Source organism: Salvia splendens, chromosome 14 (assembly GCF_004379255.2).
Source record: "Salvia splendens isolate huo1 chromosome 14, SspV2, whole genome shotgun sequence".
Classification (NCBI taxonomy): domain Eukaryota; kingdom Viridiplantae; phylum Streptophyta; class Magnoliopsida; order Lamiales; family Lamiaceae; genus Salvia; species Salvia splendens.
The window spans coordinates 6,883,061-7,027,239 of record NC_056045.1 but is presented as its reverse complement, the minus strand read 5'-3'; the positions used below and the strand labels follow the sequence as shown (position 1 = coordinate 7,027,239).

At 38.8% G+C, this 144,179-nt stretch overlaps 8 protein-coding genes, 5 long non-coding RNA genes and 2 pseudogenes across 24 annotated transcripts; 7 read left to right on the top strand and 8 right to left on the bottom strand.

Annotated features, from left to right (window-relative positions):
• Positions 1 to 8,024: 8,024 nt before the first annotated feature.
• On the top strand, positions 8,025 to 8,935 carry LOC121764590. The gene is made up of 2 exons (XR_006042568.1): positions 8,025 to 8,402; positions 8,510 to 8,935. It is a non-coding gene; the product is annotated as an uncharacterized LOC121764590 (long non-coding RNA).
• Positions 8,936 to 36,373: 27,438 nt separating this feature from the next.
• Positions 36,374 to 36,802, bottom strand: LOC121764095 (RGG repeats nuclear RNA binding protein A-like). The gene has a single exon (XM_042160171.1). It carries the CDS (start codon positions 36,800 to 36,802, stop codon positions 36,374 to 36,376), a length of 429 nt encoding a protein of 142 aa, XP_042016105.1.
• Positions 36,803 to 38,858: 2,056 nt separating this feature from the next.
• On the bottom strand, positions 38,859 to 49,353 carry LOC121763731. 12 transcript variants are annotated; one of them, XR_006042474.1, is made up of 5 exons: positions 49,109 to 49,353; positions 46,594 to 48,992; positions 43,176 to 45,859; positions 42,122 to 42,217; positions 38,859 to 40,398 (listed from the first exon to the last, which is right to left on the bottom strand). It is a non-coding gene; the product is annotated as an uncharacterized LOC121763731 (long non-coding RNA). The 12 variants fall into 12 exon arrangements; XR_006042478.1 differs by lacking the exon at positions 38,859 to 40,398 and having other exon boundaries at positions 41,577 to 42,217; positions 46,594 to 48,571; positions 48,914 to 49,000; XR_006042484.1 differs by lacking the exon at positions 38,859 to 40,398 and having other exon boundaries at positions 41,577 to 42,217; positions 46,594 to 48,388; positions 48,914 to 49,000.
• An 11,249-nt stretch (positions 49,354 to 60,602) lies between these two features.
• LOC121764013 lies at positions 60,603 to 62,546 on the top strand (annotated as a pseudogene).
• A 1,812-nt stretch (positions 62,547 to 64,358) lies between these two features.
• On the top strand, positions 64,359 to 69,385 carry LOC121765700 (tRNA (guanine-N(7)-)-methyltransferase non-catalytic subunit wdr4-like). Its single transcript, XM_042161903.1, has 10 exons — positions 64,359 to 65,326; positions 65,432 to 65,590; positions 66,576 to 66,759; positions 66,999 to 67,055; positions 67,156 to 67,226; positions 67,943 to 68,021; positions 68,123 to 68,182; positions 68,270 to 68,373; positions 68,465 to 68,525; positions 68,761 to 69,385. Exons 1-10 carry the CDS (start codon positions 65,193 to 65,195, stop codon positions 69,148 to 69,150), a joined length of 1,299 nt encoding a protein of 432 aa, XP_042017837.1. The 5' UTR covers positions 64,359 to 65,192; the 3' UTR covers positions 69,151 to 69,385.
• An 818-nt stretch (positions 69,386 to 70,203) lies between these two features.
• On the bottom strand, positions 70,204 to 71,638 carry LOC121763858 (proline-rich receptor-like protein kinase PERK2). The gene is made up of 2 exons (XM_042159948.1): positions 71,188 to 71,638; positions 70,204 to 70,353 (listed from the first exon to the last, which is right to left on the bottom strand). The coding sequence occupies exons 1-2, from the start codon at positions 71,619 to 71,621 to the stop codon at positions 70,284 to 70,286; spliced, it is 504 nt and encodes a 167-aa protein (XP_042015882.1). The 5' UTR covers positions 71,622 to 71,638; the 3' UTR covers positions 70,204 to 70,283.
• On the top strand, positions 70,360 to 73,245 carry LOC121763859. The gene is made up of 3 exons (XR_006042508.1): positions 70,360 to 70,778; positions 72,555 to 72,618; positions 73,196 to 73,245. It is a non-coding gene; the product is annotated as an uncharacterized LOC121763859 (long non-coding RNA).
• A 5,545-nt stretch (positions 73,246 to 78,790) lies between these two features.
• LOC121763916 lies at positions 78,791 to 80,204 on the bottom strand. Its single transcript, XR_006042520.1, has 2 exons — positions 79,774 to 80,204; positions 78,791 to 78,940 (listed from the first exon to the last, which is right to left on the bottom strand). It is a non-coding gene; the product is annotated as an uncharacterized LOC121763916 (long non-coding RNA).
• A 2,960-nt stretch (positions 80,205 to 83,164) lies between these two features.
• Positions 83,165 to 84,546, top strand: LOC121764094 (F-box/LRR-repeat protein At3g26922-like). Its single transcript, XM_042160170.1, has 4 exons — positions 83,165 to 83,263; positions 83,337 to 84,167; positions 84,266 to 84,412; positions 84,496 to 84,546. Exons 1-4 carry the CDS (start codon positions 83,165 to 83,167, stop codon positions 84,544 to 84,546), a joined length of 1,128 nt encoding a protein of 375 aa, XP_042016104.1.
• A 6,262-nt stretch (positions 84,547 to 90,808) lies between these two features.
• On the bottom strand, positions 90,809 to 92,169 carry LOC121765977. The gene is made up of 2 exons (XR_006042877.1): positions 91,152 to 92,169; positions 90,809 to 91,067 (listed from the first exon to the last, which is right to left on the bottom strand). It is a non-coding gene; the product is annotated as an uncharacterized LOC121765977 (long non-coding RNA).
• Positions 92,167 to 92,778, bottom strand: LOC121764093. The gene has a single exon (XM_042160169.1). The coding sequence runs from the start codon at positions 92,776 to 92,778 to the stop codon at positions 92,167 to 92,169; it is 612 nt and encodes a 203-aa protein (XP_042016103.1).
• Positions 92,779 to 95,006: 2,228 nt separating this feature from the next.
• On the top strand, positions 95,007 to 95,757 carry LOC121763981. Its single transcript, XM_042160073.1, has one exon. The coding sequence runs from the start codon at positions 95,177 to 95,179 to the stop codon at positions 95,645 to 95,647; it is 471 nt and encodes a 156-aa protein (XP_042016007.1). The 5' UTR covers positions 95,007 to 95,176; the 3' UTR covers positions 95,648 to 95,757.
• A 185-nt stretch (positions 95,758 to 95,942) lies between these two features.
• LOC121764092 lies at positions 95,943 to 97,845 on the top strand (annotated as a pseudogene).
• A 10,043-nt stretch (positions 97,846 to 107,888) lies between these two features.
• LOC121763378 (40S ribosomal protein S18) lies at positions 107,889 to 109,914 on the bottom strand. The gene is made up of 4 exons (XM_042159389.1): positions 109,755 to 109,914; positions 109,501 to 109,661; positions 108,221 to 108,409; positions 107,889 to 108,138 (listed from the first exon to the last, which is right to left on the bottom strand). Exons 1-4 carry the CDS (start codon positions 109,755 to 109,757, stop codon positions 108,033 to 108,035), a joined length of 459 nt encoding a protein of 152 aa, XP_042015323.1. The 5' UTR covers positions 109,758 to 109,914; the 3' UTR covers positions 107,889 to 108,032.
• A 5,820-nt stretch (positions 109,915 to 115,734) lies between these two features.
• LOC121763339 (40S ribosomal protein S24-1) lies at positions 115,735 to 117,578 on the bottom strand. Its single transcript, XM_042159340.1, has 6 exons — positions 117,456 to 117,578; positions 117,260 to 117,335; positions 117,128 to 117,169; positions 116,569 to 116,739; positions 116,046 to 116,132; positions 115,735 to 115,965 (listed from the first exon to the last, which is right to left on the bottom strand). Exons 2-6 carry the CDS (start codon positions 117,329 to 117,331, stop codon positions 115,924 to 115,926), a joined length of 414 nt encoding a protein of 137 aa, XP_042015274.1. The 5' UTR covers positions 117,332 to 117,335; positions 117,456 to 117,578; the 3' UTR covers positions 115,735 to 115,923.
• Between the last annotated feature and the right edge of the window lie 26,601 nt (positions 117,579 to 144,179).

The window sequence follows — 144,179 nt, the reverse complement described above, 5'->3', positions numbered from 1 at the left end:
ATATCTCCCATATCTTTATTATTATATTATCATATCTTTTCCATATATTTGTTATCTTATTCACCAAGTTAGGTTATTCGTAGGAGTATTATAAATATGACCTATTGTTATTTTCATTAATCGAGGAATGAATATATGAATTTAGTCTCTTTATGTTTTATTTTATGCCCTTTGTTTAAAGCTTGAGTTGTCGACGGGATTCCGCCTCCCGGGACTTCTTGTTTATCCTCTCCGGCATCGTGATAAGGGAAATACCCTTATCAAATTGGTGCTTTCATCCTCGAACTCATGGCCGAAGTCAATCTTCGTTCATGGCCGGAGGTATTGCAACTATCCGAAGACTTGCAGTTGAATTCAATAGCTGCAAAGTTGGAGCATATTCTCGCTAGGTTCGTCCGACTCGAGTCCCGATTGGTTGAGCATGAGCGCAGGGTAGCAGCGACGCTCCCTCCGTTGCAACCCGAACCTGATCCACCCGACCGACCCCAGCTGTACGACCAACCACCGCCCCCAACCTTCTCACCGCTGGACCAGACTCCGATTTCTCCTATTGGGAAGCCCCTTTACACCGAACCAGGCCCTAACAAACAGTCGTGGAACTCTCACGCCGGTTACCAGCCAGGGCAACTGGATTACCATCCTCCATGGCCACAATTTGCTGGTCCAAAGACATTCGGGCAGCCGCGGTCCTTCCCCGCCAGATACCAGCACGGGCGGTCGGACTACCACCCGCCGGGACAACCCTCATCGCAAGGATTCCCGACATATGAGCAGCCATCCCCAACCGGCTGGCCCCCGCAGCTGTCATACTACCAGCCATCTCCCCACAACAGCCACTATCAACCCAATGGCTACGGACCGCCGACCACATATGAGCATGAACCCTACCACCAGCCGCATTCGGGGGCGCCCCAGCACCCACCCTATTCTGGTCGGGAGTCTTATGTGCAGCGGTTTCTGCTCCAAGACACTCAGGTGGGGGAGGAAAACATGGAGGAGAATATGGATTCAAATGGACAACAGGATGTCAGCGCCATTGATGACCTGCAAAAGTTGAAGATAAAACAGCTTCGAGAGGAGGCTGCCAAAAGAGAAATTTCTGCTCGTGGCACGGAGAAAGAGCTTCTAGACAGGCGTTGCACTGACAATGACAATGTGGTACGTGACTATGATATAGTGAAAGAGGAAGCCAATGGGGAGAAAATTGTCACAACTGTGAAGAAAGATTCTGTTGTTATGCACTGCAGTGAGTCAAGAAATGGACCACCAGCTCAAGCAGGAACAACACCTATAAGGGCGTTGAGGCCTGAAGAATCAAAGGAGGAACCTCGTATTGTCAAGTTTATCTCACTTATTTGCAATATAAGGCAACCTCTATGTGAAGCTCTTGAACGTTGGCATGGATTTTACCAGAGCATTCATCCTACTCAGACGGGTCTATCACACATCGATATGTCATCCACTGCAGGCATCGAGTCTCACTCGGTGATTTTTTATGGGAATAATGAAGGAAGTCGTTCAATTATTCGGTGTGCATTTGATCCGGGGGGAGTTATCTTGCCAAAGCTGTTGTTTTGGACTCTCTTCATTGTGTCGTGGTTCCCACCTTGAGGACAAGGTGGATTTTAACCGTGGGGGAGTTGATACGAGTATATCTTCGGAAATATCTCCCATATCTTTATTATTATATTATCATATCTTTTCCATATATTTGTTATCTTATTCACCAAGTTAGGTTATTCGTAGGAGTATTATAAATATGACCTATTGTTATTTTCATTAATCGAGGAATGAATATATGAATTTAGTCTCTTTATGTTTTATTTTATGCCCTTTGTTTAAAGCTTGAGTTGTCGACGGGATTCCGCCTCCCGGGACTTCTTGTTTATCCTCTCCGGCATCGTGATAAGGGAAATACCCTTATCAGCCTCAAAGTTTGTTTGGAATCAAGAATTATAAAAATATGTAATATACGAGGGGGGACGAAGTTAATTATCACAATGAAATATACAGCCAGAATTATCACAAGGAGGGCTCAAATTCTGCAAACTTCAACCATGTACTCCTGAAATAGAGTTTACGTGTTAATGGTTCGTATGAATTCAGATACAGATTAATTAATTTGAGGATGACGCAAGGCTGAATTATGACAAATTCAGGCTACTAATAATGTGAAAAATGAAATAGGGTGGGAAAAAAGGGTTGAGGGTTTGCTTGTTAAAGAAGGGGAACTGCCACATGATTTGATCTGATATTTATCAGACAGCATTGAGCACGAGTGGTATATAGTCATGAATTGCTTCACTGCTACTCCAACTAAGCATAGTAAATGCATAACATAATAATTTACAGGATAATATACTTAATAATAATTGGTGTTGTATCTGGACTGGGCAGATGACTTCATCTGTGGCTAGGCATAAATTTCATATGCAATGCAAGTCCAACTAGTGTAGGGCTGTAGCTATTACTTATTAAATACTCGGATTAACTAGCTTGAATTGCGTACCTGGCTGTACATAAAAACCTCAGAATTGTTAGCAATCCGGTTGCTGCAATAGCATAGCGGCAGCGCTCGAGGAAACCGCCAGATTCGGCGCTTCACACGTGAAATGTTGTATATTTCTCTGAAATTTTTTTAGTGTAAAATAGATGGAAAGAAAGGCTCTTCATGGTGTTATGGGCCCTACGTACGTGTGCCGTTTTCATAACTTACTTATTACTCCATTTTTTTCTTTTTATTTTTAAGTATACTTCCATCAAAACTTGGCAAACACATTCTCCTTTTATTTAACTTGTCTTCGGAATATACTATTTCTCTTCGATTTTAATCCATATGATATAGCACCATCTATCTATCGCATGATGAATCAGAATAACTTACATAAATCTTACAAATATTGCCCCCTTGAATTAATTAACACACATTTATATCTTAGGCATGTGAAGTAATTAAATAAAATGGGAAGTCTGGATTACTTCTAATTTCATATTTGGAAGGACATTCAATATTATTTTCCAGTAATGGAAAATAATAATATTTTATTATACTTTAATTAAATTGAATCTCAATTAATTAATTAAAGCCTAATAGGTGTGGCCTAAATCTAAACCTCCATACCTCTGGTGCAACATAACTTCACCATAACTTTATAAATAGGTAAATAGATGAGAGAAATATAATTCTCATCAAATTTTCATCCCTCCAGTACACATAAGGATTGAAAATCTCTCCCTCTCTTAGTGGGATTCGGTCATTCTCTATTCAAGACCTATATATTTTGATCAGCTTAACACACTCTAAGATCAAAATTCAAGTTCTATGTATGCAGCATGTTTATTTATGTAGATAGTTTTAGTCTAACTAATCAACTAAATAGATCTAACTCTTGATTTATTTATTTTTCTCTCACCTTTCTCATATTGTATTCTTCCCTACCGTCATCTTCTTCCAATATGATTTCACTCGATCTATTCTTCATTGCAACAAAAATCAGAGGTATGTTTCTTCCGCAACCAACGCATATGGAACCAATATATATACCATCCCTGTCTCGTTAAAAAAGAAACATTTCCTTTTTGGATTATCCCATAAAAAATGAAACATTTCCTTAAATAAAAGAAAAAAAAAGCATCTCTATCTTTTCCATTTCTCTTACTTTACTAATATATAAAACCATCTCTAATATTCCCTCCGTCCATGAAAAATAGATCACATTTGTCATTTTTGGTTGTCCATGAAAAATAGAGCATATTCAAAAACGAAAACTTTTCAACAACTTTTCTCTTACTTTTTTCTCTTCTATCTTACTAATAATATGGATCCCACATTCTACTAACACTACTTCTCTCTTATTTTTTTCCCTTCTCCTTTACTTTACCAATTCTACATTAAAACTCGTGTAATTCACAATATGTCCTATTTTTCATGGACGAAGAGAGTATGAGTTAATGGCTAGTATATAATACTCGTTTCTCTTACTTTACTAATATATAAAACCATCTCTAATATGAGTTAATGGTTAGTATATAATACTCGATTATTTGAACTATTTCAAAATCATACCACGATGTATAGAAATTAAATGAACTTCTATATCTCGCAACGTAAAATTCTATCGATATTATAATCGGTCGATGCAGAGTTAGAATTTCTTGACTATTCAAAGTGGAATTATTCAACATTAAATTGATGTTGGATTAAGAAATTAGTTTTGCTTTTTTTTACTTCATGTCCAGGAGTACAACAAGGAACGGTTGTCCGTGTGGTTCGTTGTAGGCCAGGTGCGGCTGATTGTAGGTGTGCTGCTGGACGTTTGGAAAGCCGGATCCCAGCAATCGGGTTGTCTCGATGCTTGGATTTCAGCAAGCCGGAGGTCGGCTGCATCTAATCATGATTCCAATTTGGTCATTACCAGTGAAATTTGTGCAAGCAGAAACGAGGGGACATCGTTTGATCGTGACATGATGACATGATGACAGTAATTCGGAGGATGAGAACCGAATAAAGCACCAAATGGGGTGATCGGCGTCCGTTGATCGTCGATCAAAGGGTTGCGAGTCGTGGGAACGTTGCCCGTCGATCAAGTGAGAGAGTTTTCTATCTAGGCGCGAAAGTAAAAAAGACCGAAAGATGAAAGATTGGGGTTGCGAAAAATAAAAAAAGTAACTTTCAATTAACATAAACATAACTGATAACAATAATGATGGTGTATTATCAACTACTCCCTTAGTTCCACAGTAGTATAGTCATTTTGTCATTTTGGTACGTTCCATAATAGTGGAGTTATTCCTATCTAACAAAAGCTAACACAATTTCTTCACGCTTACTTTACCCTTTCTTATTTTATTCTCTCTTCATATCTCTACCTTCTTCATTTCTTACTTTATTCTTCCTTTAATTAACTCATTTAACACAACTTTTCTCAAATCGCGTGCCAAAAAAAAGCACTTTCATTACTATGGAACGAAGGGAGTACTATTAATTTATTAGTATTACTCATACTTTAGGTGCAGTATTAAAAATACTCCCCTTAGTTCCATTCATGGACGACACGAGTTTTAATAAGAAATTGATCAGGTAAGAGAGAATGAGAAAAAATAGATAAAGTACGAGAGATTGAGAGAGAAAATGGGTAAAGTATGAGAGTGAAAATGAGACTATTTTTTTGTGGATATCACACAATGGCAAAATGAGAAAACTTTTCATGGGTAGATGGAGTATCAAACATTGTACTCCCTCCATCCAAAAAAAATAGACTAGTTTTACCATTTTCGGTCATCCCCCAAAATGAGACAAATTCTAAATATGTAATGTTTTTCAACAAATAATAATCATACACATCATTTATAAAGTGAATCTCACAATCCACTAACACTCATTCTACTACCTTTTTCCTCTCTCACTTACTTTTTTCTCATTTCCCTTTTAATTTACTAATTACACATTAAAACCCGTGACATTTACAAGTTTGTCAATTTTTTGAGGACAAAAGGAGTATTATATAAGATTTTATAAGCTATAAAGATAAACTATCAAAGCCAAATTCAATGCATGAATAGACTGAAATCGCAAAATTTCTATGGATGGAAATAACATTTTTGTTGCATACAATTGGCATTCATTCTAATTAATAAATTAAAAAGTCCAGAGCCTTTGTCATAGCGGCAAAGAGCTCAGACATTATTTTATGTGGTGCAGAGTTCGAACCTTCTTGACATACGTTATAATTTCCTCCTTTCATGTAGGAGTTTATTTAAAAAATAATAATAATAATTAATAAATTGAAAAATGATGTCTTTTTATACATACTTTGACTAGGCAAGGGGATAATGTACATTTAAAGATCGTCGCCAACTTTTCTTTAAAGTAGTTGTTGTTCAACACTTACTTTAAAAAAATTAAATTGATGGAGTTTTCATACCTCAATTCTTTTCGTTTTGAGTTTTTATTATTCAACTCCCAACAACAACGTATAATATGGAACGTTCAAAACCTTTCCAATTTTCTTGCTTAATTTCCTTAAAGACGAGTTTGCATATTTATAGCTGTAAATGAGCTTATAATTATAATCAAATTATTTAAATTTATTTCAATTTTCATCACAGTGAGGTAGCATAAGTTTGTTTTGGTTGTAAATGATTTTATATAGGAGTATCTATTAGCTCCAACCAACTACAACGATACAAAAATTAATTTGTAAATGAGTCATAATAAAATAAATCAATAACCTATTTAAAGACGACACAATTAGCTCTAGGTAATAAATCCTGATATCTGAATTTTGATGGATAAAAGTCAGAATCATTAAATATTTGCGTAATCTATTCTTGTAAAGCGACACCGAAACTTGTGATATCCTAAATCCTCATTGATGAATATAGTTCAAAACATCAAATGTGCTAAATCCATATTTTCAATATGTGGCTCTTTTATATTGAGAATTGGGCAATTATTGGATCAGTATATGTGTAAGCATACGGAATATAAATGTGCAAGCATACAGAATTGTCACGACCGCACTTGATAAGGATAGCATAGTCGAGGAACCGTGACTAGGGGTGGGGGTATAAGAAGCGGGGATAGAAATAAGGGGAAATTAAAGCCAACATTGGTTGCGAGATATGACTAATTAAGTGCTGATACATAGAAGAAAGATACTCGATCATGAAGACTCGAGTAATTGTTTGTAAAAATTTCAAAATATCAGAGTTTTGAACAAAATAGACTTGAGTCTTTTAAGATGCACAACGGAAGCAAATGAACGCGGTTCCATGTATGAAGACATGAACCTCCGAGAGTCAAAATCTGACTGAATTAAATGTCTTGTCTCAATAGCACTTCCTCCACCACTTCGCTGCTCAACCTGCACATTTAGAAATATATGCATGGCTGAGTACAAAAAGTACTCAGTGAACACATTGCCGAAAATTCCACATATACATTTGAAAATATTGTCAAGCCATCATCACAGTAACACTCGGGGGTGTTATTGAAAAAGACCCGAGCTTACTAAAAATATTCACATTGGGCTGCAGTCTCTTTTTCCTGTACTTAGCCATATCTGATCACATTGTGCCGTCGAGATGGTGTTCTCGCACGGTCACCTTCTCTGCCGTTCACGATCAGAGGTTCCAAGTAGGGACACCACCCTACCAGGACTCAAAATCGAATCGATTCACATATATCATCATTCATAATTCACTTGGCCTTAGCCAACAGATAGACATCATACACAAAACATTTATGGCAAGACAACATCTTTAAAAATCACAACCATGTGTTCGTGTTTTCATAAAATACAATTTGTATTTTTAGTATAGGAAAGAAAGCTCACCTTGATCGTTTAGTTCCCTTATCTTGAATCTTTCGTTCCGACTTTACTTGCGAACGTACCCTTTTGAAAATAAAACAATAGGAAGATACTAATTTAGTTTGAAACTAATCTAATTAAATGAGAACGAAAATCTCAAGGTTTAACCCTATTATTAATATTATTATTATTATTATTATTAATATTATTACTACTATTAGTGTGATTATCATTCATTAAGAATTTTCTAAAACTTACATTATCTATTACTACTTTGTTGCTATTTCGGGCTCCGACTAAGTGACACTCCATGTGCCACTAAAATTTTAACGTAAAACTCTGAAATAAATTCTAAGATCAATTATTTTAGTTTAATTACATCATTTGAAGAAATCATAAAACAATAATTAAAGTAAACATTAATGAAATCTTATTTTAAAACTTAGGCTAAAATTTAATATTAAATTCCTCCAAAAGTGGTTCTTATTTTCGAAATTGGACTAAAATACATTACTGCAGTTTCATCTATTAAAGGGAGTTGGGCCCAGATTTATTCTTTTCACTAATTCAACCCAAATGAATTATCATTAGCCCAATTCTAATTAAATTAGTTGCCCCAAACCATTTAATTCTTTAGCCCAAAGCTTAAGCCCAATTTAAAGAAACCCTATGTAAAACTAAGTCTTCCTTCCTCCCTCATTCTCCAAAAGAACGACAGCCTTTTTCTCCCACTTGGACTCCGCCGCCACCCGCAAGCGTCGCCGCTCCGACGGCGTCCCTCCTCCCTCGCGTCTCTCTCCATCTCTTCTCTCCCTTCTCTCTCTCAGCCTCATGCCGTCGCGCCGCCATCCCCCCCTCCGGCTTTCCAGATTCGCCGCCGCCGTGCATGCACAGGCGGCGGCTTCGTCGTCCTTCTCCCGGAAGTCCGCCGTCTGCACGCTCCGTCTCTCTCTCTCTCTCGGTTTGCCGCACCGCCGCCGCCGCTGCGGATCCGCCGTCGTCGCGGGTCCGCCCCAGCCGCAGTCGCTGAGGATCTCCCCCCCCCCCCCGCCGCCGACGCCGTCTCTCGACGGGTAGGGTGGTCGGAAAGTTAGTTCCTCCACCCCTCTCTTTTCATTTTTTTAAAAGTTATTATTTTTATATATTTTTCTTTGATGATAAACTTTGTTGATTATATTCAAAATTCCGGATTCAAGGAATGAAAAAGGACAGATGTGTTTTTGGAGCGTGGGCTGCCATCGTCGGCGACGGAGTGCCGAGCTCGCTGCCGGAAGTTCTTCGACAGATTTACAGATTGGTTCAAGAAAAGTTCCTATATTTAATTAAGAGAATCTGCATTTTTTTTGTATGTTCTTGGGATGCTATAGCAACTATGTCCTTGAGGCTCTAAAATTGTCCATATGAAGTGCATATTGATGCTAAATTGGTGTTCTTTAAATTCTGGATACTAAGTTTGTATTTTGACGTAGACATGTTTTTCCTATGTGAAATATGCTGTAATATGTGGAAAGAAGGTGGGGTGTTGATGATACTCACCTAAAGTGACTCGTTGTTGTTTTGTTGGTTCTCTTTTTGGACCTTCCTTTATGTTTGGTGGAAGGATCTCTGCTGCCTTTCCTTTCTCTCTTGTTTTTTTTGTTGATGTGAATAAACTTTGGTGGAATGGTGGGGCAGGTGAAAAGGATAGTATTTAGGGGTGAAGATAGCAAGTGGTCTGACAGAATTTTATCACAAATATTCTCATATGTCAGAGAATGATTGTATGATACAAATTTTATCTGTAGCATTAAATGAGCTGTCGGAAAATTGATCCTCTAGGATCTGCTTCCATTATTTTAATATATTTATTTTTTTTATTATTATTTTATTTAATTATTTAAATAATTTTTTATTGATTCATTCACTTGTTTATTAAATTTTGGTGTAGGTATAATCGTTTCAAGTTCGTGACCGTTCGCGTTGAAGTACCCGTTTTCTTAAAATATACTCCCTCCGTCCCGCACTACTCGCACTTATTTCCTTTTTGGGCGTCCCAAGTTACTTGCACTCTTTCCATTTTTAGTAAAAATTTTCACCTACAGCCGTCATTTTTTACTTTCTTATACACTCATTCCTTAATTTCCGTGCCGAAAAGGAAAGGAGCGAGTAGCCCGGGACGGAGGAAGTATGATGTATAAATTAAATTTTCGTTGGACTATTGTTGGATGTATCGGACATTTAACATTTTGATTGTGGGACCTTAATTATTAAATTTGTTATATTCATATAGATGTAATATATATATACGTTTTCTACTCACTTCCCTATCGTCAAACAAACAACGACGACAATCTATCGTAGCTCGGATTTAAATCGCATAAAAGTCAATTATATAAATAATTAAGCTAATAATAATATAGTTTATAATAATATTGGCCCATGTTGCCTCTTCATGTTCGTGGTGTTTCCACGAAACCCTCACTGTAGTAATCGACTTATTCCGAAGTTGCTGCACCTTTCGATCTAGTATTCTCACTGGCTTTTCTTCGTAACTCAGGTCAGGCCATAGAGCGATTTCTTCGTGGCGAATCACATGTTTTGGGTCGAACACGTATCTTCGAAGTTGGGAGACGTGGAATACGTTGTGTACATTCCTAAAGTTGGGTGGTAATGCCAAGCGATATGCTACTGGGCCCACTTCCTCTAGAATTTCATAGGGTCCAATAAATCGTGGTTTTAGCTTACCCTTGAGTCCAAATCTGGTTATCCATTTGGAAGGGGATACTTTCAAGAAGACCTTCTCCCATACGTTAAATTTCAGTTCGGTTCGACGCTCATCGGCGTAGGATTTTTGCCGGTCTTGCGCTTCCTTGATCCGACTCCGGATTTGTCTCACGAAGTCGTATTGTGTTGTATCGCAGTTGACATTAATATCACTTTTGGCATTGTTACTCTAATTCCAAAGTTCTATCACAAATCTTTGCTTGTTTTTTCCTCGCTTCTACGTCATTTCTCGTTCGTTCTCGGTTGTCAAACCTTCTTTCATGTCATCTTCGCGTTAGGTTGAAAATAATTAGGGTACTCACACTTTTATTTCTTAGTCATCATTGTAGTATAGATGTTAATTAGTTCACTTTTCGACTCAACTTAGTCTTAATCGTATCGATTGATCACCCAATTGTATACATATAGATCTCGCACACTACGAAGGGACTAATCGGGTCGAATAAATATTTCAATGACTATTGTTATCACTATTTTCTCAAAATTGTACTAAGTATAAAACGTTCGATCCCCTTGTACCTCGTAGCATGCAGTGTTTAGTCATAGCATAAATATAACGACTTGTCGTTCTAGTCTTGACACTTTTGGTCGGCGCATTATTTTTATGGATGTCCACTTCAGATTATTTACTTTTTTTTCTTCTTTTTTTGGCGTTTTCTGCACAGGTCAACGTCTTGCAGTCCTTGAGGGTTTCGCTCGAGGAAATACGAACCGAATTTGGGATTCAAAGAGAATCATTCGAATCGTCCTTACTTTGGGAGGCTCCAAGGTCACCAAACAAACGACTTAATTAGTTCGATTACGTGAGCAATTTGGTTCATCACAAACTCTCACCAGTAGCTTGCAACAAAGGTTTTCATGAAGTGCAAAGACTAGGCTCAATTGGGCTCATTATGCTCACTCCCAGAAAAGAAAATATACAACTTCAAAGGGCTTGAGCTATATCCATAGAGCTTGGAAATTTTATTGTGGGAAGAGCTTGCCAGATGGAATAAATTGCGAAAGTGAGAGTATGATGAATAGAATGTAGATGTCAACAATAGGTTGCCAATAATATAATCAAAATGAACAGTGAAGTAGAAAAGTTTCAAGTATCCCCAGATGATAACAAGAAGACCCGATATGGTTGGTTACAAATGGATTTGAAAAGAATAGGAAAAACAAACCATTGCAATTTGCTCAACAACATTGTGATAGAAGATCATATCAACGAAAGTTTTAGAGTTTATAAGCAGTTTAGGGAAACTAACTAATAAAGAGGGCAACAAGAGGAAACTAGCCAAGGGAGAAGCAATGTGCCAGCTTTAACATGGAGCTTGCAGAAAAGTTCAAATCAAGAGACAACATTCATATTTGAATTCAGAAGATGAGAGTACTCATGTAAAACAAAGAGCTTGTCAATAAGTATGTCTGAAAACATAAAGGGTCAAATTAAAAGGTTTAAGGTCTCACCAGATGGCTGCTCCAATATAGTAAGACTGAAAATGATTGGGCTCAAGTGGATTTGACAGATGTGTTTTTGGAGCGTGGGCTGCCATCGTCGGCGACGGAGTGCCGAGCTCGCTGCCGGAAGTTCTTCGGCAGATTTACAGATTGGTTCAAGAAAAGTTCCTATATTTAATTGAGAGAATCTGTATTTTTTTTATGTTCTTAGGATGCTATAGCAACTATGTCCTTGAGGCTCTAAAATTGTCCATATGAAGTACATATCGATGCTAAATTGGTGTTCTTTAAATTCTGGATACTAAGTTTGTATTTTGACATAGACATGTTTTTCCTATGTGAAATATGCTGTAGTATGTGGAAAGAAGGTGGGGTGTTGATGATACTCACCTAAAGTGACTCGTTGTTGTTTTGTTGTAGGTGTGCACAAACCGAACAGGACCGGCGGTTAACTGCCGGTTCGTGAACTAGACCCGGAACCGGCGGTTCGGCGGTTCAGGTTCGGTAAAATCATGAACCGTGAACCGGCGGTTCGGCGGTTTGAAATCTCAATTTCTAATTGCTCTATTATCTCATCATTCTCTCTAATTGCTCAAGTTGTTTACTAGTTTCTACTTACTACTATATTTGTTGTTGTCCTCGTAATTCATCACTTATACAGTTATACTCCATACATATTCCATCCATACTACTTTCATTTATCAATATGTCTTCTTCTCGTGGTGGATCCGGACATGGTGATCGGGGCAAGGGAATTGCCCAAGATCAAAATACAACTCGTCCCTCAAAATCTAGGCGACCTAGTCGTCGAGATATTATGGAAGAGGTTTCCCGAGTGGCGGCTGAACGCATGCAAGTAAGTAATGAAAATTTATTTTTCCAATTCATATTTCAAAATCTCATAAAATTGAGTTCATAATTTTTTTTTCGTTCATACTTATACTTATAACTTCAACTTATATAATATTTGTAGTTGGAAGAAGATCATAGGACCGACATGCTACTCGCTGAAATGCAACAAGGTAGGGGTAGGGGAGGTGGTTCCCAACAAGACGACGAGTACAACGTTGCTATATCGTCGGACTCGGACTCGGACAACAACGAGGATAGATCTCATTCTCGTATTCCGTCTAGCACCGGCAGAAATGAGGAGATGCCTCCCCCTCCACCCACTAACCCGACAAAAGCTTTGAAATCTGACATTTTTGTCAAACACTACAAGAAGGTCCCGGTGGTGATTCCAAGTCCTCATGATCCGCACTCGCAAGAAGAGACATCGGCGTTTCATGCTTACTGCAACTATTGCGATAAAGTGTACAAATTTGCGAGTGGTAGAGGATATGGCACCCTCCGTCGCCATTTGGTGACAAAGCATCCGGTAGAATGCGGCATTACCTCTACCCAAACCCAACTCAACTTCCAACTCGGGCCCGGCGGCTCGGGTTCGTCAGGTACGCCTCTGTTTAAATATGATCAAAAAAAATTTTCTGATGTTATGACTAGATGGGCGGCAATGAAGCACTTTCCTTTTAACATTTACGATGACAAAAAATTTGAGGCTACTATGCAAAGTGGTTTGAACGTAGCAATCAAGAGAATTGGTAGAATGACCGTGCAACGATCTACCGTTCGGCAATGTTTGGAGAAAAAGGTAGAATTATCACGTTATTTAGTCAACTTGGGCCACAGAGTGAACATTTGCTCCGATGTGTGGACATATTGTTTTAACTGTCATTCATACATGGGCATTACGGTTCACTTTGTGGACAATAGTTGGACTTTAAATAAGCGTTTAATAGGTTTTAGAGAATTTGAAACTCCACACACTGCACCCGAAATTGCTTCTTTGATTATACAAGTTTTAAATGAGTTTTAATTATGCAACAAGATATTTTCTATCGGTTTTGATAATGCAACCGCCAACACGGCTGCAATTGGCGATTTGATTGCGACTTGTACACCGGTAATTGGAGGTAAGTATTTTCATCAAAGATGCATTTGTCATATTTTAAATTTATGTGTACAAGATGCACTTGAATTATGGCAAAAGCATGTTTCTCCTATTAGAACTGCAGTTAGATTAATCCATCAAAAGCCAGCTTTGGCAAAGCATGGAAGAAATATTGCCATCAAAAGAATGTCAGGTATACGAATTTTACTATGGATGTGTCTCATAGATGGAATTCGACATATGATTGTCTGAATTCTACTTTGACACATAAAGATGCTTTATGTGATTTTTATAGAACCTATCCTATTCATGATTTATATCTTTCGCATAGTTGTTGGCAACATAGTGTGGCTTTATTTAAATTGTTTTAAAATTTTAAAAATGCTACTGTTGAATTTTAGGGTGTTTATCATTGCACTGTTGTTCGTGTTTTAGAACATTGCATGTACATATCCCTTTGTTTTAAAACTGCAATGAAAAATGCTTCCTCTTCGCCTGAGCTAATGTGTGTCTTATATTACATGATTGAAAAATGGCTCAAGTATTTCAGTGATATTCCAACCGTGTTTTTTATTGCAAAGGTATTGGATCCAAAATGGAAATTAGCCGGTACCTCACGGATTTTGGATTTTTATTATAACAACTTGAGTTCAGTTGATCTTGGCCCCCTTCAAGTACTCCAATCCGATACCAGTGATGAATTTGGAGTAGACCTCTCAGAAACCTTTCAAATAACCCTCCCGGACCGGTCCATTATCCAACAAACCTTCGAGTTTAACTTGCGCGCTCTCTACACCGAATATGAAACCAAGTATAACAACACCCACCAAGTCAGAAGACCCCCCCTCCTCCACAACATAACTATGGCTTTGCATTTCAAGCCGATTATGATGACCCCGACACCGCGTCCCAACTAGCCGACCTATACAGCTACAGCACCGGCGGAAGGAGCTCAGGTATGGTCAGTGAATTGGATTTATATTTCGATTCACTCTTTTCATTTGTTGATGAAGGTCCTACTCCTCCGGCCCAAATCGACGTCCTCGATTGGTGGGGAACCCGCGAGAAAGATTTTCCCATCCTTGCGTCAATGGCCAAGGAGATTTTCTCTGTTCCGGCTTCCACTGTCGCCGTCGAGTCCGCTTTTAGTGTTGGCTCGCGTGTGTTGGATGAATCAAGAAGTAAGCTCTCGGCGAAAAATATAGAAGCCGTGATGTTACTTGATGATTGGGCCAAAGCCGACGTCAGAGAACAAGAAAATGATTGGGATGATCCTCAGGAGGGATCACAAGATGAATTCACCGGGGATGAATCGTAGGCCAACCGTAAACCGCCGCCGGCCAAGCCAAATAGGTAAGTAAGGTAAGAGAACTACGTGGGCTTTGATTCCCTAATGCAAATGAGCATTGGGGATACGTAGACATCTCAACTTAAATTTTAAATTTAAGTTGAGTTCAAGTCCTTTTTCCTTTATTTCTTTTTTTCCCATTTGTTCCTATTTTAAAAATATGCAAATACAATTACATAATTGTATTTGTATATACTCTAGTCGATGAAGTAGATTTCTCTATACGGCTAAATCTGGGAAACTTTTGACAATTCTACTATAATTGTTGATTGTTAGACTAAACTCAATATTTAAAGTTGAATTGCTAAAGATGTCCTTAATTTAGTTATGTAGAAAGATCTCCTTCGCCGATTAAGAGTATATATACTTATAATTTTTTTAATAAGAACTTCTAAGTCTTTTTTGTCAACACTTGTAACTTGTAATTGTTGTAACTTGTATTTAAATTTTTCGATTTATAATTGTTGTAACTTGTATTTAAATTTTTCGATCTGTAACTTGTATTTAAATTTTTCGATTTGTAATTGTTGTAACTTGTAAACGTGTAATTTCAGTAAAATTACAACTTTCATCGTACATTTTTGAATAAATATTACACGTTGGAGTCGTAATTTAATTGAGAAATGCAAAAAAAATAAAAATAAAAAATTGGCCGAACCGCCGAACCGGCCCGAAACCCGGCGATTTTGAACCGCCGCTTGAACCGCCGGTTTTTTGAACCGGAACCGGAACTGCCGGGACCCTAGGCGGGCCGGTTTCGGTTCATGCATTTCGTGAACCGTGAACCGCCGGTTCATGAACCGTGTGCAAGCCTAGTTTTGCTGGTTCTCTTTTTGGACCTTCCTTTATGTTTGGTGGAAGGATCTCTGCTGCCTTTCCTTTCTCTCTTGTTTTTTTATGTTGATGTGAATAAACTTTGGTGGAATGGTGGGGCAGGTGAAAAGGATAGTATTTAGGGGTGAAGATAGCAAGTGGTATGATAGAATTTTATCACAAATATTCTCATCTGTCAGAGAATGATTGTATGATACAAATTTTATCTGCAGCATTAAATGAGCTGTCGGAAAATTGATCCTCTAGGATCTGCTTCCATTATTTTAATATATTTATTTATTTATTATTATTATTTTATTTAATTATTTAAATAATTTTTTATTGATTCATTCACTTGTTTATTAAATTTTGGTGTAGGTATAATCGTTTCAAGTTCGTGACCGTTCGTGTTGAAGTACCCGTTTTCTTAAAATATATGATGTATAAATTAAATTTTCGTTGGACTTTTATTGGATGTATCGGCCATTTAACATTTTGATTGTGGGACCTTAATTATTAAATTTGTTATATTCATATAGATGTAATATATATTTATACGTTTTCTACTCACTCCCCTATCGTCAAACAAACAACGACGACAATCTATCGTAGCTCGGATTTAAATCGCATAAAAGTCAATTATATAAATAATCAAGCTAATAATAATATAGTTTATAATAATATCGGCTTAGCGGGTCGTTACAGGAATACAAAACGATCATTTCTTTAACTACGAAATTAAACTAAGCTAACACTTCGGAGAATACGAAAGCAAATAAAACCGAGAGGTCCTCGGCGGGAAACTTGAGATAACGCCGACAGATATCGAGAATACTGTAGCGCTTCCTTCAGTCGCCATTTCTAACTAAACACTTCTCTATCTAAGCTACCTCTGGACCTGAGCTAGACTAAACTAAACTAAGATAAAGCTGAAGACGGAAGAAGATGGTAAAAGCTAAACTAAAAAAAAGGCGGCTCTATTATTGTGGTGGCGCATCCTCTATTTATAGGCTCGGCAACGACCTCCGGCTGGATAACGATCTTGGCAGAGGATATTCGCTCACGCTGTGAGCGGGCGACTCATCGATTGCTACGTGCTTTCCTTCTAGAATGACGACGCTTTTCAGTAACAGATTGATGACTCAACTCCGTCCTTGCGTCTCATGTATCAGCACGTGTCCCCTTCTAGAACGTCGTCCTTGATAACAGAATGATGCGCACCATCCAGCTCATTATCCTCACGTGTCCTTCTTCTGAAAGCCAGTGGTCCCCTCCTTAACTGATTGATTACTCTCCTTGATCAACTCTCCCGAATTTTGGCCTTTTTCGCCTATTGTACTTGCTTGATCAGTTTGGCCTTGTTGCCTTGGTCAAGCGGCATTCTTGCACAATTAACACTTGCTTTTGCGTGATAAACCGATCAAGTAGCGTACTTTTTACCCCTAAATCGATGCATGAAATAGACCTTACTAGGCATGGGTCACTGGACATGGTGCACTGAGCACGGCTCGCGGCTCGTGACGAGGCAGCGTGCACGCGTGGGCTCTACTACCCATCTTAGTCCACTATAATTATTACACGTAATAATTCATCTTATTAAATACATGTTTAATAAGGTTCTCTCCACCAATGTGGGATAATTAACTCTTTTAATTAATCCATTGGTTTTATCTCATAGCTCCTTTATAGCTCACAATTGTGACAAACTTTAATTCATAATTTCTCACTCATCGGGAATCGGTTTGGAGAAAATGAATATACAACGGTCATCTACTCCGAAAGTAGATCGTCGTTATTGCTTTTAATTTTTACAAAATTAAATATCTCGTCACATTTATTATTGGTCAAAGTCCATTGACCAAACACGATTCCAATAACTTAGCCATTGGAAAGGATTAAGAGTTGTTGGAATGTTAACTTGATTTTTAATATCTGCAATCTCACCTTCCTCTTTCTCTCTTTAACACGGTTTTAGTATAAGCTAACACTAAGCTTTTATGTTAAGAAATTTTTACGTGTCTCTCTTTTAACAAGTGGATATGTGTTATTTAATATACATTTTAAAATTATGGAAAAAGAAATTCTTGAATGAAAACATTTTCCCGTCAAGTCTTATTTGGCTGCAGGAATTATTTCTCTTAATTTCATTTGTAAAAATTAAATACAGTATTTGAACTTTTATTGGACCCTTAATTATGTACTCGGACATTACAAATTCTTGTATTTAAGAAGTACTATATAAAAAGGATCCCAGCACATAAACAATCTTAGCTTAAAAAGTCATACAGAAACTCGGGTCATTACAGCGATGAAATGAATTTCCTCCTTTTTTTACATAAATACAAAAGTATTTATTATCACTATTTTCAGACTTATATGAATGATATAATAAAAGATAATGATGTTTACCATTATATGGTAATAAATCTTGATACCATGGCCAACATATTATTCAAAAAAATAAAAGACTGGGACAGATTATTTATATGTGAAAAATATCAAAGTGAATAATTCGATATATGGAATTGTTTGATTACAAACTGATCTTCCTATATCATACAGTTGACTATAATGTCACGTAGTTTATTCAAGATTATTAATGTGAGAAATAAGTTAATGACTTCAACATTCCCAAAGGCAGTAACAAGAATAAAATTGAGGAAAACCATCTGCTTCGCATTGAGCATTAGCAGATGGGCCATGGCGTTTTTTGCATTCGATCCAACAATTCACATCAGCTTCGCTCCCTTTGCACTGTAAATCCTTCACCACTATGCCTTCCTTGCACGTCTTTCCATTCACTGCATATATTAGCATTAAAATTTATAAAATAATGAAACTCTATGAACTTAATTTCTTCGTTTCAAGTTAGTCGAGAATTTTTTTTGACCATATGATTTAAGAAAATGATGTTTAAGATTAAAAAGGCGAGAGTACAGTATAAGAGAGAAAGAGAGCAAACTAGGCAACAGAATAAAGTTTTGTAAAAAAAATGATTCATCTAACTTGAGACGACAAGAAACTTAACTATCTTAGGACGATAGAAATATTAAATTCAAAAGAATTATTTACCTGGTACAAGGAGAATGGTGGAGCATATAATGAAACAAACAACTGTCAAATATTTTAGGTTTGCCATTTTTCTTTGAATTTGATTGATGGAGTAGAAATTGTGTGTATTTATAGACGTCCAAGAAATTTGCAGCCTTAACAAATTAGAGACCTATTTTAAATATGTTATGCCATATTTAGTTTCCAACTAAAAAGATTTATTACACAAATTTAGGGTAATGATAAAATGCAAACTTGATATGTTGTACAAACTCCAAACTGTGATCTGGGCCGTTAGAAAATGTTAACAGATGACAAAATAACATCAACGAAAAATGTCAACACAACATCAACCGTTGACACTGTGTCAACATTTTTTGTTGTTGTTATTTTATCATCTGTTGACATTTTCTAGCAGTCCAGATCATACTTTGGAGTTTTTATATAGTATTTATAATTTCCATTTGATTACGTCCCCTTAAAATTATGTAAAAGTTACTACTTGTATGTATACTTAATTCTCATTGCAATCAACCAACTAATTGATATCCATCAAGTATATTTTCATATCTTCATGGAAAATTCATTAAACGACATAAGATATAAGTATAATATAGTAAAAGCTAAACTAAAATTTTAATAATTATTTGAGTCCAATTATTTTATTTTAAATAATTCTTAATAGTATAAATTATAAACTTAATTTTTCAGTGCTATCACCAAACTAATTAACTACTATTAAGTCTATATCATTATATATTCTACATTTGTATACAATTTACTACTCTATCCGTCCCACTTTAGGAGTCCCGGTCACTTTTGTGCATTCATTTTGTAAAAATGATAATATATAGTTAAAGTGAAGAAATGTTAAAGTAATAGAGAGAATAATATAGAGATGACTCTTCTCAACATTATTCTCTATCTTACTTTACCAATTCTCCACTTTAACTATTTATTGCTCCCTCCGTCCCACAATAATTGTCCCTATTTTCCATTTCGATCCGTCCCACAATAATTGTCGCACTTCATTTTTAACATAAATGATAAGTAGGTCCCACATTCCACTAACTCACTTCACTCACATTTTATTATAAAACCAACATAAAAAGTAGGTCTCACATTCCACTAACATTTCAAACCAACTTTTCTTTACATTTATTAAAATCCGTGCCACAATAAGAGTGACAATTATTGTGGGACAGAGGGGGTATCATTTTTACAAAAACAAGTGCGTAAAAGTGACCGAGACTCTTAAAGTGGGATGTGGGAATATAAAAAACATTTTATCAATCTAGAATAGAAGGGTGAGGGAAGGGGTTTGTTGTTGAGAACTCTAAAGCCGGAAAGAATTTTGAGAATTTGTAAGGTATGGAATCGTAGACGTAGTCCATATAGCATCAAAAAAATATGAAACGAAATTAGATATAATAATAGTAAAACATAAATATTATTATTGGTCAAACTATTCTAAAATTTTACTACTGTATTATATTAATTAGTGAATCTGGTCAATTAGACTCATAATTAAGTATTAATTTGGTCAAAATACAATTGACCATTAAAGTTAACAGAACAGAAATGTTAATTTTTGACCAAAACCTATTCTTTGAGACCAAAAGATATCACATTTAATGTATATAACCAAAACATTTTTTAGGACAAATGTAAAAAATCAAATTTAGACTTTAATCTTTTATATATATTAATTTTAAATAAAATAATTTTCTACTATTTATCATAAATTTATTTATTTAATCTGATGACTTTCTTTTTTACTAATAATAATTAAATTAACTATTATTTTATTAATTTTATGTTAAAATAAGCGCCATATACTATAAAGACTATTTTCTTTCTTTTTTCGATGGAAGTATAACAACTAACACACAAAAATTTTGCCGTGCTAATAGATTTGGATTTAGCCTTCAATTCGAAATCCCTACTCTTTTTTAACTGTGACAGGCTGATACGAGTGACCCGTCCAACGCCGAGGACATCGAAGCAGAAGTCGAGAGCGCGGCCTCACCACCTGCACCGCGCACGACGGCAGCAACAGGAAGAAACTTAAGACCGAGGGATCAGCTCAAGCCGCCGAGAAAGTTCGCTTGTTGAAGTCTTTATTTCCTTTTGTGTCTTTCTTTTTTATTTTTTTATTTTATTTCCTTAATTTTTGCTGCTATGTTTTAGGATTAAGTTGGGCGATTTCCAAGCCCCGTTTGGGTTTTCTTCGTTGGTTCTTTCCCAAACGTATTAGGATTAGGTCGAACCAACCCTAGGGTTTTAGTATAAATAGAGCCTCTGTATCATTCGATCATCTATCTATGAAATAAAAATACTTTGGCTCAATAGCTTTTGCATCAAGAAACCTATCCCTAAGCCGTCGACGAGAATTCTCGCGCACCGGCTGCCAAATTCTGCCGTCTAAGTCACGACCCGACACCGGGCGCTCGACGAACGACGACAACTCGTTTCTTGAACTACTTGGAAATCGACGTTAAGGAATTCGTTCCTTAACAACTGGTGCCTTCATTGCGTACTCATTATGTCTGGATTGGATGATCGTATACCGCCGCCGGGACTCCTTACCGGTGGCAATTCACAGTTAGTGATTGGCGGGGCCTCACGCCGCACAGCGACGAGCGCAGCGCGCGGCGACAACCCGCCGCGAATTCCGCGGCGAGAAGTTCCAGCAACCGAGGAACCGCCTTCGGATGTTAATGGCACAGTGGTGGTCTCCTCCGCCGGCCTTGACAAAATTCTGGCTCGTTCGGACCGATTAGAATGCTCGATGAACTCGACAAGTCGGCGAGGCGACAAGATGGAGGGGACGCGTGACCTAGGACCCGATAACCCTTATCTCTCGGAGGAACAGGAAGACGAAGGGCATCCCTCTCCGCGCGACGCTTGGGAGATGGACGACGAGGTCCCCCGGCCTTTCATCCACGTCGCCGAGACCGTGGAGGGGATATCCGTCGCCGACGGGGCACAGCACGCGCACTTTATGGCCGCGAAGGCCGCTTCCCGCAGCATGGGACGTACCAAGATCGCCCCGAGCCTCGGCATCACACGTGTTGGGATAGGCCGCGGGATCGATCCTTGGGGGATGTTGAACGGGGGTTCTGCCACCCGACATCGTGGGACTCACCTCTACCACGGCACAACTATGGGACACACAGGGCGGAGAGACCAAAGGAGCTTTCTATGAAGGCTCCCCACTTTGACGGGGCAGACGCTACGAATTGGATCTCAAGGGTCGAGTACTACTTCGACCACTTGGGAATGCCCAATTCTGAGCGCCTCCACTATGTGGTCATGCTTTTTCGCCCACCGGCAGCCGAATGGATTTTCAATTACCGTGAAAATAACCCAGTGGTAACGTGGAGGGAATTCTTGGAGGACGTACGTCACAGGTTTGATCCGCAAAGCTTTCGCAATAGTATTGGTCCTCTATCAAAATTGGTGCAGACAGGTTCAGTATTAGAGTACCACGACGCTTTCGAGCGTTATCTTAGTCGGGTGAAGGGTTTGTCCGACGAGGCTCTAATCCCGATCTTCATCACCGGCCTCAAGGAACCCATCCAGGAGAAGGTAGAATTGAAGGAACCACGCTCTTTGGCGGAGGCAATGGCCTTGGCCTTACGGCTGGCGGCGTCGCACACCGAACGCCAGGACCAGTCAGGGCGCAGGCGGTGGAGCAACCGCGACACGCGCGGTTCGGGGTTCACCCAACCACAATCTAGCGGTCAACCTGACGCGACGGCGAGGGAGGCCCCGAGAACGGCGTTTCGGCCAATTCGGGTCTCGAACGCAGAAAAGGGGACCGCTCGCGGAAGGGCTTATGTTACCACTGTCCGGAGAAATGGACTCCCGGCCATGTATGTAAACAGAAAATATTATCGTACGTGGGCGAGGATGAGGGGGAAGATATCATTGAAGGGTCCGACAGCGCTGGGGACGAGGACACGATAATAACAGCAGACTTGTCACACCTTCACGCACTGGCAGGGGGAGCGAGAGGTCACCCGTTTAATGTTGTTGGGACCATTGGCACGACGACCGTCAGTATACTCATTGATACAGGTAGTACGCACGACTTCCTTCATCCTCGGGTGGCTAAGCAGTTACAGTTATCGTTAACCCCTATTCGACCCTTCCGCGTATACGTGGGGAACGGGGCATCGTTGGTATGCTCGCACATTGCGCGGAAAACCAAGCTCTCAGTTCAAGGGGTAGAGTTCCTTATCGATCTGCACATTATGGAAATTCACGGCCCCGACATTGTGCTGGGAATGGAGTGGCTCGAATCACTGGGCAAAATCTCGGCCGATTTTGTAGGCAAAACGTTGGAGTTCAGTAGGAACGGGGTCAGGATGACCCTACACGGCGTTCTTCCTTCACCACGTCTTATATCCCTGCAATCCTTGGCCTCACTTACGACCCGGTCTTCAACCCACGAGTTCTATGAGATTATTCGGATTGACGCCGACAGTGAGATCACCGAGGCTCCGCCGGAGGAAGAATTTCCGATGGATACCCATCCTGAGGTACGGCACGTGTTGGACAAATTCAGGCAGGTCTTCGCGGTACCGACAGGCATGCCACCACGTCGCGAGTTCGATCATCGCATCCATCTGCTTCCGGGGTCTAAGCCAATCAATGTGTGACCCTACAGGTACCCCTACTTTCAGAAAACCGAGATCGAGCGGCAAGTACGGGAAATGCTCGAGCAGGGACTTATCCAACGGAGCCACAGCCCGTTCTCCTCACCGGTCCTGCTCATTCGGAAGAAGGACGGGACGTTCAGGATATGCATTGACTACCGAGCCCTCAACACGGCGACAATACCAGACCACTTTCCCATTCCGACAGCGGACGAGCTTTTTGACGAGCTCGGGGGGGCGAAATTTTTTACTAAATTGGACCTGCGCTCGGGCTACCACCAGATCCGCATGCACGACACGGATGTATTTAAGACGGCCTTCAGGACACACGACGGTCATTTTGAGTTCTTGGTTATGCCTTTTGGCCTCACCAATGCCCCATCCACGTTTCAGGCAGCAATGAATAGTATTTTTCAGCCTCTGCTCAGGAAGTGTGTGATCGTTTTCTTTGACGACATTCTTGTCTACAGCCCGACACTAGAAGAACATTGCTCTCATTTGACGGAGGTTCTAGAGTTGCTGCAGTCGCACCAATTCTTTGTAAAGATGTCCAAATGCTCGTTCTGCGGCACAACGGTGGAGTATCTGGGTCACTTGGTGTCAGATGGGGTCCTCAAGGCCGATCCATCAAAAATCATCGCCATGACGGCTTGGCCCCTGCCTAAAACGGTCAAGCAGCTGCGCGGGTTCCTAGGATTAACAGGGTATTATCGTCGGTTCGTGGCTAATTATGCCATGATCGCAGCCCCACTCACCGACCTGCTCAAGAAGGAGGCATTCGTCTGGTCCGCAGAGGCCGAGGCGGCATTCAATGCCCTCAAACAGGCAATGACGACGGCGCCTATCCTAAGCCTCCCTAATTTCGACAAACAATTCTGCGTGGAAACAGACGCCTCCGACATTGGCATCGGGGCGGTGCTAATACAAGATAAACACCCAATTGCGTTCTTCAGCATGAAATTAGGCCCGCGTCGCCGCGTGGCCTCAACATATCACAGGGAACTATATGCGATAGTGGAGGCCGTGCAAAAATGGCGCCAGTACCTTCTTGGCCGCGAATTCATCATTCGCAGTGATCAAAAGAGCTTGAAGGATCTTCTACAACATGTCGTCCAAACCCCGGATCAGCACCTTTACGTGCGCAAATTGATGGGTTACAAATTTAGCATTGAGTATAAGAAGGGCAGCACTAATAAAGCCGCTGATGCACTGTCACGTCGAGATGACGACCGCGGCACTCCCGCCGGCGACCCTTCCGCAACGGCCCACCCCCAGTCCGAGGCCGCCGACAGGCCTCCAGAGGACGACGCGGCCTTCTTCGCGTCGGTCGCCCAGCCGGTGCTAAGGATATTCGAATTATTGCGAAAAGAGGCAGCGGTATTACCCGACGTCCGTGAATTGATCGACCAGATTGCGACGGGCAAGGCTCCCCCACACTTCTCATTTGTTGACGACCTAGTTTATTTCAAACGCCGGGTCCTCCTAAGCATTCACTCCAAACTCAAACGGCCGGTCTTAAAAGAACATCACTGTACACCTCTCGCGGGCCATCCGGGACACGAACGAACTTTTCGCCTGCTGTCGGCAGGTTTCTACTGGCCTAATATGCGCAAGGATGTTAAGAACTTCGTCGAAGCCTGCGCCGTGTGCCAATCAACAAAATACTCCACTCAAAAACCGGCGGGCCTCCTGCAGCCCCTGCCGATTCCTTCGCATGTATGGGAAGACGTATCCATGGATTTCATTACGGGCCTTCCCCCTTCTCGAGGTTACACATCAATCATGGTAGTAGTGGATCGCCTATCCAAGTATGCACACTTTGCCCCTTTGCCTACCAAGTTTGATGCTCTACGAGTAGCCCATTTATTTGTCAACACAGTGGTCAGACATCATGGCTTTCCAAAGACGTTGGTCTCGGATAGGGACTCGGTTTTTCTAAACGCAACATGGGAAGAAATGATCCGCCTCAGCGGCACCAAACTCCATTTTTCCACGGCCTACCACCCCCAGTCAGATGGCCAAACGGAGGTCAGGAACCGTGGTTTAGAGCAATATCTGCGCGCGTTTGCGGCAGATCGTCCTTCGACATGGTGCAATCTGCTACCGTGGGCCGAGTTATCACTTAACTGTTTCCACCACGCAGGGTTGGGGACTTCACCCCTCAAGGCACTTTATGGCCGCGAGCCTCCGCTTTTAGTGGGATCACCACCGTCGGCGAAGACTCCCCCGAAAGTGGCAGAATTGATTAAACAACGGGGGACCCTCCTTCGCGAGCTTCGTGATAACCTCGCCCGCGCCCAACAGAGAATGCGGGAGTCCGCCAATAAACGCCGGCGACATGTGGAGTTCGAGGAGGGTGATTTAGTGTGGTTGAAACTTCAGCCCTATCGCCAACACTCGGTGGCCAGGCCACTATCGGCCAAACTAGCACGACGTTATTACGGGCCATTTGAGGTGGTAGAACGAATCGGACCAGTGGCGTACCGACTGCGCCTGCCAGAAGGGAGCCGCATCCACGACGTCTTCCACGTAAGTCTCCTGCGCGAATTTGTGGCTGGGGAGGGATCGGTTTCACACGTTCCACTTCCAACCGATTTTAGAGGTGACCGTCCTATCGTTCAACCAGTGGCGCTTTTGGAATCACAAGTGATGTGGCACGACGGGAAAGCTGTGGAGCACGTCCTGGTCCGTTGGTCCGACGGGACGGACTCGCCTTCTTGGGAGCCTTTGGAGGAGATTCGCAGGCGTTTTCCCAAACTCCACCTTGAGGTCAAGGATGCAGTTAAGAAGGGGGGAGTTGATACGAGTGACCCGTCCAACGCCGAGGACATCGAAGCAGAAGTCGAGAGCGCGGCCTCACCTCCTGCACCGCGCACGACGGCAGCAACAGGAAGGAACTTAAGACCGAGGGATCAGCTCAAGCCGCCGAGAAAGTTCGCTTGTTGAAGTCTTTATTTCCTTTTGTGTCTTTCTTTTTTATTTTTTTATTTTATTTCCTTAATTTTTGCTGCTTTGTTTTAGGATTAAGTTGGGCGATTTCCAAGCCCCGTTTGGGTTTTCTTCGTTGGTTCTTTCCCAAACGTATTAGGATTAGGTCGAACCAACCCTAGGGTTTTAGTATAAATAGAGCCTCTGTATCATTCGATCATCTATCTATGAAATAAAAATACTTTGGCTCAATAGCTTTTGCATCAAGAAACCTATCCCTAAGCCGTCGACGAGAATTCTCGCGCACCGGCTGCCAAATTCTGCCGTCTAAGTCACGACCCGACACCGGGCGCTCGACGAACGACGACAACTCGTTTCTTGAACTACTTGGAAATCGACGTTAAGGAATTCGTTCCTTAACACATGCCATGATTCAGTTAATAAGGATGATTGGAAAAAAATGCACATTTAAAATTAGTTTTCGATTTCAGGAATATTTGGCACCTAATATTATCAAACTTTCAAAAAATCTATTTTTTATCATCAACTTTGAAACTGACATATAATATCACCAACTTTAATGATTGCTGAAATCTTACACCGACCGAAAATTCCGGCCAAATTGAAATGAGGTGGATGCGGAGTTGGCAAAATTGAATTTAGTTGGCAAAATCTGTCAATAAGAACTATGTTTGACAGAATCTTGCGAGACCATTTTGACCAATCTTGACATTTTTGTTTACTCTGAAATTTTACCTGGTGCTAAATCATCTTCTTAGGAATTGTTGGTAAAAAATCAGATTTATCTGAGCTAGTATTGATTTGAATAATATTTTGAAAGTTGTCATTTTGTGTCATTTGTTTTACTGTTTTTCCTATTAATTAATTAGGTGAATCTAGTCATTTAGATTCATATACTCCATCCGTCCTAAAAAATATGAACTTTGGATTAGGCACGAGTTTGAATATAAAATTGGTAAAGTAAGAGAGAAGTAGAGAGAAAAAAAGTAATTAAAGTATTGTTTGTGGAGAATGAGTCTCGCTACATTAGAAAGAAAAGAGTTTCCAAAATTAGAAAGTGGATATTCTTGGCGGACAGATTACAAAGTAAACAATGCATATTCTTGTGGGACGGAATGAGTATTAATTTGGTCAAAATACATTTGACTATTAAAGTTAACAGAAATGTTAGTTTTGGACCAAAACCTATTCTTTGAAACCAAAAGATATCACACTTAATGTATATGATCAAAACATTTTTTTTATGATAAATGTAAGAGACCAAATTTAGACTTTAGTCTTTTGTATATATTAATTTTATAACAAAATTATTTTCTATCTATTTATCATAAATCTATTTATTTAATTTGATGACTTTATTTCTGACTAATAATATTTACTCCATTTGACTCATAATAGATGTCATACTTTCCTTTTTAGTTTGTCCCACAAAAGATATCACATTTCCTTTTTTGGAAAAAACTATCTCTCACATTAATACAAATATACTATTTTTTCCCTCCATCTAACATACAAAACGATATCTCCTAATATTTCGTGTCATTCCTAAGTATGCCATTTATTACGGAACGGATGGAGTATATTTTAACTATTATTTTATTAATTAAATATTAAAATATGCATCATATACTATAAAACTATTTTCATTCTTTTCTCGATGGAAGTATAACAACTAACACACAAACACTAGTCGTGCAAATAGATTTGGATTAAGCCTTCAATTTGAAAAACAGAAGCGATCACTAAGGCGGACACTCATCCGACCATTGTGGATGCTCTGAGCTATTTAAGCGCATGGTCAAGGTTCTGAAACCGGATGTTGGATTTGTTCCTCGAATCCTACCCTCCCAACAAACTGTACACGATGTTTCGTGATCTAAAGGAGAATTCTATGATTAGTTTCTTGTTTACGGTTTTGTTTATATTTTTCGTCCATTTTGTTAATTTTGAATTGATTGTGTTTGAGTGGAATTGCTTTATTTTTGTCAATTGTTTCCAATTGACAAAAACCATAATCAATTGAAAATTATCAGAATGCACGAAAAATAAAAACAAAAACATAAAACGTAAACAAGAAATTAATCCAAGAAACGAAACTTAAATCAAAATGAACAAGAACATAGTCAATCCAGATTTATAAAATGGATATTAATGCTCACCGTCGGCACTCCAGCTCCTCCGTGGGCGGAGATTCATTCTCCGTTAGATCACGAAACATCGTGTACAGTTTGTTAAGGGGGTAGGATTTGAGGAACAGATCTTTCATGGCATCCAGTTTCAAAACCTTGACCATGCGTTTAAATAGCTCCTCGATCTCCTTACGGAGAGCCTTTGCATGTTCATGTTCAGTAAGATAAAGCATCTCCAAACTTTGTGTAGAAGGTGACGAGAGCCTTCTTCTCATGGGGTGCTACTCAATAGTGGGATGATCTTCAATGTGTACTTGTTCGATGATGAGGATGACGTTTTAAAATTTCAAAGAAGTTTGATGAATGAAAAATTATATATGAATGACATTTATATATGGAGTAGTAGATTAGCATTGGAAAGGGTTGAACGTGATTAGCCATATCCATTAACATATATCTATCTAAACCCGATGCACACATATCCGTCTATATGTAATATGATGATACGAATATCCAAGTTTATTAAATTTGAAAATAAAATTAATTAATTAATTAACACCGGTAAGTGTTAGCTAATTGGCCATGGCGTCTTTTGCATTCTATCCAACAATTCACATCAGCTTCGCTCCCATTGCACTGTAAGTTCTTTACCTGTGGAAGGCCTACACTGCATGTCTTTCCATTTGCTGCATATTTTAGAACATATATTATTAAGCAAATAATTTAAGAATTTAATGTTAAAATGGATAAAGTAAAAAGCATGAATGAAAATCAAATATGAGAGAGAAAGATAGAGTAACTAGAAAAAAAAAAGAATAAAGTTTTTGAAAAAAAAATGATCAACTACCTTGGGACGGTCTGAAAAGAAATACGACTCAATCACTTCAAAACAATTATTTACCTGGTGCAAGGGGAAGAGTTGAACATATGATGAAACAAATAGCTATCAAGTATTTTGGGTTTGCCATTTTTCTTTGATTTTGATTGATAGAAATTGTGTGTATTTATAGACGTCCAAGAATTTGCAGCCTCAACAAAACGGAGTATTTGTGTAAAAAGAAGGGAATTCGTTTCATCGAATATTAGTTCAGTGGTGTTGATTTCCTTCAAAATGATATACTACTACTGAAGATGATACGAAATTACGATACCAGCCCTATCTTTTATCATATCACTCATATAAGTATAAAAACATTAATAAGAAACAATTTTAATGTACTCCGTTTTGTTGAGGATGCAAATTCTTGGACGTCTATAAACTGATGTATTATATCATTGAAATCAAAATCAATTGTGTAGATTAACGTAACATCCATATATGTGTTTGCATAATTTTCGGATGATGAATAGGAATGAGTAAATATTTGATTTCATAATATTTTACCACATTTGATGTCACAATATTTGACTACACAATATTTTACAATAATTAATTTTTGAATGATTAAAATGACTATATATATATATATATATAATTAATAAAGACGACTACATGTATATATAAGTATTAAAAATAACTACGTATATGTATTATTAATTTCTTAGTATTATCATCAAACGAAAATACAAAATAATCATGGTCATTCCCATATACTTATTTTATTATTAAATCATCTTTAAAATTCTAAATTATAAAAACGACTGCATGTGTATCATATATATATACTTAATTTCTTAATGTTATCATCCAATAGAATAATAATAGTTATTCATATCCAATTTTTTTTACTAAATAGTAATTATTAAAATTCCAAGTTATACGACCACATGCTTGTATAATTAATTTCTTATTATTATCATCCAACAAAATATAAAATAATCATATTCATTCGCATCCAATTATTTAATTATCAATTCCTCTTTAAAATTATATGTTATAAAAATGACTGCATGTGTACATACTTAATTTCTAAACGTTATCATCAATGGAATATTAGTAGTCTTTCACATTCAATTAATTTTTTATTGCAAAATAATTCTGAAAATTATAAGTTACAAAAACGGCTATATGCATATACAACTAATTTCTTAGCGTTATCATCAAATGACATAATCATACCCATTCACGTCCAATTATTTTATTATTGATTTATCTTTAAAATTCAAAGATATAAAAACGTCTGCATGTGCATTAACTTAATTTCTAAACGTTATTTTCCAATGAATATTAGTTGTCATTCATATCTAGTTATTTTTTATTATTAAATAATTCTTAAATTCTAAGTTAAAACGACCGCATGTATATATACTTAATTTCCAAACGTTATCATCCAATGAAATATTAGTGGTCAATCACATCCAATTATTTTTTTATTATACTAAATAATTCTTACAATTTTTTGTTATAAAAACAACTACTGCATGTGTATATACTTAATTTCTAAACTTTATCATCCAATGGAATATTGATAGTCATTTATTTACATCCAATTAAATTTTATCACTAAATAATTCTTCAAATTTTAAGTTATAAAAAACGACTACAAATAATTCTATCTCATCTTGTGAGTTGTGTGTATCATTTTCATACAAATTTTCGAAGTTGAAATTCATCGTCGGATTCAAATATGTTAGTACAAAATATCATTGATGTTAGCCATGAATATTGCTCATATTTTTTAGGATTCAACCACTTTCTTAATAAGTTCAAAAGTTCTAAATAGTCTAATACTACTTTTTGTTTTTTTTTATGGTACTTACGAAATATTAAATTGATTTGTTTATGACATGCATAAAACACAATTTAAAATTTGAAATTCAGATGACCTCAATTTGAAATTCCCCTTAATAATGAAATGGTTTGTATTGTGCCAGAATTTTGTACTATATGCAATCAATGTAATTTGGGAGTGATATATGACTTTACATATATATAGAAAAGGGTAATGTAGTAAACAGATAATAATTGATAAGAAAACCGGTTTAAATAAAAGCGGTTTAGAATTCAAGGGCATTTTGTTTATACAATTTTTTTTTTAATTTATCTGTACTCTGAAAGATAATGATGTTTACCGTACAATGGTAATAAATGTTGATACCATGGTCAACTTATTAATTCATATCGTAATGGTTATTTTCCATATTATCGACATAAGAATTTTGGTTAATTTAACAATTTAAGCATGATTTAAGAAATATTGCAAATTACAAGGCATGACCATAAAACATAGTTATATTATATTTATTTATATATATTATCTAGAAAACAGAGAAATGATATCCAACCTAATTATGTGAGCACCTTGTATAAGTGATATCCTTGTTTGATGCATATTAAAAATTGTTTATTTTATTTTATAAATTTTGTTGATTCGAATACATCATTGTTTCTGCTCATTTGAACTCATTGTTTCGTCTTCATCATCAGTTCCAAATATGTCGTATATATAATATTGTTACTGTTAACCATGGGTGTTGCTCAAGTTCTTGCCATCTTTAACTCTAAACCGCATGTAAAGTTTGATTCCGTCTTAGATTTTAATGCACAATTTGAGAGTAGAGTAAAAGTATTTGATTTTAATGCACAATTTTAATGCAATATATAGCAGCAAACGTATACGTATGTATGATGGAGTAGGAGTAATAAGGTGTGTGATCAAATATTAACTAATTTACAGTAATAACTAATAACTTTGTAAATTATTCTTTATAAAGAATATCCTAAATCCATAAATTCTTGGAATGAATATGGTTCAAAACTTCAAATGCTATAAATCCATATTTTCGATATGTGAAAAATTTATTAATTGTTTACTTTATATATTAATTCCATTTCAAATGTCAGGTTGAGGGCAAACACGTTACTTACAACGACAAATTCCTTAAGTATTATTAATAATAAGTAATTAATGTCTGAGGCCACAAATTCGAATTTTTAATGGTACGATCTTTAAATTTAAATTCATTCACCCATATAAAAGGAAATTGAGCCACAATTGGGCCTATAAATAAATAGCCCATATTTAGATGAAGCCCATTAAATTTATTCAAATCTAGTCGCTTAAAATGTTCGTTAATGTATTTGTGAAAAATATCATTTAAAATATATATAAGGCTGTGACGGATTATTTATGTTTGAAAAATATCAAAGAACATGGTTCAATATATGGAATTGGTGGATAGCAAACTCAATCCCATATTGTATGTAATATGGTGATATGAATATCCGAGTTTATTAAATTGAGAAATATAGTTAATTAATTAACATGGATAATCGCAAAAACATAGTTTTAAACTAGGACCAAGTGTTTGGCAATGGGCATGAGCTAATTGGCCATGGAGTCTCTTGCATTCAATCCAACAACTCACATCAGCTCCATTCCCATTGCACTGTAAGTTCTTCACCTGTGCAAGCCCTACACTGCATATCTTTCCATTCACTGCATATTTAGAACATTTATTACTAAGCAAATAATTTAAGAAGTTAATGTTTAAAGGTTAAATTGGAAATAGTAGTGTATGTCATGAGAGAATCAAATATGAGAAAGAAAGATAGAAAAAAAGAACGAGCAACTATCTTGGGATGGTCTGAAAAGGAATACGAATCAATAATTTTAAAATGATTATTTACCTGGTACGAAGAGTTGAAAAAATGATGAAACAAATAGCTATCAAGTATTTTGGGTTTGCCATTTTTTTTTTACTTTGATTGTTAGAAATTATGTGTATTTACATAGACGTTCAAGAATTTCCTACCTTAACAAAACAGGTACCTGTTTATAATATGTCATGCCACAATTAATTAGTTTCCAACTAAATTATATATTATTGTTGTTGTCAAGTATTAAACTAAAAATAAATGCTTAAAAAATAATCATTCAATATTTTCTATATAATACTACAAATGCATATTATTTTTCCAATTGTAATGCAATAATTTAAATAATACTACAAAGATTTAAATAATTCATACTATTTAGATAACACTACTAATATTTAAATAATTTGTTTTGAGATAATATACAAAATTTTAATAATACTACAAAGAATATTTGTCCTTAAAAATTATAAAAGAAGTAAATAAACATTTAAAAATCACATTGGTCCTCGAATCAAACTAAATGGACACATATACCCCTCAAGTGCTAAATGGTAGAATAGTAAATATTAGGACTGCATTTGAGATTATGGAAGTTTTTTACTGAAAATGTGATTTTATAATTATTTGGTACTAAAAAAAGTGCAAACTCCATTTTCGGGGACTAATTTTGTAGTCCACGCTAATATTAAAAGAGTATTCAGAATTTTTTTTATTTGAGTCAAACAATATAAAATTATGATTTTGCAAACACACACACAAATAATTTTGTAATTCAATCGAATATACTAATATTCAAAAAAATTTATTTGAGTCAAACAATATAAAATTTTGATTTTGCAAACACAGACACAAATAATTTTTTAATTCATTCGAATATGTATATGTGTTTGTATATATTTGATTCAATTAGAAAATTACGGAGTATACGTGTATAACCAATGTCCTCGATGCATATAATTTTATTTTTTGAGCTTAATAAATTTTACCACGAGACATTTGGATAATATAGGATAAATTATTAATCACATTAAATGCCATTTTCAACTTTTTCTTTCTCATTTTGTTTCTGGACCCCTTAAAGATAAAACTTAACAAAATTCATTAGTATTTTCTGATCCAAATTTAACATTAAGTTTACATATTACTCTCTCCGTCTATGAATAAATGTCCCATATTTGATCGGCTCGAGTTTTAAGAAATTATTTAACTTTGTAAAGAAAAGTGTATAGAAAATGTTAATGGAATGTGAGTCCTTACTATATCAGTTTTATAATAAAATGTGAGTGAAATAAGTTAGTGGAATAAGTGATCCACCTAGCAAATATAGTATAAGTGAAATGAGACATTTATTGGCGGACGAACGAAAAAGAAAAAATAAGACATTTAATGGCGGATAGAGGGAGTACTACTTATCAATTTTAAATTTATACTAATGTTAATAGGAATGTGATCAAATGCAAACTCTAAATATTGTACAAACTCCAAACTTTGATTTAGATCGTTAGAAAATGTCAACAGATGATAAAATAATAGCAACAAAAATTTCAACACAGTGTCAACGACTGATGCTGTGTTGAAATTGTGTGCACACTGTGTTGACATTTTTGTTGCTATTATTTTGTCATCTGTTGACATTTTCTAACGGTTCAGATCATAGTTTGGAGTTTGCATTTTATCAGTCACGCCCACATTTTCTAAGGATAGAAAATACGGTTGATTGCGACTAGAGGAGGATTAAAGAAGCGAGGAAGAAAGGGGAAAACAACACAACTCGACCATAACTCAAAACAAATGAGAATAGCTTGAATAAAAATCAGAGTGTCATCTCAACAATTGACAACTCAAATGGATTATATCTCAGCAATACATAAACTCAAAAGAAACAACATTCAGCGGAAGCATTCGAGAGAAGAATAATATTATGTATGAAGACATAATATATTCGGAACATTTAAAAGCAAACACAAATCTTCACCAGCTCTGCTCAACACCCACCGCGCTCGTCACAGCTCAGCCTGTACATTTTTTAAAAGAAATGCAGGGCTGAGTACTTGATGCACTCAGTGGACTCATGCCGAAAATACTTTATTAAAAAAAGGTTATTTATCATGCCATTAACGAGTGACCTCGAGGTTTTAACTTTGAAAAGACCCGAGTCACTAAAACCTCTCACCAACATCATCATCATCAACCTCAACATCATCAACATCACCATACCATATCTGAACATACATGACAAGGAATGTGGCCACATTCCAAGCCACTAGACCGGTCAACTCAAAGAGATAGCGCATGATCTACGGGGTGTACACTAGCCTGAGTAGGGACTCACTCCCTAGTCAGACCCGAATTCGATTAGCCATACATGGCAATAGCCACTTCAGATAGGTCCCATAGCAACACAAAAATATGGCATGACAAACATATTTCGCAAAAATTAAATATACTTAGGACATAATCCTTATTTAAAAAGAAAGCCCATCTCGTTCGTTTAAAGCTTTAACTTGTGTTTCATTCCGTCCTCCGAAAGCGTGCGTGAAGTCACCCATTGATTTAAAGTACTCCGGCCCAATCTTCCATTCAATTAATTTGTCTCAACCCAAATCAATTCCAACTCCTTATCAAAACAGTAAGCCCAAATATTTAAATTAATTCATTAGGCCCAAATATTAAATAAATAAGGCCCAACTTTCATGTCTTTTCCTCAGCATACGTGAAATTTGGATTTGAAGCTCTCAAAAGCAGAACTCAACAAAGTATCGCATCTCCTTTCACGTCTTCACGCAGTGCTCCTCTTTTTCTCCTCTTCCAGCAACGATGTCATGCCGTCTCCGAAGAATTCACGGCTGCCGTCCCATCTCTCTTCTCCTTCGCTGATTGTCGCCCGCAAAACACAGCACCATCGCCGCCAATGTCGCGAGTTGAAGCCTCCGGCCTCCTCTGTCTCCCCTTCTCTTTTCTCGGCAACACAGAGCTGCCGCCAAATTCGCGACGAATAGTGTACAGTCGCCACTGCGGTTTGCTGCTGCTGCTCGCCCTCCAAGTCCGACGCCGCCGTCGCTGAACCGCTGCACGGCAGCTGTCCTTCGCATAGCTACTGCCCCTGTTCCCAATCTCGCTCTCTCTGCCCTCCGATCAGTACTCCGTCGTCACCATCGGCGAGCTCGAAGGCTCAGCTCTCCGCCTATCTTCTTCTTTCATCGCCGCTGCTATTCGCCGCAGCCGCGACTCTCCATCACCGCTGTTGATCAGCCAGGGCTGCCGCCGCAGTGGTGTTTCGGATCTCGGATGCAGCCGAGCAGCCACCGTTGAGGATACCTGCCGTGTCCAATTTCTAATTGCAAAGCCGCTAAGTCGCTGGCCATCCCTATCAGCTTCGCTCCGCCATCGCTTCTCTTCCGCGCAGCCGTCACCACTTATCCTCAGGCTTCTCTTCATTTTCCTCTTTAGTACCTTCCTTTTCTACATTTTCAGCAGCATCTTCCTCTCCCAAGGGCTTCTCCACACTCAGATTTTTCTCATCTTCATTACCAACTTCCTCAGTCACTTGTGCCAATTCATCAGTATGCATTCCCCAGTTTCCCCGGCCTGACCCTTCTCGTTTCATTTCAGTTCCACGGCCAGTTCTACTGCGGCGCTCGAGAGGCCTACGAGTGCGGTCTCGGTCTCCTTCCCCAGCATCTCCATTGCTGTAACCACCTCGACGGCCACCAGAAAATGAACCGCGGGGTCCACCATAGCCGCCATTGATGAAATCAAGAAAAGTGAAAGGAGTAGAGTACGTGATAGCAAGATTGTTGGAAGTGATGAATGTGGGATCATGGGGAACCGATTTCATGGAATGGGGAGTAGAGACCGATTTGTTCTCTTCTTCCGGATTTTGTGGAACAGATTTGTGAAACAAACACACGACAAAACTAGGGAATTAATTGGGCTGATTTGCAGAAAATAATGAAGTTGAATTAGGGCTCAAAAGCATGCATGGACTCTTCTTCGTTTCATTCATTCTTCCATCAACATGTGAGTTTTTCACATGTTGAGTCCGGAATGTCGTGAAAACATAGTCTAATATGTATGATTTTTAATCTTGACCGTCATTTTTTCCTCATCCAATGAATAAAATATGTAGAGTTCTAGGTTCTACACTTAAGAATGGTTCTATCTTTAACGCAACCCTATATATATATATATATATATATATATATATATATATATATATATATATATATATATACCTTTAAAATTTTTAGAAATTTACCATATATATTGATATTTTTTAGATGAGGTGTATTATATTGCTAAATTACTCTTAAATTGTGAACTATAACTAAACGATATGCATTGGATCATTAAATCAAGCCACAAAATCATTTAGCCACAAGTATCATATAGTTTTAAAAAATGTCATTAAGGGTATTAATGTAAAATAACAAAAAAATGATTATAACAAACTTCAAAAAATCTCAAAACTTTAAATGATTATAACTATTTCAATTTAAATTATTCTTTTATACAACATATATCAAATTAAATATAATTTTATAAGGATTCTAACGAGATCTCACTTGCATACGTTTCGATGTCAAAATTAAAAAAAAATCTTGAATTTTCCTATTTTTTAAGAAGCAGTTTAATGTCAAGATAGCTATAATAATATGTCAATATAATAAATATTTTTTATTTTTATTTTTATTTTTAGGTTTCAATTCTAATCGTACAAGGTTAGGAGTCTAAGAGTATTTATGCTTGAAAAATATCAGGTTATTTATGCTTGAAAAATATCAGGTTCGATATATGGAACGTAGACTTGGATTTAGCATGGTGAATTGAATATTCTAACAAATAAGAAACAAATATTTTGTTTAACACTTATAATATTCTAAACATCTAAGAGCATTAGCAATAGGTGGCCATCGAAGGTGGCTTTTGACGTCATCAAATAAAATTTCACTTATAATGATGGAAAATATTATAGTGATATTTGTTGGTTGCACTTTGAGAGCTTGCATGCAGTGGCAGAGCCACATTGGAACAAAGGGGTACAGCTGTACCCCCAAATATTATCGCTATATTGTATGTATATCTACACAAAGTCACAATGTCATTGTTGGTTCAGTGGTTGTGTAACACCCCTTACCCATTTTAATTACCTTCAAATGGCCCAAAACAATTCCTCACATTATCAACAATTATTCTAGGCCATAATTTGTAATTTATAAAATTATTACCCCTTAGCTTCGATTTATGATTTTACACGGACAAAAGAAATTGCCGAAAATTGACTAATCGGCATTTCGTATCAAATTTATACCTTACGGTTTAACTTAACTACTATTCCTCACCACATATCCAAACCTTTTATTGGTGCCTATAATTCGGGATGTTACAACTCATCCCCCCTAAAAGGAATTTCGTCCTCGAAATTCCCTCGGGTTTACATCATTCCTATAAGCGTCGCATATACGTATGCCATTCCACGACATCCTATATCCTCATCTACATAGCGTATCCTCACTTCCATAACCAAACACAGAATGACATACAAAATCACATAATCACATCTTAACACATAGCCACATTTTGCGATCACATAATAATATTATCATTATCTCTAATATATTTCAAGCACATTTGTCACATTATCATTTCTTTACATAGTAATTTCCATGTTATTTGCATCTTTTCTTTGTCCACATAAGGCGCACATATCATATTCATCACGCATATGTATAATTCACATACTCATCATATATTGTATAGTCCCAATTGCATAGTCCCTATTCGGGCACTTATAGCCGACGAAGGGTGTATTTCACTTTCCACATATCATTATTTCATTACGTTTTCCTTTATTATCATTCACAACACTTCTTATCTTTTCCCTTTTTCCTTTCTTAAGTCATCATGTAACATCATTCTCTTCATGTATTATCACTTATCAGTTTATTTACCACAACTTCGTATTAATTTATCTGATCAATTTCTAGCAAAAATTGGGCAGCGTTTTCTCTATAACCAGTGCTTCCCCAAAACCAACAAGATACAATGTTAATCACAGATTATCAAATCAAACCACCAAATCACAACATAATTCAAATATCAAGTCAGTATTCATCAACAACCATATTTATTTTCAAAACTCATTCTTATCCATAACTAACACATTTACAGATCACAGACAACACTTTCAACCAGAATACCATTTTATATCATATAGCTCAATTTCAAACTCATATTTTTAGACATACCTTATCATATACTATACAGCTCGCTTAGAGCATACATTCCCATTTTCCATTTCATTTCTGAATCATCATTCGGTTCTAACATTTATATAGCTCGTATTCGAGCGCACACATAATTCTCACGGAGTTCACATTTCCAATCATATAATTTATTGTCTTGCACGATTATTCAGTTCATATTTCCATCACATCACGTCATATCTCATATTGCCCGATTCGAAGTACACATGTAATCCATATATGGGCACACATGTTCAGATCATATCATTTATTTCTTATTCGTCGCATTTTCTCATTCGCACATTTATGGTTTTATTCATATAATGCCTTATAGTTTCATATGTTTTCATATCAATATTTATCATTTTGCCAAACACATTTCCTTTCACATATTTCTATACTTTTGTTTATCATTATAGGATATTACTTTATGACTCTTAATCCATCTTATATCAGACAATCCACATACCTTTGTGAATTTTCGTGTTACACTTTTATATCATGATGGTCACTTAGTCTATAACTTACTTTCTTTCCATATCATTCCTTTAACTCATTTTCTTCTCTTTTACTTATACTCTTTCATAATCTGCATATATTTATTAGTATCTTTCATTAGGACATACTTTTCATCAACATTTTCAGACCCATCCTCCCTGAATTTTTTTTTTAAATCTTTTACACATACCGACGCTACCGAGATTAGAGCTATATGGGGTGGCCAGTCCCATATAACATCTTTCTCGGTCACACGGGAAACTATGTCCCGTACCTTGTTAACTTCTTTCCACTTTAGACATAAGCAGCTGCATCGAGTCACTGGTACTAACAGACAATTAAACCTATGTGGCATGTTTCTACACACTTTACTGAATCACTTCTTTCCAGAACCGCCTAAACCTAGGCTATGATACCAAAACTTGTAACACCCCTTACCCGGTAGGTAACCCACCGAATAAGTGATGTCACGTTTCAGTATCGAAAACCCGTGCTGAAATTTTTCCTTTTTCTTTTTAGCTTAAAAGCATAATTAAAATCTATTACATTTAAAAACTTAACATTTATCCAGCGGATGGTTAAAGATTAAACTATTACATAACATGCCACGACTACTAAACCAAGTTGACCACCAGTGACTCACCAAAGATGCAAAGCTGCGCAACACCACTGACATAATGTCGACTCTAACCTGCAGGGGGGAAAGAGGGGGAGTGAGCTCGAAAGCCCAGTAGCAATATCCAAACTACAGAATCCAACCCTCTCAGCTAAGACAATAGTAACTATAATAACTACATTATTTCCTTTTTAATCTTTTGCTTGTTTTCATTTCAATTTCACAGATTTCCAAAATTACTTACAATCACATTATATCAAACTTATTTGTATTATCGTCATACAACTTTTCCATATATTCTTACTCATGTCTCTTCAGAGATTTCATTCTTAATGCCATTTCCTTATTATCTTGACTTATTATTACAATATATATATTCCAAATTCTCAGAATTTTCACACCAAAGCATACCTGTTCAGATACCCATATATATTCATCATATCATCCTCGTCATATTTCTCTTATGGTCTCTTGATAACATATTCATATATTTATTTCTATACTACAACATTTTCATTGTATCTTATAGCTTTGGTTTCTCCAGATTTCGCATATCATCATATATCATTTCGTATCACATTTTTCTCATTTTACCATTTATTTTCGTATACTATTCTTCCGTGTTAATTACCCCGAGCGGGGACCGTTCAACATAAAATATCATTTCCTCCGTGAGGACTGATCAACAATCATATCATATATCATATTTCACAAATCACATATCACATATCACATATTACAGATCCTTTATTCACAAGTCATCAGATATTAATTTTTTCTTATCTTATCATATATTACAGATCATTTATTCAGAAATCATCAGATATTATTTTATCTTATATTATCATATATCACATATTACAGATTACAGATCCTTTATTCACAAGTCATCAGATATTAATTTTTTCTTATCTTATCATATATCACAGATTACAGATCATTTATTCAGAAATCATCAGATATTATTTTATCTTATATTATCATATATCACAGATTACAGATTACAGATCCTTTATTCAGAAATCATCAGATATTATTTTATCTTATAGCCCCAATATCTGCTTGGTTTCAGGCAGGGTACACGGACCAGATCAGAAACAGAATCAGATGCAGACGCGGATTTTGTCCTCGAGAGGACTCCGCACAGACCACCCATAGGGTGCAGACAGATAATCAGACCACCCATGAGGGTGCAGACAGATAATCAGACCACCCATGAGGGTGCGGACAGATAATCAAACCACCCATTAGGGTGCAGATCAGACAGATCAGATAGGGGCCCATCAGATAACAGACGATCCTCGCTTCGGTTATCCAGAAGACGAGTGATCACAGATAATGCAGCGCTGCTGTCCTATGGCATGCCAATTGTACCCAACACATATGACCAAGCAAACAGGACGTTTTATTTCATATTCTTCTTTCAAATCTCTTTTTCACATTTATTCCATTTCCAAATATCACTTCAGATAATCATTCTTATCGAATTCACATACACTCTTTTTCATATATATTCAGATATTTTTTTTCATAATCTATTCAGACATATTTCACATTATTCAGATCTTCATAATTTATTACACTTCATTGCATATCATATCCATTGTCTTTATTCATATTCGTACCATTTTTTTTTCCACAGATCATTCATATTAAAATTAATAAGAATCATAATAATCCACATATTAAATTATAAGCATATTTAAGCACATTATTTAATAACATCTCACATATAATCACATTATAGCACACATCATCTCAACCTAAAGAATCGAAAACCATAGAGAGGATACGCTACCTCGCAGGCTTATGAACATAAGCCTATTTCACCTTGATACTTCTCTACCCTCTAAATCCACTCCTTTGTGATCAAAACGCACTATATGCTCCTTCGCTTTATGCATAATATAAATAGCGTACCAATTAATAACTCATATTTACCCATGATCATGTTTTCATCATTAAATCATCTAAATAAATTAATTTGCTATATTAACTTAAATCATCTAACTATACAACCTCACTGGACTGATTCGTCATAAAAATTCTATATTCATTCGGAAGGATTTAGAGGCTTGACCTAATATTTTTTAAATGCCCAAAGAAGTATAGTTTATAATCCAACAAGATTCATTCAAAAATTTCTAATGGTTTGAGAGATATTCTCCTTTTACCAGAGACTAACAAAATCGAACAGTTTCTGGCAACATTTTCTACATAATTTTTATAAATAGTATTTGTACTCTTTAATTAGTCACAAAATTCAGAGAATAACGAGACACCTTATAGTTAATTTAGAAATTATGAAATCAAGTTTTCATTGACCTTAAATGCCCTTAATAATTCGGATAGAACATACTAAAATATGGCAGTTTACCACAATTTTGACAGTTTCCGGCGGAATTGTCTTAACAATTTATACATGCAGTAACTGAACTCCTAAATTCTCCATAAAATTCAGGGGACCTCAAGACTAAATATAGTTATTTTTAAAATTGTTAAACAAAAGTTTTAACCTTTCTTAAAATGCTTAATAATTCAAACTAGGAGGCGGCAGATTAGAGAGTTTGATTCTTCTCAAGCTTTTATCTCAAACCCAACCATTCCACATCAAATATCATCAATTCAGCTCCCCCCCTGTTCAATATTCATCCAAATTCACATCCATGTAATCAAACTTCTAATTCAAATATCAAACAACGACAAATGAAGGCCTATGATCGCGTAAACGTCAATATATCGAAATTTAATCGGTTAGTTTTCCTACCCCCGAGTGAATGAAAATTCAGCCCTTCAACATCAACATATACTCAAGTTCAAGGTATAAAAATAGAATAGGAAGAAAGGGCTACCTCGATTTGCTGGCGGATACAAGATTACCCGATCGATTTACCGATTAAATGACAAATATTTGGAAATTAAAAAGCTTAAGCTTTTGGTCTTCCATGGAGAGGGGGAGGACGTGCTTGTGGCTGAAATGAGGGGGGGTTTGGAGTTGATGATAGACAAAAGAATTCTCTAGAGAATTCTAATCATTATTTAATTATTTAGTTAGTTTTTAAATAAATTAATTATCTTGTAACATTTTATTGCCCTATCATATGATATCACATTTAGGAACTCTTTATATCATCATTTAGCATTTAAATTCTAGTTTAAGGCAAAATTATTCCTGTCTATATCTTCAAAAGTTTCGCCGATCGTTTTCGTTAAAAACTGAAATTATCGGCGATAGAAATTTTTTTAATTACCTTCAAATGGCCCAAAACAATTCCTCACATTATCAACAATTATTCTAGGCCATAATTGGTAATTTATAAAATTATTACCCCTTAGCTTCGATTTATGATTTTACACGGACAAAAGAAATTGCCGAAAATTGACTAATCGGCATTTCGTATCAAATTTATACCTTACGGTTTAACTTAACTACTATTCCTCACCACATATCCAAACCTTTTATTGGTGCCTATAATTCGGGATGTTACAACTCATCCCCCCTAAAAGGAATTTCGTCCTCGAAATTCCCTCGGGTTTACATCATTCCTATAAGCGTCGCATATACGTATGCCATTCCACGACATCCTATATCCTCATCTACATAGCGTATCCTCACTTCCATAACCAAACACAGAATGACATACAAAATCACATAATCACATCTTAACACATAGCCACATTTTGCGATCACATAATAATATTATCATTATCTCTAATATATTTCAAGCACATTTGTCACATTATCATTTCTTTACATAGTAATTTCCATGTTATTTGCATCTTTTCTTTGTCCACATAAGGCGCACATATCATATTCATCACGCATATGTATAATTCACATACTCATCATATATTGTATAGTCCCAATTGCATAGTCCCTATTCGGGCACTTATAGCCGACGAAGGGTGTATTTCACTTTCCACATATCATTATTTCATTACGTTTTCCTTTATTATCATTCACAACACTTCTTATCTTTTCCCTTTTTCCTTTCTTAAGTCATCATGTAACATCATTCTCTTCATGTATTATCACTTATCAGTTTATTTACCACAACTTCGTATTAATTTATCTGATCAATTTCTAGCAAAAATTGGGCAGCGTTTTCTCTATAACCAGTGCTTCCCCAAAACCAACAAGATACAATGTTAATCACAGATTATCAAATCAAACCACCAAATCACAACATAATTCAAATATCAAGTCAGTATTCATTAACAACCATATTTATTTTCAAAACTCATTCTTATCCATAACTAACACATTTACAGATCACAGACAACACTTTCAACCAGAATACCATTTTATATCATATAGCTCAATTTCAAACTCATATTTTTAGACATACCTTATCATATACTATACAGCTCGCTTAGAGCATACATTCCCATTTTCCATTTCATTTCTGAATCATCATTCGGTTCTAACATTTATATAGCTCGTATTCGAGCGCACACATAATTCTCACGGAGTTCACATTTCCAATCATATAATTTATTGTCTTGCACGATTATTCAGTTCATATTTCCATCACATCACGTCATATCTCATATTGCCCGATTCGAAGTACACATGTAATCCATATATGGGCACACATGTTCAGATCATATCATTTATTTCTTATTCGTCGCATTTTCTCATTCGCACATTTATGGTTTTATTCATATAATGCCTTATAGTTTCATATGTTTTCATATCAATATTTATCATTTTGCCAAACACATTTCCTTTCACATATTTCTATACTTTTGTTTATCATTATAGGATATTACTTTATGACTCTTAATCCATCTTATATCAGACAATCCACATACCTTTGTGAATTTTCGTGTTACACTTTTATATCATGATGGTCACTTAGTCTATAACTTACTTTCTTTCCATATCATTCCTTTAACTCATTTTCTTCTCTTTTACTTATACTCTTTCATAATCTGCCTATATTTATTAGTATCTTTCATTAGGACATACTTTTCATCAACATTTTCAGACCCATCCTCCCTGAATTTTTTTTTTTAAATCTTTTACACATACCGACGCTACCGAGATTAGAGCTATATGGGGTGGCCAGTCCCATATAACATCTTTCTCGGTCACACGGGAAACTATGTCCCGTACCTTGTTAACTTCTTTCCACTTTAGACATAAGCAGCTGCATCGAGTCACTGGTACTAACAGACAATTAAACCTATGTGGCATGTTACTACACACTTTACTGAATCACTTCTTTCCAGAACCGCCTAAACCTAGGCTATGATACCAAAACTTGTAACACCCCTTACCCGGTAGGTAACCCACCGAATAAGTGATGTCACGTTTCAGTATCGAAAACCCGTGCTGAAATTTTTCCTTTTTCTTTTTAGCTTAAAAGCATAATTAAAATCTATTACATTTAAAAACTTAACATTTATCCAGCGGAAGGTTAAAGATTAAACTATTACATAACATGCCACGACTACTAAACCAAGTTGACCACCAGTGACTCGCCAAAGATGCAAAGCTGCGCAACACCACTGACATAATGTCGACTCTAACCTGCAGGGGGGAAAGAGGGGGAGTGAGCTCGAAAGCCCAGTAGCAATATCCAAACTACAGAATCCAACCCTCTCAGCTAAGACAATAGTAACTATAATAACTACATTATTTCCTTTTTAATCTTTTGCTTGTTTTCATTTCAATTTCACAGATTTCCAAAATTACTTACAATCACATTATATCAAACTTATTTGTATTATCGTCATACAACTTTTCCATATATTCTTACTCATGTCTCTTCAGAGATTTCATTCTTAATGCCATTTCCTTATTATCTTGACTTATTATTACAATATATATATTCCAAATTCTCAGAATTTTCACACCAAAGCATACCTGTTCAGATACCCATATATATTCATCATATCATCCTCGTCATATTTCTCTTATGGTCTCTTGATAACATATTCACATATTTATTTCTATACTACAACATTTTCATTGTATCTTATAGCTTTGGTTTCTCCAGATTTCGCATATCATCATATATCATTTCGTATCACATTTTTCTCATTTTACCATTTATTTTCGTATACTATTCTTCCGTGTTAATTACCCCGAGCGGGTTCAAATATCAAACAACGACAAATGAAGGCCTATGATCGCGTAAACGTCAATATATCGAAATTTAATCGGTTAGTTTTCCTACCCCCGAGTGAATGAAAATTCAGCCCTTCAACATCAACATATACTCAAGTTCAAGGTATAAAAATAGAATAGGAAGAAAGGGCTACCTCGATTTGCTGGCGGATACAAGATTACCCGATCGATTTACCGATTAAATGACAAATATTTGGAAATTAAAAAGCTTAAGCTTTTGGTCTTCCATGGAGAGGGGGAGGACGTGCTTGTGGCTGAAATGAGGGGGGGGGGTTTGGAGTTGATGATAGACAAAAGAATTCTCTAGAGAATTCTAATCATTATTTAATTATTTAGTTAGTTTTTAAATAAATTAATTATCTTGTAACATTTTATTGCCCTATCATATGATATCATATTTAGGAACTCTTTATATCATCATTTAGCATTTAAATTCTAGTTTAAGGCAAAATTATTCCTGTCTATATCTTCAAAAGTTTCGCCGATCGTTTTCGTTAAAAACTGAAATTATCGGCGATAGAAATTTTTTTAATTACCTTCAAATGGCCCAAAACAATTCCTCACATTATCAACAATTATTCTAGGCCATAATTTGTAATTTATAAAATTATTACCCCTTAGCTTCGATTTATGATTTTACACGGACAAAAGAAATTGCCGAAAATTGACTAATCGGCATTTCGTATCAAATTTATACCTTACGGTTTAACTTAACTACTATTCCTCACCACATATCCAAACCTTTTATTGGTGCCTATAATTCGGGATGTTACAGGTTGTGTCTCTAACTTTCATCCATAAGACCAGTGTTCGAAGCTTATTAGTTGCGCCTTCTCATCTTTTATGTTTCACTTCTTTCCACTTTTATTTATGCAAATAGTAGTACTATTACATTTCTCATATTTATTCTTTTCTCTCTTTTTCAAAACTGCATTCGAATATAGAAACTTATTTAAGGCACCTATCTTTATTTTTCTATTTTTCGAACTTATGTATTTTATACATATTTTTTTCTGTATAGTTTTTTCTATTGCATTAAAAACCAATAATTTCCTATTTCTAAAAAAATTGACCCATTTTCTTATATCTTTATCATTATATATTTTTTAAATATTCATAAGGATTTTAATTCTCTTTCTTTTTATCTTTTCGATTTTCTTCTGATGCACATCTTCACGTTTTTAATAATTAAAAAACCATAATTGTTTGTCGCACCCCCAAACGAAAATTCTTGGATCCGCCACTGCTTGCATGTTATATGTTATGTGATTCTTTCAATCTAATCCATCATTCAAAGTGATAAATAAACCATACTATCAAATGATAAAAAAAATTAGTTTAAATAAACTAGTCTAGAATTAACATAGCTAGCCATCAAACTATGCCTATATGTAACGACCCGCTAAGCTGATATTATTAGAAACAATATTATTAGCTTGGTTATCTATATAAGTGACTTTTATGCGATTAAATCTGAGCTAAGATAGATTGTCGTTGTTGTTTGTTTTGATGTCAGGCAAGTGAATAGAACATGTAAATATATTACACATATATGAATATAATATATCTAAATAAATAAATAAATAAATAAGATCCCAAAATTAAAATCTTGATGTCTTATACATCCAATTAAAGTCCAACAAAATTTAATTTATGCATCATATGTTTTAAGAAGACGGGCACTTCTACATGGACGGCCACGAACTTGAGCCGATTATACCTAAACCAAATTAAATAATCAAATAATTACAAAAAAATAAATAAAATAATAAATAAAATAATAAAAAAAATTCAAAAGGGAAGGCAGATTCAGAGGCTCTTACACAGCATTTAATGCTGCAACCCAAAATTTTCTAAAGAAAAATAATCCTTCTGACAGCATTTAATGGTGCATTAAATGGGATGTCGGTGTAATCATCATTTTCTCTGCTAAAAGAATATTTGAGAGGATTTTGTCATACCACTTGTTGTACTATTATATACATACCAACCAGCCATCGCCTTCACTACCCCACCTCCAACCAAACAATACACTAATCCAAATCAATTCCAACAAAGCAGAAAAAGAAAGAGGACGTACACATCAGTGGAAAGTTGTAGTGAAGCTTTTTCCTAACACATAAAAAGGTGAGGAATAACGACATAAGTTTTTTTTTCTTCTTTCCACAACATGCATATGGCAAGATTTTAGCCACTGACGAATACTAGCAAATTGCATCTATAGCAAAGAAAATATAGAAATAACAATCTCTAGCAAAGAACTCATAAACTTAATTTAGGGACGAAAATCTGCTGCCCTATCACCAATTTAGCATGATATGGATTTCATATAGACATCTTAGCACCTCAAGGACATAGAAGCCATAGCATCCAAAGAACATAAAAATATAAGATTCTTAATGAATAATGGGAACTTAGCTTGAAATGACATAGGAGCCTGCCGGAGGAACTTACGGCAACGAGCTCGGCACTCCGTCGCCGACGATGGCAGCCCACGCTCCAAAAACACATCCTTCCTTTTCTTTCCTTGAATCTGGAAATCTTGGAATGAAATTAACAAAGTTTATTATCAAAAAGGAATTTAAAATATAATCTTTAAAAGAAAAATAATAAAAATAAAAATAAAAGAGAGGGGGTGGAGAAACCGACCACCTACATGTCGGAAACGGCGTCGGCGACTGGAGGAAAGATTCTCGGTGATGGCGGCGGGGATGCGAACCCGCGACGACGGCGGACCCGCAGCGGTGGCGGCTGGACGGAGAAAACGGTGAGGATGGCGGCGCGACGGTGAAGAGAGAAGAGAGATAGAGGAGAGAGGAGCGCCGCCGCTCCGCGAGCGGCGGCGGTGAGGCTGGTGGCGGCGAGTCCAAGTGGGAGAGAGAGAGAGAGCTGCTGCTCTTTTTTTTAAAAAAAAATAAATGAGGGAGGAAGATAAGTGGTAGGGTTTTTAGTGTGTATTATTCCTAATGGGCTCCTGATTAAATTAGTTGGGCCGTGTAAAAAAATTTTATAAATATTTTGAGCCCAGATCTTTAAATTAATGAAGGTTGTTTTAAATGGAGGGAAGCCCAATTCCGAAATTAATTATGTTTTGGGCTGAAATTTAGTAGAAAATAATATCTTTTGGGAGCAAAATTAATATTTAAATTTTAGCCTAAGTTTTAAAATAAGATTTCACTAATGATTACTTTAATTTTTTTTTTATTTCTTCCATTAATGTAACTAGCGAAAATAACTGATCCTTCTATTTATTTTAAAGTTTTGGTTAAGAGTAAAATTTTCAAAGTAAGAAGATACATAGATCCAATTTAGTCGAAGCCGAAAATGGTGGATGAAGACGCATCAAATAATATATGAGTTTAAGAAATTTCTTAAAGATAAGTGAAGTAAGAAAATGAGATTTATTATGAGGCATGCATTCTAATTTAAGTAGGTTTGTCCTTGAGTCTAATTAGTGTATTATTATATTATGAAGTTTTCAAAGAGGTTACCCTTGCAAGTAAAGTTGGAACAAAAGATTCAAGTTAAAGGAACTAAATGATCCAGGTGAGCTTTCTTATACTAAAAATACAAATCGTATTTTTATGAAAACATGAACACATGTTTGTGATTTTTTTTAAAGATGTTGTCTTGCCATAAATGTTTTGTGTATGATGCCTATCTGTTTGGCTAAGGCCAAATAAATTATGAATGATGATATAAGTCGAATTCGGGTCCCAGTGAGGGTGGTGTCCCCGCTCGGACTAGTGTACACAAGCTACCTCTGTCATGATGGGCAGAGCAGGTGACCGAGGAAGGTGGCCACCTTCCCGGCACAAGGATACCTCTGACATGTTGGGCAGAGAAGGTGACCGTGGAAGGTGGCCACCTTCCCGGCACATGTATGTAAGGTGACCGTGTGAGAACACCATCTCAACGGCACAATGTGATCAGATATGGCTAAGTACAGGATAAAGGGACTGCAGTCCAATGTGATATGTTTAGTAAGCTCGGGTCTTTTCAACAACACCCCGAGTGTTACTGTGATGATGGCTTGACAATATTTTCAAATGTATATGTGTAATTTTCGGCAATGTGTTCACTGAGTACTTTTTGTACTCAGCCCTGCATATATTTCTAAATGTGCAGGTTGAGCAGCGAAGTGGTGGAGGAAGTGCTATTGAGACAAGACATTTAATTCAGTCAGATTTTGACTCTCGGAGGTTCATGTCTTCATACATGGAACCGCGTTCATTTGCTTCCGTTGTGCATCTTAAAAGACTCAAGTCTATTTTGTTCAAAACTCTGATTTTATTTCGAGCTATTCCCATTTGTTTGGACCTATGGTCGAGTTTTGATGTTTTTCCCCTTTCTTCCCCTTTCTTCCCCGCTTCTTTAACCCTCCCCTAGTCGCGATCAACCGTGTTTTCTATCCTTAGAAAATGCGGTCGTGACACTATATGCCTCAATAATTAAGTTATAAGATTAAATTTCATGAATCGAGTATAATACATATTTAATTATGAGATATAATTTTGCAAATCGAATATATCCTTCTAGTACAAGAAGAGTAACATATATTATAACTTTATTCATATTTTTTTACCTATGCGGTTTCCTAACAACGCCAAAGACGCACACGATATATCACAAGATACAAAGGGTTGGAGTTTAAAGGATCTTGTGTGGCAAATATCATCCCATCAGTGATGTATATTTCAGAAAGCCGTGCAATTCAAGAAATTAACACCCACACCATGAGAGAGGACAAAAAGAAAGGATTATAAAATCCATGAAACTATTGCCACTTTTCTTGCGCTATTTGATTTACCTAAAAGGAAGATTAAGGAATTGTTTGGTTTAAAATACTACTAATATCATAGGCCCAAAAAAACACATTAGCCTAAGTTGCTACGGCTGATCACATTTTTTAATTATAATTTTTTTAATTCATATTATAGTAGTAATAGTAAGTGCTAGCACGTAAAATAGAAGGGGAAGATGTGTTTTGCAGGTAATGGAATTGTTGGTTGTAAATTGTAATTATATACATGCATTCATAACTCGAAAGTTTGTAAACTTTAATATCAAAATATACTTTCGGATATTTTATGAATCATTGTACATATTACTATTTATACACCCAGTTCAATATTTCATTTACTAGAAATACTCATACTCAATGGGAGGATGTGGCAAACTATAATTATGGCAAAGAATGTGGAGGATGTGAGAATGGCCGCTATAGTGGGTGAGCGTTTGCCGAGACAACCAGTGACAGTCTTCTGGCAACCATTATTGTCGACTATGTTGAAGCTGAACACGGATGCTTCCTAAGAGAAGGGGACCGGCCGTGCATATGTAGGAGGATTTTTCCGTGATGTTTCAGGACAGTGGAGACAAGGGTTTGTCGCAAACATCGGAGTATGTTCTATTCTTCTCGCTGAAATTTGGTGCATTTTTCATGATTTAGAAATTGCAAAAGCACTGGGCATAAGAATGTTGGAGGTAGAGAGCGACAATCTCGTAGCTGTCTCTATGATTACAGGGAAATTTGAGGTGAATGTCAGTTGTCGTGCGATAGTGGGAAGGATTGGTAGCTTATTGCTAAAGTTTGATTCGGCATCAGTGGGACATGTGCATCGAGAAGGAAATTTTGCTGCAGATTTCTTGTCACACCATGCATACAACTTCGAGAGAGGAGTGTATGTTCTTGAACAACTGCCTATAAGCCTTGCTATTTGGTTATTACATGATAGGTTAGGAATTTCTTATGATCGGTAGTATGTAGTCTGGTTCGGGCAGTGCCCGCTTTCATTACCAAAAAATATACTTTCGGATATTTTATGAATCATTGTACATATTACTCCCTCCGTCCCTAATAATTCGTCGCCATTTGACCCGGCACGGGTTTTCAGAAATGTAATAGAAAGTGAGTTGAAAAAGTTGGTGGTATATGTGTCCTACTTTAATATATTATTTTTATAATAAAATGTGAGTGCGAATGAGTTAGTGGAATGTAGCGTCCACTACCAAAAATGGTAAATGTGAGTGTGAATGAGTTAATAGAATGTAGTGTGAATGTAGGGACGGACAAAAAAGGAAATCGGTGACAAATTTTCAGGGACGTAGGGAATACTATTTATAAATATTTCATTTACCAGAAATACTCGTACTCAACGGGAGATGATAAATAGTACCAACGGAAGACCATATGACAAACTTGCGTCTAAAATACCTAATAACGACTCAAATGACAAACTAAAAAAAATATGCACATATCACTTTCATATATCTATAAACCATTATCAATTGCATGCACTAATATAGTTAAAGGGAAAATTGTCATTTAAATTTTGATGCTAATTAAATTTTCGGTTAACTTAGTGCAACGACCCGCTAAGACGATATTATTAAAAACAATATTATTAGCTTGATTATCTATATAAGTAACTTTTTGCGATAAAATCCGAGCTACGAAAGATTGTCGTTGTTGTTAGGCAAGTAAATAGAACACGTAAATATATTACACATATATGAATATAATAAATTTAAATAAATAATAAATAAGATCCCAAAATCCAAATTTTATTGTCCGATACATCCAACAAAAGTCCCAACAAAAATTTAATCTATACATCCTGCGTTCTAAGAAAAATCAGGTACTTCAACGCGGGCAGCCACGAACTTGAACTGAACATATCTACACCAAATTAAATGAACAAGTGAACAAATACTCAAATAATTACTTTAATAAACAAATAAAATATTAAAAAAAGAGAGGGCAGATTCAGAGGTTCGATTTTTTTCAAACACAGCATTAAAGGCTGCATTTAATTCTTAGCAGGCAATCATATCTTCCCCTAGAATATTTGAGATGGGATTATATCAGCCACTTGCTTTTCCTCACACCTAAATACCATCACTTTCACCTGCACCCTTCCACCGAAGTTTTTACTTATCTCCAATAAAAAAAGGGCAGCAGAGATCCTTCCACAGAGTCATAGAGGAAAGTCCAAAAGAAAACAACACAAACAACAAGTCACTTTCTTCTTCACACCACAGAGGTGAGTACCATCAACACCCATTTTTTTCCCCTAGAATATTTGAGATGGGATTATATCAGCCACTTGCTTTTCCTCACACCTAAATACCATCACTTTCACCTGCACCCTTCCACCGAAGTTTTTACTTATCTCCAATAAAAAAAGGGCAGCAGAGATCCTTCCACAGAGTCATAGAGGAAAGTCCAAAAGAAAACAACACAAACAACAAGTCACTTTCTTCTTCACACCACAGAGGTGAGTACCATCAACACCCATTTTTTTCCCCTAGAATATTTGAGATGGGATTATATCAGCCACTTGCTTTTCCTCACACCTAAATACCATCACTTTCACCTGCACCCTTCCACCGAAGTTTTTACTTATCTCCAATAAAAAAAGGGCAGCAGAGATCCTTCCACAGAGTCATAGAGGAAAGTCCAAAAGAAAACAACACAAACAACAAGTCACTTTCTTCTTCACACCACAGAGGTGAGTACCATCAACACCCATTTTTTTCCCCATGTATTACAACATATTGCATATAGGCAATTTAACATCTCCAATTGGACCTTGAATGATCGAAACTTACATGTAAGCATCATTTAATTCATAGTTTTTATAAGTATAACAAACTATAGGTATCATCTATATGAGCTTTAAAAAAAACAAAGTTTAATTTCAAAAATGTATCTGGAAATAGAATTTGCCACCACAAGTCTAACAACATACTGTATTTCACCACTAAGTCTTCCATATGGCAAGGCATATACTGCAAATTCACCAAATTCAGTAAACAGAAATAAAATAGAATCCTACTGCCTTAATAACTAGAAAGAAGGAGAAAAACTTATCTCATGAGTACGATTCTGTGCTCTTCGGCAGCCTGGAGTCGACGGTGACAGCCCCCACCCCCCAAATCCATCACTAAAATCGCAGCCTTGACGAATCTAAAATTAAAAACACCAAACTTTTAAATCCATGATTTAATCTTTAGAAAATATAACAAAGGGGTAAAATGATAAAAATAAAATTTGCCTACCTCACCTGTCGGAGAGTGGCGAGGCGCGGAGATTCTAGCTCCATTCGCACTCTTGATCTCCTTGCCTCGTCGTGCCTTGACAAATTAGGGGTTCACCCCAACCTTTCAGATTCTAGCTCGTTTTCGTCACTCGGGAAAGTGATAGATTATTTCAACTTAAAACTACGGTTCGCGCGTATTCAATCTAGACTACAACATAAGCACTCTATGTTCGCCACATACTTCATCATCTCTCATCTCAACATCTACCACAATTAACGTCATTCATACCACAAGATAAACACACAACATTTTCACATCTCATAGCTAAACACTTTCGCACTTCACATTTGCATTCATAAAATTTTGACACAAAAGCTTTCTTCAAACTCTTTCACACTTTCCTAAAATTTCCACATCTCACTTTTAAAGTAAAAGTTTTGACTCAAAACTAAAATATACTTTCGCATAAACTTTCATCCATCGTATAAAACACTCCATAGAATAACGCATCATACTTTGCACCTCATAACATAAATATCATCATACTTCCATAGCTCAATTTTCCAAACGAAAAAGTTAAAACTATTTTTCTCGAAACTCAAAAATTTTTGAATAATTCATAAACACAGTATTTCCATTGATCATTTTTTTTCATAAAAGATAAATCACCCCATTGCAAGACATACATCTTTCTATCACCATAGATTTTCAACTTCTCGCAAAACACACATATATATATTTTTTTATAACCACAGCTCCTCTATCCCGTTGTAAAACATACTTTGTATTCATAACCATAGCTCTTCTATCCCATTGTAAAACATACTTTGTTTTAATAACCATAGCTCTTCTATCCCATTGTAAAACATACTCTTTTTTTCATAACCATAGCTTCTCATCTCCTTTCCTGAAAACTTTCTCATAAAAATTTTCATAAAAATAAATTACCTCTTTCTTGATTGAGCGTGGCGAAGCGGGATGTTGAGCCTTCAATGCATAATTATTATCATTATTATTTTAGTCTAGCGAAACAAGTCTAGACTAAGACAGAAAAAGACTCTCGGGTCCAGAGCGGAAAGAAAAATTGCTCTGATACCACTTTGTCACGCCCGCATTTTCTAAGGATAGAAAACACGGTTGATCGCGACTAGGGGAGGATTAAAGAAGCGGGGAAGAAAGGGGAAAACAACACAACTCGACCATAACTTGAAACAACTAGGAATAGCTCGAATAAAATCAGAGTATCTCAACAATCAACAACTCAAAAATGAATAATATTTCAGCGATACAAGAACTCAAAAGAAACAATATTTAGCGGAAGCATTTCGAGAGTAGAATAATGCTATGTATGAAGACACAACATATTCTAGGCATTTGATAGACATTCTTCACTTTTATGCTCAACACCCACCGCGCTCGTCACCGCTCAACCTGCACATTTTAAAAAAGAAATACAGGGCTGAGTACTTGATGCACTCAGTGGACTCATGTCGAAAACATTTTATAAAAAGTATTTATCATGCCACCATTGAGTGACCTCGGGTTTAACTTTGAAAATGCCCGAGACACTAAAATCATTTCCATTGTAAAATTCGGTTGATCAACCATTTTCCCATAGCTATCTACCATATTTGATCCATTGATGACAAGGAATGTGGCCACATCCCAAGTCACTAGACCGGCCGACCCAAAAGACGGCTCACGATCTCCATAGGTGTACACTAGCCTGAATAGGGACTCACTCCCTAGACAGACCCGAATTCGATTATCCATTGATGGCAAAAGCCACATCAGATAGGTTCCATAGAATAAAACAAAACACGGCATGACAAATATTTGTATCATTTTCACATAAAAATATACTTGGGGCATTGCCCATATTTAAAAAGAAAGCCCACCTCATTCTCTTAAATCCTTCACTTGTCAATCTTTTCCGTTCTCAAATAGTATGCAAAGATCAACCTTTTTGAAATAATATAATATGCAAAAATTAGACTTTAAGAAAATAATTGGATTTAGAGGACCACATGTATCATACAAGATGTTCACATTACCATCTTCGGGGTGTTCTGAAACTCGCGTACTGTAACTCCGCTAAGCAGCCAATTCTTTCGTAACAATTTAATTCCTGAATCCAATCCTTGAAGCTCTTAAACACTGGCCCAAGTTTAACACTCACTCGGACATCCACTAGGACATCCCGAAAACACCTCCTGCCACGTTACTAGGACTTCCCATCCCACTGCCACGTCATTAGGACATCCCCTTCACAATCCGCCCTTCCCATCGCCCTTCCCACTATGACTTCCCGCAATAAAAAAAAAATCACAAATTCACAAATAAAACAATTTACGTTTACGGAAATAAAATTTCAACACGAATACGAACGGAAAAAATTAACAACTTCATTTAAAAAAAACATACATGATTTGAAAAAAAAATTACATAGTAATAAAACAAAAAAAAGTACTAACATCAACGTCAACCCTTCCGCGTCCAAACCTCTTCGATAATATCGTTCTGAAGTCGAACATGGGCATCTGTTTGCCGCATGTCGGCAAATGCACGCATCCGCTCGACCTCTCCATGAGGTACCCCCATATTCACATTCGCGGTGGCCACGCCGTGACTTGGACCTGCACCCGTATCATCTTCATTGGTCCACTGAGTCAGTTCCACACCTTCATTTTCGACAATCATGTTGTGCATTATGATACATGCGTACATGACATCGCCGATGTTGGGAATATACCACTGCCGTACAGGACCCTTGACTACCGCCCATCGACTCTGGAGCACACCAAATGCCCGCTCCACATCCTTGCGCACTGCTTCCTGACGGCTCGCAAAGTATGACTTCTTTTGTCCGAGCGGATGCTTGATTGTCTTCACAAAGACGGGCCAGTTTGGGTATATCACATCCGCCAAATAGTATCCCATATTGTGCTGGTTGCCGTTGGCGACGAAACTGATGGCGGGACCAACGCCCGCGCACTGAGCATTGAACAGGGGCGACGACTGGAGAACGTTGATGTCGTTGTTCGACCCGACGACTCCAAAATAAGCATGCCATATCCATAGCCGGTAGTCAGCTACAGCTTCTAGGATCATCGTGGGATGCTTGGCTTTGAAGCCAGTAGTGTACATCCCCTTTCAGGCGGCGGGGCAGTTCTTCTACTCCCAATGCATACAATCTATGCTGCCCAAAATCCTAGGGAACCCGTGCACCGACCCATGCATATCTATCAGGCTCTGGCAGTCTTCGGGGCTCGGACTCCGAAGATACCGCTCACCGAATATCGCTCTCACGCCCGCGCAAAAATTCAATGTGGAGGTACTCGTCGAACATGTCGGCCGTGCCTCCGTACGCCAGTTGTCTGATTGCGACAGTGCACTTCTGCAAGGGCGTGAGTCCGGGTTTTCCAGCTGCATCCTCCCTGATCCTAAAATACAAGTATCTTCTCTCTAAATCACCCACGATGTGTAGAAACAGCGGACGATGCATCCTAAAGCGTCGCCGGAATAAGGCTTCCCCAAAACGCGGTTGCGGAGCGAAGTAGTCTGCATACAATCGAATATGTGCAGCAATGTGGTCACGGGGTACTGTAGTTCGACGATGGATCGGCCGAGGTACCGCAGCCTGCTGCCGCCGCTGCACCCTCTGCTGTAGCAGCCTATCTATCGCACCTTCCACAGCGACCTCCAATTCATTCTCGCTATCACTGTCACTAGACATTCTAGATATACTTGAAATTAGAGATGTAGAGAGAGAAACTTGTTAACACAAGTGGTGCGAATGAAATAAAATTCAACGAGCCGTATATATAGAGTTTAAAAAAAATTTAAAAATTTTAAAAATCGGACGTCCGACCCACGCCACAATGGTGGACGTCCGCCCGCCCGTCGCGCCGACGTCCAAGGACACCCGATGTCCTCACGGGACGTCCGTATCCGACCTCCCCTGTCACAATGGCGGACGTCCCGGTCGCCCGTCGCGCATGTCCGACCGGACGTCCGCCATTGGAGATGCTCTAAATGAATAATAAAGTAGGAAATGTAAAAGGTGGAAAGATGGAGAGAGAATAAAGTAAAAGAGAATAAAGTAAGTGAGAAGAATTTTATTAACTTTTGTATAATCAAATTTTATCTTATTAATAACACCATAATTCTTATAATTTTTTCTGTATATACCAAGCAATGTCATTTTATTTTATGGAATAAAAATTTGTTTTAATGTTAATAATACTCATTCGATTGGCTGGTCTAGTGTTGCCCACGGTTCACGAACCGGCGGTTCCGGTTCGGAACCGCCGGTTCCGGTTCGGTCGATGGCGGAACCGGAACCGAACCGTGAGGCTATTTCACGGTTCCGGTTCCGGTTCGAAAACCGGCGGTTCCGGTTCCGTTCGGAACCGCCGGTTTTCCGGCGGTTTTGGCGGTTCCGGTTTTTGAACCGGCGGTTTTGCCGGTTCAATTTTTTTTTTTTTTTTTAAATTTGAAATTTGGCTTTATACAATAAATTGGAACAAGACAATGCATAATTCAAGCACAAATAAGACGAATAAGGAGAAAATGAAATAAATTTTATTGATTTTGAGTTGTAACGGACAACGATACATTACAATTTACAATACATAAGTATACAATACAACAACATACAACAATATAATATAATTTACAAGTGTCGTCGCCTCGTGGGACTCGGAAGGTAAATAAAAAAAACATGAAATGGGGGGGGGGAAAGGAAAAATTGAAAAGGGCTTGAGATCAACTTAAACTTTCAAAGTTAAACTTTTCAAATTTAAGTTGAGTTGCCTACGTATCCACAATTTTATTGAGGAATCAAAGCCCACGTAGTTCTCTTACCTTAGGATTAACCCTTTTTTCTTGCAAAATGTTGCCCATTTTCTAAGCAAACACATATCAGCACGCCATATACACATTGCTGCATTTCTAATAGGGGCAATTTGATCTTCCAAAGCAATCAATGCATCTCGAACACACATAGTCAGAATATTATTCAAGCATGGAAAAAATTAGCACTAATAGATAGTTTGTTCTGATTTTTTCCATGCTAGATGCTTGAATAATGTTCTGACTATGTGTGTTCGAGATGCATTGATTGCTTTGGAAGATCAAATTGCCCTTATTAGAAATGCAACAATGTGTATATGGCGTGCTGATATGTGTTTGCTTAGAAAATGAGCAACATTTTGCAAGAAAAAATGGTTGATTCCGAGAAGAATTGTACTTGAAGATCATTAAAATATATTCCCCATTTGATAAATATCTTATTGGTGAAAAAGTGGGTATCTTTGAGGCAGATGGTACTGGAACACAAATTTATATATGGAATCTGGATGAATGAGGATCAGATTATAGTTTAAAATGGGAAGCTGGGTTCATTGGCGGCCAGTTAACCCAGCTTCCCATTTTAAACTATAATCTGATCCCCATTCATCCAGATTTCATATATAAATTTGTGTTCCAGTACAATAGCACAAATGAGAAATTGGAGACAAAGAGAGAGAATTGAGAGATTGAAGAGAGAAACTCTTACTAACACAAGAGTGGGGTGAATGTAAATGAGGATAGAGGGGAGTATTTATAGATAAAAATGGGGGGGGAAATGGAAGAATTCGAATTTGAAATTTGAAAAAAAAAATTGAATTTTCGGCAAAACCGGCGGTTTTTGGCGGAAAACCGCCGGAACCGCCGGTTTCCGGGCAAAACCGCCGGTTCGGTTAACGAAACCGTCTGCAAAAGCTGCGTCATGTCGCCTCGTTTCTCGCGCCGCAACCGGAACCCCCTGAACCGGCGGTTAACCGCCGGTTTTCACGGTTAACCGCCGGTTCACGACCCAAAAACCGCCGGAACCGGCCGGTTTTTCAGCTGAAAAGCTGCCGCCGGTCTGCCCCATCCACACGCCTTGAAATACGCGCCCAAACCGGCGGTTCCGCCGGTTAACCGCCGGTTCCGAACCGTCCGGAACCGCCGGTTCGGTGACGGTTCCGGTTCGAAATATCTTGAACCGGAACCGAACCGCGACCCAAATTCCGACGGTTCCGGTTCGGGAAAATGGCCACCGTTGAACCGCCGGTTCTGGTTCGTCGGTTAACCGCCGGAACCGGAACCGGTGGGCATGTCTAGGCTGGTCAGGTTGGAGTTGGTAATTGGTATCCACGTCATTTGCACACTTTATCGCAAAATCGATAACACCGATATTTTACCAAATATCTGTCAATTTGGAGCAGCAGATATGAACAACTTACAAATCCCAGAAATATTGTTGAATTCAAGCCGCAAGATGCCGGTGATAGGCCTCGGATCTGCGTCATCCCCTCCGCTTCCGAAGGAGCAGCTCGTGCCGCTGCTCGTCGATGCCATCGCCGCCGGGACCGCCACCTCGACACGGCGGCGCCGTGGCGGCGCGGCCTCGTCAAGAGCCGCGACGAAATCTTCGTCACAACCAAGCTGCAGATGACAGACACGCATCGCGATCGAGTCCTCCCCGCCCTCCGAGAATCTCTCCGGTAATTTCAAAATTAGGAATTCGTTTTTTGAACTTTTTTTTCAAATCAATAAGAAAAATCATCAACGGATCTGTAATTTCATGCGGAAGTTCGCAACTCGTGATTATGTATTAGTAGTATTTGATTAACTATTGCTTCTCTTTAAATTAGGATTTAATAATTGAAACTGATAGTTATAGTATGTTGATCTGTAGTTAGAATTTATTAATTCATGATTTAGATTCGATCTATTATTAAATCAGAATTTATTGTTTCATGATTACAGCTTAATGGTCTATAAGATTAATTTAATGATCTAGAATTAGAATTTAATAATTAATTGACTTGAACATTAAATGATATTTTTTTGTAACAGGAAGTTGGGGTTGGACTATGTGAACCTTTATATGATACATTGGCCAGTAAGCATAAAGGTCGATAGTAGTGATAATTCAATTAAAATAGTGAAATTTGAAATGAAAGAAATTTGGGAGGAAATGGAGAAGTGCTGCAGAATGGGTTTAGCTAAATCTATTGGTGTTAGCAACTTTAGCACTACCAAACTCTCTGCTCTCCTCCAAATCGCCACTATCCAACCTGCTGTCAACCAGGTAATTAATTATAAAATGAATATTCGATTCTGTATCCTTGTTTTAGTACTCAAACAACAAAGTTCAATCTTGCAAAAATGTACCCATGCTTCAACTTTGGCTTATCAGTAAAAACTCCAAACTTGGAAAAAGTGTTTTAATTAAGTGGTCTTGTATTGTTCTATTTCAGGTTGAAATGAATGTTGGGTGGCAGCAACAAAAGATGTTGGAATATTGCAAAGAGAAAGGGATCCATGTTAGTGCATATTCTCCACTTGGTTCGTCATGGGGTAGCAATGCAGTCATGGAGAATTCAATCCTTAACCACATTGCAGGTTCCTTGAACAAGACAATTGCACAGGTACACACATATATTTACCACAAATTATCAATAATTAGATCACTCGAAACTAGCCCGTCACAACAAGAAAGCGTAGTTCGGATGGGGCCAAGGACCACCAATAACTTTGACAAACTATTAACCCAATTTACTTCGGCTAATGTTGCAATTTTAAATTTTAGTTTTAAGGTTTTGAAATCCTTGTGAAATTACAAATGTTAGTGTTGTGTTTGCGTTTGTGCTACGTGTAGGTGGCATTGAGATGGATATGTGAGCAAGGCGCGAGCATGATCGTCAAGAGCTTCAATCGCGAGAGAATGAGAGAAAATCTTCAAGTTTTTGATTGGAAGCTGAGAGATGAAGATGGTGAGAAAATAAAGGACATCCCACAAAACAGGGTTGTTAAGGGGGTGGAGTTTGATGTTGAACACAAATCAGTAGAGGAGCTTTGGGATGGAGAAATGTGAAATCCTAATAAGAGCATCCACAACCGTGCTCTTGCCAGCGGCACGGTTGTGGGCCCGAGCGGTACTATTCATGCCTGCTCTCTGGCAAGAGCACAATACCCACAACTGTGCTCTTCCGCAAGGACGAGCACAATTAATTTAATATTCAATTAAACATAAACATTTCCATAATACTAAAATTCATTAAAAAAACATAAATAATATTACAAATGACAAATAAAATAAAAAACGACATAATTAAAATCCTAAAAATTAAAAATTACATAATTAAAATACTATAAATTAAAAAAACCACTACTCGTTGCCGAATTTCGCCCACATGTGTTTGATTAGGTCTTCTTGTAGCTGAATGTGGGTTCGGGTATCGCGCATTGTGTGCCTTGTCTCGATCCTCTGGCCAACCGTCGTATGCTCACCTCGGCGTGGGGGAGACCTCGCTGTTGAGCTTCCGGCTTCATCCTTGTCGTAGAAGCTAGCCGCCCTTGGCCCTTCGTCGGCTATTATCATGTTGTGTAAGATAATACACGTGAACATGATGTCGACGATATTATTCACGTACCACAGCCGAGCCAGGGCCTTCACAATGTTAAATCGGGCTTGAAGGACCCCGAAGGCTCTTTCAACGTCTTTCCGCGCGGACTCTTGACGCTGCGCAAAAAGAACCCGCCTCGGGCCGTGCGGGTTGTAGAGCGTCTTCACGAACGTCGACCACCTTGGGTAGATACCATCGGCGAGATAGTAACACATGTGGTATGTATTTCCGTTGATGGTGAAGTCGATCGCCGGTGCTACACCATTCATCACATCATTGAAGAGTGGTGAAGAATAGAGCACGTTCAAGACGTTGTTGGCTCCGGCAACGCCGAAATATGCATGCCAAATCCATAGGCGGTAGTCGGCGACCGCCTCAAGGATAAGTGTTGGGCCGCCGCCTTTGTGACCGCTTAAGTGTTGCCCCCTCCAAGCATTCGGGCAATTCTTCCACCTCCAATGCATGCAGTCAATGCTGCCAAGCATTCCGGGGAAGCCATGGACTGATTCGTGAAGACGCAGCAACCGTTGGCAATCATCGTTGCTGGGTGCCGGAATGAATTCATCCCCGAAAGCTGAACGAACGCCCTCGCAAAAATTCTTTAGACAAAGGATTCCAGTGGACTCACCGATATGCAAATACTCGTCGAAGATGTCGGTCGTTTGCCCAGTAGCGAGTTGTCGGATGGCACACGTACACTTCTGCAACGGCGTGATACTTTGCCGGCCGGCTGCATCTTGACCTGTTTGGAAGAATTCAACACGTGCGGACAATGTGTTGACAATTCGCATGAACAAGCGCTTTGACATGCGAAAACGGCGCCTGAAGTAATCTGTCGGAAACCGCGGCTGGTCGGCAAAGTAGTCGGCAACGAGCCTTTCGTGGGCTCCCTCCCAGTCACGATGGATGTAGCGCCGATTTGATCTGGTTCGTTGAGGAGGAGGAGCGGAGGTATTCGCCGCGACATATGCTTCGTAAGCGGCACGATGTTGTTCGTAGTATTCTTGTTCTTCGCGTTCCGCTTCCTCCATAATATGGGTGAAATCCATTTGAGGTTTTGAATGAGGGATGAATGTGTTGATAGTTTGTATGAGAATTTTAAGAATGAGAGATGAATGGGAGATGAATTGATGTGATAAATGAATGATGAATGCGTGTATTTATAGATGATTTTGGGGGAAAAAAAATAAAAAAAAAATTCAGAAAAAACGGGAAAAAACGGCCATATTTTTGGGATTTAGAATTTTTTTTTAATCATTTTATACAATTTTAAAAAGATTTTTAAAATAAAAAAAAATTCAAAGGCAACGGCTATGCCGTTGCCCAATCATAAGCCGCCACGTCGCCTGCTCGCTGGCACGGCGCTGGTACGGACGGCGGCCTTCACTCCCACCACCGTTGTGGATGCTCTAATGGCCATATATGCATCGAGCAGCGCCGTGCCAGCGGCGCGAGCGCAGCGGCGGCGATCCTCGTCCTCGCCGCTGGTACGGACGGCGGCCTTCACTCCCACCACCGTTGTGGATGCTCTAATGGCCATATATGTCTTATCAAGCTGATGCCTCAGGACCCAGGAGACTGAAATTCCACTCATTGTAGAAAAAGCAAGCCAGCACACTTCATATAATAAAAAGACTAAATTCCAAAATTGATCCGTAAAAAAATTACTCTTGCACATCAAATGTGTTAGCTTCTGGTCCTAAATAAACTGTTTTGGTTCATATTTAACGAATTTGTGTAAAATTATTTTATTTTAAGAATATTATTTATATGGAAACAAAATTAAACTCAAAGAAAGTACTACTCCCTATCTAAGACTGGTTTAAAGCTTAAACTCCTATACCCAGCTAATATGTTAAACACATAAATTTACTGTTACATGTATATATTTATTTTTATTTGTATAATATAAATATTACTCCCTTCGTTCTCTTATAGTTGAGTCATTTTTTTCATTTCAGAAAATTCACGAAATTTGAATTAATATAAAGTAAATTGAAAATCTCTGAGTTACACTACACTTACACTAGTTGATTATAGTGGTAATAGCATATTATAAATTTTATACAGGGCCGGACACGGTTATTTAATTTATACTCCTATATAAGAAAAGGAGAAAAGGGCTTTACATATATAACCCAATTAATTCAAGCCCAACCCAAATAGAATTTGAACTGGATTTCTCGGCGCCCAAATCCGAAACCCTAAAGAAACCCCTATCACTATCTGAACGGAAATCGGAGAACATGGAGGAGCACGACATCGATGAAAGCGAGCAGAAGCTTGAAGCGGAGGTAGCTCCGGCGTTAATTGCGGTCCATCCCAATCAAAAATTCGTATCCGTCGCCGTCGGCTCGGATCTCCGTGTTTTCAGTTTCCAGTAAGAAAAGGAGCAACATTTAATTCTATGTTGAGTGCTTAATTCGTCGCATTTTAGATTGAGATACATGTTAACTGTATGCTAATTTCGTAATTTGTAATGCAGACATGGTTCTGCAGCTCAATTATTGGATGAAACCGGGGGGCACAAAGACTCTATTCGCTCCATCCGATACAGTAAAAGCGGGAAGCTTTTTGTGTCGGGTGGAGATGATAAGCTCGTGAAAGTTTGGGATACTGATTCTTGGCGCTGTGTTTATTCAGTGTAAGCAGTGTAGTAAATTCGAAAAGTTTTCTGTGATCAATCTGTAACAATGTTTTTAAGTCGGTGAATCGAACCGCGTCGCTAGAGGACCGATATATCGACTCAGCCGATATATCGGGCGACTTAGTCGATATATCGATAGTAAGTCGGGCGACTCACCAGACAAGTCGTCCAGGTCCCTCAAGACCGATATATATCGATATATCGGGCGACTTGCCCTTTTACACATGTAAAATATGCAATATATACTTCAAATTACAACAGGAAAAAACACAGCATCATATTGTTCAATGATTTAGTCATGTTCAACGATTTGCATGATAACAACTAACAAGCAATTAAGCAAACTCAAAGCACAGCATCATCCACTTGGAAAGCCCCTGCAGCTGAACCTCCACCACCCTCTTCATCATCTTCGTAATCAGATCCACTCTCATCTCCCATTTCATCATCCTCTTCACTTGACACTTCATCTTCAACTGGAATTGCAGCTGTCCTAGGTTGCTTAGTCCTTTTACTTGCAGCAGCAGCAGCATGTTTAGATCCACTCTTCCTTTTCATTGCAGCAGCCCTTGGCAGATTACGACCTCCTAGACCTTGAGTTGCACCAGTAGCTTCATCCACGTTTTGCCAAGTTAGATCATTACCAGTATCAGAAGCGGCATCTTGATGAACTGGTTCACAGCCGGCATCAACCCACTCGTTTTCCCACTGAAACTCGTCAAGGTGCAACGGATTGTATTTCTTGCCATTAAGTCGTCCTCGACTCGATCAGGCGACTAATCGGTCGAGTCGCGCGATATATCGGACGACTCGAATGTTAGTCGCCTAAGTCGCATCTGGGTGTGTATCGACCCTTGGCCTACCGATACAGGCGATATATCGCGATATATCGCGATATATCGGACGACTTACAAACAATGATCTGTAAGACATATTAGTTTGCTGAATGTTGTTGGAATGGTTTCTGTTGCGATGGGGGCAGAGTGTCGGAGAAGAGAGTGACCTCTCTTGCAGTCAGTGGTGATGATAAGTTTGTGACTTTTGCGGATAAGTTTGGTGTCATTTATGTCGTGGATATAGGAGACTATAATGAAGAGAATCTAGCTCCGGTTGATAAGAAGGCTGTCCCAATCCTTTCACATTATTGTAGCATTATTACTCGACTGGTACGTTGTTTTGCATCTGAGCTATGTGTACCCTTCATCTTTTGTTCTCATGATATGAATGATAGTGTAATGGCTCAAGTGATTTCCAACTGTTTTTATAACAATACATTCATACATCGACATGAATATATGTTGTTTAATTGTTCTCTCTTGTCTCTTGTTGCCTTGAGCCACTTATCTTACTCTGAGCTATATTATATCTATGATGGAGTTTACATTTAATACAATCATTTTTACAGGATTTCTCACCAGATGGTCAGTATATTATTAGTGCTGATCGTGACTTCAAAATTCGTGTAAGAATGATTTTCTACGTATTATTGATTCAATGGTTTGGATGTGTCCCTCTATTTCTTAGGCATTATTACCTTATTGTATGTTTGTATCTGGTTGTAGGTAACTCTCTTTTCCAAAGAGTTCTTAAAAGGAGCTCATGAGATAAAATGTTTTTGCCTTGGTCATACTGAGTAAGTTCTTTTCCATGCCTGTTTGCTGGGATGGGTACTATTGAATTATGTTCATTGTTAATGGTGACAAATATAGCAGTCAACCTTACTAACACACACACAAATGCAGAGAGAAACATAATTAGTTAATACAATGGAAGTTTGATGTCTCTGCAGCAACTATATTGGAAAATAGCCTGAGATAGTTTAGTATCATAATACTTATGTATAAACTTGGTCATGACTCATGAAAGCATAATATTGCGTAGAGAAGAGAACTCCATCAAGTTCAGTATAGTCGTAACCTGTAGGCAATTTTCGGCATCAGATTTGCAGGCAATCATTGAATGATCTCACTGATCTTTTATTGTTCTTTTCGTTTAATTAAGTTCAGTTCTGATACTTTATGTTATAACTTGGACATGATACAAGTGATGTGCAAGTTGTTGCTTAGGTTGTTGTAGAACCCATGTTTCTTAATTGTAACAAATGATAGACTAGAGGTCATGATAACAAGCTTACTTTTCTCATGATGTCTACTTGTTGGATGTTCCATTGTTGGGTTCGATGAACATGCTAAAAAAATTCACTGACGGAAGAAAATGAATCCTCTCAGCTACCTTTTGTCGAGTGACTTTTAAATGATTGCAACCGAATTTTTCAGTCAGATGACATTAGTGATACATTGATGTGGCTTACTGGTATTAAAACCCTCCTTCCTTTGTGATCATCGCCAGGTTTGTTTCCTGCCTTGCGTTTTTCAGTAGTCGGAATTATGCACACCCCCTATTAGTCTCTGGCAGTGGTGATTCAACAGTGAGTTTTTAGAAATTCTGAAGTTAACTTATGGATGATTAGTAATAGACAATAGTAACCACTCACTTTTCCAGGCTAACCTAGATCTTTTGGTTTTGAAGGTTCGACTGTGGGATTATGCCTCTGGTTCTCTGCTGGATACATGTGAGCTTGGAACTAAGGTAGTATTTCTCTTCTTCCATTATTTTACTTTTTCATAAAATAATATTTAGTCTAGAGTGCAGTTTTAATCCTCTTCATTCCTGAAGGCAGGACTTTTAAATTCTAATCAAAAGGAAGAGGAGGTGTTACCAGCTGTAACTGATCTCTGCGAAACTTCTGATGGCTCACTAGTTGCTGCAGCTATTCAGAGGTATGCATTAGCTGACATTTGTTCTTAACTCAGCTCCCTTTATAGATTTCTACGTTGAATTCTTACTAAAGATCCAATATTATGTATTAAGCTTGCCAGGGATTATGCTGTTAAAATGTAACCTTTCTTCGAGGACTCTCACCATTGCTAAAGTGAGTATTCTCAAACATCAGTTGAAAATATTAAATGATGACACTTATCACAATTGGATTGATCATTAGTGATAATTTAGTTGAATTATAGTCCAGATCTTGCTATTCTGAATTTCATGACTTCATGATATACAAAATTTGAACAAAGTTTTGACTGCTGTATCATTCGAAGAAGCTCACAATGCTATCCAGTAATCCTCATCTGTTTTTACACCCTTCTCAATGTGTGCTGCAGGTGATCTCTGTTGCCGGAGAGACATTCATTCCAACAAGTATTGCTGCTGCCTCTTCCGTCCCATTGTTGTGGATGGTCATGGGTGCCTCCAGCTTAAGTGCTACTGATTCTGCACTCTTAGCTCGTGTCAGAGTTGTTTCTGGTTTTGGTACTGACCATTCAGAATCTATTGTTCCTGAGTCTTTGGTCATAGAAGATAAAGAGTTACCCGGAGGAGAACCCCTACTTCAAGCGTTGCAAGGAAAATTGACAATAGGTGAAGAAGCATTCTCAACAGCTGCTGAAGCAGTCAAAACAGCAATGCGCAATTTGCTGATCAAGAAGCAATATTCAGCAGAGAGGCGGGATTTCAGAAAACGGGGACGAAATGATAAGAAGAATCAAGCATAGTCAAGTTTCTCACTGCCCTCTCATGGATTTTCATCATAGTGTTGTAGTATATGAATGAATCCATTGATTAAGTGTTATAGTATCGATGTTTTCTTTATGATTCTGTAGCAAGCCCTAAATCTTGCAGAGTTGGAATATTTACTTTTTTTTAAGTTTGCCAGTTAAGATACAAATTGGAGTTTTGAATGTAATCAAAATTAACTTATATGCAGCTCAATGTTGTTATCCTTCTCCATTTGCTTTTAAATCATGTGTTTATCTTTTCATAATTTGTTATTAGAGGAAGGGATACTTCGGTGCTGTTTGGTTGCTTTGACAATATAATACTGAGATATAATATGAGATAAGTAAAGATTGAGTCTTAGATAAAAAGAATATGCTTTGTTGGAATGATTATATTTGTACATGTGATTACGTATTTATGAATTTATGCAAATATCCCTATTTTATTCTCTCTCTTCTATCTTTACAATCCAAATAGAGCAATATTTTTATATTTCAATATTTGATTTGATGTAGATGTACAATTATTTTCTTTTTAAAAACTGATTTTTTGAAGAAAATAGATTTGTTGGAAACTACTCCGTCCGTCCCATAAAAACATATCCTTTTTAATTTTGGAAATTCTCTTTTCTATGAAGAGGTGAGACTTATTTTCTACTAATAATACTTTAACTATTTATTTTCTCTACTTGTTTCTTGCTTTATCAATTGTGCAATTAAAACTTGTGCCCAATTCAAAGTAATTATTTTTTTAGGATGGATGGAGTATTAATTTATATTTCCTTCATCTCAAGATAAGCGATGTGCTTCTTTTTCGCACTCGTTTTGGGAAAATGATATAAAATAGTTAAAATAGAGAAAAAAGTAAAGTAAGAGAATGTAACGACCCGCTAAGCCGATATTATTATAAACTATGTTATTAGGTTTATTATCTATATAAGTGACTTTTAGGCGATTAAATCCGAGCTACGATAGATTGTTGTTGATTGTTTGACGATAGGAAAATGAATAGAACACGTAAATATATTACACCTATATGAATATAATAAATTTAAATAAATAAATAAGATCTCAATATTTAAAATTTTAATGTCCGATACATCCAACCAAAAAGTCCAACAAAATTTAATCTATACATCATGCGTTCTAAGAAAATCGAGCACTTCAGCGCGGACGGCCACGAACTTGAACCGATTATACCTACACCAAATTAAGTGAACAAATACTCAAATAATTATTTTAATAAATAAATAACAATTTTAAAAAAAAGGGGCCGATATTTTTTAGACAAAGCATTAAGTACTGCATTAATAGATTGCAGAAGAAATCATACCCTCTGACACAATTGATATCATTACTGACAAACAATATTATTAGGAGATACATGTGGCCACTTGCATCTTATATACAAATCACTTTCTTCACTTTCTTATATACGCCACTTTCTTTTATGTACATGTACTCCTATATAAATTACTTTCTTCACTATAACACATCACCATCAGCATGTCCTAAGTTCTCTTCACAAACCCCACATAAACATTTACTCCACAATCATTCTTCCAACAAAGCTGAAGTAAGAGGAGAAAGCAAATTCAACAACTCCTTTTCACAATTAAACAAAAGTAAGTACCACAACTCAGTTATCCACATATTAAAACCGTACATGTAGACAAACTTAGTCTTGAAGAACATAGCTACAATATTCAATATGTTGCAAGTAGGTAATATAACCAATCAAGAACATAGTTGCTATGACACATCTAAGTATAAAATGGCAGTTTCTCAATTAATGATAGGAACTTATCTTAAAAGATGAATCTGCCACCCCCAACAAATTACATTAGAATCTGCCAAAATCTAGTAATTTAGAATTATAGCAAAGATTATAGAAATAACAATTTCGAACACAGAGATTTAACTTACACAAAAATCTGCTGCCCCATCACCAAAGAACACATATTTTTTTTAAGGTTGGAACTTAGAAGATATAGGATGGAGTAGTTAACAAGAATAATAAATATCATTCCTTACCTCTCGGAAATCGGCGTCGGCGGCTGGAGGGGGGAGATCCTCCGCGACGGCGGCTGAGGCGAACCCGCGACGGCGGCGATCCACAGCGGCGATGGTGGCGCGACGGTGAAGAGGGGAGAGAAGAGAGAGAGATGAGGAGGAAGGGAGCACCGATCTACTGTTGTACGGAGACAACCGGACTGCCGGAGGAGGGCGGCGAAGCCGCTGCCTCTGCATGACGGCGGTGAAGGAAGATCCGCGGCGGTGGCGGATCCGCGGTAGCAACGGCGGCGGTGCGGTGGAGAGAAAGAGGGGGGCGGCGGCGGCGTGAGGAGAGAGAAGAGGGAGAGAGGGAGAGGAGAGAGGGAGAGAAGAGAGGGCCGCCGCCGGAGCGGCGGCGCTGGCAGGGGACGGATCGGCGGCGACGAGAGAGGGAGGAGAGAGAGGCTGTGCATTTTGTTGAACGAGGGAGGAAGAAGAAAGACTTAGGTTTTAACTTAGGATTTCTTAATTTGGGCTAAGTTTTGGGCTAGTTTAACTTGGGCTAATGAATTAAATGGTTTTGGGCCATGAATATAATTAGAATAGCTATGCAAAATAAATCCGAGCCCAATCCCCTTCAAATTAATTTGGGGCTGCAATACATAGTTAGTGTGAGGCCATTTTCGGATTTAATTAATTTATGGGCTTAATAAATTAATTGGATAATCTATTTAAGTTGGGCTCCACTTAAATTGTTTTGGGGCTTTAGAATATCAATTTGAGAGATAAGGTGGACAATTTGGGTTTGTAAATAAATCATTGGATTGATAATTGAATTAATCGTGGGGAATTGTATAATTAATTTTAGAATATTTCCAAGGCCGAAATAAATATAAACTCGGTGGGAAATTATTACGATAAGTTAATCATGGGATTGAATAAATTTTTTTTAGGAGTTACTTAATTAATTTTGAAATAATTTTGAAGTATGAATAATTTATCCCAAGTACGGAAAACATTTTTTTTTTCTTAACAAAGGGAAATAGTTGCGATAATTCAATTATGCGCTTAAATAAATTTTGAGATTTTTGTTCGATATTATGATGGAAAATACGAGGAGCCAACAGAGGAATTATGGGCGTAAGCGGCCGACCGGCATCGCCCCGCGATGCCTCGAGCGGCCGCTAAGGAAATGGAAAGAAAGAGGGAGACGACGTTCTCAAGTCACATAAATAATTAAGTTTAATAAAAAAGTTCTATTAATTAAATTTTCCCAATTTAATTAATATGCAAGTTTCTAAAATTTTCTAACGATGAACAAATGATAAAAGAAATAAAGTAGGGGCATGCATTCCTAAGTATGTGAATTTCTCGAGTCTTATTGGTACGTTGTTTGTTTTCAAAAGGATATCTCCGTGAGTTAAAGGTGAAGTCAGGAAAATTCAAGTTAAGGAGTTTTAAGCGAACGAGGTGAGCTTTCTTATACTAAAATACAAATCGTATTTTATGAAAACACGAACACATGTTCGTGATTTTTATGATGTTGTCTTGCCATAAATGTTTTGTGTATGATGCCTATCTGTTTGGCTAAGGCCAAGTGAATTATGAATGATGATATAAGTCGAATTCGGGTCCCAGTGAGGGTGGTGTCCCCGCTCGGACTAGTGTACACAAGCTACCTCTGACATGTTGGGCAGAGCAGGTGACTGAGGAAGGTGGCCACCTTCCCGGCACAAGGATACCTCTGACATGTTGGGCAGAGAAGGTGACCGTGGGAGGTGGCCACCTTCCCGGCACATGTATGTAAGGTGACCGTGCGAGAACACCATCTCGACGGCACAATGTGATCAGATATGGCTAAGTACCGGAAAAAGGGGGTTGCAACCCAACGTGATACTTTTAGTAAGCTCGGGTCTTTTCAACAACACCCCGAGTGTTACTGTGATGATGGCTTGACAATATTTTCAAATGTATATGTGTAATTTTCGGCAATGTGTTCACTGAGTACTTTTTGTACTCAGCCCTGCATATATTTCTAAATGTGCAGGTTGAGCAGCGAAGTGGTGGAAAAAGTGCTATTGAGACAAGACATTTAATTCAGTCAGATTTTGACTCTCGGAGGTTCATGTCTTCATACATGGAACCGCGTTCATTTACTTCTGTTGTACATCTTAAAAGACTCAAGTCTATTTTGTTCAAAACTCTGATTTTATTTCGAGTTTTTTTCCATTTGTTTGGAGCTATGGTCGAGTTGTGATGTTTTTCCCCTTTCTTCCCCGCTTCTTTAATCCTCCCCTAGTCGCGATTAACCGTGTTTTCTATCCTTAGAAAATGCGGTCGTGACAGAGAAAGAATTATGTAGATGAATTCTTCTTTCTCTTACTTTACTGTCTTTCCACCCTAATTATTTTATAGTAGTATCATTTTTCCAAAAGAGAGTGAAAAAGAAGCGTCTCGCTTATCTGGGGACGGATGGAGTATATTTCATTCGTTTGATACCGAGTGGCTAGTCGATCTCTACTACACCTATAGCAATATTTCTGCGCATTTTGCTAAAAATGGTACTCCATTTGTGTACATCCACGTCCCAGAAGATCGGTTAATCTAGATTATTTCCTTTCCTTTCGATTCTATTTTTTTTCATCTTGTGGTAGGCTTTTTGGCTTGTTGCTTTATCTCCCTTAAATAGCGCTATTTGCATCCCCTATTACACGTTTTTTTTTAATATTTTAAACCTCAACGATATATCTATGTTTTAATTTTCAATTTTTGTCTTATACTTATTTCTAATTTATTTGAACTCCTACGTGGATCTCCAATCTTATTGCATACGGTGTACGTTAAGGAAATGAGGTAGTAGGACTAGGAGGGAAATAATAAAGTAAATAAGGTACTACTCCTCCGTTCCACAAGAATATATGCACATTTTTTTTTTTGGATTTAAAGAATTAAAAGGAAGACCTATAAGGATTTATTAATATGACAAAATTGTATAAGGATCTAACAAAATAAAAGGTAAAAGTAGGAATTGTATTTTTAAGTATGATGAAATTAAGAAGGGGTGCATTCTTTAAATATATCAAGAAATTAACACCTATTTTCAGTAGGATTTGTATGGTGGAATCGTCAATTATTTAGCATATCATATCTTCTGAATATTGATATTGTTTCCATTCGATTTACCAAATAAATTTAGTATTTAACTACCTTTCCTTTTGTATTTTTCGTTTGAAGATTTTAAATCTCAATAGAAGATTGTGGAAAAAATTGGCCCATTTAGGTTATATGGGAAAATATAAATACCCACAAACAAGAGGCGTTCATAATTGAGAAAGAGTACTAGAAAAAGACATTCCTTGGTTGTATATTTTTGAATTGCGACTATAATTTTTTGAGATGTTTATATTGAATTTTGGTTGGTGAAATAGAGAATGGTTTGGTTGCCGGGGGAAACTCGGACTTGGGATGAGTACAAGAAGAAATTCAAGTTAAGGAGTTTTAAGCGAACGAGGTGAGCTTTCTTATACTAAAATACAAATCGTATTTTATGAAAACACGAACACATGTTCGTGATTTTTATGATGTTGTCTTGCCATAAATGTTTTGTGTATGATGCCTATCTGTTTGGCTAAGGCCAAGTGAATTATGAATGATGATATAAGTCGAATTCGGGTCCCAGTGAGGGTGGTGTCCCCGCTCGGACTAGTGTACACAAGCTACCTCTGACATGTTGGGCAGAGCAGGTGACCGAGGAAGGTGGCCACCTTCCCGGCACAAGGATACCTCTGACATGTTGGGCAGAGAAGGTGACCGTGGGAGGTGGCCACCTTCCCGGCACATGTATGTAAGGTGACCGTGCGAGAACACCATCTCGACGGCACAATGTGATCAGATATGGCTAAGTACCGGAAAAAGGGGGTTGCAACCCAACGTGATACTTTTAGTAAGCTCGGGTCTTTTCAACAACACCCCGAGTGTTACTGTGATGATGGCTTGACAATATTTTCAAATGTATATGTGTAATTTTCGGCAATGTGTTCACTGAGTACTTTTTGTACTCAGCCCTGCATATATTTCTAAATGTGCAGGTTGAGCAGCGAAGTGGTGGAAAAAGTGCTATTGAGACAAGACATTTAATTCAGTCAGATTTTGACTCTCGGAGGTTCATGTCTTCATACATGGAACCGCGTTCATTTACTTCTGTTGTGCATCTTAAAAGACTCAAGTCTATTTTGTTCAAAACTCTGATTTTATTTCGAGTTTTTTTCCATTTGTTTGGAGCTATGGTCGAGTTGTGATGTTTTTCCCCTTTCTTCCCCGCTTCTTTAATCCTCCCCTAGTCGCGATTAACCGTGTTTTCTATCCTTAGAAAATGCGGTCGTGACAGAGTGGTATCAGAGCGATCATTCTTTCTCGCTCTGAACCCGAGAGTCTTCTTTGAAAATCTTTGGTCTAGCCTCGATCCACTAGACTGTCTAATCGATGAAAATGCTCTTAGCACTCCCACCAATCGCACTCAACGAGGAAAAAGTAACTTTTTTTTTTTCAAAAGAAGGTCAAGATGTTTGAAAGTTTGAAATGGAGAAATAACTCATGCAGTTAATTTGAGTGAACAGATGAAAATACTGAGTTTAAAGAAAGAGTTGATGTTTCTTGATTTGGTAGCATGCTTAAAGAAAGAGTTAATATGGCTTTTCTTGGCTAAAGACTGAGAATGTATGAATAAAAGAAGTAACTTTCCTAAATGGAAAAATGTACTGAAATATGAAAATATAAAGTATACGAGTGTCTCGTACCAATTGTTGAAATGATGTCTCTTTTTGAGTTTGTGAAATAATACCTCTTTTTGAGTAGTCATTGAATCATGTTGCTAGTATGAGGAAATCGAAAGTTCCAAGAACTTAGAATACTTAGTTATGCGTTCCTTCTAGAACACAATATGAACTCGAACTTAGAAGTACAGTATGAACATTTATCGCTTTCTCGAGTGACGAAAAGAAAAGGGCGCGATAAGAAAGAAACTTCGCTACGAGAAAAGTAACCCAACATAGAACAAAACGATGTTTCTACGTCCCAATGACGTGAATAATCTGGGTTAGCAATTGTCTTTCTTGACAATCCAATCACTCCAAAGGATCATACCTTTGATCCAACTAAGCGATGTACACATACATAGCAAGAGAATATGATTGCAATGTAAGAAAGAACCTAGCTTTACAATATAAGTAAACAAAAATGACGTGTTACGAGGATGAGCGTTATGACGAACCGAGAGTACCAGAGAGTCGTAATTGCCACATATGGTCATCTGACGTGATCATAAAGTGAAAGTAGCTTGTGACCAAAGTTTCCCATAACTCGTTTACCATTCTCTATAAAGAATTAAACAAGGGAGTATCACCATTGTAGTTAACCAAGAACATTCATCAGCAGCGCTTACGTGGGTCCCCTTGAATCCCATTTTCTCACATCCCCTTGATCAAAATACTTTTGTTGAATTAAGATCTTAAATGACTTCCTTTGCAAGGTAATGTGCCATTATTTTCCCTCTTCTATGTCAAGGTTGTGAACCACTTTCAGTTTTGAGCTTGCTCCCTCATGTTTTCTGGTAACCTCCAGTGACTACGGTCCTTCTTTACTCGTTTTGTATAAAAGCAATACTTTGACTCTCTGAATTCTTGCCACCAAACTCCTATACTAGGAGCTGCTTTATTTATAGCCTTCAGAATGAACATGTTTCTCTAAACTATTGCCCCTTCAATGATAATATTCTTCAAAGATCATTAGTAGACCTTTAGTGTTTTCAAAAGTGCTTGCTGACACTCATTAATTTATAAAAAAAATAGTCACCTCTTTTAATCCCACTATAATTATTCCATCATATTTTGAGCTCTTTAGCAACTCCAAGTCTAAAGTAATTTGCTCTCTTCCCAAACTAGTTTGTTCTGGTTGTCTTCTCTACTAGTTAATTTCCGTGATTTGGTTATAAACTTTGTAAATTCATTAACGTGATATAGTATCACGATGTTGTTGACCTAAAAGGCTAGTTCCTTATTATTCTTCTTTCTCAAATCCACTTGAGCCCAATCATTTTCAGTCTTACTATATTGGAGCAGCCATCTAGTGAGACATTAAACCTTTTAATTTGACCCTTTGTGATTTCAGACATACTTATTAACAAGTTCTTTGTTTTACATGAGTACTCTCATATTCTGAATTCAAATATGACTGTTGTCTCTTGATTTGAGCTTTTCTACAAGCTCCATATTTAAAGATGGCATATTGCTTTTCCCTTGGCTAGTTTCCTTTTGTTGCCCTCTTTATTAGTTAGTTTCCCTGAACTGCTTTAAAAAAAAATTCCGGATATGATCTTCTATCATAGAGTTGTTGAGCAAGTTGCAATTGTTTGTTTTTCCTATTCTTTTCAAATCCAATTGTAACCATCCATCTCAGGTCTTCCTGTTATCATCTATGGATATTAGAAACTTTTCTACTTCACTGTTCATTTTGATTATTTTATTGGCAACCTATTATTGGCATCTGCATTCTATTCATTATACCCCCACTTTTGCAATTTATTCCATCTGGCAAGCTATTCCCACAATAAAATTTTCAAACTCTATGGGTATAGCTCAAGGCCTTTGAAGTTGTATCTTTTCTTTTCTGGGAGTGAGCATAATGAGTCCAACTGAGCCTAGTCTTTGCACTTCCTGAAAATCTTTGTTGCAAGCTACTGATGAATGTTTGCGGTGAACCAAACCCTCACGTAATTGAAATAGTTATAATCGTTTTGTTTTCATGGTTACCTTGGAGCCTACACAAAGCAAGAACGATTCGAATATTTCTCTTGGAATCCCAAATTCAGTTCCTATCAAAGTTAAACGGTTAGATCAACTCTATATTTCCTCGCGTGAGACCCTCATGGGAGACAAGACATTGACCACCTCAGAAAAGAAAAAAAAAATCCTAATCCGACGAATGTCGAACCGAATTGAAATTTAACATCGGGGAGAAAGTCTTTTTTGAAAGTGTCTCATTCCAAAGGAATAACCAGATTTGGACTCAGAGGGAATCTAGAACCACGATCTATTGGACCCTATGAAATTCTGGGAGAAGTGGGCCCGGTAGAATATCGTTTGGCATTACCACCCAATTTTTGGAATGTGCACAACGTATTCCACGTCTCCCAACTTCGGAGGTACGTGTTCGACCCGAAACATGTGATTCGTCACGTAGAAATCTCTTTAGAACCTGACCTGAGCTACGAAGAAAAGCCGATAGAAATACTAGACCGGAAGGTGCAACAGCTTCGGAACAAGTCGATTACTACAGTGAAGGTTTTGTGGAAAAACCACGGACAGGAAGGAGCAACATGGGAGCTAAAAGAGAAAATGAAGGATAAATATCCAGAGCTTTTTGTCTAAATACATCCTAAATTTCGGGACGAAATTTCTTTTAAGAGGGGTAGAATGTAACGACCCGCTAAGCCGATATTATTATAAACTATGTTATTAGCTTTATTATCTATATAAGTGACTTTTAGGCGATTAAATCCGAGCTACGATAGATTGTTGTTGATTGTTTGACGATAGGAAAATGAATAGAACACGTAAATATATTACACCTATATGAATATAATAAATTTAAATAAATAAATAAGATCTCAATATTTAAAATTTTAATGTCCGATACATCCAACCAAAAAGTCCAACAAAATTTAATCTATACATCATGCGTTCTAAGAAAATCGAGCACTTCAGCGCGGACGGCCACGAACTTGAACCGATTATACCTACACCAAATTAAGTGAACAAATACTCAAATAATTATTTTAATAAATAAATAACAATTTTAAAAAAAAGGGGCCGATATTTTTTAGACAAAGCATTAAGTACTGCATTAATAGATTGCAGAAGAAATCATACCCTCTGACACAATTGATATCATTACTGACAAACAATATTATTAGGAGATACATGTGGCCACTTGCATCTTATATACAAATCACTTTCTTCACTTTCTTATATACGCCACTTTCTTTTATGTACATGTACTCCTATATAAATTACTTTCTTCACTATAACACATCACCATCAGCATGTCCTAAGTTCTCTTCACAAACCCCACATAAACATTTACTCCACAATCATTCTTCCAACAAAGCTGAAGTAAGAGGAGAAAGCAAATTCAACAACTCCTTTTCACAATTAAACAAAAGTAAGTACCACAACTCAGTTATCCACATATTAAAACCGTACATGTAGACAAACTTAGTCTTGAAGAACATAGCTACAATATTCAATATGTTGCAAGTAGGTAATATAACCAATCAAGAACATAGTTGCTATGACACATCTAAGTATAAAATGGCAGTTTCTCAATTAATGATAGGAACTTATCTTAAAAGATGAATCTGCCACCCCCAACAAATTACATTAGAATCTGCCAAAATCTAGTAATTTAGAATTATAGCAAAGATTATAGAAATAACAATTTCGAACACAGAGATTTAACTTACACAAAAATCTGCTGCCCCATCACCAAAGAACACATATTTTTTTAAGGTTGGAACTTAGAAGATATAGGATGGAGTAGTTAACAAGAATAATAAATATCATTCCTTACCTCTCGGAAATCGGCGTCGGCGGCTGGAGGGGGGAGATCCTCCGCGACGGCGGCTGAGGCGAACCCGCGACGGCGGCGATCCACAGCGGCGATGGTGGCGCGACGGTGAAGAGGGGAGAGAAGAGAGAGAGATGAGGAGGAAGGGAGCACCGATCTACTGTTGTACGGAGACAACCGGACTGCCGGAGGAGGGCGGCGAAGCCGCTGCCTCTGCATGACGGCGGTGAAGGAAGATCCGCGGCGGTGGCGGATCCGCGGTAGCAACGGCGGCGGTGCGGTGGAGAGAAAGAGGGGGGCGGCGGCGGCGTGAGGAGAGAGAAGAGGGAGAGAGGGAGAGGAGAGAGGGAGAGAAGAGAGGGCCGCCGCCGGAGCGGCGGCGCTGGCAGGGGACGGATCGGCGGCGACGAGAGAGGGAGGGGAGAGAGGCTGTGCATTTTGTTGAATGAGGGAGGAAGAAGAAAGACTTAGGTTTTAACTTAAGATTTCTTAATTTGGGCTAAGTTTTGGGCTAGTTTAACTTGGGCTAATGAATTAAATGGTTTTGGGCCATGAATATAATTAGAATAGCTATGCAAAATAAATCCGAGCCCAATCCCCTTCAAATTAATTTGGGGCTGCAATACATAGTTAGTGTGAGGCCATTTTCGGATTTAATTAATTTATGGGCTTAATAAATTAATTGGATAATCTATTTAAGTTGGGCTCCACTTAAATTGTTTTGGGGCTTTAGAATATCAATTTGAGAGATAAGGTGGACAATTTGGGTTTGTAAATAAATCATTGGATTGATAATTGAATTAATCGTGGGGAATTGTATAATTAATTTTAGAATATTTCCAAGGCCGAAATAAATATAAACTCGGTGGGAAATTATTACGATAAGTTAATCATGGGATTGAATAAATTTTTTTTAGGAGTTACTTAATTAATTTTGAAATAATTTTGAAGTATGAATAATTTATCCCAAGTACGGAAAACATTTTTTTTTTCTTAACAAAGGGAAATAGTTGCGATAATTCAATTATGCGCTTAAATAAATTTTGGGATTTTTGTTCGATATTATGATGGAAAATACGAGGAGCCAACAGAGGAATTATGGGCGTAAGCGGCCGACCGGCATCGCCCCGCGATGCCTCGAGCGGCCGCTAAGGAAATGGAAAGAAAGAGGGAGACGACGTTCTCAAGTCACATAAATAATTAAGTTTAATAAAGAAGTGCTATTAATTAAATTTTCCCAATTTAATTAATATGCAAGTTTCTAAAATTTTCTAACGATGAACAAATGATAAAAGAAATAAAGTAGGGGCATGCATTCCTAAGTATGTGAATTTCTCGAGTCTTATTGGTACGTTGTTTGTTTTCAAAAGGATATCTCCGTGAGTTAAAGGTGAAGTCAGGAAAATTAAAGTTAAGGAGTTTTAAGCGAACGAGGTGAGCTTTCTTATACTAAAATACAAATCGTATTTTATGAAAACACGAACACATGTTCGTGATTTTTATGATGTTGTCTTGCCATAAATGTTTTGTGTATGATGCCTATCTGTTTGGCTAAGGCCAAGTGAATTATGAATGATGATATAAGTCGAATTCGGGTCCCAGTGAGGGTGGTGTCCCCGCTCGGACTAGTGTACACAAGCTACCTCTGACATGTTGGGCAGAGCAGGTGACCGAGGAAGGTGGCCACCTTCCCGGCACAAGGATACCTCTGACATGTTGGGCAGAGAAGGTGACCGTGGGAGGTGGCCACCTTCCCGGCACATGTATGTAAGGTGACCGTGCGAGAACACCATCTCGACGGCACAATGTGATCAGATATGGCTAAGTACCGGAAAAAGGGGGTTGCAACCCAACGTGATACTTTTAGTAAGCTCGGGTCTTTTCAACAACACCCCGAGTGTTACTGTGATGATGGCTTGACAATATTTTCAAATGTATATGTGTAATTTTCGGCAATGTGTTCACTGAGTACTTTTTGTACTCAGCCCTGCATATATTTCTAAATGTGCAGGTTGAGCAGCGAAGTGGTGGAAAAAGTGCTATTGAGACAAGACATTTAATTCAGTCAGATTTTGACTCTCGGAGGTTCATGTCTTCATACATGGAACCGCGTTCATTTACTTCTGTTGTGCATCTTAAAAGACTCAAGTCTATTTTGTTCAAAACTCTGATTTTATTTCGAGTTTTTTTCCATTTGTTTGGAGCTATGGTCGAGTTGTGATGTTTTTCCCCTTTCTTCCCCGCTTCTTTAATCCTCCCCTAGTCGCGATTAACCGTGTTTTCTATCCTTAGAAAATGCGGTCGTGACAGAGAAAGAATTATGTAGATGAATTCTTCTTTCTCTTACTTTACTGTCTTTCCACCCTAATTATTTTATAGTAGTATCATTTTTCCAAAGAGAGTGAAAAAGAAGCGTCTCGCTTATCTGGGGACGGATGGAGTATATTTCATTCGTTTGATACCGAGTGGCTAGTCGATCTCTACTACACCTATAGCAATATTTCTGCGCATTTTGCTAAAAATGGTACTCCATTTGTGTACATCCACGTCCCAGAAGATCGGTTAATCTAGATTATTTCCTTTCCTTTCGATTCTATTTTTTTTCATCTTGTGGTAGGCTTTTTGGCTTGTTGCTTTATCTCCCTTAAATAGCGCTATTTGCATCCCCTATTACACGTTTTTTTTTAATATTTTAAACCTCAACGATATATCTATGTTTTAATTTTCAATTTTTGTCTTATACTTATTTCTAATTTATTTGAACTCCTACGTGGATCTCCAATCTTATTGCATACGGTGTACGTTAAGGAAATGAGGTAGTAGGACTAGGAGGGAAATAATAAAGTAAATAAGGTACTACTCCTCCGTTCCACAAGAATATATGCACATTTTTTTTTTTGGATTTAAAGAATTAAAAGGAAGACCTATAAGGATTTATTAATATGACAAAATTGTATAAGGATCTAACAAAATAAAAGGTAAAAGTAGGAATTGTATTTTTAAGTATGATGAAATTAAGAAGGGGTGCATTCTTTAAATATATCAAGAAATTAACACCTATTTTCAGTAGGATTTGTATGGTGGAATCGTCAATTATTTAGCATATCATATCTTCTGAATATTGATATTGTTTCCATTCGATTTACCAAATAAATTTAGTATTTAACTACCTTTCCTTTTGTATTTTTCGTTTGAAGATTTTAAATCTCAATAGAAGATTGTGGAAAAAATTGGCCCATTTAGGTTATATGGGAAAATATAAATACCCACAAACAAGAGGCGTTCATAATTGAGAAAGAGTACTAGAAAAAGACATTCCTTGGTTGTATATTTTTGAATTGCGACTATAATTTTTTGAGATGTTTATATTGAATTTTGGTTGGTGAAATAGAGAATGGTTTGGTTGCCGGGGGAAACTCGGACTTGGGATGAGTACAAGAAGAAATGGATCGTTGTAAACGACTCAAACTCCAAAGAAAAGAATAATGAAGAGGTTAGCTTTTTATTACAAATAAATATGCATGACAGTTGTTGTAAGTTAAGTGTTTGATTACGTTGATGTATAGGAGGATGGTAAGGACTGGATTAGCGAGTTGCCTGATGACATGATTATTATCATATTGTCTCTCCTGCCCTTGAGAGAAGCTGGGTTCACCAGTGTTCTTTCACACCGATGGTCGGATTTGTGGAAGCACATTCCTAATCTCGCCTTTGCTTACTATCGAAACGTAGTAACTATGTCTGTTAGTGCTATCAGAGACATGACACCAGAAAAACCCCTCGAAAGAGTAAATTCTGTTCTTAAATTGCATCAAGCTCTTTCCCTCAAAAAGTTCGAAATCTGTGTGTACGTAGACAAGTCAGTACAACGCTTAGTCACCAAGTGGCTCAAATTTGTGTGGTCGAGAAACGTTGAGATATTGAATTTGAACTTCATATGTTCAGATCCAGAGTATAGAGTTGTCTTAGGAGCTTCGCTGGTGCAGACAAGGCCAACGAAATACCTCAAGACTTTGTCTCTCGAAAACATCAAAGTGGGCGGTGAAGACATCTCCTTGTTCCTCATAAACTGTCCTTTGTTGAGTGAATTGAACATCAAATCCTCGTCTGTGACGTCGGATCTTCATGTATGCGGTGCAACCCTTGCACTGAAGCTTCTTCGGATATGGGAATGTGTCTATAATAATGGATCAGTCGTCAACATTTCTGCTCCAAATCTTTCTCAAGTTGACGTCGATGAAAGAATTGGAAAGCTATTAATCGAGAACGTTCCAAGACTTGTTGTTGCGAGTTTTAATATTGAAGGTCAAAAATATACTGTGCATAAATTTGCTTCTGCAGTGCATTGCTTTACTTCTAATCTCAACACACTCATCTTGTACCTCTTGTATCCTAAGGTTAGACATCACTCACAAATTAAATGTTTTTTACTTCTTATATACATGCATACATATATTTTAATAATCTTGATGATGATGCTTCATTTGTTGCGTAGAACATTTTAGGGAAAGGGTTTCCCCAAATGCCTAATCTCAAGGAGTTGATTGTTATCGATGAGAGCGGATTGTTCGAGCACGATTATCTCTTGCCTGCACCCTATGTAATAGCAGCATGTCCTCGCCTCCAGAGTGCCACTTTCAAGGTTGGTACATTTGCTAATTTATTGCGCAAACTTCTTACATATATTTACGGATCCATATATGCAGTTTCTTCGCACTTCTCTAGATGGAAGAACGGAAGTTGAAATATGTCCACACCAACAGCTTAAAACCTTAAAGTTTCAAGGGTCTTGTGCGAGCGATATCATCCAATCAGTGACCTATATTTCAGATAATTTCAAAGCATTTCAGAAAATAAATACATGTACTCACAGTAAGGCTCAGGTACAACTTCATATGCGGAAACTTCAAGTCGAATTATCTCATCAAGTTCAATTCAAGTTTTTTGATTTTGTTAAGTTAGAATTCGCACGGACTAAAATACGGAGTATATTGCCCGTGCTCGACATTGAAGAGACTGAAGCTTGTTTGCTTAAGTGGTAGAAGGTGATGTTGATCCATTAATTCTCCATTTCATTTCATCTTTTAGCACTCAAATTTATTCATGTTATATTATATTTTCTTCCTTCTCACTTCTTAGTATGCATATTTTTATCATTCCAAGTTACCTTCTAGTTTGGCAATAATTACGTAATTATTGTATTGACAAGTAATACACACGCACATGAATCACAATTAAAATTATCCTATATAATTCAATTTTTGATTAAATTTGTTATGATTTTTCTACTTTCGTCATTATATCTTCTTCGCCGTGTACATAATAATCATCTAATATCGACCATTATACTATAGAATAGTGCTAAATTTATCAACAAGTTAACCTAAAATTTAATTAGCATCAAAATTTAAATGGCAATTTTCCCTTTAACTATATTAGTGCATGCAATTGATAATGATTTATAGATATATGAAAGTGATATGTGCATAATTTTTTTAGTTTGTCATTTGAGTCGCTATTAGGTATTTTAGACGCAAATTTGTCATATGGTCTTCCGTTGGTACTATTTATCATCTCCCCATTGGGTATGAGTATTTTTGGTAAATGAAATATTTATAAATAGTACTCCCAACGTCCCTGAAAATTTGTCACCTATTTCCTTTTAGGCCCGTCCCTACATTCACACTACATTCTACTAACTCATTCACACTCACATTTTATTATAAAAATAATATTTTAAAGTAGGACCCATATGCCACCAACTTTTTAAACTCACTTTCTATTACATTTCTTAAAACTCGTGTCGGGTCAAATGGTGACAAATTATAAGGGACGAATGGAGTAATATGTACAATGATTCATAAAATATCCGAAAGTATATTTTTGGTAATGAAAGCGGGCACCGCCCGAACCAGACTACATACTACCGATCTTATGAAATTCCTAACCTATCATGTAATGACCAAATAGCAAGGCCTATAGGCAGCTGTTTAAGAACATGCACTCCTCTCTCGAAGTTGTATGCATGGTGTGACAAGAAATCTGCAGCAAAATTTCCTTCTCGATGCACATGTCTCACTGATGCTGAATCAAACTTTAGCAATAAGCTACCAATCCTTCCCACTATCGCACGACAACTGACATTCACCTCAAATTTCCCTATAACCATAGAGACAGCTACAAGATTGTCGCTCTCTATCTCCAACATTCTTATGCTCAGCGCTTTTGCAATTTCTAAACCATGAAAAATGCACCAAATTTCAGCGAGAAGAATAGAACATACTCCGATGTTTGCGAGAAACCCTTGTCTCCACTGTCGTCCTGAAACATCACGGAAAAGTCCTCCCCCCTATCGTGTGCCTCTTTGGCGTTGTCAGGAAACTGCATGGGTAAAAAAATATGAATGAAGTTATAAAATATGTTACTCTTCTTGTACTAAAAGGATATATTTAATTTGTAAAATTATATTTCATAATTAAATATGTGTTATGTTTAATCTCATAACTTATTTATAGAGGCATATAGACATAGTTTAATGGCTATGCTAATTCTAAATTAGTTTATTTAACCTATTTTTTTATTATTTGATAGTATGGTTTATTTATCACTTTGAATGATGGATTAGATTGAAAGAATCATATCACATGCAAGGTCTCAAAATGCAACCAACAAATATCACTATAATATTTTCCATCATTATAAGCGAAAATTTATTTGACGACGTCAAAAGCCACCTTCAATGGCCACCTATTGCTAATGCTCTTAGATGTTTAGAATATTATAAGTGTTAAACAAAATATTTGTTTCTTATTATTTTAATTTTAAATTTAGTTAATTCTATATTTATTTTTCTCTAAAAACTATTATCATATAAATTTTTTATTACTAAGAATTCATACAATGATATTAATTAAATTTAACTAGTTAATTAACAATATGAAATTAGTGTCAAAATGAATATTTTGCCCGTGCATTGCACAAGAGGTAACAATAGTGAAACTGATGTTGCATTCATTTTTTAAAGCTATTTTTTATAAGTAATTAGTTAATCAAATTTAAATGGTAAAACTAATTAAATAGGTTTGGCTGATAAAATTAATGAACTTAATAGATTATCATTTTCTTATTTAAATGAGAAAATATCAAATAATGTATTCGCAAAAGTGGCGATACAATTTCTGGATTATAAATGAAAATCATAGAAAGAATATAATAAGACTTCTACATAATAAATGAACATTTTAAACAAAATATAATAAGATTTCTTAAAAAGTAGAAAAACATACTATAAAATTTATAAATGTTCTAATTGGTAAAATTTATGTGTATATATACACATAAACATTGATAAAAATAAAAATAAAAAGCATTAACTATGTCTAGCAGTAAGAAATATCAAGTTGGAGGTTGCTTTGGCAAGAAAAAAGAAAAAAAAAGGTTTTTGTTTATTATTAATAAGTCTTGTTCTAAATTTTTAAATTTTAAAGCTCTTAATGAAAACTTTTCTTTCAGAAAGAGGAGTTTCCTGAGGACGAACAACCGCTTGAGTTCCCTGAAGTCAGGGTCGAGGTTGAGGTTGAGCTACCAGATGACGGAGGAGAGCAAGAAGAGGTATTTAATTATTTAGTTCATTAAATAAAAGTAATATTTAAATTTATTTAATATATCTAATTTTTAAAAATTTAACTTAAACTTATCTTTTAATAGGAACCTGCACCTGAGACTGACGCACCTGCACCTGAGACTGAGGGTGACGATACTGGAGGAGGAGGTTACACCGGAGGAGATTGTGGAGGAGGAGCATCGTGTGGAGGCTGACTGATATCTTTCTTTTTTTTTTATTTGCTTTTAATAAAAGTTATGTAGTAGTTTTACTTGCTTTTTTAAAAAAATTATGTAGTTTTTTTAATTGCTTTTTTTTAAAAATTATAATATAAATAAAATTTCAAAATAAAATTTTAATTAGTAATAAATTGTCTTAGATAATTCAAATTTTGATTAAATTTATTATGATTTTCACTTTTCGTCATTATGCTTTCACCAAGTATGTAATAATTATCTAATATCGACCATTATACTATAGAATAATGCTAAATTTATCAACAAATTAGCCAAAATTTTAATTAGCATCAATTTTAAATGACAATTTTCCCTACCCATCTCTATTTAATTTCTCATACGTTATAGCTTTTCAAGCCATTGGTATTTCGTTCTTTTTCATTTCTTTTGAGGTTTGGAAAAGTTGTAGTCTTTTTTCCCCTGCAAGCTGTTCAAGTGAGCTGATACTTTTTCAGGCAGATGGAGCATTTGATTTGAGTGAAATGCTAAGGAATAGATCTAGAGCACAAACAAGAATTCATCTTTCTTGAATTCCCCAACATTCTTCCTCTCAAAATAATACTCCATCAATTCATTGATATTATCATTATTCCCTAAAGCTACTTTGAAAAAAGAATCGATATTCAGTCATTTGTGAAATACTATATATTTATCAGAGTTGTTTTTCGTGGTTTCTAGGGGAACTTTAAGGTCATCTGTCACTATACTATACCGTCTCTTAACTGTCCCTTAAAACACTATTTACGGACCACACTGTACTTTTTTACTCCATCCCTTAACTAAGGAACGGAACCTGCAACCCTCCGTCCCTTAACCGTCCCTTAAATTACTATTCATTCAATTTCATTTTTTTATTTTTTTCCACCAAATTCAATTAATAAAAAACACACTTCATTAAAAATAAAATAACATTACAACATAAAATAAAAATACAACTTAACATTCAAAAAAATAAAAAAAGACATAATTAAAATCCTAAAAAAATAAAAATGACATAATTTAAAATACAATTTTATAGAAAATAAAAATAACTACTCCGCCGGCGAATCATCCCCCGAAGGCGGTGGAGGTGCCCTGAGGCCACTTGGAGGCGGGATACCAAGTTGTGCCGCCATAAACAGGACTCCGTTAAGCCAGGTTTAGTATTGAGTGGGCGTAAAGCGGGAAGTGTCCGCCATTGTGGCGGTCAAGTACATGGACATAAGGGAGTTCGAGGGTCCCCACGAGCCCGAGCCTGCCTGGCTTGATTCGGCTCGGCCCCTCCTCCCTCTAGTCGCCTTCGCCGCATTTCTCCCTTGCGGCCGACGGCGCCCACGGGAGGACCCCCCGGCATCCTTTGCCGGGGTCAACTCCTCCTGCGAGGCAAACTCTTGTGGCCCGATGCCCCAACCGCCCTCACCGGACGAGTATTGGCCACTGGCCGTGTGCTTCGTGCGCTTCGAGGTCGAGCCCGAGCTGGACCGCACACCGTCGGCCCACCTTTCCTCTTCCCTGACGACCTCCCAAATATCGGCATATTTGAATTATTTGCCGGTGTCTTCGTAGTAGACCCGCAAAGCCGGCCTCAAAATGTCGGCTTTCGTGGCTCCGCTTTGGTACTGAGCCGCTTCATTCTTGTAGATGCCGCAGAATCGTTTGACCTCTCTGTCGACTCGGTCAAAGTGAGCGCGGAACATCTTATATGTGCGGCGGCGGGTCTTTTTCGGCTTAATCTCGTGGTAGGCCTCGGTGACCTTTTCCCAGAAGCACTTCTGGGGTTGTTGATTCCCGACGATGGGATCGTACGAGACGTTGATCCAGGCGTTGTACACCGCCAGCGTTTCTTTGGGGCCGTACGGATGCCGACCTAGATCCTCCTCCGCCTTCGCCTCCGCCCTGGAGCCTCCCCCGCCTCGGCCTTCTTCCGGAGTGGGTTGAACCGGATAATCCCTGCGAATACCGCGGGGCGGAGGGACGGGCGTATGCATCAACATTAAAATTGGGTGGTTGGTACCCCCGGCGTGCCCGAACCCTGGTGCCTGGCGTCGAGCCCGGCGTCGACGAACCGGAACTACCCAATGTGTTGTACATGCTCCCCCAGTCGCCAAACGCGTTGAGATCCCACGCGCCGGAGCCGCCACCGCCGGAGTTTCCGTCGCCAGACATTTTGTGATGAGATGTTAGATGAAAATTGGAGAGAAAATGGAGATGAAAATTGGAGAGAAAATGGATGTGTAGTTGTGTGTGAAATGAGAATGAAATATGAGTATTTATAGAGTAAAAAAATAAAAAATATATATATAAAAAAGAAAAACGACTCTATTAAAGATAATATTACCATTTAACATTTTTTATTTTTTTATTTTTTTTATTTAATCTGATTTAAAAAAAAGAATTATTGCATCAGCGTGACGATGCCCACTCGCAAGACGACGAGTGAGCGTCACGCATGGCCTAGGAGCGCGCCACGTCGCCTCGGCGCATAGCGAGCCGTCCCGCGTTTCGTCGCGGCAGGACGGGCTGGTGACGGGGACGAGACGCTGCAACGCCTCCCGCCCCGGTTCTGTCATTGCGGAACGAAACACGGGCCACCCACGTGACGCGTTGCAGGTGACCTAAGTATTTTGGCTAAGGGTGTGATGATATTTTATGTTTTGCAATGTGAATCCCCCCCCTATCTTTGCATACATACAAGGTAAAATGAGGTAGAAATCATTGCTTGCAACCTGTTACATGTTTGATGATAAATGATTTTGGGCACTTTGAAAAACTAGCTACTTCTATTTCCTTTCTCAACAAACCACTGATTCTTGTCAATTGTGATTTGGTAAGGAATATTCACAACTTCGTTATGTTCAAGTTTCATTTTTATGAGAACAAAGAGAATAATAGTATAATCAAAGAATTTGCGCTTCTTGAATCTTTAAATTTTAGAATGCTCAATCAAGCAAAATACAACTAGTAAGTTGACTCCACATGCACCTTCAAATATGTTTAACTTGCTTGGAATGATATCCAGTTAAGACAATCACTTTGACTGATGAATTAGATTGAAGAATCATATAACATGCAAGCTCTCAAAATGTAACCAACCATCAAATATCCCTATAATAATTTCCATCATTATAAGCGAACATTTATTTGACCGACATCAAAAGCTACATTCAATGATAAAACCATGATATACTAGAAAAACAGCACAAATAAACTAAACGATAACTTGAAATCAAGAATGGAAGGATAACTTGCTTGGCAATAAGAAAACTACACAATCCAAACAACATCTCAACAAAACATAGGCAAGAGATCACAACTATAAGAAACATAAGACTCAGATATGACACTAGGATGTTCATACTTCACAATAAGACAGACTACCACACATCATAAAACAAAGAACACAACCTACAAAGATCAGTGATACGCTATACTGGAATGGCCTCTACAAGCATTAATGTTCCATCAGCTACAAGCACTGACTGGCAAAGCGAAGGAATGAGCATTACATTAGCATCTACAAGTGAAATAAATATTCATAGACAAAAATTACAAAATATAATTACCTGGGAACAACTTCATATAATCAACAATCTCCAATGTCGATGGAACTAAAGACCAGCAAGGAAAGGGGTAAAGGTAAGACCTGCTCAGAAAGGATCATCCCTAGGCAATAAAAGAGGGAAAAAAAGTTATACCGAAGAGAAAGGCGAAGCTTGCAAGAACAAACTCAACTACTATTGGACTGAAGTACTACGAGAGAAAAGATGGACTGTCCTATTCCCATTCCCGCTTTTCTTTTTTTAAAACCAAGAAATTGGCGAAGGGAAAACCTAGATCAGAAGTCAGTAACATCTCTAACCAGAGTAGAAGAAAATGGAAGAAGGATAAAAAAGAAGCTGAACCAACTCAGACAGCCAATGTACGGGAATACAAGAGTATCTGAGCAGGAAAGCGCAAGGGGTCTAAACAGACGATTGGGAAGGAAACATAGAGAAAAGAAACAGGTAAACTATTGACACTAAACAAGTTAGGTTATGCAGTATATGTACATTATTTATAAAATATTCTGACTATGGGGGGGAAAGGCGAGGAGAAATTAATCGAAAGCTGAAATTGCCCATTTGGGTAGCATCTAGTTTTTCCCTAGCTGAAAATTTGATCGACAATAATTCAGCAATTTAAGAACTTCGAACCATAAGTACTCAACTATTCCTTCATCAACCCATGTTTTCCATTTCACAACTTCCATATGTGAGATCCATGTCCGAGCAACCAAACCAAATATCCCCAGCCAAACAAGAAATACAAGTCCCACCCCATGTTTTCCATTTCACAACTTCATATGTGAGATCCATGTCCGAGCAACCAAACCAAATATCCCCAGCCAAACAAGAAATACCAGTCCCAGAGATATGGAGATCACTGATCAATGAAATGCAGTTCCAGCACTACCACACACCAACGCTTTATCATGCCATCCAATGCACACGTGATCTTTTTTTATTAGACTTCAAATCTACCACTACTGAGCTACACAGCAAGCTATTTTCCTTATTTACACCCACCACCACCAACACTTCATTCATCATCAATATCAAGATTAAGCATGCGGCGCAGGGTCTTCGTCGCAGAATCAGCAATGCCAAACAAATCACTCGGAGAAGGACTGCGCTCCCTAGGGGACGCAGGTGCAGAATGAGAGAGAGGAGGCAAATCAATTTCTGATGTCACAGTCGGCAAGTCAAGGGAAATAGTTCGTTTAGGCTTCAGTGTGAACTTAGGCACTGGCAAACAACTTGGGGGTGGCGAATTCGAATAAGCAGGTCCAGCCCAGAGCTCGGAAAATTGAAACCCCTCATCCCTGCTCTCATAATTGATATCCATAGGTATTGGAATAGAACCGCTTTTAGCAATTCTTTTCAGCATTTTCGGGTTTTCACAAACAGATGGGGAAGGAGTTTTAGGCGACAAGGAAGGGCAAAAGGCCTTTTTAGTAACAGGGGATTTTGTTTTACTCGGTGGAGGTGAGAGCAATCCTTCTCCAGAATGAAATGTCCTACAATTAATTCCTCGAAAACCACCCGTAGGTGGTGAACTTGACCCAAACCTTGTTGAAATTGAACCATGGCCACGGCTTCTGCCATGGTACTGATGATTTCTGTGATGAGCAACAACAACTAATGTTTCCATTTCTCGCAAATTTTCACACTAAAACCACCTTCTTCTGCGCTAATCCTAGCTAACAAACTAAAACAAGAGATCTATCAAATCAACGAGTTTTACAATTCTAAGCCTGTGAAACTTGTAGAATCAGCAGATTTAGATTTCCGCCATAACCACCAAAACCTCAGTAAATCAACCTCTATTTTATCCAAACCATCCAAAGCATGAAACATATATCTATATATGTGCTTATTCACTACAACTGTAACCTCACTCTTCAGATCTGCGAACACCACACAGAATAACATCACAAAAAAGAACAATCACTAATTTTTACAAAAAAAATGAAATCTAGGGGGAAAACAGGTACACAATTGAAACTAACCTGAATTTCGAGGCGCAATCTTCGAATCAAATTTCGTATCCGAAATTAACCGTGTGTATCTAATAATCCAAATGAGTCTGGTATTGCTCTCTTCTAGGGAGAGAGGGCCATTGGAAGTTCAGTACAGAGAGCAGAGCAGAGCAGAGCAGTCAGTGAGAAACTTTTGTGCTGTGAATATTTTTATGTGAGAAAAAAAAAACCTTCGGATCTCAAACTACTCACAATTGAATTTAAATGTGGCCGTAGGAACGGCGTGACCACCCAAATTCACCTATTTAACCTAAATGGATCCTGTGTATCTTTGATTATTACTCGTGAGACGTGGCGTAAACTGACGCTCAACTGTAAAGGAAAATATTTATGACGATTTTACCCTCCGTATATCAAGCGAGGAATGCCAATCGGATCAGCCTAGTATATTTTGAGTCCTCTCCATTGCACAGGGTGGGTGACAAGAAGGGCATCACAACGTGCACCGAGAGAGGCACGGCTGCTCACGACATCCGTTGTGGAGGAGGAAGACGAGGAGGGGGAATTTTTTTTATTTAATCCAAAAATTCTATAAATTAACCTCAATTTCACTTTATTATTTCTTCGCTTTATATCACTTTCAATCCATATACTCCGTACTTTTCACATTCTAAAGAGACTTACACCCCATACATTGTCGTCCCTTATTCAATTATAGGTTGAACAACAATCGTTTCAAGCTGGAGGGGGAGAGCATTGATGACTACGAGATCAATGAAAGGGGAAGGGCACGAAGACGACCAGCGAGGTGGGACTGTGAAAGTATATCTTTGAAGAGACGATAGTGTTGGTGAGGTGCTACATCAACGTTTCTAACGACCCCTTATTATTTGGAAATTTAATTTGATTTATAAGATTTGCAATATATAAACTTTTAGGAATTGTAATTTTATTTTATTATTTATGAAATAATTTATTTTTATATAGTCATGTAATTGCATTTTAAAGTAAAATAATAAATATTGCAAATTTATGTGAAAAACATGAACGGTGTTTTTTTTGTAAGAGTTGTGGTTTAATGTAGAAAAAAAAAGAAATAATAACTTGATTGAGAGTTCATGTGTGACTAATAAGAGCATCCCAATCGTATCTCCAATTCATCTCATTTTTATACAATTCATGGGTCTTGTACTACTTTTTATATCATCTTTTAAGACAACAGTTGCAACCCTCCATCTTCGAATCATCTCATCTCTTAACTATTCATGGGTTCCACTATGTCATTTAATTTTATTTCTTCAACAAATTTAATTTAAATTCGTACCGAACCAAATGTTCATACATTTCAAGAATGGAGAGAGTATTAATTTATATATTTTTTTGATTTTTTCTAAATTAAAAATAAATAAACTTAACGATCGGAATTGGACTCCCACTAACGGGCCGGCGAGTGGGCGTCACCGCCCAATGCTAGCTGGCCTATGAGACGAGACCGAGCCAACATCGAGTTGGGTTGTGGATGCCCCTCCTTTTCTTCCTCACCGTCTCTCGCTACATAGTGCAATTACAATATCACACTGAATGTATTATGTACATAGTGCTCCTTCCGTCCGACAATAAAAGTCTTGTTTGTCATTTTGTTTTGTCCCACAATAAGAGTCATATTTCACTTTTATTTTATTATTATTATAACACTAATATATATAAGTAGGACTCATATTTTGTTAACCCACTTTTTTATATTTTAAAACTCGTGTCATAACTAAATAGAATTTGTATTGGGTATTACGGGACGAAGGAATATATTTGTTTTTCTTGGATTTACTTCAACAATTCGCATGCCCAATATATCTATATAAAATTGATTAATTATTCCTTAACCTTTTTAAAGGGCCCATTTTGTGGGTGCACGATTTTGCCTCATCTCTGCCTGCAATTACCTGCCACCGTTAATTCCTGGGAGCCTTTCTCCCATCAAAATTTCCCCCTTTTCTGTTAATCTGAGATTTAATTTAATTTTCCCAATTGAATTCGGTTTATTTTGATCTGATACCACGATTCTCGCCGCCAATGAAGGTTCACCCGTCGCCTAGGAAACGCAACATCACGCTCCGCTACGACGTCGCTTCGCTCCTCGCTCAGGCCAACGCCTGCCGGCAGAAGAAGCTTCATCGGCTGCCGCACATCTTCGCGAAAGTCCTAGAGCTCCCCTTCCACTCCGACGCCGACGTCTCGGTCGACGAGACGCCGGCGTCGATCCGATTCACCGCCGCCACGGACGACATCAGCGGTGACGTCAGGGCCGACGCCGTCGCGATCTACCCCGGCGTCACGAAGATCGTCATAAGGGGAAACGGCGTCGTTGACCTTTCAGGGACCGAATTCGAGCTCGATCTGTGGCGGTTCCGCCTGCCGTCTTCCACGCGGCCGGAGCTCGTGTACGCCGCCTACGAGGACGGCGACCTGGTGGTGACCGTACCTAAAGGGGCGGAGGACGGTGGGGATTTGGGGAATCGGGGTAGGCTTGTTCTTGTACAGTAGCTCCAAAATTAAATCCTCTTTCTCTTAGCTCCAATTCTCAATTTCGAATAATGCTTAGTTTATGATACACTACACAATTTTAATTCCACATATAATCAATTTCGGCGTGATTTAGATGTTAGTGAAGTTAGGTTTTGTTCAGAACATAAATTGGGGTAAAAATAAGTTGAATCTAGAAGTCGTTGTAGTTGTATTTAGGATTGATTTTTCATCTGTGTGGAATTGTGTTTTGGGCGGAATTCATCTGGCATGCTGCTATTGATGTTTGTGTGATGAAATAGATTATAGTATAAGAATGGTGAAGCTCAGGCTCAGTTGCATACTTTTCTTGGGTTTTACGGGCATAGGTATTTCTTAAACTCAAAAGCTCAATTACCTTATTGAATATTAATCGGAGTATTTCTTTTACTTCATTTGTGTGTTAGAAGGGAGTTTTTCTTTTGTTGGTTGTTGTTATATATGACTAGCAGGGAATGACCATATTTGAGCTCCATTGTTGGCATCTTGGTGAAATTTGTGTATGTTTTTTTGGATAATTGGATCTTTGATTTAGGCGATTCGAAGCTGAGGTGGGTGGGGTCATGGCTTTGTTTAGAACTTGTGATGAGTGTGCGAGAATTAAGAATTTTTCCAAGATTGCGACCATGAGTAGTAAAATTGGTGGTGGGGCGTGGTCACTCTAAATTCAAATTCGAAAGAGAGATTCGATTTTTATTTCACTTTTGCCGTTGTGTTTCATTCGGTCTTCATCGTTTGATAGCTTATGTGCCCAACTTTCGGCAATGAGATTGTGTTTTATATAATATAGACTAAAGTCTCAAAATGGTCCTTAACATATTGTTTTTTTTTTATTTTGGTAAAAAACATTATCTTTTAAATTATTCGGTCCCTCACATTTGAAATCGGATCACATTTGGTCCATTTTGGACGGTTCCGTCAAATTTTTGACGGTTTTAATTACTGGGCCACAAATCCGTCACTAATTGGGAGAAACTGATCCGTCACTAATTTGTCACAAGCTGTTCGAGATAATTGATCAGCTTTCTCGCGACTATCGCAACCTCGCGACGCAGTTCACCAGATCTGGAATGTTCGAGAAGAAAGGCCACGTCATGATCTACAACCTCTGCTTCATCTCGGTGCTCCTCGTCCCCTGCTTCTACGGCGTCCTCTGCTGCGACGGTTTCCTCACACACATTCTCTCCGGAGGCCTCCTCGGATTGATCTGGACGCAGGTCGCCTACCTAGGGCACGACTCCGGCCGCTACAACATCATGATTAGCCCTAGATTCAACAAACTGGCGCCGATCCTCACCGGTAACTGCCTCACCGGCATCAGCATTGCGTGGTGGAAGTGGACGCACAACGCGCGCCACATCGCCTGCAACAACCTCGATTACGACCCCGATCTCCAGCACCTCCCGATGCTCGCCATCTCCACACGCTTCTTCACCAACCTCACCTCCAAATTCTACAACAGAAAGCTCGAATTCGATCCAATCGCCCGATTCTTCATCAGCTACCAGCACCTAACCTACTACCCTGTGATGTGCGTCGCCAGAGTCAATCTCTATCTCCAGACATTCCTCCTCCTCCTCTCCAACCGCAGCGTCCCCGACCGAGCCCTAAACATATTGGGAATCATGATTTTCTGGACATGGTTCCCTCTCCTCGTCTCCTGCTTGCCCAATTGGACCGAACGCGTGCTCTTCGTGCTAGCCAGCTTCTGCGTCTGCGCCATCCAGCACATCCAATTCACGCTCAACCACTTCGCCGCCGACGTCTACGTGGGCCCGCCCAAGGGGAACAACTGGTTCGAGAAACAAACCGTCGGGACCATCGACATCGACTGCCCTTCTGGGATGGATTGGTTCTTCGGCGGGCTGCAGTTTCAGCTAGGGCACCATCTCTTCCCCAGGCTGCCGAGGTGCCATTTGAGGAAAGTTTCCCCCATCATTAAAAAGCTCTGTAAGAAGCACAACTTGCCCTACCGGAGCTTAACCTTCGTCGAGGCGAACAAGTGGATGTTGTGAACGCTTAGAACCGCCGCGGTTGAGGCCTGCGATTTCTCCATGGCTGCCAGGAACTTGCTATGGGAAGCTGTCAATACTCATGGATGAGAGATTTCAACCACATTTTGTTTTTGTTTTGAAATTATTTTTGAAAGAAAAGCTGATCAATTATCTCGAACAGCTTGTGACGGATTTTGTGACGGATTATTGACGGAACAGTTTCTCCCAATTAGTGACGGATTGGTGACGGATTTGTGACCCGGTAATTAAAACCGTCAAAAATTTGACGGAACCGTCCAAATGGACCAAATGTGATCCGATTTCAAATGTGAGGGACCGAATAATTTAAAAGATAATGTTTTAGACCAAAATAAAAAAAACGTAATATTTTAAGGACTATTTTGGGACTTTAGTCTATAATATACTGTCTCAATCATGGACTAACATACTTAATAAATTAATAGTACCCCTCTGTCCACGATTTAATGAATCCTTTTGCAATTTTGGTTTGTCCATGATTTATACAACCATTTACTTTATTTATTCCACTTTTAGTACGTGGATCTCACATCCCACCAACTTTTTACACTCACAATCTAATATAAAACTAATATATTAGATTAATAGTACTTATTAATAGTACCCCTATGTACACTTTTTACACTCACAATCATGGACTAACATACTTATTAAATTAATAGTACCCCTCTGTCCACGATTTAATGAATCCTTTTGCAATTTTGGTTTGTCCATGATTTATACAACCATTTACTTTATTTATTCCACTTTTAGTACGTGGATCTCACATCCCACCAACTTTTTACACTCACAATCTAATATAAAACTAATACTCCCTTTAAATTGGCCACACATCGCACACACTTTCTCCCTTTACTTTTCTGCACAAGTCAAACAATTTCATAAAACCAGTGTCGTTAAAATGGCTCTTTAAATAGTGGACGATACTTATGATAAAAATAAACTTTGGGCAATAGGTATGACACGGTAGTTAAGACAAAATTGGTAAAGTAAGAGAGATGAGGAGAACGGTATGTTAAAGTAAGGGAGATGAGGAGAATGGTAGTTAAAGTAGTGTTAGTGGATAGTGGAACCTACATTATTAAATTAATACTCTGTTTGATACTCCCTCTGTCCCTAAAAGTTTATCCCATTTTTACATTTTTGTCTGTCACATAAAATTTATCCCATTTCAGTTTTTTACCATTTTTGGTAATGAACCCCATATTCCACTAAGGCCATCCGCAATGGGGCGGACGATGGCACGCCCGATGGCGCGCATCGTCCACGCCCTCCATCGTCCGCTCCATTGCGGGTGCGTGACATAGGCCGCGGACGATCGTCGCGCCCTATACTAAGGGCGCGGAGTATAGCGCGGACAATGTCCATCGTCCACGCCATCGTTCGCCCCATTGCGGCCTACACGGACAATGGCCGCGGACGATAGGCCATCGTCCGCCCCACTGCGGGCTACGCGGACGATGGCACGCGTTTTTTATTTTCTATTTAAATCTCGTTTCTCATTCATTTGTACATACAAACATATCGACTATCTCTTTACATATTCTCTCTCAACATCCAACCAAAATGAATCTCGGCGACGACACCAATAGTTCTAGTTCGTCTGAGTCCGGTAGTTCGACGTCAGAAGCATTAGATGCAGCCGTTGAAGAGGCCATGGCGGCATGCTATGCGGCAATGCAGCGCGAGAAGGAGGCGGCGGCAGCGGCGGCTGAGCAAGTCCATAGGCCTATTCGACATAGGACGTATGTCCGACGCGACCACCCGGAAGCTCAGAAACGTCTGGTTGAAGACTATTTTGCCGATCAATCACGATGGGGCCAGTATGTTTTCCGCCGCCGGTTTAGAATGTCGCGGTACCTTTTTCTCAGCATTGTTCGGACATTGTCTTCACGTGATGAAATGAAGTTTTTGAAATTCGTATTTTAATTTATTAGTTTTTTTAAATTCGTATGGATTTTGTAAATATTAAAAAAATTATGATGTGGCGCGCCATAGGGCGCGCCACTGCAGGTGGGGAGGTAGGAGGATAAAACTTATGACGTGGCGCGCCATAGGGCGCGCCTTACGTCGCCCCACTGCTGATGCCCTAACACACCCTACTCACATTTTATTATAAAACTAATATATAAAAATAGGACCTACATTCCACTAACATTTTCAACTCACTTTTCATTACATTTCTTAAAATCCATGTCTAGTCAAAGTGAGAAAAAATTTAAGGGACGGAGGGAGTATAACTTTCTAAAAATAGAATGCACATATTTTTGTGGGACGAGCGAAAATGAAAAGTACACATATTTTTATGGACGGAGAGAGTATGTTATAAATGAACTAATGCAATATATACTACGCCCTCCGTATTAAAAAAATAGAAACATTTGAAATGGCACGGGTTATAATGCAAAATTAATAAAGTAAGTGCGAAGAATTGGTAAAATAAGAAAGATGAAAAGAAAAATGAGTAAAATAAAAGAGAAAAAGAGAAAAAGTAGTGAAAATAGAGTTAGTGAATTATGAGGTCCATGTCCTAAAATAGAAAGATTCTAAAGTTGTTAATTTTAAGAAACAACCTAAAAGAGAAATAGTTGCTATTTTTAAAAAGACAGGGGAGTACTCCGTAATAAATAAATTTAACAGAAGAACATAATAAGCTGGATGGCATTCCGTTTTGTTTAGATTTGACAATAAGATTTGAACATCTTGTTTATACAGTTGCAAGGCCTGAAAAAACCTCATTTTATTGGGCTATGGATCAAAGGTTTTGTTGGACACTTTGTTAGGTTTTATTTTGATCGACTTTTATGGTCAATAATAGTCTTGAGAGACTCTGGATTTTACAAGGAGTTATTTTCCTTTCAAAAGAAATAGAACAAAGTTTACAAAGAGCCATAATAGTGTACATAATAAAATTCGATAAAAGAAAGAAAATAAAACGATTTTGGAATTGCATTATGAGTAATCCTTCCATTCTTGATCATCATTCATCCATAGCAAATCGCCCAAAAAACTACAAAAAAATGACATGATTTAGTTTTGCATCAAATAAATTGGGTCGGAAATGAAAATAATAATTCAAGTAAGAGACTCGATTATCTTATAATTTTTCTAAAATAGAAAAATGATTCGATTAACAAGGAACGGAGGGAGTAGTAACTAACTTGTCGGCCGATGGATTTGGAAATAACACGATGGCCAACGACGGTGGTCTCTGTGATTTGAGTTCCGCCTTCTCTAATGGTTTCGGTGGTGTCGTCGTGCCCAACAACGCCGCGCTCCTCGTTGAGCTCCGCCACCGATTTCATCACGCTTGCCATCCCGCTCTTCTGCGTCTCCCCAAACATGCTCTTCTCCGCCGACTCTACGGCGGCAGCGTCTTGTGGTGTTATGTCTTTGGCGGCGAGCTCGCCGGAGACGTCGAAAACGTTGCCGTATTTGATGGATGCAAACTTTTTTGGCTTCTCCGACTCCCTTGTTCATTCTTACCTGTTCCTACTAAGAGTGAAAATTGATTTTATTTTTAGGGGATTTTGGCGGTGGAGTCTATCCACTTGTCACAATTTTCAACTTCCATATGGCAAATCAAAATTTTTTAAAATTCACTTTTTTTTATTCAAGATCAAGTTTGGACCGAATATTTGAATATTATATTTAATAATTTAAATTTAAAATTATCCTCCCTACAAAAAAATCATCATTTCATCACACTTAAAAATGTCAGGATATATATTTTTTTATCACTTCATCTATAATCACTGTGGGTGCAAGTGTGATAACAAAAGATGTAATAATAGTTTGAGTGAAAGGATAGAGGGTCTACTATTAACTTGGAAACGTAATGTAAAATTACTTGTAGTGTCATTCGAGAATGTCATAAGACATAATCTGAGATCACACTATCTTAGTACGTATGAAAAATATTAAAAATATCACATGTGAATGGTTCTAATTACATTACCCCCCTGATTGTATGTAATTTACAATTTCACCTACGAATTTCCATAATTTATACACTGGTCCTTCGAATATTAAAAAAATATAATTTCATCCTTTAAATTCTTAAAATTATACTCCATCTGTCCCATTAGAAATGAAACGTTTTCCTTTTTGGTCTGTCCCATTAAAAATGAAACGCTTCTAAAAATGGAAACAATACTCTCTCTACTTTTTCTTCTCTCTTACTTTACTCTCTCTTCATTAACTCACAAAACAACACTACATAAAATCTCGGGCCGAAAAACAAATGTTGCATATTTAATGGGACGGAGGGAGTATATTTTTAAAATATATAATTATTTTTGTTACTTCCATTCCATATACAAAATACAATAATAAACTAAATTTAATAATCCAACAAACTTTTATCAACAAATCATGTAAATAAAATTAACATTCAAATATATAAAAATTCAAAGTATTTCAAAACTCTAAACATGCATTCCAACAATATGAAATGTCAATTCATTTTCTTCTTAAACTATGTGAGCATACTAGTACATACTATAAAGCATAATCTATTATAAAGAGCATAACACATTTGTAGGTAAATTGCTTCTCTCTTTATATATGTGAGCCTCTTCTTCCTATTCGTCGAAAGAACAAGTTCCTCTGCAACGTGCCCTGCAAAAAAATTTAAAAATTTTAAATTACTATCATGATTTGAAAAGTTACATGTGTTCTATAGAATAAAACCTCAAATAAATCAACTTCCTAGAATAAATTAATTAACATTGAAAGAAACACTAAACAGAAAAGTTAATTAACATTGAAAGTCTACTTAATATTAAACATCTAAACAGAAAAGCCTACTTAATTAACAAATTAATTAATATTGAAAGAAACACTAAACAAATAAAATATAAAATATTGCAGTCATAAATAAAACTTGTGAAAAAAAGTAGGACTTAACATGAATCTGTAATATAAGTAACATAATTAAAAGTATAAACCAAGATTGATCATGTAATCAACATAATTAGTTAACTAATTAACAATAGATTACCTTGAATCCATATGTGAATCAAGAAATTGTCACTACTCAATGGGAGTCACCTACATATATAAGATGAAAATATACTTAGAATCAAACTAAAATGCATTTAGTAATAATATAGTAGTAAATAATTGATAGAGAATACCAAGGAACATGGTCAAGCAATCATATCAACAACTGTCTGGGAAAGCTCTTGAAAGTTGCCATAAGGCCTAATCAATTATTCCTTTGGCTCAATCACAACTTTAACATTAATTTCACACCAATTCAATCCTAACATTTGTCCCCCAACTTTTTTATTTGGATCAATGCTCTGAATAAATCCTTTAGCAACGATTTTCTTCGTGAGAATACTTCTCAAAGAAACATATTTTCCAACCTCCAAGAAACCAAAATATATAAATAAATAAGTATTTTAAATCTATATATATGACTGTGATATATATTTCAGAAGTCAGAACTATAAAAAAAATAAAGATACCTGGTCAGTTTCAGCCGTCGTAGAACGTAGTGAAAGAGATTCAGATGCTATCGCATTTGACCTTCCGTCTGCTTGTGAAGCACAAGGTCTTTGTTGTGCTCCAAGCATTGCCTCTAGTCGTGCAATTTTTTCTCTATACTCACTCAGTAAACGATCTGATGTGTTTATAGGAGTTCCATTCCACACATCTGAGGGACACACTCCTTGACCCATCATTCTTACTTGACCAGGTTTGTCCTTCCCTACGACTTGGGCAAATATATCATTTGGAGCGATTACATCTTCAGAACCTTCCGAAAGTTGATCCCTATATTCTGCCATAGCTACCTGTTTATAAAACAAAAATTAATGTATAAATTAAAATATAATAAATTTGATATAACGGACAAAGTCTCTACAAATTTCATATGCGAATTGAACGATTCAAAAATTCAATTACACAACAAAATGTAGAGAATTAAAAAGAAGCGTCATAACAATCTGTAAATAGAGCAAGGATGATAAAAATACCAGAACACTCCTCACCTTTTCTGAGTAATCTGAAGCTTCTACTATAATTTTTTCAGCCGAGAAGGTGTAGAGACAAGGCGAGAGAGAGGCGGCGTGATAAAATATTGATTAAGTACCGCCACTATTTCTAATTCTATTTTAGTGGGAAAACTGCCGCCACTATTTTTAATTATTTCATGCACTTTTTAAATTCTCTATTCCTTCAACAAATTAGTACTTAAATGTTAATATTTGCCACCTCTATTTTTAATTGTTTCATGCAGTTTTTAAATTTTCTATTCTTTCATCAAATTAGTGCTTCAGCCTTCACTGTACTATTATAATAATTGACTAATATACATATTATTATTATTATCACTAATTTATAATTACATAAACTTTGATTCGGTTTTTTCATTTCCAAATTTTAAATGAATAAAACACATCAGATAAATTAATAATATAAATAATGCAATTAATTGTTAGAGTATTAACATCAAAATAAATTTATATACAATAAAATAAATAATTTCTACTTTATTTATTTTTGTAATTTCTACTCAATTTATTTTTGTCAATTATCTTTTGAATAAGTTGTTTTAATTAATTTCTTCAATAATTAAACTTCATTAGTAATTTGAAATTTACTTTTTAGAATCATGTTTAAGTATTTGCGTATAACAACTTCCGTGAGTTATAATAGGAGCAAATCACCATTATTGTACTTAATAGAAGTATGAGTATAGGACTTTTGAACTGACATTTAACTCTAATATAACATCAGTGTATGATATAAATGTGAAGAAAGATCAATGTATTGTTTGAGTATATATACTCACAGTTTTAATAAAATGTGAGTAATTTAATGTGATAACATGTCATTTTTTCAGACGGATCCGTCCCAAAACGAGAATGAGAAAAAAAGAGATGAAATAATATTTATGGAGACAGATTAATTTAACGGAACGGAAAGAGGAAAAATATAGTAGATAGAAAAATCTTAGACACTCGATCCCAAAATAAGTTTTATCGGTGGTTGGCAGTTTTATTGGTGGTCGGGTTTGCAATAGGCGTCGATCGACCACTGATTGCGTTCGGCGTTCGGCGTGCTGTATACATCAGTACGTAGGGGCAATAGGGGACGATAAAATCCGTAGATTATCGTCCTCTATTATGAATGATCTTAGATCAATATACTCACAAACATGTAGATGTTCCAGATTCTTTATTCTTTTCAAATAAACATATTTTAAAATGTGTACTTGCGCATTAATCATCATAAAAATAATACTCATTCCGTCACGGTTAAGATAACACATTTTTTAGTCGAGACGGGATTTTAGAAGCTGTTGGTTGATGTGTTTAATTTGAGAGAGAAAAGATGTGTGTGCGTATTAAATGGAGAGATAAAGAGAGTTAAATGATGTATATTAATTGGATGAGAAAAAAGTGGTTGAATGTATTAATTGGAGAGGGAGAATTATCATAAATAGAAATGGGTCATCTTAATTGGTACAAACTATAAATGAAAGTGTTATCTTAGCTGGGACGAAGAAAGTATAATTTTCACCCATTATTATATTTATAAATTTTTTATACTCCCTATTTATTATTTTGAATATTCTCCGATGCCGACATTTTGAATATTCTTTTGCATATCTGTCACTTTAGGTTATCACATTAACTTGGGCCAGTGTCAAAATCTTGGTTTCGCCTCTATTAGCTAGCTAATCAATAAAATTACATCAAACTCAATTTTATGTACATTAATAAAAATAAAAGTATAAACAACAAAACCCTAATTATATTCTTTTGCATATCTGTCACTTTAGGATATCACATTTATCACGTCATCTAAATTTATACTCCCTCAATGCACGAAAAAAAGACAAGATTGTGAATGCCACGGATTTTAATATATCCATCTATCATAATCTAAAATGCAAGTTGGGTGAAAAAACGTTGATGCCCTTTTTGGAGGGAAAACGAAAAATGAAGTGTCTTTTCTCCAAAAACAATTGAAGGCAAAAACAATGGACAAATAATGATCCAATAAAATGGTAGCTTCTTGAAGAAGTTTTAGAACACATTTAAACAGTGCCTACCATTAATTTTTTTATAATTAATTTATTAAATTTATATATTAATTAGCCTTATATTTTGGGTTAAAATTGGAATTGTGCTAGAGAGTTTAGTTTGTCTTCTATTTAGGTTAAAATTGAAATTTAATCCTTTACTGGAATACGTTTTCTCCGAATTAATTCACATGCTAAACAACAATACAAATATGTAATGTTTACAATTTCCATCCAATATTTACTCAATTAAAGTTCTTAATTCATATATTTTAATTCCTCTCTAATTAATTATACAATACTACTAAGTTTATAGATTAAACTACATAATAAGATGAAACTATATAAATTTAAAATAAAATCTAACTTATAAAGTTTGTATAACTTCTTAATATAAATAGTAGTGTAAATTGTCACCTTATTCAAAATAACCAAGATGCATAAAATATTATCGTTATTTTAAGTGATAATTTACTTTTTATACGTATATGTGGCGGGAAGTAAGAAATTTATTCTTTCCAATATAAAAAATTCATTTAATCTTTGGCCATGTATATCAAGTTATGCTATGCTCTGAAATTAAACAAAAGAAATAAATAGTCAACTAAAATGTGATTAATACAAAATTTCTAACTTGATTTCTCAAAGATGTTTAAAATTTTTATGATTTAAATTATTTATATATTTAATTTGGATATGTTTATATTCCATATATATTTTTCAAATTATCTTTTAAAAATCTTCACATTCCTTTAAATTCTTATTTTATACTATATATTTATATATTCTGTATTCATTATTTGAAACTATTATGTCATGACATAGCACGTGGGTTAATACTAGTAATTGGTAAAGTAAGAGATAGAGAGAGAAAATGCAGTGAAATGAGTGTTAGTGGATTATGAGGTCCACAATTAGAATGATATTTAGGGTTAGTATTGGTTGAAAACTTTCCTTTTTGAACTTAGTCTATTTTTGGTGGATAGAAACAAAATGGTAAAACTTGTCTACTTTTCATGGACGAGAGTTTATATTTGAAAAAATCACTATATTCTAATCAATACAAGTGTTGAATAATATTATAATGAAGTTAATAAAGTAATTGTAAAACTTGAATTTTTGTAATTTCAAATTTCAAATCAAATACAAGTAGCTACATCGGCAAAATGTTAATTTGCAATTATCCAAAGTTAAATTTAAAATAGAAGATAGATATTCTAATTCGATGATTTTTTAAGGAGGCTCAGCAAATCAAAAAGTAAACCGTTTCATACAATGACATAAATAAATAAAAATTTCAAATTGAACAAACGCATATCAACCTTCGAAAAAATGGAATAAATTACTCCACTTCAGTGTTGTCAAAATGTCGTTCGGGCCGCTCGGGTCGCCCGGGTCACCTAGGTCAAGACCATCACTGCCCCAACATGGGTGGGTTGATCGACATACAGGGTCGCCACTGAGTCGCCTGGGTCGCCCGGGTCGAGTGTGTCGGCTGGGTCGCCCAAACACATGCTGCGCAGTCATGTTTTAAGATAAATCCCTAAATCTTTTTTATGTAAATCTTTCCCTTCGATGCTGATTTGTTTTTACTAAAATAAACATAATATAAAAGTAAAACTTACCTAAAAATCTGCTCTCTCTTATTTTCTCAAATATATCACACGTTTTCTGACTTTCTCAATCTCAATTCTCTATACATATGTATGCACCACATCAAACTTTTCAAACCTACTTTCTACACTTTAGAATTCGGTTCAAAGATCTTTTGCTGCCACCCTTCATATATTCCTTTCTTTTAATATTTTCAGACAATGGTTTCAATTATTTATTTTGTGTTATGACTTATGAATTGTTTTGATATTTTTGATAATTTCTATTTTCCACTTTATCTCTATTCACATGAATTACATCTACATTTATATTATTTGATATATTATAAACATTAGATCAATATATCATTTGATTTAATATTAAAAGGCAAAAAATAAGCCTAGATTCGTGGGTCTCTCTACCGCGTCGACTCATCGACCCGCGACCCGAATTTTCACCTCATCGACCCGGTGCGTCCCGCGACCCTAACATCACTGCTCCACTTTCTAAAGTAGAAAATTAAAGAAACAAAGAGACAGACTACAAGTTCCTTACCAGATTTACTGTCTTAAAACCATGATCAAAATTAAAATTGAAACACAATATTCGGATCCAAAACAAAGACAAGAGGAGTCGGTTCATGTCTCTTGCAAAGCCTATAACAAAAGTATCCATAGCAAAGGGATATATGAAATGACAACACTCATCGCTTCTTTGAGACACCAACAGTCTTTCCTCTGCGACCGGTGGTCTTGGTGTGCTGTCCACGCACACGAAGGCCCCAGTAGTGACGGAGACCACGGTGGTTTCTGAAAGTAAAGCGCACACAAAAACAATTCGTTATATGCAAGAGTTAAATATAAAATAGGAACATCAAGTAAAGAATCACACCTAATCTTCTTTAATCGCTCAAGATCATCCCTGAGCTTCATGTCCAGAGCATTGGATGTCACTTGGGAAAACTTGCCGTCCTTGTAATCCTTCTTCCTGTTCAAAAACCAGTCAGGGATCTTGAATTGGCGGGGATTTGCCACAATAACCATCAAGCTGTCAATTTCAGCAGCAGAGAGTTCACCAGCCCTGTAAAAGATTAAATAACAGTTAGATCACTTGCAACATGCACCACAGCTTGAAGTAGAGAGAGAGCAGAAGGCTAGTCAAGCTTTCTAACAAAAAAAACTTCAATAAATTGGACAGCAATGTAGGCAGTAGACCATTTGATTGATTTATAGATGAGCAAAATCTGATTGCCAAAATCTTCAGGCTAAAGTATGGGACACATGAGGCAACCCGTAAGCAATTGAAATTATCTATAGTCCCAATAGATTAAAATGTGGATATGGTTTTTTACGATTTATGATAACAACTTTTCAGCATCCATAGCAATGGTCTAGGCATAAAAGATACAAAATTTAGAGACGATTAGACCATGTAAAACCATAACTATCTGTGATCAGTTAGCAGAAAAATCAAAATTGTAATGCCTAAACACCTATGAGCTCAAAACAAAACATAAACAGACGTGGAATCTAAGCAAGAATACAAATTAAAGGGCATATCATTTGTTTATTCTCATATAATAGATTGATATACAAAAAACCCCAATAATCCCAGGAAGAAGTGGAAAAACTGGCAATAGACAGCATAAAGATTCAACATGTTCAACTTAAATCTACTGCTGGTGCAACAAAATTACATCAATCTTGAGTGTTTAGAACAACTATATATAGTTATCAAATTAGCAACCCTAAAATATTTCATCTAATTTATTAACAGAGTGTTAGTCACAACACCAAATCTATCATTAAATTCCTTCAGCAATCCAATTAGTGAAAGAGTACAAAGTCATACAAAGCAACTAGAATAGCACATACAGATTCAAACTCAATTCCATCAACTGTGCAACAAAGTTCAGCAAATCTAGAGTGTTTAGACAATTTTATAAAGCTACCGAATTAGCATCACTAATTATGAAGAAAGAATTAGTCACAACACCAAATCTATCATTAAATCCCCTCAGCAATACGACTATCGGAGGTACAAATTTGCAAAAAGTAACTGGAATAGCACATAATTACAATATTATTGGAGGAATAATCAACATTGAGAACAAAGTAATGAGTCCTAATTCCACCTAATACCTATAGATAGAAGGAGAGAGAAAGCCAAACCTCTTATTCATGTCAACATCGGCTTTTTTGCAGACGATGTTGGCGAAACGCCGGCCAATACCCTTGATCGAGGTCATGGCGAACATAATCTTCTGCTTTCCGTCAACGTTGGTGTTCTGCACACGCAGAATGTGCTGGAAATCTTCGTTTGCTACGAGAGACTGCAGCTCGAAGATACCCAATCATTAGTTACAAATGTAAAAGATTACACAAAAAAAGAAACAACAAACAGCGAATTAGATCGAGGAACACACCATTTTTAGGGTTTGGAATCGAGCAGCGGTATGTTAAGCTCTTCGACGGCTGCTGCTCCGCTATGAGTAAGAGTCAGTTTGTGAGAACAAAACCCTAAAATCGTGGTTTTTTTTTACAACTTCAACTATGATAAATTGCACTTTCGCCCCATAATAAGATTAAACTACATACTTCTCAATTGAGAATTTGCACTCTTGCAATTACTACTACTATTGAAATTAGTGGAAGTCTATTTATTAATGATGTTTTATTGTACAGGTTAAACACTAGTGCTTCAAAATAAGTAGAGCTTTACTGTAACATCCCAAAAATATTATAATAAGAAAATTGGTTTAACTTTAATTTTTTTATAATTGATTTAATATCGTTAACGTTGATAACTAGAAATAGCAATAACTTGAATCCAATAAAAATTCAATATTATGATTAAGATTAAAATAGATTGAAAAGAATATAAAGAATTAAATTAATATTAGTACATTCATATAATTAGAAAAGCAATTTAGTAAATACCTAAGAAATAACCTTATTTTGTCATCTTAAAATTTGAATTTTTTATAAGGAACTAGAACGAAGTAAAAATGACCTTAAGTGTCTCTTACAATTGGCCTGTATTTTTTTTGTATGCGTTATGCATGAGTACGACACAACTCAAGGGTGGAACCAAGAATTCAATTTAGAAGGGACAAAAATATATTTATAAAGAAATTTTTAGAGTTTGAGAGAGGGCATTAAGGAAGGAAATTAAAAATTTTGCAAAAATTAGTATAAAAAATATTTGTTGGGGGGGGGGGGGGTTGTACCCAATCCTCCTCAAGTGGCTACGCCCCTGACACGACTTAGGCCATCCACTACGCTGTCTCTATACCGTCCCTTAAACCGTCTCTTAACTACTATTTGAGCACTATTTGAGGGCCCCACTGTCCTTTTTTCCTCCATCCCTTAACTAAGGGACGAAACCTGCAACGCTCCGTCTCTTAACCGTCTCTATACCGTCCCTTAATTACTATTCATTCAATTTCATTTAGAATTTTTTTTTCTACCCAATTCAATTTAAACAAACACACTTTATTAAAAACCACACTTTATTAAAAAACACACAAACTAAATAAACACACAAACTAAATAAACACACAAAATAAAAAAGACACAAAATAAAAAAGACACAAAATAAAAAAAAACTACTCCGCCGGCGAATCATCCTCTGGAGGTGGTCGAGGTTTAGGGGGTATCGGAAGGTCAAGTTGTGCTGCCATAGCAACAATTCCGTTCCACCAGGCCGTGAATTGGGCGTACGAGAAGTGGCAAGTGTCCGCCATTGTGGCGGTCATGTACGCCACCATAAGTGTGTCCGAGCCTCCCCGCGAGCCCGAGGCCGGCTGGCTTGATTCGCCTCGGCCCTTCCTTGCTCTAGCCGCTTTCGCCGCCTTCGTCCCTTGCGGCCGACGGCGCCCACGCGCGGATCCTCCAGCATCGCCGACCGTACCCGCAAACTCCCGGGATTCAGCCTCAGGTTGGCTGATGCCATCGGTGTCACCACCAGACGCACCACCAGACGCACCACCAGACGAGTATTGGCCACTCGCCGTATGCTTCGTGAGCTTCGAGGTTGAGCCCGAGCTGGAGCGGAAACCTCCGGCCCACCGTTCCTCGTCCTTGACGGCCTGCCAAACATCAACAAATCTGAATTGATGACCCTCGTCCTGGTAGTAGGCGCGCAAAGCGGACGTCAAAATGTCGGTGGCCGTGGCGCCGCTTTGGTAGCGCGCCTCTTCAGTCGAGTAGATGCCGCAGAATTTTTTGATCTGTCGGTCGACTCGGTCAAAGTGAGAGCGGAGCATTTTAACTTTGCGCTTGCGGGAGCCTTTCGGCTTTATCTGGTGGTAGACCTTGCAGATCTTTTCCCAGAAACACTTCCGGGTTTGTTGATTCCCGACGATGGGATCGTACGAGACCGTGATCCAGGCGTTGTACACCGCCATCGTTTCGAAGTTGCTGTACGGATGCCGGCCAAGATCCTCTTCTTCTTCTTCCTCCTTGTCCTCGCCCGCCTGGGGTTGTACACCGCCAGTGCCACCTCCACCGCCTCGGCCACCTCCACCGCCAGTGCCACCTCCACCGCCTCGGCCACCTCCACCGCCAGTGCCACCGGGAAAATCCTCCAGGATCTGGGATAATCCCTGCGAATACCGCGTGGCGGAGGGACGGAGATATGCATCAAGGTCAAAATTGGGTGGTTGGTACCCCCCCGGCGTCGCCGAACCCTGAGTCCCAGGGGTTGACGAACCGGAACCGCCCAATGTGTTGATCATGGTCTCCCAATCGCCGAAAGCGTTGAGATCCCACCCGCCGGAGCCGGAACCGCCGTAGTTGCCGTCGCCGGACATCTTGAGTTGGTTTATGAAAATTTGAGAGAAAATTTAGATGATAGGAAGAATAGATGTGTAGTTGTGTGTGAAATGAGGATGAGTTCAGGAGTATTTATAGAGTAAAAAAATTAATAAAAAATCAAAAAAATTATAAATAAAAAACAAAAAAACGGTAATAATACCGTTACACATTTTTTTTTATTTAAATTCGATTTTTTTTTTAAAAAATATTTATTGCGTCAGCACGTGACGACGCCCACTCGCGGGCCGGCGAGTGGGCGTCACGCACGACGCCGGGTTGCTCCACGTCGCCTCGGCGCGTGGCAAGACAGCCCGTCTCGTGGCTCACCGGGACGAGACGCGGGACGAGACGGGACAAGATGGAGGCTGCAACGCGTCGCGCCGGCGTCCCGTCTCGCCGGGACGAGACGCGAGACGCCGGCGAGACCCGTAGTGGATGGTCTTACTATTTATCATCATGTTAATGCTCAATGTCACATCGATACTTACTGTTATTTAACACATCTATGCTTTGGTTGTTTGTCAGTGTAATCATATTCAGACACCATACACATTGTTGATATTGTGCTGAGTCGCTGACACTGATGAATATTAATTGCAAATGTTGATTTTGGTATTGATTAAGACGGTTGATGATATATGCATGGAACTGTGAACACTTATGATTTATAGTCTACTTGTATATGTCCTTGAAATGAAATAACATATGGTTAAGTCTAGTCATTATAGTACAAGAGGTTAAGATTAGTAAACAGAACAAGAATTTAAAGGAATTTAATTCATTTACGTTCGGTTTGACGAGACTCGATGTACTGCACGTCCCTAAGAGCATCGGTAACGCTACGGGCCGGGCCGCAAATCACGAGTCCCGGCCTGTCCCACGCGTTAAACGGGAGAGCGTCACGGCCTGGGCCGGCCTCGTGGCCGCATTCCCGACCTGGTGACCGTCCCGCGGCCCGGCCCAGCCACGCGTTAAATGGTGCGGGACGTGACGCAATGCGGCCCGACCTAGGGTTATTTCGTTTTCGGGCCGGGCCGCAACTAATTTTTGTTTTTTAAAAAAAAAAATTGAATATTTTTTTATAAATACTCCTCCATTCCTCCATTTTCATACACATTCAACTTCAATTCAACTTCAAATCTCTTCCTAGAATTTGAAAAAATGTCTCATCGTCAAAGATTATTCTAATCTCAAATGTCCCGGTTGTTAGCAGAGGCGGTACCGGCAATCCAAGAAGAAATCAACAACGAAGTAGAACGCTACCAAGCTGCTATTCAAGCTTGGAACTAACAAACCCGGGTACCACGTACTCGAATGTATATTCACCGAGATCGTGAACAAGCTGCCTTGCGGCTTTTCACAGATTATTTCTCTAGAGATCCGCGATGGAGTGATCAGATGTCCCGTCGCCGGTTCCGGATGCGGAGGCCTTTGTTCCTACGCATTGTCAACGCAGTTGTAGCTCGTGACACGTATATCTGCCAAACAACCAATGCTGTGGGCCAACAAAGTATATCGACGTTGCAGAAATGCACGTCTGTCATTCGTCAACTCGCTTACGGAACTACATCAGATATGTTCGATGAGTATCTCCATGTAAGCGAGCCTACTGGACGGGAGTGCCTAGCTAGATTCTGTCGGGCAGTCGTCGAAGCATTCAAGGATACATACTTGAGAAAGCCAACGACCGACGACGTTAGGAAGCTGGTCGACATGCACGAGCGGGCCTACGGCTTCCCGGGGATGCTTGGAAGCATCGACTGTATGTACTGGCAGTGGAAGAATTGTCCAACGGCTTGAGAGAACAATACACTAGCGGGCACAAGGGCACACATCCCACGATTGTGTTGGAGGCTGTTGCCGACAAACGATTGTGGATCTGGCATGCCTACTTTGGTGTCGCGGGGTCCAACAACGACCTCAATGTGTTGAACGAGTCTCCATTGTTCAACGACTTGTGTGCCGGGCGAGCACCGACCACCGTCGGTATAGTATGGGGTACTATCTGGCAGACGGGATCTACCCTCGATGGCTCGTGTTCGTGAAGACTATCACATGTCCGACAACGGATTAGAGGGCATTGTTGCCCAAAGGCAAGAGGCGGCTCGGAAAGATGTCCAGCTTGCATTCGGAGTCCTCCAAGCATGGTGGGCTATCGTGAAGGGAGCGGCCGGTGGTTGGCAGCGGTCACTAGTCGCCGACATCATGTATGCATGTATCATAATGCATAACACGATCGTTGAGGACGAGGAAGATAATGTCACTTTGTGGAGCGACAATCCGCTCGCCAGCACCGGGAGTGACTACGTTGTCACCGACCCGCCCGTGCAGGGCCTTCCTCCCGACATCCGCAATGTCATGGCCCGGTCAGCTGCGATGCGCCAAGAGGAACAACACACTCGCCTCCAAGCCGATCTAATCGAAGAGATTTGGACTCGCACCAACGTTTTCCAGCATTGACGTTGTGTTTTTTTATCGTTTTTATTTTGTATTTTAAAATTTCTATGTTGTAATTTTCAATCTTCGATCGGAATTAACTTTTCCGTGTTATAAATTTCCGGCGTTTTTTATTTTACGTTTAAAACAGGTTGAAGTTGTGAATAGTGTCATTTATTAGTTGCGGCCCGGGTTGTGGCCTGCAGGGTTTGAGCAGTTGGGGCCTGGGCCGCAACTGTAGAGGAATGATGACGTGGAGGGGGCTTGGGACCTGAAACCGGCCGGGGTTATTGATGCCCTAAATGTGCGACTACATACGTGGCAAGATTTTTGTAGAAAGATTTGAATATATCAAGAGAAAAGTTTCGGACTTTCAGTTGCCTTAAAAATTAAAATCATATACTAAATGCAAGCAGAATAAATGTAATATTAAAAAAATTAAATGAGAGAAAATTTATGATTCACTTGCCATGTATGCAGTTGCCGATCAGGCGCTTATCTACGAACGCGCAACAAATCAAGTCTCTACATTTGACATCTTAGAAAATTATAGCTAAATCGACTTATAATCTAAGTTTTATATGTGCTTGAAATGAAATAACACATGATTAGTCTATTGATTATGGTACAAGTGGTAAAGATTACTACTCCCTCCCTCTGTCCCAAAGAATAATCACTTTGGAATTGACACGAATTTTAATATAAAAGTAAGAGAGAGATAGAAAGAAAAAGTAAATGAAGTATTGTTAATAGAAAATAAGTCTTACCTCATTAGAAAGAAACGATTTCTAAAATTAAAAAGTGCATATTATTGTAGAATGAATTAAAAAATAAAGATTACATATTCTTGAGAGACAGAGTATTTACTAGTATATATAGAATTTTATGATTTGCCTCTCTCTATCCCAAGTCATGAACAAATGCTCTAATTTTTTACTCTTTGAATTTACTAGTACTGGATATTTCCACTAAAATATTAACGAAAAAAATATAAAAGTGTGAGAAATTGATTCATGTTCGGCCCAATGATGCAAAAACGATATCTTCCTTCGACTAGATATATATAAGGCACATCATAATTTAGTAACAGTCCACATATTAGTAAGACAATTTTGTAGAACAAACATAATGTCTGATAGAAAAATACGAAAATAATCAATAAGAAAAGACAATACTGCAAGATAAATAAAGCAAAGAGTTTGAGACTTGGTAACAATCGAAAAAGATTGTGCCCTTTAGCATTAAACAAGGAGCTAAATTAACCCTCTAAGGCAAACAAAAATATACTGTCACATGAAAATCGTCACAATTCCAAACCCAAAAAAGTACAATACCACGAGCTCATTTCTTCTTGCCTGCCTTAGCAGCATCTCCAGCTTTAGTCTGCAAAAACATTTACATGATTAAATGATGAAAAAGGTACACAGATGTTGCAATTTAGATGAAGGGATATAATGTCTCACCTTCTTAACACCACGGATTTTCTTCGCCCTGTTCTTTCTTTCCTTCATCTGCTTCCTTGATTTCTCAATCTTGGTGTCAAGACCATTCTGTGAACAAAAATTCCACATATAAACATGCATTAGATCACAGTAAGGAAAATAACTAGTAGAATGCTCTTCAAAACTAGATGGCTTATTCACATAATCTGATCACAAAAACGGTGACAGATGATACAAAAAGGTTGAAACAGTTTACAAGTATAAATCACAATCGAAATCACTTGTTAACTTTCTAATGATTGCTGACAGCAGCAGCAAAATATATAGAGCACTTAACCATTGCTACTAACAATAACATAATCACTAACCGAGGAAGTAACAATGTAGGATACAAAACATAGATCGACTCATTGTTTATACATTATTCAGCTAAAATTGAACAGAATGTTTAAGAAAAGTAAGCACCGTTTGAACTAGACTTGCAAGTAAGGTAGCCAATGTTCAGCAATGTGACAAAGGACGTGAAATAAAGTGAAGTAGTTACCCTGATTAGCCTGTACTTAGGCTCGAATTTCTTAGCATTCTCAACAGAATCATAGATCAATCCAAATCCAGTAGATTTTCCACCACCAAAATGGGTCCTGAACTTGAACACAAAGATGGCATTCGTGTCCTTAACCTCATACATCCTTGCCAACTTCTCCTTCAACTCGGCCTAAAGCAATAAAACACAGAGCTACGTGAATACAAAAGTATTTAGGGAAACGAATGAAACTGTAAATGAAAGTTATGAAACCACATCTAGACTACCAATTAGCATTCCTCACCAAAAAAAACACATCAATAAGAAACATTTGACATACATACTCATTCAGTTAAAATCAGAATTCATAAATTTGGTCAGATACCGCCTATCACTATATTAATGCATACATAATTTGACTTAAATTTCAATACAGCCCCCAATACATAAACCCTATTAATAGTATTGAAACATTGGTCAGACCAGTGAAATTCTAGCTGATATATGGTGTATGATGTTACAGCTAGTTCGTTTACATAAAAAAATCATATAATCATAAAAAAAATACAAGTATTGATACCTTAGAAACATTGGCCCTTCCCGGATGCAAGACATCGATGATCTACACAAAATCACAAACAGAAAACAGAGTTTCAAAAACAGCGACAATTAAATAATATCAAAAAGAAAGCAAAACCGTGGCGACACATACAAATTGCTTCCTTGAAAGGAGACGGTTTGTCATGAACTTCCTGGTCCTGATAGTAACTGCCTTGTCCGCCATTTTACTGTAACAACGAAGAAAGATTTACCTAATTTAACTACTCGATTCAATTTCGAAATAAATAGCAAACACTGTCTACTTAGTTATCAAGGAAAGCTGAGCGACAGAGAATTCGAGTGATTACGGTGTCGTTTAATCAGATCTCCGCCGTGCGAGAAGCTCCTACTCTGATAGCGAAGCGTTTCTGCTTTTAAAGAAGCTGCGAGGTAAGGCCATCTAGGGTTTAGTACATCACAAAGCTCTTTTCTGGGCTTAATTGGGCCTTAAATCAGAGTTTTTCATTTTTTTTCCTACGCATATTTATGGGCTATAGATGTGACTTTTCAATCATAAATATTGATCAAACAGATATACAATGGCCCAGTAATATTTCAATTAATAAGTTATTAATGTACGAACTTATTAATTATTGTATCCGGTCATCCTACTATCATAGTTGAGTTAGTATTCCTTTTTTTTTATCATAATATTATAATTAAGTTATGATTTTTTTAATTAAAACTCAGCGAAAATTTTAAGTTGACGTGGACTATAAAAATGATGAGGACGAAGACGTGCGACTTAGTTTGTAGGAAGTTTTCTTTCTAATCAATGGCTCGGATGTTCGACTCGAGTGTATGTGTGTGTAAATTGCAACTATTTTTAAATTTGATGACATTATTATGATGTTTCAACAATCAGGATAAAAATTGCAAAATACGTCAAAATTGGTTGCTTCATTGGCAATTAACTCTTTCTGTGTTTGCACTAGTGAACACCGAACAAGTTAATTAGGCCATCCATATCCATGTCTCAATACCGTCTCATCCCTAAACTATTCATGGGCTTCACTGCACTTTTTATCCCATCTCTTAACGAAGAGACAACACCTGCAACCCTCCATCTGTTAACCATCTCATCACTTAACTATTCATTCAATTTTATTTTTTATTTTTATTTCCAACAAATTTAATTAATATTTCATTGAAATATCAAATTAATACTAATAATTCATAAAATCATTAAAAACCACGAAAATTACAACATTCGAAAATACGAAAAATACATAATTGAAATCATAATATTACAATTTATTGAAATTCGCATAATCATGGAAAGTGATGCGGTGATCGTCTAATGGTTGCCAAATTTTGCCAAAATGTGCTCCACTAGATCCTCCGGGAGTTGGGCGTGGGCGGTGATCGTCTAACGGTTGCCAAATTTTGCCCAAGTGTGCTCCATCATTCGACGCATTTGTTCAAATGGATCAATAAATGGATTAAATTTGGGAGAAGAATAATGTTTTGAGATGAAGAATGTAGAGTGTTTGAGGGAGAATAGAGTTTTTTTATGGTGGATAATTTGTGGGAATGATTTGATATTTATAGAAGAGATTGAGGGCTTAAAAAATAGAAAAAAAGTTAAAATATTGGAAAAAACGGCTAGTATTTATGGGGGAATTTTTTTATTTTTTGATTTTTTTTTGGAATTTAAAAAAAAACATTTTTCAACTGATATAAATGACGCCCACCCGCGGGCCGGCGAGTGGGAGTCACGGCCGCACGGGAGCTCGCCTCGTGGCCAACGCGCGTGGCGAGCTGGCTCTCCAGCCTCCTCTCGGCACCAGGCTACGCGACGCGACGGATGTTTGCAGCGCTGGCTCAATGCTGGCTCATCTCGGCGAGACGAGATCGAGCTGGCAATGAGCCAGCGCTGCGGATGCTGTTACTTCTTCACTGTGGAGTCGTCTCAAGTCGTCACAATGATTATATAAATGGACTTCGAATGTGACAATACTTTTTGAATCACTAGTGTAATGCGTTTATAAATATCATAAGGTAGCAGATATCGTATTATATAGTTACATTTTGAAGTTGTATGAGGGATACCTGCCAATTACAGCCGGGATAGTAGATAAATTTTGTTATCAATATGAATTGACAATATACTCTGATTAAGAAATATAAAAGAAATAAAATAAAATGTAATTTGTCTCTGTCTCACATATGTGGGGGGTATAGTTGGCTGTACCAATGACTCGATCTAATGGGAATTCTATAATACATAGAATTCCCCCTACTTGATTCAGACTTACGACTTGGGAAAGAATCAAGAAGAAACCCAAGAAGATTGACTCGATCTAATTCTAAATTACAACGTTCAAAAAGGAAATTAAAATATTACATCAAATCTCTTTCTAATAAATAATAAAATCTCCATATCTTTTTGGCGGATTCCTTCTTCTCTTTGGTCGATCGTTTCCCTGCTGCGTTTCTTGATCATGCTCATCGTCCCTTCTTCCCTCTCGGACTCATGTACGCTCTCGGCATCATCAGTTATGGTGTTTGGGTCGGACTTCCTATCAACTCTCCCTCCGACGGAAACCACCTTGTCCTCAAGGTGCAAATGAGGAAAGTCCTGCGCCATCTTCGCAGCTGGCTCCCAGGACGAGGCTGAGTCCGCGTTAGACGCCCAATGTACTAGCCAGGGGCGGAGCCAGGATTTGTCCTTAAAAGGGGCAAAATTATAGTACATGAGAAAAATTAGAGTTATTGAGAGGGGCATTTATAAAGAAATATGAATAAAGTTGCAAATTTATCAAAGAAAATATAGTACATGTAAAAGTCTGAGAGGGGGCAAATGCCCCACATGGAGACCATGTGGCTCCGCCCCTGGTACTAGCCACTGCACTTGCGGGATGCCGTTTATCAGTACCGTGCGCTCAGCGGAAGCCTGCACCGGTGAGTCCAGTGGCCGTCCCTGTAAAATGTCCGCCGGTATGGCCAGCGGTGCCGAAAATGATGAAGAGCTGAAGAAGGGTTTCAAGAGTGAAACATGGAAGACATCGTGAATGCGACTTTCCACCGGTAATTGAAGGCGATATGCCACCTTCCTAATTCTTTCGACAATCTCGAATGGGCCATAGTACTGGCGACCAAGCTTGGCCGAAATAGGCTTGCCAACGGAGTGTTGATGATATGGCTGAAGGCGGAGCCACACCCGATCACCCAATTCTAACTCAACATCCTTCCGGTGACGGTTTGCCTGCGCAGCCATGAGATCTTGAGCATGTTTAATGCGAGTTTTCAGCTTTCTAAGCAATGACTCCCTCTCCTCTAGCAATTCTGCCACCTCATTATTATGAGAAGGCCGTGAGTACGTGTCAAAAAGGCTAGGAGGTTCACGGCCATAAAGCGCCTCATAAGGTGACATCCCAATGCTCACATTAACCGAACAATTCAAAGCCAATTCTGCCCATGGTAACATTTCAGACCAGCGATGGGGGCAGTCAAAAGTATATGCACGAAGATATTGCTCAAGCGCCCAATTTGTAACCTCCGATTGGCCATCCGTCTTCGGATGATAGGCCGTAGTAAACTGCAATTTGGTACCGCTAAGGGATATCAACTCGTCCCAGAAATCGCTCATAAAAATGGTGTCTCTGTCAGAAAGAAGCTTCTTTGGAAAACCGTGAAGCTTGACAACGGTATCCACAAATAGGCGCGCAACCCGCGCTGCATCAAAACCAGATTTCAAAGCCCCGATATGGGTACTTCGACAACCTGTCGACCACAACCATAATAGCCGTATACCCCTGAGACTTTGGCAGCCCGACAATGAAGTCCATCGACGCTGCCGCCCACGCCATTTCGGGAATAGGCAACGGTTGGATTAAGCCGTTCGGCTTCTCGCGTACATACTTTGTCGCTTGACATATCTCACAGGCAGCCACATAATCAGCGACGTTGGAGCGCATACCCGCCCAATAAAAGGAACCAGTTACGCGGGCTAGAGTGCGACGGTTACCTGGTTGGCCTGCCGTCGGTGCGCTGTGGCATTCAGCCAGAATAGATGGAATCGCGGTGGAGTTCCGAGCGGAGATGTGAGCTGGAGCCCGGCCTGCTGCAACCTCCCGGTGCAATCGCTGTAATTCCTCAATGGCAGAATTCTCGCGACGGATGATGTCCATGATTGATGCTGTCGGAACAGAGAACATGGTTCAGAAGTGAAAAATCACCCGGATTCCTCAGATTGTCGGGATAGGGCGTCAGCCACCCTATTCGACGCACCGGATTTGTATTCGATGCGGAATTTAAATCCCATCAACTTGCGCAAATAGAACTGTTGATCGGGTGTTTGCACCACTTGGGAAAGAAGGTCCTTCAAACTGCGTTGGTCGATGCGAATGATGAACTCGCAGCCCAACAAATATTGGTGCCACTTTTGAATCACCTCCACGATTGCGTAGAGTTCCTTGTGATAAGTGGAAGCCAGATGGCGACGGGGTCCCAACTTTTTACTGAAGTACGTAATGGGGTGGCCGTCTTGGAGAAGCACCGCCCCAATTCCCACGTCGGACGCATCGGTTTTGAGCGTGAAGGGAGCGTCGAAGTTGGGAAGACGTAGCACCGGGACTGAACACATAGCCTCCTTCAAGGCTGCGAAGCTAGTGTCGGCCTCCTCTGACCAGGAAAAGGCTTCATTTTTCAAAAGGCCAGTTAATGGGAAAGCAATAAGAGAGTAGTTCTTGACGAATCGGCGGTAGTAGCCGGTGAGGCCTAGAAATCCCCGTAGGTGTTTAACAGTAGAAGGTGTCAGCCAAGCTTTCATGGCTTCCAATTTCGCTGGATCCGAGTGGAGTTGATCTGTCCCAAGTAGTCGATCTTGGGACAGATCAAGTAGTCGACACGATATGTCCCAAGTAGTCGATCTTGCGGACCCACCCCAAACACACACTTATATTTCTTGACGAAGAAAGTGTTGTCACAGAGGATTTGAAGGACCTGGCGGAGATGTTGCTTGTGGTTTTCCGCAGAGGAGCTATAGAACAAAATATCATCGAAAATACTATTACAAACCGATGAAGAAATGGCTGGAATAGGTTGTTCATAGCGGCCTGGAATGTTGACGGTGCATTGGTCAACCCGAAGGGCATGACAAGGAACTCATAATGCCCCTCATATGTGCGGAACGCCATCTTGTGGATATCATCCACGTGCATCCGGATTTGGTGGTAGCTGTAGCGTAAATCCAATTTAGAAAATATGCGAGCTGCGTGGAGCTTATCAAACACCTCATCTGCCGTCGGAATGGGGAAATGGTAAGGGGTAGTCGCTGCGTTTAGAGCTCGGTAATCCACACAAAAGCGGAAAGTCCCGTTGATAAGGCTCGTTTCATGCATCTATTTTATATATAAATTCTGTGTTTTCTACGGTGATAACATGCATTTATACGTCCAGGTACGTAAATTATCTGCCAGACCCAAGAACAAAGAACAGTTACCAGGGCAGAGGAATAGAAGAGAAAAAGTGACAAAAAATGAGCGAAATCCTCGAGGGCACAATCGTCAAATCAAGAAGACCATTGCCCTAGGGATCCGAGCCACGCCTATAAATAACAGGAAGATTGTGTAAAAGAAAAAAAGGCACTTAGTTAGAAATTTTCTTTGGTTATTTCGGTTCACTCTCGAAATTCACTCACTTAGCTCACGCACTTGGTTCAATGGGAAATCTGGGGTAGTTAGTTGTTTTTTTTCATTTGGAAGGTGTAACACCACTCCGAGAAGGAGTGAAGAAATAATTTATTTTCTGCACGTACTCTTATCTCGCCGATTTCCTTGCTGGAAATTTGGCGATTGTTTGTGACTCGTTTACAGTTTATGGTTAATCTAGTTTCGTTTTCAGTTTTCGTTTGATTCTGATGCTTACTGCTCTGATTTACTGTGTTGGATGCTTTTCGCAACTGATTTGTTGATCGGAGTTGAGATCGGTGTTGATCGGAGTTGATCTACTGAATTAAGATTGAATCGGAGTTGGAATGATGTTGAAGGTTGTGGACCTAGTTTGTTTGGTGATGATTCTGGTGAATCCAGCTTAGATTTCTGTTAATTGTTCGAATCTGAAGTTTGTGAGTTTGGATCTGCATGGAAAACTCAGTTGCTGCTTATTTACTTAGTCTAGTAGATTAGATCTGATAGTTGGTAATTTAATTGAAGTGTTTATCGTTCTATCTGAAGTATGCTCTGTTTTCATGTCATGTTCTATTTATTTTCGTGCTTGCTTGTTGGAGAAGATGAAGTTGATCGGTAGTTATAGTCGAGACGCTTTAGTTTGTTAATTGCAGCTTTCTGTCAGTAGCTAAATAGAGAAATCTGATCTTGTCGTTTACTTTGCGTGCTGTGCGTTTAACTGTTTTAGGAAACTCTTTTACTCGACCCAGGAATTTGGTGAATACTCTCGAGTTGCTTTTGGATACGAAACATGCATGCATTTATGTTTTACGTACTTTCAGTTCTCCAGATTTGGTAGTTAGAATAGACTAGATTTCAATTCCCAGGCCTAGTAGTTAAAACTCAATCCTCGTGTTGCGTGGCAGCAGCCAACCATCCAAAAGTTCTCTCAATGCATTCTAACGCTTCCATCCTCGTGGATTCGATCTCGACTTCCATATACTAGCTAATAGTGTAGAGGGTTGAAGTTTTGAAGCGGGATTTGCTGTGACAACGACTACATTCTTAAAGTTCACGATCTCCTAGACCCTGTGCTCTAGCGAATCCTCTGGACCTAAGAATTTGCATTAAAGAAAAAACTCTTAAAACACACATCCAAATCTAGCCGCTCCAAATGGCGCCGTTGCCGGGGATGAATGGCGTTGTTTATGTTTGCATCTAGAGATTTTTGGCGTACATAGTTTTAATTTGTTGTTTTTCGTTTTCCTTTCAGTTTATAAGCAAAGACTCAAGGTCTGGACACTGGAATAACTCATTTGGTTGGCAGATATAGAAACAGTCTCCCATGTTACTACCCGATCTGGGTTGACAACAGGAGATCTGGTCGAGCTGAGTTCAGAAAGTGACGACGACCTAGTTCTACCCATCAAAGAGGAAGTTGAGTCGCCTGCAGACTCAAAAGAAGAGGAAACAGTCAGAATGGCGGTTGAACCAGACAATGATCCAGAGATCGGCTCGCGTAATGCTCATCTGAACGGCGAGCCGTCACAAGCAATAGTGATCTCCCCAGCTCAGAGATTGATAGACATCAAGACCAATGTACTGGCGGTCATGCCACACTTCTACGACCGCAAGATAGAATGTCCCTACGAGTTCTTACACGATTTTTGCAAACTCTGCAGCATTCAGAAGAGGCCACCTAACTCGACCGAGGAAGATTTTAGGCTACGTGCTCTACCTTTCGCATTGAAGGGAGAGGCGAACACCTGGTTACTGAGGCTGCCGGCAAACTCTATAAGCTCATGGGCGGATTTCAGGTTACTATTCCTGGACTACTTTTTTCCGTCGAATAAGACGAATGCAATCAAGAAGTAGATTCTGGCGTGGCAACAAGATTATGATGAGGCGCTGAATCAGTATTGGTCACGTTTCAAAGGATTCCTCGATTCATGCCCTAACAACCGGATGTGTGAAGCAGAGGTATACAACATTTTCTATGAGGGGGCGAATCCGGAATCCAAGGATTTATTAAACTCTTCGAGCGGGGAAAATTTTACCAAGAAACGAGTGAGCGAAGCCCGAGAAATTTTGGGTAGGCTAATCGATGCTAAGAAGGCGTATGACTCTCCTCGCACCATCCTTAAGAGGGGGAGTGTGGTTGCAGTGAATGTGCAGAGTGAAGACCGGATAGATGCAAGGATAGATAAGCTGGAGAAAATAATTCTGATCGCTTTAGGAAAGAATAATTCCTCAGACCCAGGAGAGAAGAACAAACAAACGCCAGGTCCGGAGGAAGTGTACCAGGGATATGGTCAGCAGAACGAGGGAGATATCCAAGCTCAGGCGAATGCCATGGGGAGCTGGAATCCTAATGGAAGTTGGAACTCGGGAAGGCAAAGGGATGCTTACTGGAGGGATCACCCAAACTTCAGATGGTCTGACAATGACCGAATTTGCCACCTCAACAGCAGAACAACAACTATTCAAACCCTCAAGGGAGACAACCGAACTAGTTAAACAGAAATCAGGAGGGGAACAATTGGGGCAATCGGCAGCAAAATGACCATCCCAACTGGGTGAACAGGAATCACAACAATCCAGCAAGTTCATACGTGCCACCGCATCAGAGGAATTACCAAGGCAACACTCAGAACTCTCAGCCCAACCATCAAGGTCAACAAGGATAGAATCCACAGTACCACAACCCAGGAGGTCCAGGGAACTTCCGGCCAAATCAGGGACATGGCCCAAACCACCCTCAAGGGGCAAACACTAGCCAGCAGAGTTCCAGACAGCAAAAAGCATTGACGAATTAGTGAATGATCTGGTGAACTCACAGCAACACATTCAGAACAATATGCAGTCCAACAATAACTTGGTGCATAAGCTTCAAGATGCGCAAACTGAGCAAAAGGAAGCCATGGACATGTTAGCAAAACAGCTCTCTCAGATCGCAACTTCTTTGAGTGAGATGCGAGGGAACGAAGGAAGGATCCCTGCCTTGGTCAAACCACCAGATTGGGCGAACATCAGCCAGATAACCCTAAGATCGGGGTGAGAGTATGATGGTCCAAGTGTGAAGAAGGATGGAAAGTCCACTCTAACTCCACTGGAGAAGGGAACCGGAACAGAGAAAATTGAAATAGGGGAAGTCAGAACAAAGGGTGATGACCATAGTACAAACAGTGAGAAAGCAAAACCCCGAGGATGCAAAGTCGTTATCTGGTCTGGGTGGGGCTAATCCTACAGAGAGAGAGAAAGTAGAGACAATGGTAGAAGCCGATATCGTTGTTTTTGACGATGCGACGTCCGACGAAGAGGAAATCTCAAGGGATGAAAGACTGGTCAGAAGGCGGCAGAGAAATCTCAAGCGTGTGGAAGAGACAGCTGCAGAGACAGGGGGGATTTGGATGAACATTACGCTTCGGAGAGGAAACGAAAAGGGAAGCAGGTGGCTAAACCCACTCCCAAGAAGCCCCGCCAAACACCTGTTAGTTTGGAAGTCCAAGCGGCTGATCCGGAAGCGCTCATGGTCCCTTTCGACCAACTGTCTGAATCAGAGGTATCGTGGACAGAAGATGAGGAAGAAGTAGAGGTGGATAACCCCCAAGATGAGGAGGGGGCATTCGAAAGATTAGAGATCCTGGTGACAAAAAAGTTACTGTATGAAATGGCCAGATTCGAGGATCCTAGCGTATAAAGGGCAGCAGTCTGGCGGGAAGATGGCTAAGTCAGGAAGGAAGCTGTGTATTGAGGACCTAAAAGATCTCAGTGTGGATGAAAAGTTCACCAATCACTTTGCGCAAATTGGATTTCAGTGGCTCTTGAGCGACTTTACCAAAGAGGTTCCGGTGACTCTGGCTCGAGAATTATTTACAACCTTTACATTCAAACCCACTGAAGATCCAGATGCAGACTCTATCAACCAAGAATTTTTATTGAGTATCAGGAAGTTTTCCCTCCGGTTGGGCCTCTTCACGTCAGATGAGGATGAAAAAGGTGTATGGAATGAGAGAGCTATCGGCCCACCGAAGAAGACAAAGGGATTCAACATCGATGAAGCCTGGAAGATAGTGGCCCAGGGAAGATGGGGGATGTTTAAGACCAGCTGATAAGGCCTATTTCATGCTAGGGGTAAAAAGTACGCTACTTGATCGGTTTATCGCGCAAAAGCAAGTGTTAATTGTGCAGGAATGCCGCTTGACCAAGGCAACAAGACCAAACTGATCAAACAAGTACAACAGGCAAAAAGACCAAAAATCGGGGGAGTTGATCAAGGGGAGTAATCAAGCAGTTAAGGAGGGGACCACTGGCTTCCAAAAGAAGGACACGTGAGGCTAGTGAGCTGGATGGTGCGCATCATTCTGTTAGCAAGGACGACGTTCTAGAAGAGGACACGTGTTGATACATGAGACGCAAGGACGGAGCTGAGTCATCAATCTGTTATTGAACAGCGTCGTCATTCTAGAAAGAAAGCACGTAGCAATCGATGAGTCGCTCGCTCACAGCGTGAGCGAATATCCTCTGCCAAGATCGTTATCCAGCTGGAGATTGCGTGAAATGCCTATAAATAGAGGATGTGCCACCATAGCTGAGGGCGTTCTTTTTTACAGTTCTTCTTTTAGTTTAGTTTTAGTTTTAGTTTAGCTCAGTTCCAGAGATAACTTAGATAGAGAAGGTTTTAGTTAGAAAGGGCGACCAAAGGAAGCTCTACAGAATTCTCGATATCTGTCGGCGTAATCTCAAGTTTCCCGCTGAGGACCTCTCGGTTTTACTTGCTTTCGTATTCTCCCAAGTGTTAGCTTAATTAATTCGCATGTTCGCTGTACTGTTTTGAGTTCTTAGTATAAAATTGAGTTGTTTTGTTTTTGTTCTCGCGTTTACTATTTTCAAGTTCAGTTTAGCTTTTTACTCTTTGACCAAGTGTTCAATCGTGTTGAGTGGCAAGACGCTTCATGTTTTCCGTAGCGTGCTTAGTTAGTTGAGTTCTTATTTTCAGCCTGTCATTACTTGATCCAGTAGTAATCAGTGACTTGATCCAGTAGATAGTTTACTTTTTGCATAGTGTAAACTCAGTAGTTAAAACTTCCAAAATTAAAGCGTGGCAGCAGCCGAACCCTATTCACTACGCACACACTCGATACACCCGCTTCTCTGTGGGATCGACCCCGAACTTGCCGCTTTACTGTTAAAGTAGTGTAAAATTGAGAGTTATATAAATTACATTGGTTGGCTAGCGAGAGCGTGAACGATTTGATCAAGTGGCAACGACATTTGCTAACTGATCCATCGGGTTCAGTTATCTTCCATATAGCTTGATCAAATCCTAAATCCGCGCTCGCTCTCGTCCCCTTCCAAAATGGAGCCATTGCCGGGGAAGCATGGTGTTATTTTATGTTTGTGTGTAGCGCATAGATGTAAATAGTTTTGTTTTCTTATTTTTCTCATTTGTTTTTCTTTCTGTTCATGAGAAGGTACCAACGCGGTGGACACTGGAATCATCCCTTCATATATAGAGATACGAACGCGCATTAGAGAATCCAGGAAGCCGGTGTTGTTACCACGCGATACCAAGCCACACTAGCAGCAGCAGCCGCTGAACAACTGACCAACGAAGAAGAAGGAGAGCAGAACGTACCACCCCAGCCCCGCCACTTGAACAAGCAAAAGCAGAGATGGCCCTCGTCGATAACGACTCAGGAATTGACTCTCTGCACGCTCACGATGAAAAAGAGCCCACCCATGCCATCGCCATTACTCCTGGGATGCGAACCATCACAATCAAGTCAGAAGTACTGGCCGTTTTGTCCCATTTCTATGGCCTCTCGAAGGAGTGTCCTTACGCCTTCCTGGAGAAATTCTGCAGATACTGCGACATCCAACCTGTGCCGGCTGGATCTATGATAAGGTTAATTTCATGCATCGGTTAGGGGGTTAAATTCAATAATTTACGGGGTCTAACACATCTTTTAAGCCAGGTGTGTAGAAGTAATCGCCAGACCCAGGAATGAAGGTAGATAATCGCCTGGCGAAGGATTTGGCGAGAAAGTGAGCATAATGAAGGAAAAATTGCCAGACGGGGGAGATCGCTAGCCGAGGGGTAGAACAGAGATTTCAAGAAAAGGCTTCTAGAAGATCGCCTCCACATCTATAAAACAAAGAGCATGCAACATACAGAGGAGGACTGTTTTTTACCTTTTTGGCTCTGAGCTCATTTTCACATACTTCTGCACACACTTGGGGTTTCAGAATTTGAGAGGGGTTCGGGTTTCATTTTCAGTTGGCGGTTGTGTACCACCATCCTGTGTATGGCGAAGAAACAATTTACGTGCTTTTATTTTAGTTTTCTGTTCGGATTTCAATCGAGTCTTCGTGGTTCGAAGCCCAGCTTTCGTATTTGCTGAAATATTACCGATCTATCTATGGAATTACTATTTTCTGTCATGATGATGCTAATGTTGAGTTTTGATTATGTTTGATTTAGAGTTTGTGATTGTTTAATTGATTGGATGCTTTTCGCACTTGATCTGGTGAATTGGAGTTGAATCTTGGTTGGATTGTCGTTGATCGGAGTGGATCTGCTGAATCGGAGTTCATGGAGTTGTTTTTGGTCGTAGTTTGGTTTGGATTGCTTGGATCCGGAGTGGATTAAGCTTTCGACGTGTGGATCTGAAGCTGAGCTGGTTGGTTGTGCATGAATTTAATGATTCATTTATTGTTCTGTTTACTTCGTCTAGTAGAAATAGATCTGTTGGTTTCCGATTAATCATCAGTTTTTGACGTCTGAATTTGTATGTTCTGTTTGAATCAGGGTTATTACTCTGTTTTCTCTATGTTCGTGTTTGAATCAGGTAACGAGATGCAGGTTGTGGTTGGTTAAATTCACAGTTTGTTATTTGCAGCTTTTCAGTCGTACTTTACCGTTCCTGGAAATGGTCCCCACTGCATGTTTGATCTCTATTTAGCTAGATTAGGAAGTCATTTACTAGGTCGAGGTAGTTTGTTTGAGATGGTGAAGTAATGATGATGTTCTCTGGTTCCTAGGTCTAGTGTCAGTCAATTTTCATTCCCCAGTCTAGTTATAAATCTCTCAACCCAAATTTACTTGGCAACAGCCAACCCATTTTCTAGAGTCTCTTAAATGCCTTCTTACGCATCTGTCCTCATGGGATCGATCCCTTCTTCCCTGTACTAATTTATAGTATCGTGGGTTGAGGGTTTTGAATGTGGAACGACCGAGACTTCTAGAATCCTCTGAGTTCCTAGATCTTGTGATCTAGCAGATTCTCTGGGTTTGCGAAGCTTGACCTAGCACAAAAGCACACTCTAATCTATCCGAGCACTTTCAAATGGCGCCGTTGCCGGGGATGGATGGCGTAGTTTGTGATTGTATTTAGAGATTTTGGCGTATATAGTTTTGATTTACTTTTTTTTCTTTGTTTTCAGTTTATGAGCAGAGGCTCACGGTTTGGACATTGGGGTAACTCATCTGGGTGAAGGAACGATCGGTTTATTTGGCAGGTCAAAGAAACAGCATCTACGGTCACCACCAGATCGCGGTTAACCACGGGAGATCCATTTCCGTTTGGTTCAAGAAGCGACGAGGATTGGAGTTCGTCAGGAAGGGAGGATCCCAAGTCGTCTTCAGAAACAGATACAGAGGCAGACGAGATTGGAGACATGGCACAGGTAGTCGATTTAGATCCTGAGATCGATTCGCTCACTGCCCATCTAGATGGTGAGCCAGCCCAGGCTATAGTCACGAATCAGCGTCAGAGGTCCATCGATATTAAGACGAATGTGCTAGGCATTCTACCGACGTTCTACGGGCGTAGGAACGAGTGTCCATACGAGTTCCTAAATGAGTTTAGCAAGCTGTGTAGTATTCAGAAAAGGCCCAACGATACAACGGAGGAAGATTATCGCCTAGGCGCAATTCCATTTGCCCTGAAGGGAGAGGCTAACACATGGCTGCTGAGGCTGCCTCAAGACTCCATCCGTACATGGAGAGATTTCAAGTTGGAGTTTCTGGACTATTTTTTCCCTTCAAACAAGACAAACGCCCTCAAGAAGGAAATCGTGGAGTGTAAGCAGGAGTACGATGAATCTTTGAGTCAATATTGGTCGCGATTCAAGGGATTGTTAGATGCTTGCCAGAATCATAGAATGATCGAGGCGGAAATTTACTATCTGTTTTATGAAGGAGCAATCCCTGAATCAAAGGATCTGATGAATTCCTCGGGCGGGGGAAATTTTACAAAGAAAAAGGGAAGTGAAGCGAGAGAGATCTTGGGGAAGTTGATAGACGCCAAAAAGGCGTACAACAACCCGAGGAACATTATGAGGAGAGGGTCAGCGAATGCACCGAGGGAGCAAGATGACGAAAGGGTCGAGGCGAAAATAGATAGGCTCGAGAAAGCACTCTTGAGTGCAATCGAGAAGACCAACCCGCCAGCCTCACGAGATAAAGAGAAAACTCTGGGTCCAAGAGAAGCTCCACCCCAGCAATACTATGGCCCTCAAGAGGGAGATTACCATGCCCAGGTGAATTCGATGGGGAGTTCGAATCCAGATGGGAGTTGGAATCAAGGGAAACAGAAGGATGCACCATGGAGAACCCATCCCAATTTTAGATGGTCTGACAATGACCCGACCCAGCCACCTCCACAACAGAACGCCCAGTTTACACATCAATCACAAAGACAAACTAACTGGCTAGGGAGAAATCAGGAGGGGCAGAACAACTGGAACAGCCGGAATCAGGGCGATCATTCTAATTGGGGAAACAGGAATCAAAACCACCAGGGGAGCTCTTATGTACCACCACATCAAAGGAACTACCCAGGAAATTATCAGAATTCCCAACCCAGTTATCAGGGGAATCAAGGGCCAGGAAATCAGTTCAACAACAGTTCAGGAGGTCAGGGAAACTTTCGCCGGAACCAAGGGAGTGGACCGAACCTAGGTTCAAGACCAAATCCCGGCCAACCCAATTCTAAACCACAAAGGAATCTAGATGAAATGGTGCATGATCTAGTAAGTTCTCAACAGCATATACAGAATAACATGCAATCCAACAATGACGTGGTGCATAAGCTTCAGGACGCTCAGTTGGAGCAGAAGGCAGCAATGGACATGTTGACAAATCAATTTTCTCAGATCGCAACCTCCTTGAACGAGATGCGAGGGAATGAAGGAAAGATTCCTGCTTCAGTAAGGCCACCAGATAGAGCTAACATCAGTCAAATCACTTTAAGATCTGGGCGAGGTTATGAAGGTCCGCTGATGAAGATGAATGAAGAAACACCTCCCGAGGAAGGCAAGGAAGGGAAGAACTCAGTCCATGAACCTGGAAATTCGAAGATAGGGAGTACCGTAAGAGGAGATGACCTTTAGGAAGGTGACCTGGGGAAACCGCTACCTAGTGTGGCCGAACCATTTTTCCTAGACCCAGAACCAGAAGTAGAGAATGAAGTAGTAAGGAAGGAAATAGGCGAGCCTTCAGCTGGAGGGTCTACAAGTGCAGGAAAACAATTGAAACCATTTCCGCACTGAGGAGAGGCTAAGAAGAAGAAGGATGAACCGGTGGATTTTATGGATATCTTTGGAAAGTTGGAGATAAACCTACCGTTCTTACAAGCTTTGAAATTGCTGGTCTTCAGCAAATTCATTATGGAGTTTATAGCTGGAAAGACAAGACCCGGTGGGAAGATCCTGATTGGAGAGAACGTGTCAGCAGTGATTCAGAAATGCAGGATGCCTTCGAAACGCACTGACCCAGGTATGTTCACCTTACCCATTTCCATCGGGGATGTCAGAATTGAGCATGCTATGTGTGACTTAGGGGCGTTGATAAATGTTTTACCGCTTTCCATATATAAGAAGTTGGTAGGAGTAGGAATGGTGGATACAAAGGTAATAATCCAATTGGCGGATAGGTCGTGCATTTTTCCAGAGGGAGTTTTAGAAAATGTCATAGTCAAGGTGCATGATTTCCTGTATCCGGCCGATTTTCATGTTATTAAAATGAGTGATAATGAATCTGCTGAGTCTAGCGGCGTGCTTTTAGGAAGACCTTTTCTGGGTACCGCCAAGACCATTATCGATGTCTTTGATGGAACCCTATGCCTGGACTATAATGGGGAAAAATATACATTTAGCATAGATGAAGCAATGAAGAAACCTTTAAATGTTGAGAATTTGCATGCTGTCGATGTTTTTAACCCCCTGGTCCAGGAAAATCTTGAGACCGAGTTGATGCAGGAGCAGATTGATAATTCAGGGTTAAGTCACTCCATTGACAGAGAGGTAGCCGGTTGGTGTGAGGCAATGCACACAAGGGAACTAACGGATGAGGAGCTGGCCGAAGCTATTTCGGAGTTTTGTAAAAATCCAGAGTCAGCCAGGTCAAGGGGATTAGCCCATGTAGCTAGTGTGGAAAATTCTTCAAGGTCTGAAAAGGGAAAGATAACTGATGGGACAGAAAACAATCCCTTGCCCCAGGAAACAAGTACTCCCCAAGAAGGAACTGAAAACGCTCCCGCCAGGCCTCAAGTATGCCTATCTGGAAGAAAATGAGACTTTCCCAGTAATCGTCAACAACAACTTGACCGAGGAACAGGAAAGAGCACTACTGGAGGTAATCAGAAGAAACAAAAAGGCAATAGGATGGACTCTCTCAGACTTAGTAGGAATCAGTCCTGATCTTTGCATGCACCACATCAGGTTGGAAGAAGGTGCGAAGGCCTGTAGGGACCCGCAACGTAAACTGAATCCAAACATGAGGGATGAAGTTCTGAAGGATGTTTTGAAGCTACTTTCCCTAGGTATCATCTACTCCATACCAGATAGTGAATGGGTCAGTCCGGTTCACATGGTACCCAAGAAGTCAGGAGTTCAAGTAGTCAAGAATGACAAGAATGAATTAGTGCCCACTCGACTTGTCACTGGGTGGAGGATGTGCATAGACTACATGAAGCTGAATGAAGCGACCAGGAAGGATCATTTCCCATTACCCTTCATTGATCAAATACTCGAGAGACTGGCTGGAAAGTAGTATTTCTGTTTGCTTGATGGATACAGTGGATACTTTCAGATCTATGTAGATCCCGAAGACCAAGAGAAGACTACGTTTACGTGCCCCTTTGGCACGTATGCTTATAGAAGAATGCCGTTTGGGTTGTGCAATGCGCCAGGAACTTTTCAACGCTGCATGATGAGTATCTTCTCAGATCTACTGGAGGTTTGTATCGAGATCTTCATGGATGACTTCACCGTATATGGGAACTCTTTCGATTCCTGTTTAGCTAGCCTGGAGATAGTATTGAGGAGATGTCAGGAGAAGAATTTGGTCCTTAACTTCGAAAAGTGTCACTTCATGGTACCCGAGGGAATCGTCCTAGGGCATGTAGTCTCGGAGAAGGGCATACAGGTGGACCAAGCAAAGGTTGATGTGATTTTGAAATTGCATTACCCTACAAATCAGAAAGAAGTGACGTTCCTAGGGCATGCAGGTTTTTATAGAAGATTCATAAAGGACTTCGCGAAGATCGTTCAGCCACTTACCCATCTGTTGCACAATGATGTTGATTTCATCTTCGACGAAGAGTGTAAGAAGGCTTTTCAATTATTGAAAGATAAACTAGTGTCTGCCCCTATCATCAGGGCACCCGACTGGAGTCAGCCGTTTGAAATAATGTGTGATGCAAGCGACTTCGTAGTGGGGATAGTACTAGGTCAAAGGATTGTTGGAAAAAGCTACGTGACCTTCTATGCCTTGAAGACACTTAACCAGGCCCAGAAAAACTATGACACCAAGGAAAATGAAATGTTAGCAGTCGTGTATTCATTTGAGAAATTTCGACCATACTTACTGGGGTCGAGGGTGATAGTTTTTACCGACCACGTGGCTATCAAGTACTTACTGGCGAAGAAAGAATCGAAGCCAAGGTTAATCCGGTGGGTGTTACTTCTGCAAGAATTTGACTGGGAGGTGAGAGAAAAAAAGGGGACGGAGAATAAAGTGACTGACCATCTGAGTCGGATCTTCCAGGGAGAAACTGAGGAAGCTATACCAGACGCCTTCCCAGAGGAACATCTATACTACTTAGGAGAATCTCCCAGACCCATCAGTTGGGAGGCAATAATTGCAATAACAGGTCCAGTAGATGCTGAGAAAGGGAAATGTCAGCTGAACGCTGAACCCTAGTTCGCAGACCTAGCAAATTACTTGGTTACATGAGAAGTGTCGAGTTCACAAGAAATTTCCCGGGCCCAGAAGATGAAGCTTAAGAGCGAGGCTAAGTATTATTTTTGGGACGACCCTTACTTGTGGAAGATGGGAGCTGACCAGGTGATCAGGAGATGTATCCCCGAATGGGAGCAGATGGATGTACTTAATCATTGCCATGCGTTGGCATGTGGAGGCCACTTTGGACCAAGGAAGACTGCGAGGAAAGTCTTAGACAGTGGATTTTATTGGCCTACATTACACAGGGACGCTTTTGAATTCTGTAAAAACTGTGAGCGATGTCAGCAAACTGGAGGAATTTCAAAGAGAGATGAGATGCCGCAGGTCCCAGTAATCGTCTGCGAAATCTTCGACGTCTGGGGGATGGACTTCATGGGTTCATTCCCATCTTCGTACCGGAATACGTACATCCTTGTGGCCGTTGATTATGTGACCAAGGGACGCATTTCCGTAACTGAACTATAGAAGCTCTGATGAGGAAATACGGAGTCCACCACAGGCTTTCTACCCCGTACCATCCTCAGTCTAACGGGCAGGCAGAGATCTCGAACAGGGAGATCAAGGCAATATTGGAGAAGACGATGAACCCGTCAAGGAAGAATTGGAGCAAGAGGCTCGACGATGCATTATGGGCTTACAGGACTGCGTATAAAACTCCTATTGGGATGTCGCCCTATAGGCTGGTATTTGGCAAGATGTGCCATCTGCCCGTGGGAGTGGAGCACATGGCATATTGGGCGGTAAAGGAGATTAATATGTGACAGCAAGCTTGTGAGGAAGAGAGGAAACTACAACTTCAAGAGCTAGAAGAGTTAAGGCTGGAGTCATATGAGGCCACAATGTGGTACAAGGAGAAGACAAAGCTCTGGCATGACAAAAATCTCCGGGTCAAGGAACTACAAGTGGGTCAGAAGGTTCTCCTTTTCCAGTCCAGGCTCAAACTGATGCCTGGGAAGCTGAAGTCCAAGTGGATTGGGCTATACACTATTGTTAGCCTTCGAGCTAATGGAGCTGTGGAAATCCAGGGAAGTGCCTCGAACTCTTTCCCTTTCCTTGTTAATGGTCATCGAGTGAAAGTCTTTAGGGATAATTCTGAGTTGTGTGTAGTGGAGGAAGTGCCACTACGCGCACTCTCTATTATCGTCTAATCGGACTAGTGAGTAAGTATTCTCGGTGAATTCCTGGCTCAGGTAAATAGGAATTTATTTTTTTTCATCTATACACTGAATCAGGGGATCTCGAGAATACGCAAATGAAAGTGTAAATAGTTTAATTGCTTTTCAAAAAGTAGAAGAAATTACCAAAAAAAAAAACTAATCTTCCAAAAATATTTTCGAAACACCAGACTTCTTAGGGAAATTGTTTTGTCTCATAATGAATCCTTAACTTGGGAGTTTGGCGTTTCATTTTTATTTTTCCTAAGTGTGGTATTGCGGAGAATAACATTTACATGGGGGGAATGAGAGATTTTCGGACCAGATGATTTGGGAGGGAAGTGTGAAATTTTCGAAATTCAAATTTTAACTTTATGGGAAGGCGTACAGTTGCTTACATCACGCCTGCAACCGCCCTGCAGCCATTCCCTTTCCTTATCTAAAATACCTAATTTTCCTCCTTTTTCTTTTATTTTCCAATCTCTAAAAAACCGAACTCTCTCTCTACTCTATATTCTCCCCAAATCTTCTCTCTCACAATACTCACATTAAATCTAACCCTAACCGAAAAAAAATTTCTCCCAAGTTCTTGTGAATCTTGCAGATACAGATCATGGAGAAAACTCTGAAAGAAGGGAATCCCACCACCGCCGCAGATTTCGATGCAGCGGCGTTCATGGCAGATTTGATGCAGAAGTTTGGTAGTACGGAGGAGGCGATGAAGGCTTTCGCCCTCTTCTCAGCAATGATGGAAAAAACAAAACCTACCGCAGCCACGACCGCAGCAACACCACCGCCGACGATTCCAGTGGATTCGACGGTCCAACCCCCAATCTCGTCTGCAGTAACTGAGCCGACCACAAATATTCCGGAGCGAGAGGCAGCTGAGAGCGGTAAACAGGGGGATGAGGTTGATCTGGCCGCGGAACTTGTACGCATGGCGAAGGGTGTAAAGGTACACTTGGGCTACTGGTTGGCTCAGGCTTGTCATCAGATGGTCACCAACCCTTCTTGCCACATGTACACTTGCCATCTCCTCGGTGCATACCTCCAGCGTAACATAATCGTGAAGATAGCCAAGTCCGCACCCGAGATAATTATGTGCGAGCCCCCCGGAGTCGTTCAGCATTGAGTACTTTTTCAACAAGGGGCTCCTTTACATGCACGTGAAGGACGTCTGTTTCTATGAGGTGGGAAGTATGGAACCCCAAATGAAGATGAAGCTGGATGGTGTCGAAGCAGTGACCAGCGTGGATTATGAAGAAATGTAGAAAGAGATGGGCGAGATGCGTAAGCAACTCGGCAGGGTCCGAGAAGAGATGAAGGCCCTCATGGGGAGTATCACCGACTTGGTGGGAAGGTCACCGCGCATAGTGACCGCATGGTGGAGGCTGTTCAGCTGATGATGATGATGACCAAGTGGCTGGAGAAAAAGTTTCCCCAGCCTCAGAAGAAGTTGCCCTCTGGACCCAGCAGCGTACCTACGCAGCCAGGGCAGGGAAGCTCATCTCTTCAGCAGCCCCCACCAGCGTCCACGCCCCTATTAACCCCATCTGCATCCAAGCCCCTGACTGTGAAGAAGCTAGTGTCAAAGCAACGTGAAACTGAGGAAGAGAAGCCGGCGTCCCCGGCTAGGAAGAAAGTGAAGGTGACCCGCCCCAACGTTCCACCCCAGTCTGGCTCCCGCGGGGGCCAGACTCTGAATTGAGACTCCCCGATGACCAAGTAACTTTAATTTTCAGTTTTTTTCGTTATCTTTTCGTTTTTACCTGTTTGAATGTTTGTTTTTCTGTGTCTGTGATTTTGTGTTCGTTGCTCAAGCATGCCGCATATGTATATATGTGTATGTGTTTTCTCCCACTTAGCCCAATCTTTGGTCTAAGTGTGAGAAGTTTGTGCTTTGGGCATGTTTTGGTTTCTGGTTTGTTTTAGTTTCTCTCACTTAGCCCGATGCTCGGTCTAAGTGTGAGAAGGTTGTTTTTCTTTTATGAGTTTGGTGTTTTGTATACTTTGTTTTATGTTTTGTGCGCATTAACTGCCCCGTTTCCCCCCTTCACTGGGATGGCTTGGGGACAAGCTTGAGTGAAGTGGGAGGGGGATGGAGTTAGTGCAGTCTGTGTCTAACGTGCCTAGGAGTCTTTAGGTCTAGGTTTTATGTGTGTCGCATGAGCTGGTGAATATAATAAGGCAAGATTCCCTTAGTGAGAGCAATTGAAGGTAGGACACATGTCAACTTTGAGGCCTTTTTTCCTTAATAAACTGAAATCGGTTTGGATGAAGCGAGGACGATAGAGGATGCCTTAGACGACCTAGTTGTGAAGCCCCACTATAAGAGTAAGTTATAAGCCTAAACACTTTGAGCTGACATGTATAAAAATGGGCCGCCGCTGGATGTTTAGGGAGAAGAGTCTGAAGGAGAAAAAAATAGTGGGAAAAGGGTTGTGGAGGTATAAGCTGGACGAAGTCGAGAAAAAGGAGGTAGAAGTCCAGGAGAGAATAAAATAAAATTCGGAGGTATAAGCTGGACGAAGTCCAGGAGATATAAAAAAATAAAATATAAAAAAAGGGGAAAGAGAAGAAAGGGCAGGAAGCAATAATAACCTGACCCGAGAATGAAAACAAAGAAAAGGGGGACTGTAGGAAGGAGAAACTCTCATAACCGGAAACATCAGTGGTGTGGCAATGACTTAAGAGTGAATCGATCCTAACATCCCTGGTGAGGAATGAGTGATCGAGTAAATCCAACAATTGGGAAGTCCATAGGCTATCTTGACGAACTGACAGACCGATTAGGTAAAAGAAGGGAAGGGGAGGATTTAGAGACTGTAGACGATCGGATAGACCTTAAGCTTGTGGGGACGACTGCCTAAAAGTTGAAACTAGTTAATGCATTTGTGTTTTTCTTAAAAGGTTTATTTTCTTTTGGGTCGAGTCTGTTAACGTGTCTAGGTCTAGGAGTTTGTGTCTGTTATGTGGTGTAGGGTTGGTCATAGGATAGCCATGCATTGAAATTTTCCTTAATTCTATTTCTTGTCTTTATACTTGAGGACAAGTATGGTTTAAGTGTGAGCAGTTTGATAAGACTAATTTCATGCATCGGCTAGGGGGTTAAATTCAACAATTTTAATCGACAGACCCAGGAATGAAGGTAGATAATCGTCTGGCGAAGGATTTGGCGAGAAAGTGAGCTTAATGAAGGAAAAATTACCAGATGGAGGAGATCGCTAGCCGGAGGGTAGAACAGAGATTTCAAGAAAAGGCTTCTAGAAGATCGCCTCCACATCTATAAAAGAAAGAGCATGCAACATACAGAGGAGGACTTTTTTTTTTACCTTTTTGGCTCTGAGCTCATTTTCACACACTTCTGCACACACTTGGGGTTTTGGAATTTGAGAGGGGTTCGGGTCTCATTTTTAGTTGGCGGTTGTGTACCACCGTCCTAGCGTAGGGTGAAGAAACAATTTACCTGCTTTCATTTTAGTCTTCTGTTCGGATTTCAACCGAGTTATTGCTGTTCGAAGCTCGGCTTTCGTATTTGCTGAAATATTACCGATCTATCTATGGAATTACTATTTTCTGTCATGATGATGCTAAAGTTGAGTTTTGATTATGTTTGATTCTGAGTTTGTGATTGTTTACTTGATTGGATGCTTTTCGCACTTGATTTGGTGAATTGGAGTTGAATCATGGTTGGATTGTCGTTGATCGGAGTGGATCTGCTGAATCGGAGTTCATGGAGTTATTTTTGGTCGTAGATTGGTTCGGCTTGCTTGGATCCGGAGTGGATTAAGTGTTCGACGTGTGGATCTGAAGCTGAGCTGGTTGGTTGTGCATGAATTTGATGATTCATTTATGTGTTCTGTTTACTTCGTCTAGTAGAAATAGATCTGTTGGTTTCCGATTAATCATCAGTTTCCGACGTACGAATTTGTATGTTCTATTTGAATCTGGGCTATTACTATGTTTTCTCCATGTTCGTGTTTGAATCAGGTAACGAGATGCAGGTTGTGGTTGGTTAAATTCACAGTTTGTTATTTGCAGTTTTTCAGTCGTACTTTACCGTTTTTGGAAATGGTCCCCACTGCATGTTCGATCTCTGTTTAGCTAGATTAGGAAGTCGTTTACTAGGTCGAGGTAGTTTGTTTGATATAGTGAAGAAATGATGATGTTCTCTGGTTCCTAGATCTAGTGTCAGCCAATTTTCATTCCTCAGTCTAGTTATAAATCTCTCAACACAAATTTGCGTGGCAGCAGCAAACCCCTCTTCCAGAGTCTCTTAAATGCCTTCTTACGCATCTGTCCTCGTGGGATCGATCTCTGCTTCCCTGTACTAATTTATAGTATCATGGGTTGAGGGTTTTGAATGCGGAATTAGTGTGTCCAACGACCGAGACTTCTAGAATCCTCTGAGTTCCTAGACCTTGTGATCTAGCGGATTCTCTGGGTTTGAGAAGCTTGACCTAGCACAAAAGCACACTCTAATCTATCCGAGCACTTTCAATCTACATCTGAAGACTATAGGCTGAAGGCTATCCCCTTCGTCTTGAAGGGCGATGCGGGAGTCTGGCTTTCAAGGTTGCCAGAGGGATCAATCAGGACCTGGGCCGAGTTCCGGATGATATTTTTAGAATGCTTCTTCCTAGCGTCGAAGACAAGTGCCCTCAAAAGAGAGATTACAGAAGCCAGACAGGAGTATGACGAACCCCTCGGTCAATACTTGGATAGATTCCAAGGGCTGCTTCAAGCATGCCCCAACCACAAAATGGGAGAAAAGGAGATCTACTCAACCTTCTACGAAGGACTCACTGTGGAAAGCAAGAACGATCTAAACCTAGCAGCCCAAGGGGATTTCTCAAAGACCCCATTCAGAAAAGCTAAAAACATCCTGGAGAGACTAATTGAAGCCAAGAGGTCGTACGAGACGTCCCGTGGCCAGTACCGGAGAGGTGCAGTGCACGCAGCAGAGCGCGCAGTGATGAAAAGTTAGAGGCTCGATTCGAGCAAACGGGGAAGAAGCTGCTGGAGGCAGTTGAGAAGTCTAGAGCGCCTCCGCCGCCTGCACCGAAAGAAAAGCAATTTGTGCCGCCACCATCGCCGCCAGAAGAGTACCACTATTATTATTGTGAGTGTCCCCCTGAAGTGGAACCGCAACCTCAGGTGAATGCTGTCAGCCACTGGAAAGCAAATGGTAACTGGATCCAGGGAAGCAAAGGGACGCCCCATGGAGAGAACACCCCAACTTTAGGTGGACTGATCAGAGTCAAAGCAACCCGCCTCAATCATCGACACAGCAGATACCACCCTCTGAAGGGCAGCCCAACTGGGCCGCTCGAAATCCAGAAAGATCGAACAATGGAGGAAACAAAATGCAAGGAGATCAAGGCAGTTGGTCAGGTGGACCTCAACAAAACTGGTCCAGTGGAGAGCAGCCAAACTGGTCAAGCTGACAGAATGAAGGAAACTGGGGGTACAGACAAAAAGGCCCCCTGTCAAGCAACCAGGGCAGACAACCGGGCAACCAGATGGTAAGTTATGTCCCACCACACCAGAGAGACAACCAACAGTACACCCAGCTGCATTACCAGCAAGAGCACTACGGACAATCCGACTACTCACAGCCCAACCACGCTGGGGGGGCGCCGAATCAACGATATAATCGGCACCCCAACGAAGGACCAGGAGATATGATAGTCCCGCATCAACCAAATGATGCCATGCGGGAAATTCAAGAGGCTGCATAGCCTGAACAGAGTGCTGGAAAGATGCCGCCAAAAGGACTTGGTATTAAACTTTGAGAAATGCCATTTTATGGTTACTGAAGGAATCGTCCTAGGGCATGTGGTGTCGAGGAGGGGAGTAGAGGTCGACCAAGCGAAGATAGCGGTCATTGAAAAACTCCCGTATCCCACCAACCAGAAGGAGATCAGAGCCTTTTTGGGCCACGCTGGGTTCTATAGAAGATTTATCAAGGATTTTGCAAAGATAGCCCAGCCCCTGACGATGCTACTTAAGAATGAGGTGGAGTTTGAATTCTCCGATGAATGCAAGGCCGCGTTTCAACTGCTAAAGGACAGGCTGATAAGCTCTCCAATTATACGTGCCCCCGACTAGAGTCACCCATTTGAGGTGATGTGCGATGCTAGCGACTATGCTGTGGGGGAGGTCAGAACATTGAAGGGAAAAGTTACGTAATCTTCTATGCTTCCAAAACTCTAAATCAAGCACAGAAGAATTACGACACGACTGAAATGGAGATACTATCGGTGGTCTACACCTTTGAGAAGTTTAGGTCATACCTGCTTGGGTCCAAAGTTATAGTCTATACTGACCATGCGGTCATTAAATACTTACTGGCAAAGAAGGAATCAAAGCCGCGACTGATTAGATGGGTCCTCCTCCTGTAAGAGTTTGATTGGGAAGCAGTGGATAAAAAGAGGAGCGAAAACAGAGTGGCTGACCATTTGAGCCAGATTTTACAAGAAGACAATGGAGAGGCCATCTCTGATGCTTTCCCTGAAGAGCATCTCGATCTGATCAAGTCAATGTCTGAATGTCAGTGGATCAACCAAGTGGAAGGGGTTGATCAAGCCAGCCAAGGAATGGAGGCATTTGTGGTGGACGACATTCCACTACTCATGCCTAACTCTCGCCGGTGAGCAGGTAAAAGGAGTGATCGGGTACTCATGGGTAGTCTGCTTGATCAAGCGACAATTTCTTAAACTATTAAACTGATTAAGTGACGTCCTAGGGGAACCCGGTCAAGTCCTTAGTAATTAGTGTAAATAGTTTACATGTGTTAGTTTTTAAATCTTAGGTAATTAAAAAGTCAGAAGTGGAAGGAAACTGATCAAGTGGAACTATTTGAGTTTTCATCTGGAATTAACTGTCCACTTGATCAGTGCAATTTGAATTTAATTGGTGGTACAGTGTTTACATGGATCAGGGCAGGTGATGAAAAGACGTGCGCAGTCATTTAAGATGTGTCAGGAGGCGCCAACTGCTGCATTGGACAAAACAGTACTGGAGAGAAAAGGCGTATCGGAGAAGCTAAGCCAGCTGGCACTCTAAAATTGCGCACCTGTACGTGAAGAGTCGCAGGGATCGTAACAGTCAGGATCTCAACAGTCGTGATATCAGTATAAAAGGCAGCCTTCAGATCCGTATACCACTTTTATCCAAACCGCCTATAGTACTTTCGTTTTACTCTCCCATACCACTCAGAGATTCAGACCTTTGCCTAAGTTATCATCATCTTCACTGAAACCACCACCATTCCAGTAAAAATGTTGATTGAGCAACTGTCCACTTCATCCTCATCCTCCAACCCAGCGCCCATCGTCCTCCAGGCCACCCTCAGCATCCCCCGGTCAACCTCCCAGGAAGCACTAAGTACAACCCCCCATCTCAGTTTATTTCTAGTTCAAACAATTTTACTTTTATTTGTTTTTGGTTTGTATAACTGATATTATGCTCCACCTTATACTTAGACCTGTGTTGGGTCTATGTGTGAGAAGTTATGCATGCTTTTGTTGGTTTCTATCTGCCCTTACATTTTGGTTCTGTTTTTCTGTGTTTGTTGGCATGTTTTGATTGTTGGCACTATCTCCCACTTAGTTCAGTGCCTGGTCTAAGTGTGAGAAGTTTTCCTTGGTTTTGTTTGTAGTGCCGTTGCCTGTACCTAACCCTTTTTCCACTGCATCCAGTCCCTCGAGGACGAGTTCATATGCAGTGGGAGGGGGGAGGGTTAGTTCCAGTTGAAATCATACATGTCAAGTTTTGAAAAAAATACAAATATCAGTTAGTAATAATTAGGGCAGTATGCATGAAATTGGATAAATGAAAGACTTGATTGCTTTGGGAAGAGTTAGAAAAATGACTCAGTATGCTTACATGAAGAAACTTGATTGCAAAAACTTGATCAGTTTGAACGACGCAAGTATGATGGAAACGCTCAATTTTAAAATCACTTTCTACTATTTTTACAAAGAATTTTTTACAAAGAAAATTTTACACCTC

What these genes read in the sequence shown, in the direction of transcription:
- LOC121764095 (XM_042160171.1), bottom strand. Translation starts at nt 36,802, where the DNA reads ATGAAATCGGTTCCCCATGATCCCACATTCATCACTTCCAACAATCTT.
- LOC121765700 (XM_042161903.1), top strand. Translation starts at nt 65,193, where the DNA reads ATGGAGGAGCACGACATCGATGAAAGCGAGCAGAAGCTTGAAGCGGAG. An exon ending in TGGCGCTGTGTTTATTCAGT is followed by an intron (nt 65,591 to 66,575) that starts GTAAGCAGTGTA and finishes CGATGGGGGCAG; the next exon opens with AGTGTCGGAGAAGAGAGTGA. An exon ending in CATGTGAGCTTGGAACTAAG is followed by an intron (nt 68,183 to 68,269) that starts GTAGTATTTCTC and finishes TCATTCCTGAAG; the next exon opens with GCAGGACTTTTAAATTCTAA.
- LOC121763858 (XM_042159948.1), bottom strand. Translation starts at nt 71,621, where the DNA reads ATGCACAGCCTCTCTCTCCTCCCTCTCTCGTCGCCGCCGATCCGTCCC. An exon ending in CCGACGCCGATTTCCGAGAG is followed by an intron (nt 70,354 to 71,187) that starts GTAAGGAATGAT and finishes AATTTGGTGTAG; the next exon opens with GTATAATCGGTTCAAGTTCG.
- LOC121764094 (XM_042160170.1), top strand. Translation starts at nt 83,165, where the DNA reads ATGGTTTGGTTGCCGGGGGAAACTCGGACTTGGGATGAGTACAAGAAG. An exon ending in AAGAAAAGAATAATGAAGAG is followed by an intron (nt 83,264 to 83,336) that starts GTTAGCTTTTTA and finishes GTTGATGTATAG; the next exon opens with GAGGATGGTAAGGACTGGAT. An exon ending in TCCAGAGTGCCACTTTCAAG is followed by an intron (nt 84,413 to 84,495) that starts GTTGGTACATTT and finishes GCACTTCTCTAG; the next exon opens with ATGGAAGAACGGAAGTTGAA.
- LOC121764093 (XM_042160169.1), bottom strand. Translation starts at nt 92,778, where the DNA reads ATGGAAACATTAGTTGTTGTTGCTCATCACAGAAATCATCAGTACCAT.
- LOC121763981 (XM_042160073.1), top strand. Translation starts at nt 95,177, where the DNA reads ATGAAGGTTCACCCGTCGCCTAGGAAACGCAACATCACGCTCCGCTAC.
- LOC121763378 (XM_042159389.1), bottom strand. An exon ending in GATGTTGACATGAATAAGAG is followed by an intron (nt 108,410 to 109,500) that starts GTTTGGCTTTCT and finishes AATCTTTTACAG; the next exon opens with GGCTGGTGAACTCTCTGCTG. An exon ending in GAGCGATTAAAGAAGATTAG is followed by an intron (nt 108,139 to 108,220) that starts GTGTGATTCTTT and finishes CTTTACTTTCAG; the next exon opens with AAACCACCGTGGTCTCCGTC.
- LOC121763339 (XM_042159340.1), bottom strand. Translation starts at nt 117,331, where the DNA reads ATGGCGGACAAGGCAGTTACTATCAGGACCAGGAAGTTCATGACAAAC. An exon ending in TCCTTTCAAGGAAGCAATTT is followed by an intron (nt 117,170 to 117,259) that starts GTATGTGTCGCC and finishes GATTTTGTGTAG; the next exon opens with ATCATCGATGTCTTGCATCC. An exon ending in AAATCCGTGGTGTTAAGAAG is followed by an intron (nt 115,966 to 116,045) that starts GTGAGACATTAT and finishes ATGTTTTTGCAG; the next exon opens with ACTAAAGCTGGAGATGCTGC.